Genomic DNA, 144,179 nt, shown 5'->3' on the forward strand with positions numbered 1-144,179 from the left:
ACGAGTCATGAGGGCTTCTCGTATAGTTGCCGTGCAATTATTTGCCGACACGGATGATTTCCGCGAATTTTTCAATAATTCTCGATGCTTTGTATTTGGCAAAAGAATTGGAGACTTTTGAATCTTCGTTATCTGTCTTCGTCATTCGTCTTCAGAATAAAATTCGTCTCCCGTGCGCAGCTATTGGCGCTGATGACATCGTGATGCCGTCGTCATCGTTGTCGTCATCGTTATCGTTGCCAGTGCCGACTCAGAGGCCAGCAATGCGGTTCTCCGGCAGTCGCTGCACCCCGGCGATCGAAATCGAAAGAAATATTCCCGCCGTTTCTTGGAGCTCCGGTCTTCGTACCTTATATACATGTGCACGTACGTGCATAAGCCGCGGCGCGGTGCGTCTATCCGCGCACGTATCGGCGGATAGGAGGATGCGGCGCGCTACGGGAGTCGTCGCCGGGTTTCGCCAAAGCAACGACAATGATCGCAACATGGAAGGCAACCGGTTGCACGCCGTAAAAAGTACGACGAGGGACGCGGAACACCGAAGAAGAGTTAGTTTAATGCGCGCCAGAAAACCGACGCGACGCAACGCGGCGCATCTTCTTTCGGCGTCGGGTAGGACCGGTCGTATCCTCGTCTGGCGTCGCGACAACCTCACCTCGCGCACGGGGGGTAAATCCCGAACGCCGACGAGGAGGGGTTGCTACAGGTTCCGCCATTCCTGCTATTCCCGTAGATTCTCCTCTCTTGAGTCTTGTAGCTTTTATATACAGTTCTACAAATTCTTATTCAAATTTGACAATATTTTCAAATTTCTTCTTATCGCGGGTATGAGAAAAATGGAAACTTTCCGAGATAATTATTCTAGAAATTGAATCGACTGCAGCCTCGATCACCTCCCCCCCGACTTAATCGACGCGGCGATTAGCAATCGAGCGTGACGTGGTCATGAGAATAATCCGTGGCTGCCGGTTTCGATCGCGTTTCGCGGCGAGGACGAAGGAATACGTAGAGGCCGGTGGTTTGTAAAACCATACGTATACGATAACACCGAGGTATTTACGAGCGAGCCGAGAGCACGAGCAGTCGGCAGGTGCTCTCGTGGCAAAAGGTGGTTGGTGTCTCGAGACAGCCTTGAAGGGAGAGAGAAGGCGGGAGCGAGAGGGGAGAGTGCATGGGTCGTTGCTTTCGGCATGCGATGAGAAACAAAATTAGTCGCACCTTCGAGCGAATTCATCGTCCGGTAGACCTCGGCCGATACACAACGGCGCGGGCGCCGAGGCCTCGTCTCGCTCCAGAGGAGAGGTGGAGAGGAGCTTCTCTCTCTTCTTATCGGATTACGCGATCGCGTCGAAACAACAAAACGTTCACCGCGCACGGTGCGCTTTAACGAGTCGTCGGTTCGATACGTGGAAAACAATGATTCGCGCGAGTATTCGTGGATCGCTCGCGGGCGTCCGCCGTCTCCCGTCTGTCCTCGAGAATGGAGGACACGGGCCGATCGGTGTGGGGCCCCCCGACTAAAAATCGAGCAATCGAGCCGGGAGAGGCTCGGTCGGAGAGAGGACGAAGGGTCGTCGGCAGAGAACAATGGATCACGTTTGCGCGTCGGTTCAAGGTCCGCGCGAACGCGCGCTCGTGTCCACGTCCATGTTCACGTTCACGTCTAGATCGGTTTAGAGAGACGAAATCCTCTTTTCACTCTTACTTAACGAAACAGCTAGTCGGGCAGGTGGCCGGTCCGGCCGGCCCGCTCGTGATTCGCGAATTAAGAGGGGCCACCAGGTACATCGAACTGGCCGAACGTTCGCTCGACCTTGTCCACGCTGGCAGGAATTAGGAAATCGTTGAGCCGCGTGTTGTGGCGAGCTCATTATCCGATAAATAATTATCGATTACCCTGGATAATAGAAATTAAATAATTCAATTCTCGTGTAGCGATCGTTGTTCGTCAACTGCAGTAAACAAGATAATATAATTACGACATACGGGAAAGATGGAATTTTATAATCTATCAGATGTAATACCAAAAAAAGTTTCCCAGAAATTCTGCCTTCTTATTCCTAAACAGAATTGTAAAGTTAATCGCGAAGAGTCCAACAGCTACTCTCGCACGTAGGTAGGTAACGCTGTAGTCATCCGCCATCGAGGTTCAAGGACGACGAAGGATCGAGAAAACTCCAAGCGCGACAGATCGTAAGATTCTCGTCCCTCGGCGAAAAACTCAATTAGATAAGTCGCGGGAGGGACGGACGTGCGCGGATTCCCTTCATTGAGTACTCTCGCGGGATATGATGCGATATCTAATTTATACAGCGGGATGAACCGCCGCGGTGATTCGAGCGTGCGATTTGCGAATACGTAAAAAAAAGGCATTACGCTGTAAACGTCTTTTCGCTTACGTTTATCTCGCCGCTAAAACGGAGAGATAATCGCGCGGGAAGGTGTTGGCGTTGTTGCTCGTGCGCGGAGCCTGTGACGACCACGGGAGAGGAGAAGAGAGCGTTATACGATCCACCTTTAGGTCGGTGCACTTTGACCCGTTCGACAGCCGCGAGGAAAATCGTACATCGCGCTGCGGACGACATTTATTTCGCCGCGGGGAGGGCTTACGCTCTAATTCTGTACGTTAGAAAGCAGCGGTCGATTAATATCCCATTTAGCGATCCGCGACAAATCTGCAGAATCGACTGGAAAATGGGACGGGGAAATCGATTCGCGATCCCTCTCGCTCGTGCATGCACGTATGAATAGTTGACAGCCCGACGTAACGACAGGGACCCGCCTAATATCACATCGAGCCCTGCTGGGAGTTTACACCCTCGTCAGCATTGCGGCAGATCGAAGGGAGGCGAGGACGGCCTCGCAGTCCCTGGTCGGCGGGGTTCGTCCCTCTGGAAAATCGCTGAAGAAAAGCGCGCGCGTCCCCGGACCGACGGCGTTTCCATAGGGAAACTTCGCGAAGGCTCGACGTGGACGAGCGCGGACACACGGACGGAGGGGGTTGCGTGGAGCACAATCGGGGACGGGAGAGTGCACGCATCCGTAGCACCGAAGGAACCGAGGAACGACGACGGCGTTCGCGCGCGCTCGTCGTTCGCTCACTCGCTCGCTCCAGCTCGCTTACATTACGTTGCGCTGCGGTGCTGCTCTGTCGCGCCGGTAGGTGCGCTAGCGCCGATGCGCCGCACGCGATGGTGGGGAGGGGTGGCGTGCCCACGTGACGCGGCCGGCCAATCGGGCGCGCGCATAGCCGGCGTCCGGCACATGGCGCCGGCTTCGACACCCGCAGTCGCAGTTCGTCGCAGTCAGTCGCAGTGGTAACTCGAGCGAGAGGGTAGTTGCGCCTGCCTTCGTAAGGAAAGATCGCGGTTGAAGAGAGGCGAGCGAGAGAGCGAGGGACGGACGGAGAGAGTGAGGCGAGGTCGAGAGAGAGAGAGAGAAAGATAGAGGCCCGCGAGCGAGAAAAGGGAAAAGAAGGGAGTGGAAAGAGGAGAGAGAGAGAGAGAGAGAGAGAAAGAGAGAGAGAGGAAGAGCGAGCGCGCGCCCCTTGCCTCCGCTTTACAGTGTTTCAGTCCGCGCGCGCGACGATCCGGCTCTCGGACGCTTCGAGTCAGTCGGCCGGTGACGAGTCAGTCGAACAACGCGATACACGAACCGTAATACAGTCCGGTCGGTAATCGGAGGTAGACCGAGAGAACGAAGAGGAAGACGAAGAGGAGAAGAAGAATAAGGAACGAACGAACGAAAAGAAAGCATCGGTCGAATATACGCAACCGAATATACGAGTAACGAGAGAGAAAGAGAGAGAGACGAGCGAGAGACTGTGCGAGCACGCTCCTGACACACGAACCGCACGTTCTGCACGCGGCCGACAGCGGAGCACTGGGTAGCAGTGGGGAGACGAGGCAGATATCGAGAAGGCCATTTTCGTTTGCCGGTGTTTGCGCCAACGACAAACGGCGGCCGGTGTGGCACACGGCTACTACCGCTTCGCGATCGAGAGTCCGCCGTGAGAGGGGACCGGCGTGTTACACCCTGGCGGAAGAGCGGAAGAGGTAACGTCATCGTCATCGTCGAAATCGTGCCGACGGCGTCACATCCGCGCGGTGCATCGGCTTGTCTGCACGAACTTCCGTTTTTTACCTACGTACGTCGTAGTCGCCGTCGCAGCGTCGCGACGTATTCACGTTCGTCGTACCGGCGCGAGTTACCTCGATCTCAGGATCGCAGTGTTTTCGTCGTTATCGTCGTCGTCGTCGTCGTCAACGAGGAGGCGGACCGTCGATTCGTTCCGCGAGACATTCCGCTCGTTTGTTCGATAAAGGAGAGACGACGCGCACAGGAGCGGGAGAGGTCGACGACAGCGTAGTTACACGTTGCGAGCCTCCCCAGCATCGCGAACTCCGGTGCAACATCTCCGTCGAGCGCCATCGCTGTCACCGTCGTCGTCGCCGTCGCCGTCGTCGCCGTCGTTGTTTAACCTCCTGACCGGTGTCGCACCGGTGTCGCACGAGATTTCTACGAGAACCAAGCGGGATGCCGACGAGTTTGTTCAGCGAAATGGACCGCGTCGCGAACGGCGTTGCCGCCGGTACCTCCCTCGAGGATCAGCGCGCTCTTCAGCTCGCGTTCGAGCTGTCGATGCTCGGCCTGTCGGAGGGCTCGTCTGGATGTCCGGGCTCCGGTACCGGAAACGGCTCCACCAACGACCCCGATCCCCTGCAGAACACGCCGGCCGTCTTCGAGGAAGCGCGCTCTAAGAAGAGCCAGAACATGACTGAGTGCGTGCCGGTACCCAGCAGCGAACACGTGGCAGAAATCGTCGGCCGACAGGGTAAGTGCTGTTTTCGAGCTCCGCTCAGATTTCATCCTTTTCTCTCATATAATATCCTCTACCTTATCGCGCGTCTCGCTCCGCGCGGAGTAATCTTCTTGTAATCGCGCGCGCGGCTTTATTTATTAGCGACAAACTCGGCAAATTCGGCACTGCCGAACGATCGATTGTCGCGGAGCGACGCGTGCGACGAGAATCGAAACGCGGACGACAACGAAACGAGCGAGCGAGCGTTTGATGCGCGGGTGCGTATATAAAACGTCGGCTTTATCGCTCTCGCGATCGACATTCGCCGGATAAACGGCACCGGCAGCGAGGCAGGGAGCGAGGGTGTGAGGGGGGAGGGAAGGGGGAGGCGCGCCTCCGTCCCGTGTGTGCTCCGGGAGGCGACTCCGGGAGTCTGCGTCATTTTTCCGAAAGCGCGACTCGATGCCAAGTGGCGTCGTTTTCTCGTTTCCTTTTTACTCCTCTTTCTCTTTTTTTCTTTCTCTCTCGCACGCGCGCTCTTTTCTCTGTCTCCCTCGTTTACGCATTTACACGTCCCGGTTGGCGGAGTCGCGCGCGCGCCGGTATAGCGCCACTGACAGTTCATTGGCACGGCTGTAAACGCGAACGCACGCCGCGGGAAACTTGATACCGGGCGCGATGGAGCAATTAAAACAATTTACGTTCGAATTCTGCTTCGCGCGCGCGTGCGCGCGCGTACGTACGTATGTACGATGATGATCGGAGTGGGAGAGAGAGATAGAGAGAGCGAGAGCGAGAAGAGCCGGTCCCACCAAAACCTGTCGTAGGTCGCGGTCGTTTTACGGTTCCCTGCGTCTTTTTTCCTCTCGTGTCTCTCCTATCGGCGACGACGTGTCTCATCTTGGAAAAGTGTTTACGATATTATCGCGCGATACGACGCGATGCGATATATCGCGCTCGCGCGCGCTAGCGAGCGAGCGGGCGACTCATAAATAAAGACGCGTTATGTTCTGCATTGCATGACCGAGACCGATGACTCCGTCGGTCTCAACCTTGAAGACCGGTCACCGTTCTGAGAAACGGCTAATTCGCCTCGCCGCTTCTTTTATCCGTGCCGACGATAGTCCTCTCCGCTTTTTTGTTCCGCCACGTTGCTCCCCGAGAAAAATGCCCGAAATAGTTGCACTTTGTAGCGCCGGATGCGCATAATGACGTTATTAATCCTCGAATAGATGCGACTTGGGATAAACATGCGATCGTTTGTACGAGACATAGCCTTCGACGACTTAAACATCATCGTTCTCTCCGCTTGCGATTCCGCATGTGACTGCTGAATTTGTTAATAAAGCTTCTTCAAAACTTGGACGGGCTTATCGACGAGCCGTTCGTTGGAAACGTCATCTTAGCATCGCAACGTTTATCACACGTTGCTGCCTCATCGTATTTACACAATATAGTACACAATATAGTCGAGGTCAGAAGGTGTCGCGAGCCATTTACCGCGAAGTAGACGCAGCATTTCGCTAATGGGAACGTATATCCCCGCGTACGCTATCTCCAATTGCGAACGATAACAATCTCTCCCTCGCTCATTACGCCGATCGCGTTTTCAGCCGCGATCGGATTCATTGCCGAACGATCGCGATCGCGTCTCTTATGCCCAGTTCCATCAACGTTGTTTAATTTTTAACCGTAGTTTAAACTCTTTGTCTCTTTCTAAGGCAGGTAGTTAGAAAGAGACAAAGAGTGAGTTAAACTACGGTTAAAGTTAAGCAACGTTGGCGGAACCAGGCCTTAGAGGTGCTTAAAGATGCTCGTAGACAACGACGCACGTAGCCTTGCCATTTAAATCGTCGCGTCTGTCCTCAACCGATCGCCGCTGATGAATGATCACCGATATCGCGTAAGGGACGCGATTGATTCGCATGAAATCGAGGACGACCCGGCAAAGATCGTAGAATTTGCGCAATCAGTAATCGGATACGCGTTTCCTCTGAGCGGAATAAAAGCCAGGCAGGAAGCCGTACGGGTTCGTGGTCGTCGCGATGACCGCAGTCGCTAATGTTGATCGCGCGATATACAGCATTAGGCTGTCCCCGACACTCGGAACTTAAATGTCGAGCTCGCGGCTACTCGCGTTTGAAATTCCACACGACTCGCCCGGAGTCGCGCGCGTACGTGTCTCCGCTTCTGCCTTCCGCTCGGCGCAAGCGCGTGCTCCTCGATCGCTCGACAAATGTCAGGCCATCATGCGAGTAGACGCTTTCGTGGTTGTTCACCGCAACGTTCGGCCAGGTCCCTTCGCCCTTCGTCCTTTAATTCAACTCGCCCAAACTGCACTCTCGTCGCTTTTTGCGAACGCGACTTGCGAGCCGCGCTCCGCGCGGAAATGAAATGTCGCGCGCCTCTACGCGCGTCCGGTACTCGCCGATACTCATTGATCGGCCTCCGTGAATGAAACGGTGCCACCAAAGGCGTCGGCTTGAATCTCTGTTGGTTTTCGTGTTCCTTTTTTCTCGGCAGAGAGGAATCTGTGAAAATTGTAGAATTCGATCACTTGAGTGGCGCGGCCGCGATCCCGGAACGACCGGGATTGTTGTACGGGGGAGATTCGTGCGTGTCCGGGGCCCAGTTTCTCTATTACGTCGCGCATTGTGTCACGTAGATAGAGCTGAGATTTTTCGACCAGCCGCCGCCACCGCCCGCCTCGAAACCAGTTTGACATACCTGGCATGAATCATTAGCGTCGTAACGCCAGAGTTCTCTATCGTTGCTCACGTGGCCGAGTGGCCCCCGCCGATTCACTTTGTTCGTTCGTTAGTTTATTCGTTCGTTTATTCGCTCGTGCGTGCGTTTGTCCGCGGTCGTTGCGGGAGATCGCGATTTTCTGCGTAATCGTGTCGATTCAATGATGACGTCTAATGAGTTTGATACGCCGTTCCATCATGAGGATGTGGCTATTTGTTGAGCATTTTCGCTCGTCGTGCCTCTCTTGGTCTCTCTTCCCGTTCCTCCCCTCCCCCGCCACCTTCGCCCGCCCGTCTCTTTCTCCTCACTCGTGGCATTATCTCTCTTTTTCTCGCTGCCTCTCTTTCTCCTTTTCTCTCTCTCTCTCTCTCCCTCGCAATTCGCCGTTGTTGTCGGTCCTCTTTCCCTCTCGCGCTCCCCTCCCCGCCCGCGCCGCCCGTCTATTATATACGCCTCTCTTTCCCGCTCGCGTGGCTCTCCTGGACCGGAAGTTGTAATGAGCGCCTCTGTCGCCAGACCCGTCGCATCGTGGCCAACGATGACGTTACTTTGGAAATATCACGGCCGGTTATCCAGGTCGTTAGCTTGTGCACCGCGTGACTTCGAGAGGGAACTCGACTCACGAGCGGAATAAAAATAAGAAAAAAGGAAGAAAAATATGTAATTGCAGCTTCCAAGAATTGTGAGAGCGCAAGTAGTGACCGTGCGCTATCCCGCCGTGGAACATTGTGCATGATTAAAAAATTCATCTTTTTTTTAAATTTTTTTTCGGACGCTACTTGTCTAGTTTTTCCAGAGTTGCAGTTTTTCGTTCAAGAGGAATTTGTAAATTTTCAGGATCTGTGCAGATTGTGCATTTAAAAGAGCTTCTGCAATTGTACTTTGTGCTTTTTCTCCCTTTTTTTTAGAAAATCAACGTTAAAGCACTAAGAGATTTAACGATGTTGAGACTTTTAAGTTTTTTTTTATTTGATTCGTTTGCTCGTCTATCTGATTGCATTTTCCTACTTCTCATGCTGATGCGATCTTGAGCTCACTTCAGTCGTTCTTTCGAGTTGTGTTCAAGAGACCATTTGAGAATCGTAAAACTGAGCGATAAAGATGTCGAAAAATGTGCGTGCGCGCGATATGCGGCGTGTACATAACGTTCCTTTCTCAAAGTCGTAGAAATCTCAGAGCTGTAGAAATTCAAACACCAGACGATGAAGAAAGATAGAGAAAGAGAGGGCAAGAAAGAGAGAGATATGATACCACGCGGTATTGTCCACGAGCGTGTGTGCCACGTGTCGTCTCGCGATCCTGTACCACGGTGGTCAAGATTTTTTCCAGAAACATGAGATTTGTGTCACCGATGAAATCGTGTTAATGGCACCTGCGTTGTCGTTAACGCATCCACGTGAAAAGCGGTGGAAGAATGAAACGATGATGTAGTGAGAAAGAGAGAAAGAAAAAAAAATAATCCTTCGTTTTTACGACTCCGGAAAGGCAAGGCAGCCTGTGTGACTCTATCTCTCTTGCGCTCGTACGATTTAAAATGCTGACGCGTGTCGATTACAATTCGTCGTAAAATATCTCATTGATAAATAAGATGCAAAAGCGTACGAGAGAAACACCGAGGATTTTTATATTGTTTTAGTTGCGCTGGTCACTCGAATTTTTCCACGTTACGTGATAACACTTTCGACCGAAGCAACGCTTCGATAAGATTTAATAATAATATTGAATACAAAAGCATTAGCTCTTTATTTCTCGGATCACCTGGCATTTGGTTAGCAAATGCTCGCCTATTTTTCTCTCTCTTTCTCTCTTTTCTTTCTTCATTTTCTGCCTTGTTTCTCAGTCTCTAGATATGGACGCTGACATAATGGTAGATCGCTAAGAGAAAAGAGTACTTTGTTATATTTTCCAGATAATCGCGCGACTAACGATCGCGAACGCAGCAGGGTTCGTTTGCTCTAATTGACGACGAGAGTCGGTGTACATGTGTCCGCGCGCGTGCTCGATTTCTTCAATAATTTATTTTTACACGATAGAAGCATTACATGAATGTACGAAGACTCGCGTTAATCGGAATTAACGCTTATGGTCTCTCGACACGGGACTTTTCGCAAGCCGCAAGACTGCGGATCGTCCGTGCACACGCGCGGAGAAACGCCATCCCGTGTATAACCCATAGATTGCCGAGGGCCATTTTCGAGTGACTTTTCGACCGCCGGCCGCAGAAACGATCGCAAAATGAAGCGCTTCCGGCCGCGAAAGCAGAAACCGTGTACGCGGGAGAAAGAGCCAAGTTTCGCACTGATACTTTGTTGCGCGATCCGATTGTCCGAAACCTGTCTCTCTTTCCTTCTTACTCTCTCTTGTACCTTTCCTTACGAGAACACGGCCATCCATCCGCCCGATGGTCCGTCCGTCCATCCGTCTGTCCGTCCATCCATTCTCTCGTCGCTTCTTTCCAGTTCAATTTGCGGGCGAAGATGTCGAAACTTCCCGCGCTTTCTCCGGCGAACCTTACGCTCGCACGCCGACCTGCTTCTCTTCTCATCGAGGATGATCTAAGAAGTCCTCGTTTGTGCAAGAATTCGCCCGGGTATCTCCACGATAGATTGTTTTTATTTCCACGAAGAAATCGGTGGTTGTGCCCGTTCCGAAAACGGAATCGAAAAGTAATTCCTTCTCACATGGGAACAGGACGAGATGGTACCGTGCTAGAAACGAAACTAGAATTTAGTTACACACCGCTTGGCCGCTTAATCGCGTTATTACAGTCGGATCTGCGGCGTGACAGAAAATCGCGTCGGGTTTTTCGAGAGCGGTTTTCGGGATGTGCATGCGCGGCCGATTTCGTGGCGTGGCGGCCTGAAATTCTTTTTTTCACCGTGGGCCCCGGCTCTTCTCCTCGTCTCGCACAAAAAGATCCGGCCGAACGCGCAGCGCCGCAGCGCGCATTTCGAGAATGGAAGTCCCTCGGAAGAAAAAACGAGAAATTGCTCGACGGAGCGATGGCCAGGCCAGGGTGGTGGTGTGTAGTGGTGATGGTGGTGCCGGTGCTGTCGGTGCCGGTGCTGATGGTGGTGGTGGTGGTGGTGGTGGTGGTGGTTGTTGATGCCTTTGTTGGTCTCCGAAGCAGCTGCCGACCCACACCGGGCCTTTCCGTTCTCATGCTCGAAACTCGATCGACACTCGACCCGCGGGAACAAGCGAGAAAGAGAGAGAGAGAGAGAGCGAGAGATTGAGAGACAGAAAGGAATACGACAGAGCGAAGAGGAAACGCCGGTCGCACGCGGTGATGAGAGAGATCGGGATTAAGATCGAGAGAGTAGACTGTAGTAATATATAATATGTAATATGTAATAAAAGAGAGAAGAATTCTCTCTCAAAAAAATGAAGAGAGAGGAAACCACCGGCTGCTGACGCAAATTGTTTGAGAGCCGCTGCGAGTCTCGTCGTTGGCCCCGTCTAGCAGATGTTTATGGCGCGTTGCCTGAAATGAACGGTTTTTCTCGTTTTCTATTTATTTTGTCTGCCATGTGCGCACGGACTACCCTCCGGATCCGCCGAGAGGAGGTCCTCTCCTCTGTCTGCCGAACTTCCCTCTGGGATCCTCGATAAGTTTTCTCCTCGTTAGCTGGCCGCGTGCGTGGAAACGTCCGGAAGTGTTCCTCGGGTGGCTTTGCTGACTTTTGTAAAGTGACTCGGAGTTCCTTCCCATGTATGATGGACAATGTCCATTGATCGTGGTGACCGGTACCACGCCGTATCTCGTACACCGTGTGTCGATAACAGCTATACAGTTGACGCGTCGCAACAAATTAACAAGAGCGGTTGCAGCGGATTCAGGAATCGCGATAAAAGAATTTTATTTATATTACGTTAATTATGCGCTGCCGTTGCGGATTTTTATTCGATTATGGTGCATCACCAGGCGCCGAATGTTACCATCGATAGGCTACGCGTGGCGGGCTATGAAATATATGTACGTTTGCCGGCATTCGTGTGCTCCTCGTGCATCTGCTTGAAAGTGAGTGCGCGGCGACCTTGAATTAAATTATGCTGCACGCGACTTTTATTACATTCCCATTCAAATGACATCCGCTAATACGGGCGTTAAACCGCGCCATAGGTCAGGTGGCCGCACGTGCATTAATCATGTCTAGCAGTTTGAAACGACAAAACCGGGGAGCGAGGAGTGGGAGGAGGTAGATTCCGATTTTTAATAACCGTGAATCTTCACGAGCGATTCGTTCTCAAGACGTTTCCGAAAATTTTCCAGTTTCTGATATTGCAGAGAGAGAGAGAGAAAAAGAGAGATTCACGCCTCCGACAAACGAGATGATGATGAAAAACGTACGCGGTTCCACTTGTCAGATAAGCGGCTGCAGCAACGGCTGATTAACGCTGATTAATGATCGACCAGTTTGCCAATCGCACACGTCGCGGTGTAATAACGTTCGCTCCGGCAATTTTCTTTCGTCGGCACCGATAATACATCCGGCGAAGAGACGGCCGAGGTAAGATAGAATTTCGGTCCGTACGCGCGAGATGCGCGAGTGGCTCGCAAACGGCTCGCAAACCTTCGTCGGAAATGGAAGGCGACGTCTTTGTTTGTTGCACGCTTGCAGGCAGTGCGGGACAGCAGTATTCGAGGATACACGAGGGATATCGAATATCCGAGAGCGACGAACACACGACCAGCCGGCCGGCTGGCCGCTCGCGTCGAGAGACTTCGCTTAAGAACCTTCCTCGCTTTTCTGCTCGCTGCCGCCTCGTCCTGCCTCCTTCTAGGACCTCCGCCGGTCTCCACTCCTTTGTCAGACCCCGATCCCGTCTGCGTTTCCTTTTCCTCTCTTTATCACACGGGACGTATAGTCTGCATCCAGGCGGCTGCTGCTGTTGTTTCATCTGCAAAGTCGCGCATTGGCTCCGCCGGAGATCTCTCGATCTCAGACGCTGCAAACGCGATTCTATGATTCCACGCAACAAAGTATTGTAATTCTGAACTATAAGAGCGCGGGAGGAGTGTCGCAAATCGCGGAGACTACGCATGACTCGAGCGTTCAAACGTCGATACATACTGAAAAAGCGTAGTTTTTACTCTCACGTGGCGCTTGATATTTTTAACGTAGGCGGCATTTGCATACAGATTTACTCGAGGCGGAAGTGCCAAGCGGCTATCCCGCAGTCATCGGCGAGTGACCGCCGATCGCGAATGCGGAATCGAGCCCGACGACTCCCTACGACCCGTCGAGATTTATGATTAGCGTAAAATCGAATAACTCGGCAGCGCGAGGCCTGCACCAAAGTTCACGGACTGCTCCTCCTTCCGCCGCGCCGTGCACCGCGGGAACGAGTTTCGATACAGTTCGTGTGTAAAAAAAATGTCATTCGAGCGTTAAGGAAGCTCTTTTCTTTTTCACAACGGTGCACATCCTCTCTGCGGCACGCACGAGTATCCGATTATTCCGAAGACCGCGCGTACCAAGAGGAAGTGGTTCGCACAACCCACCCACCTACACTCCCCCACTTCTCTCTGTCTCTCTCTCGTTCTCTCTTTCTCTTCTTTGTCACTCTCCTTCTCGTACGTGACACACACACGAGTTTACGATGAAGGCGTGAGTGTATTATGCACGGACGCGCGGGCGGTCGGTCGAGTCTCGCTCGCTCCATTTGGCCGATCCGCGTCCCGTGTACTCTACTCGCAACAATGCGCTCGACGTGGCACTTCCGTCCGAATGAGGAAAGCGTCGAGAGCCTCCGTGGAGCGCGCCTCGCTCTTCCGAGTCTCTGTTGAACGCTCAATAAGCTCGGATGAAATATCATCAGCTCTCCGCGGCGTTTTCCCTCACGTCGCGATTATCGTTCCACGGGATCGCGTTTCGCGGTTCTTCATTCAATCTTGGAGAGAAACGTACGATCGATCGTACAGTTTATCGACTCTGTCGTTATCTCCGGAGCTATTCTCGATCTTGAGCCCGCAAAACAGACATTGACGAGTGGCGAACGGGCGCGCGCGAAGACAGAGAGAGAAGGTCGCGGGACGCGCATTTTCGTGGCAAGCGGCGAATGGGATTTTTCCGAGGCTCAAGGAAGAACCTCGACCTCGTCGTCGCTCGATCTTTCTCCATCCCGGTGCGAGAATCGAGATCCGTGAATGTCGACCGAGCACGCTGTGCGAGAGCCTTCGTAGTACATCGAACTGTGACGTAGTCGCCGGTGCGTATCCTAGGTCAAGATTCAAGACTCTACTTTACTGCTGGCCGACCGCTTCTTTCTAGCCGTGGCTTGGCGGGCTTCATCCTTTCGCCGCTCGGCTCGGCTGTTTCCGCTCCGTGTATGCGTGCGCAGGCAACACGCGCGGCGTATCCGCTCGCGCGTCTGCGCCTGCAATGACGAGCGGGACTCTCGCGCGCGCACACGCTCTCATCGTCTCTCTTTCTCTCTCTCTCTTGTTCTCTCGTTCTCTCTGGGACAACATCTCTCTGTCTTCCTCGTCGTGGCTCGGGCGTCTTCCCACTCACAATCCAGTCGGTCCTTGTCGCACAGTCATCCGTTCACTCTCGATCTCAAGAGGAGGCCAATCGGCCTGGTCCCAAACTTCTTTTTTCGCTGACAAGCACGCGCGCTCGCCGTCCTAGTTTAATGAAATCGCGCGGCGACGTGAAATCGAATCCATCTTCGAAGGTCGGCGCGCTTTCGCGCGCCAAGTGCCACGCCGAAACTGACGTTTCGCGAGCCTATTCTCGTGACTCGTCAGTCGGGATTCACGGTTTTTCTTTAGCGTCAGCATTTTGTCGAACGTTGTATAAGCACGTGGCGGTTTACGAGACTCGAACGTGACGTGATTTCAATCAGTAAGAGCGACTAGGCGAAACAACGCATAGTACTGGACGCTTGGACGGGGTCAACCGGAAAAGGTCTTTTGTTCCCAAATAGCGCGAGAAAGCTGTCGTTGGCGCTCGCGTGTGTGGCACGTGCTGGCGAGGCGGTACGTGGCCACGTATACAGTTAGCCAGGCCTTTAAGGCTTTTGTCACCGTTACGCAATCGCAAAAGCCGCGGAAAGGGAAAGCGACGGCGGCCGGCGGCCGGCTCTAACGAGAGTCGCGCGGACCGATTTGAAAGAGAAAGAGAGAGAGAGAGAGAGAGAGAGAGAGAGAAACAGAAAGAGAGATGCGAGAGTGGCGTCGTGGAAGGTGACGAATCGCGGCACTGACCCACTTCCGCCCGGTTCGCGGCGACGTCTTCATTTTTTATCCGCTCCAAATAGGCAAGCCCTTTAATAGCGGCTTTGCACGAAGAAAAGCCGGACAGCGAGCTACTCTCTCGCGCGAGCAGGTACCGTTCGCGGCATGTGCGAGCGTTATGGTAACGTACAAATCGTGTTTGCACGGCGATTAATAAACGTTATCGTGAGCTTTGTCATTAATTTCCGCGCGTCCTCGATTGAAACCGTCCCGTGATGGAAACATCATCATACGCTGATGAGTTCGGTGATCGAAGAGAAAAAAAAGAAAAAAGAAAAAAAACGAAGAATGATGACGTCGCTCCGCTTTCATTGAATGGTCTTCCTCGCATTGTGTCGCGGCTTTTTTTTATCGTCACGTGGCCGAACAACGTGCGTCGTGTACTTCTTCATGCTACTAAACGATGCAGAAGCGCAACGATCGTATGATTCTTCCCCTGGCTTTTTTTCGCGTGCCCCGCCGACGACGACGACGCCGACGTCGACGTCGCACAACGTAACATACGCACATGCATACGTTACATGTGGGACGATAAACGCGAGTGTAAAGCCGAGCCTCGTGTTCCAATTATTCAGAGAGAAACTTTCGCTCTCGCGGTATATTATTGGGACATGTAACGCGATCGGTATTAAACCGCCTTTACGCACGACTTAACATTTTGTTCGCGGCGCCGATTCTTGAAAGATACGCTTCTTTCTTCGTACGCAGAAATCACTCTGGAGAAAAGAGAGAGGGACAGAGGATACACCGTAAATTCGAAAACGAGGTTCCGTTGATCGGATGTCGATCCTCGGACATGCGGACCTCGTTCGAAAATGCTAAACACTCCTAACAAACAACGCTCGCTTCGACGCTCGCCGGCGTCGTCGCTCATTAACGAGGCAGGGCACAGCGCGCGGGTCGGAAAAAAAGCGACCCCGATTCATCGCTAATTGTCAGCGAGGTGCTAACGATGTTAGAACGACACATCGCCCATTCACGGTTCCGCCATGTGCTCGTAACGCGCGTGTCGTTCTCGGCGAGTTTAGGTTCTCGCGCGTGTAGCTCGCGATAGGAGGAGAGGAGAGAGGAATTCAAATTTATTCAAATTCGCGGATTTTAATAGCTCGCTCGACGTCGCTCGACGGAACTGGAATGGATAACAGCGGGAATCGAGATTCGCGGAGTTGTTCGGTTCACGAACAGGTTGAACGACGTTACGTTCGAGATCGAACGTGGAAAAAGAAATTACATAAAAATCGCGCCGTAAAACCAAGTTGACGATCGCGTTGCGTAACGCGCGAAGCTATCGGCCACAATGCTGCACCGATTGGACTGAACTTTCCTCCCCGAAAAAGAACGCGATTATCGCAAACAACGGCGAGGCATTTCGCCTTTCCTCCTCTCGCTTCGGGCCAATTCTGAGATCGAATCAGCCGATGGAGAGATATTTACGTAAACGGTAATACCGCGGATCCTTGCGTTCTCCGTAATCTGAATGATATTTCAGCCGGGCGAGTCGATGAGCGTGCCAACCACCGGCGTCGGTGACCCCAAAAGCCCAATCGCTCCGAGGAATCGGGACGTGATATCGCGGTCGAAATTCACGATCTTTTTCGCGGGAACGAGGATCGATTCTCCCTCGTGAGGCGATTCACCGATAACACGGCCGATCGAAAGGCACGAGCGACGATCTTTGCGGGGGTGGAAATGATAACGGGGCGGCTTAATAGTTTGCGATTCTCCAGCGATTCTCGCGATGTACGAGCCTCGTAGACAACAAAGGAGAGCCCGGCCGTGTCGGAGGAGCGTCGTTCTCCGTGGGGGTTCTCAACCTCCTCGTCGCCGTGAGGAACGTGCGCGCGCGCGCGCGGTGATGCGGCGGATCGTGGTGAAACACGGCGGGTCCCGCCCGTGGACCCTCTCGCGCCTCTCTCATACCCGTTTCTCTTTGTCCGGCCTCTTTTGAAGAGCCGCCACGAAGGAGAGCAGCTCGCCTTGAGACAAAGCGCACGCACCTACCGACGCAGAAGCGCGTGTGTGCTGCTACCTTGCTACCCTGCTACCCTCTTCGTGCCCCGCCGTGCTGCCCCGTCTTGGGTGTCTTCTCTCCTCCGTTCCCTGCCCTTCGGTCACCTCTCCTCCCTCTCGTCTTTGCTTCGCTCTGTCGCCTCTCTCTTTCTCTCTCTTTCTTTCTCTCTATTATTATGCTTTTTATGATTTATTTGTGTCTGCATCGCGTCCGATTTTCGATTTTTTCTCTCTTTCCTCCCGCCTATCTTTCTTCTCCTTCTTTTACGACGGAGTCCCTCGGAGGAGTCGTCGGCCTCGCGCGCCGTGCCCTCCCGCACACACGAATCCGCAGGTGCACCGTGCCTCGTGCAAACTCCTCTTGTGGACGCGAGAGAGAAGAAAGAGGGACGAACGAACGAGCAAGCGAGAGGGATAACGCGCGGCGCGTTGCACCTGCACACGCGTGCCGATCTTTTGTCAACGTCATTCGCGGCCGAAAAGCGGCGCGCCACTTAATCGGCCGCGTTAAGAGACAAGGTGTTACGAACGCGCGTGCCGCCGCTTCCTTCTTTAGGACGATGGACGGGCAGACAGGTGCCCGATATAATTAAGCCGGACTACGCGTCCTGCGTTCCTCCACGGCGACATGCCTGAAACAATCTCATTCCGCCTCGACGCGTCCCGTGCCTCGCCGCATCTTCAGTGCCGGACAATCGCAACGAGACCGATGCAACTTGAACTTTTGTCGTCGACACGGAGATAACTATCCCGCCGGAGATATTTTACGTCTGTAACGCCGCACAGATTACACTCTCCCCCGAGATCCTATCTCGGTTCTAGGAACCGTTACGCGCAATCGTTTCCACGCTTCGAAAGAGAAAGCGATGAATAGAGCGGTTATATTCGTCCACCCCATCAGGTAGTTGGTCCGAGATGTGCGGGGTCCATCCCGGCATCTGGACCCGACGATTTTTGGTATTATTGCGCGGGACCGATCGCCCGTACATCCCGTCCGGTGTGTCCTTCCGGACCTGACCTCGTCTTCAGGGTCTGCCGGGACCCCGGCGTTATACCCGTCTTTCAGCGGGGTGCTAGAATATACCTGCGTTTCACGAGGCATCCCGCATACTCCTCGTGCGGAACACTTCACGTCGAACGAGATAATGGTCCGTGTCTAACAGCCGCGGCCGGCAAAAAGCACTTTGACGGAATTTTCTAGCCGATAGCGGCTCCCTTGCGTTCGCTTTGTTCGCTCTGTTGCGTCCGTAAAATTTTTCACGCGCTAACTTGATTCTTGTTGACAATCAGCTCCGACGTTTCCGTTGGGGTTGTATAATAAAATATATTGCATCGTTTTACTATTTTTTCTTTTGGCGAGAAATTGGAGCCCGGAGGGTGTAACCTTCGTTACGTAGTGAGGGGCACCGTATTTCTTCATGACACGCGGGCGGACGTGGGGTATCAGGGGGTGATAAAATCTCTCCGGTGGGTGAGGCGATGCGATACTCGGACTATGTTACTACCACTTCCTGCCGATGACTGCCGAGTAAGCTTAGAAAGTACGAGGGGGAGAGAAAAATTGGATGGCGTGTTTGCCATGACGGAGCCAATGCAGTATTGGCCATTAGGTGTGCTTAGAGACATAGAGTCCGGGCAGGACGAAGGAACGGAAGGTGCCCGAATCGTGCCTCGAATCCGAAAGTTCGCTGGGCTCGTGCCTCTTACCAGGTTGCTCCCCTGGTCGACTGACTGTTTCCGAGAAGCGTCGATTGATTTACAGGGAGCGCGTTTTGACTCGGGCCGCTCGGTCGCTTGACCCGCCACTTAATAACGTACAATCGGGGTCCAATCGGGGATCCTCGGGTCCTCGAAAATTAAGTTAAACATATAGATGCGAAAGGGAACCAGCGCTTTGCATCGGACAGCGACGCTTTAAACGAAAAGCGGTGTCTCTCGTGTGAAAAGACGGACTTCCCTGCGATAAACTCGGGAAGCATCTTTACATTGCGTAGCGCCATCCCTCTCGATCTTTGCATCTCCCGAACGAATCGCCAGGACCCAGAGAATCATCCGTGTTCTCATTTACTACTTCAACTGTCGTGGATGGCACGAAAAGGGCAGCATCGCGAGGCAAGGAAACAGGGACCAGACCTGACTCGAGCCGCGCGTCGTCTTATCTCACTCGAACAATCCTACTATCAGAAGTCTCCCGGTTCGCGTATCGCGTCCCGCGGTCAACACGCTTGATATCGCTCATCTCTTTCTCATGAGATCTCCCTACGATGCCGGTACTCTCGGCGCCGCGCTCGCCAGTTGAGCACCACTGGTGCGTCGAATCGTTGAACCACGGAGTGGTTCAGTGGCTCCAAGGCCGGCGGAAACCACGGGTGGGATGTGCGGGGCAGAACGGCCCTTCTTCGACTGGAATCGTTTCTCTCTCCCGTGCGGCGCGCGAGCGCTCCTTCCTGCGCGCCGACCTCTGCTTCTTCGTGTAGCCTTCGTGGTCTCGTGAAGGAGTTTGCAGCAGAAGAATAAGAAGACGAAGACGACGAACGGCGACGAAGATGAGGAGGCGCAGGGAGGACGAGGAGGAAGACGGAGAACACGGATTGGCTCTCGTGGGCGACAAAAATGCACCGCGCGCGCTGCGCTCCGTCGTCGCCTCGTCCCGACGCCCGGCGTCGATGCGTGTCTCGTTCTTTCGCGGATCTCCCGCGGCCACCCCCCTCCCGACGTCGCTCTCTCGCGCGATTCCGTCAGTTGAAAGTGCAACGCGCCCTCGCGCGAGTCTACGACCTTTTCACCTTGCGATCACACTCGCGTCGATAGCGGAAACCCGATAATCAGAAAGCACTGTTTAATTGATCATTTAATTGTCCGAATGGTATTTAACGATGAGAGCGTGATCACGGGAGAGATAATTGTTCAAACATTGCACACTGTAATCGAGCACATTTGATTAGCATTGAACGTCGCCCACGTACACCGCTGACATTTTGTTTTCAGTGTCAAAGGCGCATCTCGATTACCAACTGGAAACGCATTCATTACGGACGCGTAATGGACGCGGATGGAGTTGTCGGTGTAAGGAATCCTGTCGGAGCGATTACGCTCCGGCTAGACATAACGAGCCGAGCGTGATTTGCGCCTCGCGCTGCTGCGATATTGATGCGAGTCGCTCGAAAGTTGCATGCCGCGATCGTTACACTGTGCTCATTTGCACGCAGCCGCGTTCCTCGGTGCAACCGTACGAGAAACCGATACGAGCGAGCGAGCAAGCAAGCGCGCACACGTGATCGTGTCGGCCGGGTCCAGTCCGTTTAGCTCTCCCGCCAGCGTCTCCACCCCTCGGGCCGCTCCGGACCCATTTTAGGAATGAAATTTGCGAGATTACCGAGAGCCCACCTCGCCCCATGCGACTGCACCAGTTTCGACGAGCAGAAATTCACGGAATCCCGAAGACGACGCGCGGCACGGTACGCCGATCGTAACTTCTCGCAGGAATCCCGAGACTGATAAGGACATCGCCGGATCTCGTCTGTTCATCTCGATGTCTTTTGGACAGAACATCCGCGCGGAAACTTCGCCTTCGGAATATCTTCGCTGTGAAAGGAACGGTTTAACATTGTCCTCTCGGTCTCTTCGTAGAAGAGCAGCTGCAAAGCACGTTAGGATTTCATGTTTCGGTGCATATCGCTGATTAATTTTCAACTACGTTACATCTCTTGATATCAATCGTGCCGAGATGGTAGCGATCCGCGCGCGCATGTGCGGCGGTTGACGGGTCGAAAGCGGTTTGATTCGAGTTGAAAGCGATTGCGAACGTTAGGCATGCAATTAGAAATCGTTGCGTTGGCCAACGCGTCTTATTACTGAACACCTTCAACAACTCAAGTATTGCGCAACACCCGTGGCACGGCGACGAATGCGACACGTAGAGCTAACGCGTGTGTGCGTGGATGATCGGTGAAATCAAATCTGAATTTTTCGTCCTCCCGGTCTCCGCTACTCGATGATTCGCCGCGTAAAAGTTCTAATTAAATTAAAGGCCGAAAAGTTTTGTTGCAACTCCAACCGAGTCGCAGCATCCGAGAGATTTACGAGCGGATCGTGTCGTCCGTCATGACGAATTCTGCGGGAGGTAGTCGGTTATATTCTTTTTCGAGCGTTCTCTCTCTCCACTTGATCCATCGCTCGAGGCTCCAGGAGGCCGTCGCCCGCTTCGCCGGCGAGCGCGTTCTCGCTGGAGGTCGGCGCGGAAAATTCACGAGAACGCGTAGATCGTTGGCTGCAAGTGCTCGTCGGTTGATCGCTCGTTCGAACGATCGATCGGTCATATTTCATGCGCACCGCAGATCAATCCAGGCTCCGGATCCAACAGCGAGAGACTACGACGCAACCGTTACGTTTACGCTCGAACCGGCTCCGCGTTCCGCGTCGTGCGATTTCCTGTTTATCTCGCGATTGTGATACTCATGCGCGCGATGATCGCGAGATTACGTGGTCGTCGATAGCGTATCTCTCCCGGCGCGCGAAAGTCTCTGCTCGGTGCTGATCGCGCGTGCGAGCGGCGCGATTTCGCGACTTTGTCGCGCGCACGCCGGCGAGTCTCCTCCGCTCGTCTTCTCCCGCTGCGAATAAACTATCGATCAACGCGCCTCTGTGCGAATAGCCCGGCTTGCTCCGCTCGCTGACGTGTGGAGACAATCGATAGCCGCGATATAAATATCGAGGCAGTAGAGTCTACGTAGTAACAATTATTTTTGCGCCGTAAAAGATGCAGCTGTCTCGCAAGAGCGGTACTCGCGCGGAGCGACTGTCCGATCTTCTCTCTCTTCCTCTCTGTACCGAGAATATCGATTTGTCTGACGACGCATAAGCGTAAGTGTAAGCGTGAAGTACCACGCACTCGCGTAACGCGCGTTTACGCACGATTCGCACAGCCGAGACTGCCGCGATGGATCTCTCCGAGCAGTAAATCCAAGGATACGGCTCTTCAAGGTTCCGTCTGCGCGGCGGTGTCTGCCTTTCGCGATTTCAGCGTGGCGGCTGTCACGAGCGGGAGAAGCGGAGATGAGACCGTCTCAATAAGACGCGCTCGGTATGACATACTAATCGCATACACCACGCGTGATTAATCGAGTGCAAACGAATCGTCCGCAGAGGCTATCGCGGCCGGTATCGAATAAAGCAGTCGTGTCATGTTTACGCGCAATGCGCGAATCAATCGGCGAGAAGCGGCGAGAGGGAGGAGGGAAAGAGAAATTCATTTGTGTGTCGTGTGTGGTGCTCGATACCAGCGCGCTTCAAGTTTTACCTTAACGCCCCGCTACTGACGGCCGCGCGATATTTCGGCATTAAAATATCGACGAGAAATATTGCGCTCGTAAATATGCCGACCGCGTTATATATTATTTTCGTCGGCCGGTCATGGAACTTTGCAATGTGTATCGCGCGCGTGGCGCGTAGGATAAAGAAAACGTCGTCGTCGTCGTCGTCGTTGTCGTCGGGGGAACGAGACGTCATCGTCGAAGTATGCACTCGGATCACCTATAGTTTGCGCGAGCCGCAAACTCGGTTCGGCCGGAAAAATCGCGCGGCCCCGAGAAACCGCGCGTGTGAACGCACGTATGCACACACAACACACACATGTGTAAAGGCGTGATATAAGGAGCGGTTATCTCGGTGTCGAGAATCCGCAGATTTTCTCGCCGGAGAAAATAAAGGAACTGGTTATCGCGAGTCGAACGATTCTCGCGTATGCGTAACGCATCCGTTTCCTTAAATATCGCATTTATATTATATTTACGATCGGTGCGCGGCATAAACCACGATTATAAGGTACTCCGGAGTTGATAGAAAAACGGTCGTTACTGCCCACGGAATCGCTGCTACGGATTTCCCGTGGTTTTCTCAATCGCGCTTATGATCGGGGCCTGACACGGGAAGGGGGAGAAAAGTGATGAGGAAGAGGGACCACGTGGAACGGCGAAACGTCTCGTCGTCGATCATGTCGGGATACGCAGAGTGTGTATTGTGCCGCACACTGGCGGGAGAGATTCGGGGTGTCCGAACGATTTCCGTTCAGGTAGCATCGAAATTCGATTGTGTTTGCGGAGGTACCCGGGATATCCGGCTCATCCGCCGGACCCATCCGGCGGTCGTGTCTTCCTCTCGTGGACCGTTTATCCTCTTTTCCCGGAGAATCGGTACCGGCTTACCGGCAAAAAATTTGGGAAAATATTTGAGAACGCGTATTTCGGTGCTTGTCCCACGCTAAAGAGTTCCGGCCGTTGACGAGCGCTTTCTTTCGCTCGCCGGGCGGTAGTCGCCAAGGTTCCTTCTTGCCTGCGTGATTTTCTTTTTCGGAAACGTAAATGGCACTGATTGCTCCGGACCTAGGTCGCTCTCGATCCCAGAATAAGTTCCCATGGAAACCATCGTCGGCTGTAACTGGCTAATCTTTTCTTGAGCCATCAGCACACCACGAGAGCATGCACCGCACAAGCCATGTATATCGATCGTGCGTTCGGAGGGTGAGAAAGAGAGAGAGAGAGAGAGAGAGAACGAGCTTCCAAGAGAAATCCCACCCTCGTGCCAGAAAATATCAAGGTTGCTCACGGACACCTTCACGCGGGATTATCGAGGAAGACTCGCGCGACCTCGCAATCGCGAGCGATGCACTTGTGTCCTCCTCCTCCTCCTCTTCCCTCCTCTTCCCCGTTGATTCTCCTCTCGTTGACCTCCGGGTATCGGGGGCGGTGGCAGTCCTCGTAGCGGATAAACGTGCGCTTTAAAGACGCCGCGGCAAACGATGGTTTCTGCGGTGCCGCACAACGACCGCGACTGAATGGAGGAGGACGATGAAAACAGCGCTTGTGCGAACGCGTCATATTTGCAGCGCTTATCGCACGTACGAGATACGCCTCGCGTACATACGCACGCACGTACGTACGTACGCTGCGTCGTGGATAATCAATGAATTATTAACCGCGTGGCGACGGTGACCGCATCGATCTAATTGACCGTTTAATCATCGTGCTCGACGATGATGACGAGGAGACTCTCGCCGTTTCGGCGGAAAATCTCGCGCTCGCTCGCTCGCACGCTTTCAACCCGCGATATTCCACGTGGATATTATATTATATACTTATATATTACGTAATGATTCTGATGGTGTAGTCGCGGGTGATTCACTGTTAGGTCAATATCTCAAGCTGGAAACACCGGTCGGGCCTGTTATACGACGAGGGCTGTTTCTGCGAGTGATCGATAAGCCACGCGTGTCTCGTCGGGAGCGTGCTGTGTGTATGTGCGTGCATGTGTATTGTCGCAAGGGATCGTCGTGTCGGTTGGGGTGGACGACGACAACGAGCGGAGTCAGGCAACGTGGAATGATAACTCCGTTGCGTATACGCGAATAATTAATTCAATTCTCGACGGGCACTGCATCGCCGGGCGTTCAAGGCGAGGCGAGGTCGGCGAGATCCAAGAATGAGCGAAAGCACCAAGCGAAAGGAGCGAACGATACGAACGAAAGCTCCGAGAAATTTGGAATTTGATCAAATAATGCGGACGCATGTTATACGCATCGCTTTGCGTTCTCCAAACGACGTAAGTCGTGGAGCCTTTCCTCGCGTTATCGCGGTTGGGATTATCACATCTTCGTCCTTAATGATAAATAATTTGCGGCGAACGAAAGCAGAGAGTGGAAAAATAAGCGGACGCGCTCGCTCACGAACGACATCGCGTATTATCGCGCTGAATAAAATATTTTTCCGATACCCCGTTCCATTTTTTCTCGCCTTCTCTTTGTTCCCACTCTCGTTTCGCAACTTTTCACCGTGCCGTTTATTTCGGGAAAGTCCTAAGTTATTATAAATACATGTCTCACGGATGAATCAAATCGTTTGGCGGTTCTCGATGCTAGAGGCCAATATTCCAGTTTCGAGCCCTTAATAACTTCAACCTTACGTTTTACCTCCGACTCAACCGACACTTTTATACCGTAAATACAACATACGATTTTTCTCGCTGAAATTCTCTCGGCTCGATGATAAATCGCGTGACATGGAGAAAACACCTTTCTATTACTGTCGTTTCGAGTCGTGCCCTTCGACCCCAAAGCTGCCTCCCCGTTGCCGCTCCTTTCTCATGAGTCACAGTGATAACGCTCGGAAAAGGGGATGGAGTGCCACGAAACATTATATACGAGTACACACATATGTATGTATCCACGTATGTCGATGGCGAGTATTCTCGACATCCTCATGCACATCTTGCTCTGCAAGCTACTCTTCGTTCTACGAGCGTGCACTCGCTCGCACGAATCCCGGTGACGTAAAGCTCAACGAGTCGCTCGCGCATTATTAATATTTTGCCGGTCACGATGTGCCGCGATTCGTTATATAAAGCCGCCAATTAATGCAGTCCAGTCGTTGTCCGATATCGATCCGTCCCGTGGCAGGGAGGTCGAGAATGAAAAACGCCTCACGGACGAGTACACCGTGAGTGCCGACGGAGCAAAAATAAAAAAATAAAAAAAGAGAAAAAACATGCTCCGCGCGCGTACCTCGCGAATAAATAGAGACATTTGTTTAGATAACGATACCTCCTCTCATACTCGGTATCGACTGTCACAAGTATTGAGATATGTTGCTCTCGTCGTTGCTCGGCATTCAGCGAAGCTGCGGACCGATTAAAGTCACTCAAGATAATTAATAAGAAAAATGTGCTGCTCGCAGGACGACGGAACGCTATTTTATTGCAGGAAAGTCGTCGATATGTAGTTAGATATGGAGTTTGAGCGATTTTAGAAACGTGAAAACTTCTGAAGAGGAAGGCGTAGATCGAGATCGGTTGGCGGTCTTTGCCATTTGAAGCTTCCTCCGCGTCGTGCTTCGCTTCGATGCTCGATGAATGGACGTACTATTCGCTCGTAAGGCATCCGCGCAGCGTGCGTAACGCTCGTGCGAGCTGAAAGGAGCAGAGAAAGAGAGAGAGAGAGAGAGAGAGAGAGAGAGAGAGAGAGAGAGTGATACATGGCGAGACGGCGTAGGCCGCTCCATCGGCGTGCGTTTTGACATTAAATTGGTTCACCCACGCGTGACTTTCTAACGCAGCCGCGTTTCCCAATTTGCCATCTCTCGTTGGATTTGTGCGCGGATATGTTAGCTAAACTTTGGTTTTTCGGTCTCACTATCTAGTGTATCTTCTTTCGCGAAAACATTAATTGCAAAGGTAATAGGAATTTTATCGCACGCGCGCTTTGCAGTCATCTTAGATAATTTCCGAGTAAAGGTCATCTCTTCCACTGAGAGGGAAAGAGAGAGGAAAAATGGCACGTTTCACTGCAGTTTCTTTCTCTTTTTCTTTCTCTCGCTCTGTAAAGATGAATTTTTAAAACCCTAGTATTTTCCTCGTTTTGATCGACCGATGTATAAAAACCCGGACCTACTTTTTTTAAATATCGTCCGGATACCGCGCACGCGCGCGACTCTCTCGAAAGCCGAGTTTCCTCGCGCGTGTTCCTCGAGGCGCCGTTGTCTTCGTACCGATGTAAAAATGAATGAACGACGTGCATAACGCTTGCTGTTAACGCTCCGGCCGACGACGTGTCGGAGCACCGTGGTTGTGCCTTTACGGTTTACGATTGTAAATTCGCCCAGGGGCTCCTCTTTCTTTCCTCGCTTCGTTTCTTCCTCTCTCTCTCTTTTCTCTCGGCTTCCTCGTCTTTCAACGTCCGTGCTCTTTTCCCCGCCTCCGGCGGCTCGCGCGATAATCGCTATCGTGTCGCGTTGAACGACTTGTCGCGTTCGCATATACCGGGCGGCCGTTAAAATCACGCGCGAATTAATTAATTTATTTGCTAAATCCTTCTCCACCTCGCAGCGGCCTTGTCCGGCTACTTTGCGATATCGCAGTCCATCATCGATATTCTCTTTTTCTCTCTCTGTCTCTCGTTTTCTCTTTTACCTCCTCCTCGCTACCTCCTTCGAAGAAATCAATCGATCTCGCGCGTTGCATAATTTGCGTATCGTGACCCTGTTCCTTTAATAAGGCGTTGTTTCCTCGGCTTCGCGTGCCCGTTACGAAAAAAAGATAAATTTTGCATTCAGGATCGTGGCGCCAACATCCGTTATGGCGATCGATCGAGGGAGATGAAAGACATTTTATGCGTGGCCGCGTTATCTCCGGGCGTGGACCTGGAATATTTTTCAGGCTCGATCAGCCTCGCGTGCTGTGCTCTCCCCCCGATTTGTGTACCCACACCGGCATGAACGTAAAGTAGGCGAATCTACTTGACGGTCGCGCATAAGATCACTTCCCGGGTATCGTGATCGGTCCGCGCCGGTGCGCATTATTCACGGTTCGGGTCTCGCGCCTCGGCACGCGCCCGTGTAATCCTCTTGCCTCACGTTTTTTTTGTTATCGCCTGTCCAAAATGATGATCGTTCCTCGATACCGCGCGTGCCGCTCGAAATTTCGGAGAGAACCGACGGGGCAACCATGGGCAAGAGTCAATGCCCATACGCTTCGATTTGTGAAAACGACAGCGTAGAAACATAAATTAAATTCGCCGGTCTTGTCGGCGGGGGAAACACGAGTAATCGCGCCTCTGCTCGCCGGTCGAGACAGGAAGTGTTAGTCGCGCACTGGAAGCCGCGCGGCGGTCTCGCAGGCGCCCGTGGCGTTAAATTATTCTTTTAGGACGATTATTTATGGGCCTGGTGTAAACATCGTCGAATCTGCGCACGCGTGCGTTTTCCCATATCAGCTCGAAGGGGGGTCCTTTCTTCGGCGTGCTTTTTACGCTGCCGGGAGTTTCCGCTCGCGATGGAACCCCGCGTGTGCAGGAATGCACGGACGCACGTACGTACGTACATTCGTTCGTTCGGTTGATCGGTCGGTTTCCACTCGGACTTGCGAGTATAAATCCCGCGTACATCCCGCGCGTACACGGATATCGTGACGCGCGCGCGTTCGAGAGTCCAAGTCGAGAATGCGCGCGGCGACTCGCCGCCGGAGGCGGACTGTAATAATCTGACGGTGCGTTGGCAAACGCGCGGAGAGAGAAAGAGAAAAAGAGAAAGATAGAGATGGAAAGAAAGAACGAGGAGCAAGCGAAGCGCAGCAAGAAAAACGAGGGGGAGATATAGAGAAATATGGACGAGGAGCCGCAGAAAACGGAGGCTGCGTCGTGGATCCTGACGCGACGCGACTCGGACAAAGAGGCGTCCGCCGACGCGTTGGAGGAAAATACAAGAGGCGGAATCGATATTGGACGTTTCTTTTTTTTCGGGAAATTTACCTTCTCTCGCCGAGAGGCTCCATAGCCGAGAGATCAGGTGCGATAAATGTGGGCCACCTTATACATGCGATATATACGTGACTCTCTTACTCGTCGGGGAACGGTCGATTGGTCGCATCTGGCGCTAAACTGCGTGACCGATGAGACCCGGGGCTTTTTCCTCGACATTCACCAAGAGAAGCCTTTTTTCCCGGGCATTGTCTCCGTTCCCCCGAACGAAAGAGTTTGAGGTAGGTCGATCGACGAATGACTCACCCTTGGGACTGTCGATCGGGCGAGAGGGACTCTGGGCGGAGCGGCTTCCACGGTGGGCAGCGCGTCCCATTATATCCGCTGCGGCTCGTTAATATCGTGACATCCAATATCGCGTAATTATAACCGTACACCACCGGTCGCATAAGTCCCGGAACGACGAGCGGACTCTCGTAAACCGATAATGAATCATCGACGACGGTAAATCTGGGCCTGGCCTGGCTGTTGCGCCGTCGTCTTTTCCATGATGCTTGCGGAGTGTGTTCACACTCCCCCACGATATGAATTCCAGAGTGCCAAACGGAGCTGCTGAATCTCGCAGCGATAAAATGTGCTTTTATAGACGCATGGAGGGATGTAGGATCGTAAGGGATCGGATATTTCGTCGGTCAATTCCACGCGAGCATCGATCGATCGCGCGCGCCCGACGTCGCCGAAGGCTGGACGGTGCCCTTACTCTCTCTTCAAGGACCATCGTCCGGCTGTATTTCCATAGAAGATTAACGGCCTGACATAATCTACATTTTCCATCGTGAGATCTCGGCGAGAGCCCCTTTCGAGAAGCTTCGTTCGTACGAACGAACGTATTATATCGTGAGGACTGCCGCGCGCGCTCCATAGTCGCGGAGGGAAACAGTGTGGTAGTGTGGCGTGTGGTCAGGGGGGAAGCGAGAGAACAGAAGGAACGGGCGGGAAAGAGAAAGAGACAAGGGAAAGAGTAGGAGGAAAATGAACGCCGTTGGGCGGCAGTGTCAGTGGAGTTCAATCTTAATATAGTATGACCTCCACTGCGCCATTCGAGACAGTGTCGGACGCGACGGCGATTGCAAGTACGGACGAGCCGTCGAGAGAAAGGGAATCGGGGACCGAGCGAGGGAGCGAGGGTGATTAAAGAAGAAGAACGGAGAAGGACGCGAAAAGTAGCGGGGACGGGAGGAGTAGAGTGAAGAAGAGAGAGAGAGGGAGAGGAGAGGAGACGCGAAGAGAAAAGAGTCGCGGCATAGAGTGTGGTGAACGGGTGCGTACGTTGCACCTTATTCCCCAGTCCGATGAGTGAGCCTCGCCTCGGTTATTTCAGAGACATCGGCTTTGAGAGAGACAGAGAGAGAGAGAGAGAGAGAGAAAGAGTGCATGACGAGCGAGATGGTGCGTGCGTGCATGCATGCGCGCGTACGCTTAGTCGTCGAGAGTGTCATCGATCTATTTCGAGAGGAGGCTGGAATTTCTGGCTTTCGCGAGGGGTCAGTAGAAGAGAGACAGAGAGACAGATAGAGAAGGAGGGGGAGAGGAAATCTCTTGCGCAGAGAGAAAGAGAGAGAAAGAGGAGGAGAGAAGACAAGAGGAAGAGAAAGAGAGACAACGCAGACGATGGATGGACGGACGGGTCGTTACCACACCTGCGCACTCGCCGATCCGGACTGCCCGATGGTCAACGCACGAATGACCGCGTGCTCCTACGTTTTCCTCGATCGAGCTGCCGAGAGAAAGATAGAGAGAGAGGTAGCTGTCGCCGCCGTGCCGCTGTTGTGTCGAGATACTCTCGGATGATCGCGATGCTCCGTGATGCGGGCGCATAATTCCATTCACGCAGCATCTTCGATGGCCGTCTTTCTCTTTGTTAGACAGTTTTTTGGATAATGAAATTAGAGATATCGCTTTCTCTTTCTCTCTCTCTTTCCAGCAGAAAGATTTTGAATTGTGCGTACATTTAACTTTTCCGTTAATGAGGTTTCCACTTTTGCTATCGTCGGTCCTCGTGAAAGATGGTCGCGGTGGAGAGAATTCCCAGGTGCGTCGTGAAAAATGGGCTAAAACGAAAAGAGAGAGAGAGAGGGGAGGAATGATTAATCGTTTTCAGCGCGATAAGTCCACTTTGCGAGGGGAGTATTTGTACAGAGGTGGCGACGGCGGCGGCGGTGGCGGCGGGTTATCGGCGTTATTGGAGTTTTCTCGGTTGTATCGCGCGCGTGTCGAGTGGAGTTACGTTAGAAGGGAGCGACGTCGATGGAGGAAAGGGATAGAAGGCACGCGGGAGGAAGAGGCGGAGGATCTAACGATCTGGTGGGGAGAACGGTGGTGGTGCTCGGCCGTTGCATTGTGGGGGTGTTGGCCTTCAACTTGACGGTGCAGTTTCACTGACCTGCCTGAGAAACTCGTGATGCCAGCTCCATGCGCGGACCTATGGACGACGCGTCCACAACGCCAAAAGGGTACCGCTACTTGAGGGCCCAGCGGACCCTAAATAAACTTCTCTCGTCGTCGCTCGAACGAACCGACGTATTTCAGTCTCTAATTTTGTAACGTTCCGACAGTTTGTACATAAAAAAGCGAATGCTGGGCGTTCGTGATAAAATCGTTGACCAGTTTTCTCGGGAAATTTCGAGTAAATGGAAATGAAAAGATAGAAATAAATTTTTGACGAAACGTGGATATACATAAAATATACGATGGCTTTTGTATTGCGCGTATCTGATTTTATGTGCTATTTTGGAGTTGCAGCGTTTAATATTTCGGTGACCTGGTGTAGACCTTGTTCGTCTCTGTTCTAGTTTTTCGAGAATTTTTCGATGAGACCTTAAGTGGATCTCTGAGGAGAAGTGTCTCTTCATTCGGGTATTTGGTGGGTGTAATTAAAGCACAGATGAGCAGATGGCCCACGAGTGTCTTCTCTTTTAGCTGTTTTCTTCTTTGAAACATGTTACTTTGATTTTTCTGAGAAGTACAGTAACTATAAGAATGAAATTCTTCCGAAAATATTTTGCTCGAGAAACATCAGTTTTTGTAAATGCGCTAAATTGTCATAACTGACAATTCTTCGATGTATGGCTCTTAATTAAGCAATTTCAGACGATCGGAATAAACATTACTTGAAAAAAAACAATGTTGAGAGTTCAACAAGAACAAATTTAGAATCAACGACGTAGGCTATATTTGACGCCCTATGCACTCGAGTTACACGGAGCGTCTATAATGCAGCCATGGTCCGTGTGGAAGCCTGTAACTATTGATCCTGCGGCCTTTGGGGAGCCGCTGTTGCCGCTGCCGTTGCTGCTGCGGATTTTAGCAACGTCATTCGAGACCGTGACGTATCGTGGGAATGGAGAGACGCGACTATATCGAGAAGCCTTCGCTCTTCTTTGCACTCGCACTTGGCGACCGCATCACGTGCCCCGTGTGCACGACGAGTTATGAATGACGCGTCTTCGCCAGGTGGATGGAAAAGGGAATAAACGTAAAATTTACGAGCACTTTTAAGAGCCGGCAGATCTCTTGCAACGATCCAACGACCGAGTTCTCCTTCGATCTCTCGCGATCGCGGTCACGTCTGAGTGCATCGCCGTTTAATCGTCGTGCGTTGCGCGAGCTGCGCACTCGAGCTGATCCAAACTCGAATCCGGATTCGCCGGTCTACAAATCCGCGCGTTACGAACGGAACACACAGCGTGTCGGGCCGAGGCTCTCGTTCCTTTCGACCCTCTCCTTTCGTCCTCTCTCGTCCCTTAGACGAGGCGAACAAAGCAAAGGGTCCCCGGAGCAGCGTTCTCTCAGACATACGGGGCCTTCTTTCTTCCTTTCTCCTGTCTCTCTCTTTCTTTCTCTTTCTCTCTCTCTCTTCCTCGTCTTCTTTCTTCGCTTTTCTCTCTTTTTCCTATCTCTCCGTCTCTCCTCACCTTGGCCGCGGCCCTTCAACTGTCTACGACCCACGCCCCACCGCCTCCTCTTTCTCCGTTTATACCACCACCATCGCGGCCACCGTCGCCACCTTCCTCGAGGTTCTACGAGGTTCTCCGGCAAACTTCCTCTCCTCGGCGGGTCTTCGCTCTCCTGCCGTGCGCCGTATACCTGGATCTAACTCTGCTCTGGCGCGCGCGCGTGCGAGCGAGCGCCCGGTATGCTCCGATCCAAGTCTCGTCCACCTGCCTCTGATGCAGAGCTCCGCGCAGAGTTATTTAGCCGAACCGAAGCCGCTCCGGGTCGCCTTAGGCGAATTTCCGGAGTAAGGGGGAACCTTAGAGAAGCGGAAACTTGGGGGGCTGGCTGCGTGCGCGCGCGCGCGTTCCAAGTTTCACACAAGCGGAACCCCGTCGCCCTTATTTCTCTCCACGTAGGGACACGAAAATCTTATCCTCCCCAACGGAAGCTGCAATTTTATTACAGGTAACAGAGCGGAGTCTCGGATAATTGCCGTGATTTTATTTTCCCGGTACGACAAATCGCGTCAGTTTTATTTATTCTGTCGCGATCTCTCGTCGGGCAGAAATATTTGGCGTACGCGTCGTGACGATACTCGAGTGCCGCAGAGTCCTATGCGAAAACGCGCAGCGTCTCGCGTAATGCATGGCCAAAGGAAATTGTGGCCCTAATGGCGTTTACGCCCCCGAGACGACCTCTCGGCGTTCCCACACCCACCGGCGAGTCGGTTCCTTTCCGTCGTGTCACCGATCGTCTACTGCCGTGTACGAGGTTTCTTAACGTATTGATGTCGCGGTGTGTAACGCCGTCCCTGAAGAAGCGGAAACGACCGTGGCATTGGCACTCGCCTGTCGTTACGCAAAGGTCTCCTAGACGGAGAGCACCCTTCGTCTAGTCGTGGCGGGTTCCCAGGCCGCGCGCGGACAAAGCGATCTCGGAATTTATTCGCGGCCTTGCTCCCGTCCTCACGCTCCTTTCGCCCTGAATTCTGCCACGTCGTATATCGCTTTCTTATGCTGCGCGACGCGCGCCTTGGAAAACGCAAAATTTCGTTGCTTGCGGGAACGACAAGCGAGAAAGAGAAAGCGAGAGAGAGAGAGACAGGGATAGAGAGACGGTGAGATGTTGCAGCGCCGGTCGAGAGGGAGACGAAAAAGCTGCCTGGTATGCAATGCAACGCGCGTCGCGCCTTCTCTCCTTCCATCGCGACGAAGGAGAGAGTGAACTGAATGAAAGGGAGGTCCGGGGAGAGAGAGGAGTACACAAGAACAGGATAGCTAGAGAGAGAGAGAAGGAGGAAGGGAGGAAAGGAAGGGGACAGTTCTCAGGACGAAAAGGAGATGCGAGCGCGCGAGAAGGAAACGACGAAGAGAAGCCGGCAGCGAAAGAAGGAAGGAGAGAGGAGTGGTTCACCTGCATTGCTAGCATTGCGCTGGCTCAAGGCCAAAGAGTCTGCGAGACCGAGGACCAGACCGGGTCGGGACCTCCTTCCTTCCAGTTTCCTGCACCCTGCTCTCTCTCTACGTACTGCACGCCATTCTCTCGCCTCGCGTAGCATCCCATTCTCGTCTCTCTGTCTCTCTGCTCTTCTTCGTCGCGCTGCAGCTCTCTCTCTTTCTTTCTTTCTTTCTTTCTCTCTTTCTCGTTTCACGATACGCAAACAATTGCATCACGGACGCGCTGCTACTTTCCGAAGCTTATTACGTGTGGGCGGCTTCTCGTGCCGAGACGTAATATGAGAAACAAAGAGGCAACGTGTCCCTCAAGCATGGGACGTGCGCAGTAATAACCGAAATAACTTTTTCATACGCCGTCGTTTTATTGCACGTCATTTTACTACCCTGCGTCGACGGTCCGCGAGGTTCCTTTGAGCGCACCTTTTAAAGTTACAAAAAACGAAGGATAACTTTGACTTTTGAGTCGGACTTTTTATTTTCCTATATAAAATGGATCTTGTAAAACGAGTGTAACGAACGTTTCTGTTTTGATTTGATTGCAGGTTGCAAAATCAAGGCGCTGCGTGCAAAGACAAATACCTACATCAAGACCCCAGTGCGTGGTGAGGAGCCAGTATTCGTTGTGACAGGACGTAAAGAGGACGTAGGTCGTGCGAAACGAGAGATTCTCTCCGCGGCGGAGCACTTTTCGCAGATCCGCGCATCTCGAAAGAACTCGCTGGGCAACCTCCTCGGCGCGCCACCCGGGCCACCAGCCACCGCGCCCGGTCATGTAACGATTCAGGTACGAGTACCATACAGAGTCGTGGGCCTGGTCGTTGGGCCAAAGGGTGCGACCATCAAACGAATTCAGCATCAGACACATACCTACATCGTAACACCCAGCCGTGACAAGGAGCCGATCTTCGAGGTGACGGGCTTGCCAGAAAGCGTAGACGCGGCGAAACGCGAAATACAAGCTCATATCACTCTGCGAACCGGCACAGCGCCTGGTGTCGTTGATGAAGGTGATTTATTGGGTGCGCTGTGTCGCGGTGGGCTTGGTTCAATCCTGGGAATCTCGAATAGTATGGATCAACCGGGATCAAACAGTTCAAACGGTGGTTCCAACGGTGCATTTTCAAGCAGTGCCAGTTGCAGCAGTTCTTCTAGCACTTCCGGCGGCGCCGGATTGGGCGATATCGTGGCCATCTGGGGTCCCGGGATAGACAGGGATGAGGGTCTCGGCGAGTCGCCGTCGTTCGAATCGCAACCCACATCGGCGTCGATCTGGTCGTTCCCCAGCGTCCCGCTGCCCTCGAGACCGTCGCCACCGGCCACGGCGAGTCCAGCGTCACCCACAGATTCGCTTCTCGGTGGTGTACGGCGAGATTGCGTCGTATGCGGTGATAAGGAGGTCACCGCTGCACTTGTGCCCTGTGGACACAATCACTTCTGCATGGACTGCGGTAATCGAGTCTGCGAGAGCTCAGACCCGAGTTGTCCGATCTGTTCCAGACCTGTACTGCAGGTACTCCGCATTTTCACCTAAAGGGCCCACCACCGATCGTCTGTCTCCTGTGTAGCGGTACCCGGTGTCGTATGCAACCGCTACACCAGCAGTTTACCCTCTACCGCTCCTTGTGCACGGATGGCTAACTGATTCAGCGAGTAACGACGGCGACCAAGATGAAGAAACGTTTGGCGGCTGCAGTTATGACGACGCGATGCGACCCGCTGGGCGTTTCGCCCTCTATCCTGGAACTGGCCGGGATCCTCTTCGTGCTTGTGATGCGATCATCGTTATCGGCCATCATCGTCATCAACATCGTCGTTGTCGTCGTCATCGTTATCATCGTCTTTCCACGGTGCGACGTCATCAGGGGACCGAACGCGCACAATGTCTTAATTCCACGGCTGCCAATAATCTCTTTTAAAACGCGACGGGAATTCGCCTCGGCGAATCGACCCAGCAAGCGGGTCGAGCGTCGAGAGTCTGTTTGTTCCCGCTGACCGGATACAACGAAGCCAGCTTTTAAGTTCTACAAGATATATATTTAAAGAAAGAAATAGAGAGAATGAGAGAGAGAGAGAGAGAGAGAAAAAGAGTGACACACAGAGTCAGAGATGGAAACACACACCCACTGTCATCGTCATCGTTGCCCTCGCTCCCTTTATACTCCATACGTCTCCCCCGTCCTCTTCACCCCTTCCTGACGCTTACGTGTAGATTGAGCTCGCGGCTCGTCGAGTATATTCCGATAAGCTTCGAGGTACGAGAGAGACGGCACGAGACGGTACATCGGTACCATTCCGGGCCGACGAGCGAGACAGAGCCTCTCTATTGCCCGCAAAAGATCGACACTGTGATGTTCTACGACTGATATTGCTGTTAGTAGCGAGACTGATGATTACCGAGACGCTACTCCCTTTTTTTTCTCTCTCTCACGTAGCGATGGCCACGGTGATCCGCTGCTACATGCAACGATCGAGTCGCGGACCGACCGGCCTCGCCATACCGTTTGATTACGCTTTAATGCCGCCGGTGTTTCGCAGTTTTTTCAAAACTCTTTGCTCGTTCCTGAGATTTCCTTGGTCGAACGTTTGCTGGGAACAGAGGCAGGCTGCTTGTTTAGCATGCTGTACCTTACAGCTTTCTCGATTTCCTCTCTTTTTCTTTTTTATTTTTTTAACTAATTTTGATGACTGAGTAACGAATCACGTTCAAATCATGCCCAAAGACTATGACTCTCGACTTGTTGGTCGCTTTTAAGTTTCGCATATTTACATTACTTGCTTGCGGTCAAAGCATGCTTACTTTAACATCGTATCTTCCTCGATCCTGAATCCTTGCAATCGGCGATGACATGTATGTATGTAACTGAGGAAGATACGGGAAATAACGTTTTGTTTGTCTAATCCGCGATGTTTAATTTTGTGCCAAAAGGATTCAGACAAAAGATTATTATCCCGATGATTTTACCCCGATTGCGCACTGGGCAACCTCATGACTCTCGCACCTTGTTTCGCTTGTCCTCCAAAAAGAAGACGAAACGCGCAGTCTTGATCTCAGCGTTCGCACGCTACAAACGCGAACGCGCGTAGAAAGTGCTAAGTGTTCTCTGTATAATCGATCTGGGATGGGATTTTTGCGTTGCCGAGTGTACAATTACGAACTCGACGAACCTGCGAGCTGCTACGGTTGCGAGTGTGACAGTGAAGATTACCGACATTACGAGAATTACCAACACGTATTACACGAGACACTTATACACGCGTACACTGGGTGTAGAGACAGACACTGGATACACCGATAGATGATCTCGCATAGACATCCTACAGGTTGAAAAGAGAGGGAAAAGGAGTAGAGAGGGTCACGGGCCCCTCGATTCGCCACGAAATCACGTAGCGATATACAGCGAACGGCGCGTTCGTTCCACCCGGCTTCCCTCGCTACAACTAGAGTATTATACTTAAAATAATATCTTTATATAAGCGAAAAAAATAGCAATTGAGATAATGATAGATATATATATAATAATATATATATACATACATATATATATAATTATATACACATGTATGCATTCATATGGATGTACGTATACATGTATGTACATGCATATGTATACGTACATGTCGCGTCGGAAAGTCTGACAGAAGAGAATGCGAGAGCGAGAGAAAGTAGAATGAAAGAGAGAGAGCAAGAGACATGTAGATGGCGAATGATATTTTATCGACGAGATTTTAGATTTTGTATTTTTCGCGCGTTTCGTCGATGGGACGACGGGTGGTCTTGGGGCCGTAACCATATATACATATATATATATATATATACACATATACATATACATATACATATACATATATATGAGAGAGAGAGATACAGGGAGTTCTATCTAAGAATCTGTTACGGCGCGTGGAGAAAATGGAAAATGCAGATGAAAAAAAAGTGGAAATACACACATAGGTACACAAAAAGAAAAGACAAGGAAAAGACCAGAGCACAACGCGTAAGTCGAGGGGCCGCGCGTCCGCTCTCAGGCAGGAAGAACGAGCGCAAAAACGAGGTCGGTCGATGCGCCGGCGGCACTCGCGAGTGTATTTTTCGACTAGTAATAATGGAGCGGACCGCTTAGAAACTTGACGGAAACGATACTCGTCTCACGTAGAGATCGACGATGCGTACGTAGCGTCTCTCTTTTTTTTTTTCTATTCGTTGGAGAGGCGTAGCCGCGCATTATCGCTACTATATCAGCTCGCATTAATGTACATGTATGTATGTATACAGCGTGGATACATGTCGCGGATGTGCGTACCATCCGTCACATACATCCATTTTATTCGATACATATAGACGACGTCACTGTACCGCTTCCTCTCCGAGATCCGGACATAGAGAGGCATAGGGATCTTTTACGAAAAAATGGACAGAAAGTGCATCGACTAGTCTCTCTTGTCAGTTTTCGTGGACGAACATCGTGGATGTGCTCTCGCGCCCCATAGGACTCTACTAAGGCGCGAGAGTGCAAACGATATTCGTGGAGGAAGCCCGGTACGTGATCCGTTTCTGCATGCAAGCTCCTTTCGCAGAGAAAAGATACGAAAAAGGGCAAGAAGTTAATCAAACGGGGGCCTCCCACGACGAGGCCCTGACGCGCGCGACAGGATAGACGATGCTCCGAATTTTCTCTCGAACGGCGGCAAACGCGATATTTTAACCGTTAACACAGCGGGAGAGATAATATTTTTCTGCGTATTTCCGTTTTCCCTCGCTTCGATATCGAGTTTATTCCGTGTTCCATTTTCCTTTTCGCCCCGGCCTCCGTCATCCCCTCGATTTCTCCCCTTTCCTTCTGACCATCCTACTCGGGGCTCATCTGCCCACTCCTCCCTTCGTGGTTGTCCGCATTTCTATTTTTTTATCGTCGAAAGTTCTTGTCAATCGTTGCCATTTTTTAAACGAAGATATGCTCAAGTCGCAGCTCCGAATAAGTCGAGGTATATAATACACATATTACATATATTATATATATAAATATATATTATATATATATATATATATCTAAATCGCCCATCGTAGTGGGCGTTGAAAGAAGAGAGAGAATATTTTTTCGATCTTTCCGAACAAGAGACTTGATCCTTTTTTTGTTTATATTTTATTTACTTTTTAATTTTTGTCGCGCGAAGATGTCTCCGTTCGCCGTGTGCTTCGTTTCGTGTCTCTCCACACCAGTTCCTCCCATATTTCCCGTGTATACCGCGTATCTCCGTTCCGGGCTCTGCTTCTACACACACGCACGCGCGCGCGCGCACACACACACACACACACACACACACACACACACACAGAGAGAGAGAGAGAGATAAACACACTACACGAATAAAGACTCGCCACTCTCGCTCACGCACTCGCCGCACGATTAAACGCACGCTAAAAATACATTCGCGTACGCACGAGCTTCGGAGGGTGCGCGAAAGACATGCGCGAACGATATTTGTATATTATTTGTTACTTGTATAACGAAACGCCTCAACACGCAAGCAAACACCCGACGCGACACGGAGGGATATGCACACCCACACTTACACGTAAAACACACGGAAGACACGCGCGCACCAGTAACATGCGTAACACAAAAGTGTATATTTATATATTACAATGATCGACCTGAGAAAAAGAGAGAGAAAAGTGTTTATCGTATTTAAGTTCGAGGTATAAAGTAAATTCTATATTTTTTCTATGTTAAGTATAAAGGAAGAAAAAAAATGATGCAGAGATACGGTGATGTGACGTACACATACATATATTATATATTATATACATATATATATACATACAATATATAAAATATATATTTATAGGTATTCTTTCTCTCTTTAGCATCTACGTTCCGAAAGGCGTCGCCAAGCCGCCTCGTCGCGCGCGAGAAATGCTGGCGGCTCTGGCGTGCACGTGCAACGTAATATAATGTAGATCGTGTCAGGTAATCTCTCTCATTAACTTTGCTATGATAAGTCTGATAATCCGTTCCGGGTCGCGCGGGACTCGCCCGCGAGATTCGGGACCTGGTGAAAGGAAGAGAGGGCGATAAAAGGGGCAAAGAAGGGAGAGACGGATGGCGACGCTACGAAAAGAGAGAACCGAAAGAAAGCTCTGGAGAACGGGGAGGATATCTCGATTCCACACACACGTACACGCTACACACGCACACACATTATATATATAAACGTGCGTTTGTATATTTCGATCGGATTGCCGGGCCGAGAGAGAAAGATATTAACAATAATATATCTAAATTAATAATTATAGTAATATATGTAAATTAATGATCGACAGGGAGATTCGCGGATGTCACATCCGCGAGTACATATACACTGTTCCATGGCATGTATACTATCCATGGCGGAAGAGAAGAGAAAATCACACATGGATAGCAAGAAGCGTGAGAACTTTCGGAAACGGAAGAACGGAAGAAGCGTAGAGCCCAAAGGAAAACGCGAACTTGGAATCGTAGTAAATTAAGAAGAAAGAAAGAAAGAAAGAAGAGGAAGAGAGAGGGGTGTGTTGTAGGATGAAGGGTGGTTGTCAGGACTCGAAATAATCGCGACGCCAGACTCGAGCGGAAGAACGGCGCGGGTGCGGGCGAGGAAGCGAAAGAGGGGACACGGAAGACGAATCAAGTTTCGACGTTTTACTTTTTAGCTTTGGTTTTCCTCCTTTCCTTTCGCGATTGTTGGATGATGACCGAGAGCCGAGATATCGCGATATGAAGTGTCCGTAGACGTTTCGTCCGATTTTACCGGTGACGAGGTAAATGCGCGTACATCAGCCTCGCTCCACGATCATTCCTCCTTTATCAGTGGTGCTTTTAGAAACGAATTCGGAAGAAAATTGGACGGAGGGGTACGGTGGGACGCAGCTTTCTGACAACTCGCAATCGGCATCAAAGTTCTCGTATTTCCTCGTGAACGCGATCTTCATGATCGTCTCTCGATCTTCGTGATCGCGCGCCGGGACTTTGAGATTCGTCGAGGGACACGTCGTTATTCAGTCTTCCTTACGCGTTTCGCGTTTCGACCCTGTCGCGTACGAACCAGTGGTTTTTCTCGGCAATTCTCCAGTAGCGGCGAGAGGGAAGGTTCAGCTCGTAAATCGCGTTAGGCAAATCGCGCGAGCGAGGGATGACAGACATCTCTCACGGCAACAGAAATTCGTCGAGAACCTCCGCTAGACTTTGGGACAATCCTGCTAAAATTGATACGCGACCGAGAACACGTGCACACAGAAACACATTACATGCACACGAATACGACACACAGGCAGCCTTCACTTTGGCCGAGGTTCCGACATCGCGGGCTCGTCGGCGTCATCGTTTTCTCATCGATTCGTCATTTTCGTATCATCATCGTGTGTGTGTATATATATATATATACGCGTGCTCACAAATTTCGCGTGTCGACGCCAACTACACTAATGTCGTCGCGATCGAACGTTTTTCGAATCTTAATCGTCTCGGGAAGATCGCGCGTTCGCGATTCCGTTCTTTCGTTGCGGGGATCTTAATGGTAATCTCTCCACCACCGTTTGCCACCATTGACACCGCGCGAAACAGCGGACGTTCGCGTAATTTACAATTATATAGTGCCATACGCGTAAATCAAAAGTTGATCACTCGTGATAATAAACGGCGGTAGTTTAATGTCGTCGATGGTAACGGAGCGCGTCTCGGGGAAATTGCCGTGATTACGCGGCTATCAAACGTCGATAGCAAGAGGGGGTTCTTGGACGACACCGCTCGGATTCACCCTCGCTTCTTGGACGAGCGTCTCACCTTCTCTTCTAGCTTACATCTCGTCTACGCTCGTGTATTCGTTTTCGCGCGTCGCGGTACATTCGCGCGGATGGGGCTGTCGAAACACGCACTCGCGGACACAGTGGTATATAATAAATAAATAAATAATTAAATAAATAAATGGGACTTGGCGCGTCTAGTTTTTAGAGGCGTTCTATAACAAGTAACTTTAACTGATAAGGGGAGGAGGGTCGTCGTGACGTAAGGTTTAATAATTGTAAAATATTTAAAGCGTAAACTTTAATGATTATTGTATAGCCATTGGCTGTGACCGATAACTGCCATTTTCTTAATCGAGAAATAATAAAAAAAGAAGTAATAAACGCGCAAGCGATGATGTAGTAAGATGATACCTGCGTACATACGAGTACGCTGCAAGCATACACGATTACACGCAAACACGGTACGCAACGTGATGAGAGGCGACTAATGCACACCCACGACATACACACGATGCAACATACACACAAAACACACGACGAACATGTAAAAGACACATGTAAGAACGTCCTGGGATGCGTGTGATGAAACATCATCGCGCGATTCACGCGGGAGGAGAGACGCGGAAAACGTTTCGTGACATAAAAGTGGCGAGTACATACGAGCAGAACGATTTATTTACAAAATTGACAAGGGAAAATCGATGACACGCGAATCAATCGAGCAATGTTTGATAGTTGCAGCGAAACGACGGGAAAAATCGATTGATAACGAAGGAGAAAAGAATCCGCGATCGCGAATAACGAAATGAATCCGCGAATTGGGCGAACACCTCGCGGGAAATCGTCTGTCGACCCCTCTCAGCTTCGAGCCGCGAGCAGCAACCCCCTATTTACCCTCGCGACGTTGAAACTTGAATAATGGATAGTGCGAAGCATATTGTTAAGGATATAAAACAAGGGGGTAAAGAAAGAGAGATAGAGAGTGTGTGAGAGAAAAAGCACAGACATACACACACTTATACACGACGATACATATCGCAAACAATAATAACTAAACGTAAGAAAGATTATAGGATCTAGTAGATGTGGCAGAGTAATAAAGGAATTTTAAGAGAAAAAGAAAATAATAATTTAACTATAGGAATATATCGATGCGTGTGTGTATATATATAGAGATAGACAGAGAGAGAGAGAGAGAGAGAGTGAGAGAAAAAGAAAAAGAATAGATGATCGTTGTTGCTTGATTTATCTCTACTTACTATATGATTATATTTTATTGAATAAGTATATATCTGAGACGAGAGACAACATGAATATTATCATTATTAAGTCTTATTGCGTTAAACACATTTTATTGCATAAATGCTATTAATTATTGATACGATGAATTATATCATGATTATTATTGGTCGATACATATATAGTATATGTCTCTGATGTAGTTTTTGTTTTGTGCATAATGTGTCACGTAGCATATCGAATTTCTCTCGGCGGGATTTTTCGCAAAACGACCGCCGGTCTTTCAGCGAGATTGTGTTACTCGTTAATTTTCCTCGCTTTCTTCGCGCCCTCATCTCAGCCCGTTTCTCGCTCGAGCTTCCGCGCGCTTGGCGCGAAGAAAAGGGATTTAACGTTTCTCTCTCAACCTTGCGCCCGTTCTGTTCCACTTTCGATCGTTTCTCCCCCTCTCACCTTTCGTTTCATCATTTTCGTGGTTTGTGTGAGCTCTCGCCCGACGACGATGGATAGTGATTAGACATGAGTGAGAACATTGAGAGAATATCTAATATATTATGTCCATATATTATAAAATTATATAAACGCACATACACACACACACCACACACCACACACACACACACACACACAACACACATACACAGAGAGACATGACACGCAAAGTCATATGTGCACATCTTCGACACATACGCATCGCGACCATTGATTAAAAAAAGACCGCGCGCGTTCGAGACGAATGCAACATGGTTTGCACACATCAATCCTCCACAATCGCATTTTAATGATAAGTATTTTCTTGACATTACGAGCGAGTCACTCGCAGCGCGTGCTCCAAAGTGCGTACATAATAAATCGCAAAAGACTTGGAGGAGCAACGCTCGAACGCGCGTCTGACCGCGTACTTCTCTCTTCTTTTTTTAAATAATTACTTACGTATTCATTAAGTATTTACTTAATTACCATGAGGGACAAAGGAAGGTGGTAGTTGTCCATGGATTCGTATAGACGCGTCGGACGTAGCGCGTCTGTTGTTTCTCCTAGAAACATTATTAATTAATCGTGCATGTACGGAACGCGTGTGTTTCTCGGGCGATCACATGGCGAGTTGGTCACTTTCTGTTCTCGTCGGCGTCATCATCATCGCCTCAGCAATGATGATAGCAAAGATGAGTCGATCGAAAGCACGACGTCTCGCCGGCCACGTGTGTAACCCGCAGCCCATAGACTCGATCTCAGAGAAAGAAAGGGAATCGTTCCTTCAGTTTCTTCTTTTTTTCTCACCTTTCCCTTTCTCGGTTCGCCCGCGCTTGTTCGCGTGATTTCGCAACGCGTCGCACTAATCGGTGTTAAACGAATCCATAATTTTCTTGCTTTCCTTCGTCGCGTACGCCCGCGTGCGAACGTCGTCTCCTCATTCCTTTTCCCGCGTCTCGCTTCGTTCGTTTCGCGCCCTTTCGCGCCTTACTTTACGTCAGTCTTTCTACGTTTTTGTTGTTTTACGTCGATAATAAAGAAATATAATAATTTAATTGCCGCAACAGGAAATATATAATACCAGGTGCGGTCTAGCCTCTCGGGTCCCGTGGCCGTGTTGGAAAGTTGCAGTTGGAGATTCAGGGGAATCTGTGATGCACGGAAAATAAATAATAGGCTGTGTGACACGCGATCCGAGAGATACTACCTGGGACTAGAGAAATCAGTATTTCAGAAAGAAAAAATATATGAAAATGCATATATAACTATTATTATTATTAATATTATTAATATTATTATTATTATTATTGATATAACTCTTTTGCGTTGTGTAGGATTTGATATCAAATTGAATATCGAAGATGCATCTGTTCCTCCGAAAAACGAAAGTGAACGACAGGGAAAAAAGTTACGTTACACTGTATATTCGTGCGAAACAAATCAGATATATCTCGCTTCGTTCGTTTCAATTTGATTTTAGTGAGATTGTTTTTTTTAATTTTTAGTAATGTGATTGAGAAATGATTAATTAAGCAAGAGTTATAGTGGTTTTTGATGACTAAAACACTTAAAAGACAAGTAGAAAAGGAGAACGGGGAAAAAATTGGGGAAATTAATATTAGGGAAATATGATTTTAAAAATGACATTTTATAGAGGAAATTTTTATAGTATTCATTATATATCGTGCATGAGAAAAAAATATATAAACACATTATTATAGTTATTGCATTATTATGATTATAATTATTATATTATATTATATATCATATATATTGAATGTTGTGCTCACACACACTCAGTGTTTTTTTCATAGTCCCCGCAATGCGACAATGCGTGGGATTCTGCAAGAGGGAGAGAGAATGATGGTTTATATGAAAGAATCTAATATATGTAACGCAGATATTTTATGTTCGATGTTTTATTAATTACAATGTATTTATCATTTATATGTAACTATTATTGTAGTTGTAACTAGTATTGCTATTTCGTTTTCCATCTGTGCTTTTGTTGTTCCCTCTCTCTTTCTCCGTCTCCATCCGCTTACCCTGACAAATTAATTTTCTTGCTTCGGCTTTTTTTCCTTTCTTCCTTTCTCGAACTTCCCCATCGATCGATGGAAAGCGCCGCGACGTTGATCGACGGACAAGCGCCGATCGATCTGATTGCGGCCTGATATTCGCAAAAGGGAGAGAAATGCACTTTTGCAAATCGTTTGGGCATTAGTCGCAAATCGCGAAACTAAGAATCGCTTTTCCTTCCTTCGTTGGTGCGGTTGTTGAGAGAAAGATCAAAAGAAAGAGAGATAAAGAGAAAGAGAGAGAGAGAGAGAGATAGAGGAAGAACGAGCCTCGATGCACAGAAAGGACCGGATGTCATTGCACCGTCACAGTATCAAGCGACATCGCCACTCTTGCTCTAACGATAGCTATAAACAATCCTTGTAATAATATTAACTAAAGCCAGCAATAATTCATTGTGACGTCGCAATATTGTGGCGCCAAGGGCGATGCACCGGTTTCTCCTCGTGTATCACTTCCTCGATGTTTAACCCTTTCCCCCCGCAATCGCGTACAACGTACAAAAGGGTGGCGCTTTATATTTTTTGGCCGGTGTCCCTTCCTCCAGTGTTTCGAATGATTTGACTCGATTCACAGTTGTACATTGTACGCGAAGGATGATGATATTAATTAAATAATTAATTGTCGTATAAGCCTAGGACATTTTATCTCCCAATCTCGTTCCATCGCGAACGGAACGAGATATACACACAATCCGTACAATCGCAGCGGAAAATACACATACGATGGATATGTGTATAGTAATTATGAGTACGAGACTACTACTACTACTATTACTACTACTATTCCGGATAATTAGAACCCTTAGAAGCCACGAATGCGCGAGAGTTGAAGGCGCCAAAATATGCGAGAATTATTTTTTAGAGTACTCAAATTACAATACGAGAGAGAGAAAGCGAGACAGAATGAAAGCGATGTGAGAACGAGAGAAGAAAAAAAATAAGCGACAGAAATTATAGAACAACAACTAATTATTTTCTATATTTTTTTATATAATTTTGTGGACACGCGTTAATATATTATGACTATTAATATTATTATATTATTATTATGAATATTTTAATATATAATATGATTTTTATATAATGTGTACTTATGTTTTCTTTCCTGTGTTCTTGTCTGGTTGTTTGAAGCTTTGTGTTTGGTTAATCAGTTGTTGATTTCCGTACGACAGAAATACTGGATTCTCAAGAGGATCTGAATGAGCTTAGCGTAACACTGAAGCAATCAAACACGCCGCGCAACCGACTATCCTATATTACTCAATAATATATATTATATATATAAAAATATATATATAATATCAATATATATAATATATATTTCATTTTATTATTATTATATTATTATGTTTATTATCCTTTAATGATATATTATTCTTAATATTATCGCTACAAATAAATCCATTCTACAGATTGTCCCACGATTATCGTTGCTTCTCCTTGGAATCTGCTCAATTTGATGATGTGTTTCGCAACTTCTTGATTCCCGATTATGAGACAATCATTATACTTGTGTCGTAATATCTCGCAACTGACAGTAGCGTAGAGTAGTCGTAGGGCAGCCTGTACTGTGCATAACAATTATGCGATCATTGTCCACGAAAAGATACTTGTTTATAAATCGTACCATATCAAATTGTTTACAAAATCGTTTTATCTCCCAGCATATTTTTTCTCGAATTATGTTTTACGTCTTTCTTTATACATATATATGTGTATATACGAATTCGATGTTGTGCGACGTGAGCATCACTTTTCTATCTTCTTTTTTTTAACGATATTTGCGGTTTCGAGAGTCAGTGGTGTTTTACGCGAATCATCGACTACATCCATCGACTATTGCTCTGTCATCAAAACCTTTATTTTTGTACGATACAAAAATTACACGTTGTTCATTATAACGTCATATATAGACAAATAGACAAATAGACATTCTACTCCTTACGACATTCGAATGCGAACGATGATTCGCGACTATTCGAACGACGAGTAAAATGGAAAATATTGCCGTTTAATGTACGTTTAAGGATTCTTATACAAACCCGTACCAAAAATATTTTATTAAAAAAAGAAGTATATATATATACAAATATGTATATATACACGAGTCTCTATATAGGAACGACGCGTACACTTGCGTACTGCTGGAAACAAATTTAATAAAATGTTACGTGATTTTGATACATTAACACCTAAGTTCTCATTATTTTCTCTCGCGTTATCCAACACCTCTGTTTTCTTCGAGTTATCCATTTTTTTCTGCCTCCTACACTACGTCTGGCTCCATCCTCTCATCTTCACTTCACGCCTCAATCTTCGCTTCTTGTGCTCTCTCTCTTGTATCAAATTCTTCTTCTCTTTATTTATCTCACGCCATATCGTTACATTTAATCGAATGTGTCATCGCGGATGATTCCGAGGCGTTCCCTACCGCGTGATCGATTACTCGCGCGCGCGCGCGCGCGTGTAATTTTATCGGAGCGTCGCGAGTGCAGGGGTCTGAGAGAGGCAGACGGGGGTGTAGGAATAATACTCGTGGCACCCCATTTCGTGGTCCCGTTACTGACGGTCGCGTGTCGAACGGCAACCGGTCCGATAGTACGGTACGCAGGAGCGTGCCACGAAAATCTGTCTCGTCGATCCCTTGGGCGTCTCGGCCGCACCAAGGGCTGTTGCCCGTTGGGATGGCAACGTCGCATTGCAGCGTTGGGGTTGCGGTCGATGCCGTTCCGGTAATGGTAGCCGAGGTTACCGTTTCACGGCCCGACGTTCTCTCTCTTTGCGATTCTTTCCGAATGTATCGAGATTATCGCTCGAAGACCTTCGTCTTCGTTCTCCCCCTCGGAACCAGCCTGCTTTCGATCTCTCGTCCATGCAATTACGGAGGGGGTGGCCTTTCTATGTTTTCCCTCTTTGATTCCTTTGCCTAAGAGGATCGCCGAGAGTCCGCGCGACGACCGCGCGAGGCGGATACCACCGGGGTACCTCCCCCGAGGAATCGAAGAACTTTCGGGCGAACTCCCCCATTCCCGCCACGCCGACCGTTGGCGGCGGCTGGTGCGGCTTGCATGCATTTAAATTGTCATGAGTCATACTCCGCTGCATCAGCTCGCGCGATGATGGCAGCGCGGCAGCACTTTGTCCAATATATATATATTTATATATTATACATATGTGTGTGCGCGCGCGCGCGCGTGTGTGTGTGTGTGCGTGTGTGTGTATATATATACATATATATGTATATATACGGCGAGTAATCGCCGGCCGACGCGCGCTTCCTCTTTCTCCCTTTTGCCGTCCTACAACCCCCGCGACTTGGCGCGCGCTCTCTTTCCGTCAGCCTCTGTTGCTCCGCAGTAGATCGATAGCAGGAACGGTACTCGCCTCTCTCGCACGACTCGCGCTCTTGATATATGTATAGACCGGCATACATCGCCGTTGGAAAATCGCAGCGAACGTTCTGCCGCAAGGGGTTGAAAGAGAGCGCGCGAGAGGGTGAAGCGACCGAGAGGGTGAGACAGAGAAAGAGCGAGAGGGGAAGAGGGTGGTCGCCTCGAGGCCGATTTCAGGTCCGTAGCTCGTTCCAACTGCGCCACGTTTCTCCATCGTCGATCGCGATGACGAAGATCATGATCGTACAAAAAATTCTGATGTCGATCTTGATCTACGAATGTTTGTGGAATCTGGATGATAATTCTGGAGGAAATCTCGCTACTCGGTGGATCGGTTATTAGTTCGCATTTTGTTCGAGCCGACTCGAGATCCACCATTTGAATCGAAGGGGACCTCACCTAGATCGTGTCTCGCTGGATTTACCTTACCAGCTTCGAATCGAACTCCCTCCTTTCTGCGAAACGCTGCTCTCTCGCTTCGCTCGACATTTCCCTAATTACGACAGTTTCGTCCCCGAACAATTAGAGTCGCTGCCGAGGAGAAAGCTCGTGGTCCCGCGGAGACGGACGCCGTTATTCGAGAGCAGTTTCAAATATTCACTATTCCACCGCGGGGGATCTTCTGGTCGATCGATATGGTTTCCTCTCCGAAAAGTTTCTCGAGACGATACGAGCGCAACGTACGGGGCACTTTTCAAAGTAAATTTGCTTTTAATCACCGGGATTAAATTATACTGGTGTGTATCAGAGATGTCTCGGGTATCAACAAAAATCCCAGATATTCTCCAATCGTGTTTCTCACACGGCGAAATGAGCGATTTTCGTGAGATTTTCGCTTCCGTGTGCCATAGAATTTCCCAAGTGTTCCGCGAGCCTATCGAATTATACTTCTCTTTATTTCTAATGGTGTTTTCACACCATTCTTTTGCCTCCTCTCGTCCCTCCTCTCTCTCTCTCTCTGCATCCCCCGTCACTTCCACCCTCTTCGTCTGCATTGCGTCGTCTCCGACACTCTTTCTCTCTCCTCTCTCGGTCGATAGCTCGTAGGGGTCGCGGAGACGCGGCGACGCCCTGCCCGTCCATCCCCTTACGACTTGCCGCCAGGGGGTCTCAACCTTGATCAAAATATTTTGTGATCTCATTGCCAGACAGCCGTAACGGTCGCACGACGTTGCAGCTGGCTCGGCACACCGCCGCTGTTCGCTTATATTATTGATTATCCCGAGTCGGCTCGAACCGACTAATACGCGCGACGATATCTTTGCCGATCCCGACACTCTCGAAATCGCTCCAATATTTCGTCCGCATTTCATAAAGGCGGCTATTGTGCAACTTGAAAAATGTTTATCGCACTTCCGGTTACTTTAATTCTCCCGCTACAATTCAATTTCGCGTTCGCCGGTACGCTTTCAGCGGACTTGTTTCGAGCTGCGATATTACACGGACACGAATCGATGGCATATGAATATAAATGGCTAGGTGGTCTCTTTTGTTATATATTTTAGTTATCTTTTTTTATATTTATGGGAGATAAAGAATGCACAGGTAGACACGATTGGTCAGACAGGTCTCGAAAAGTTTTCAAGACGAGCTGTCAATACTCCTCTTATTTCACATTTACATGAATTTTTAAGTCGCCTTCCCCGCAACGAGGCTGCTAGATCGTGCACGCGGTTGGAGATACCAGATTGTATTTTAAATGCATTTTAAAAGTGAGGCGTGTCGCATGTGTATATGTTCGATAATAGATATCTGCTGCCAGTGATTCTCAATTGTTACGCACGACGAGCGGTAGCATACTCGCCGGCGTAATAATGACATAATAATGCGATTATTAAATAATGGTGTGCACAAATGTTATGTCATGCTCATTACACTTTGCGTTGTAATTCATGTGCGTTTTCGCTAATTCGTGTTATTGCGAAATGAAAAATGATAAAAGTATTCTATATTAAATAAGAGATCACTATATAAAATAAGCATGCTGTTGAATTAGTTGATTCGAAATTAGAGGGATAACACGAAAATATACCATTTTACTGATTTATTTTGCACGAAAGGAGGAGAGAAAAAACGACAAATTCGAAGGAACAGGCTCTTCTCGTTTAGTTGTAAGCGGCCGATATAATACATATTGTATTATTAGATAAAAAAATATCTTAGTTCCCAAACACACAATTCATTTGACTCGTAAAGCACTCGTAAAGTGTGTGGTTCGGAGCCAAAAGGAAACAAAATAAAAGATAAGACGAAAAGGAAAAATATGGCTATGCGGCCAGAAATATCTGAAAGGTGCGAGAAAAAATTAAATAAGATTAAGAATACATAAAAATATATAAATTATATATATATATATAATCTATAAATATACATATACGATATATGTAAATTCTAAGGCGCGTATTGCATAGATATTTATATATTATATATGATACATATTATATATATATATATATATAGCATAGAGCTATATGGACCTCTGGTAAAGAGAATGGGGGTTTTTTCTATTTTATTATGATAACGATCCTTAGGTGGTAGAGCATTTTATCTATACGAGACACGTTTTGACGAGAAGAGAAAAATGAAAACTATCCCTTATACCTATATGTATATTATTATTATATCTGTCGAGTATAAAAGTACACGCGTACATACATATATACATATTCGTACACACGCGTATATATAATACATATATATTATATATTCATAAATAGACGTTGAGAGAAAGAGATGTCACGTAAAATCTTAAAGGGTGCGATCGCGGTTTTGCAAATTGCTGTCGCATCATGATAACTCAAAATAATATATGGAAAAGTACAGGCGATGTTATTGAGAAAAATATTTAGTGAGAGAGAGAAAGCAAGAAAGTTAGAAAAATATAGAGTACGAAACAGCCATCACATGGCAATCACACGCGGAGGCACAAGGAAACTGGAAGACGCGATTATTAAACCAAAAATGAAGGGAAATTTGGAGAGAATGAGTGAGAATGAGTGAGAATGAACGAGAGAGAGAGAGAGAGAGAGAGAGAGAGAGAGAGAGGGAGAGAGAGAGAGAGAGAAACACGGAGAATAATGATAAAGAATAATTAATTTTGTACTTTTTCGTGCGCGTTGCGAAATGCTCAAACAAAGAGAAATCTTATCTAACGTAATTAATAAAACTGGCGCGCATATATGGCTGATATATATTTGGACGCACGATTCATGTTGGGGCTCAATAGACGAATGCGATACTCGGCGGTGAGCGTTGCGATGGGCGATAAATAAAGATGAGCCGTGAATGATAAAATTATGATTACGCGCTTCGATCAGCATTCAATCGCGACGAACGGTTTTCGGGCGGCGTGCCGCGAGAGATGCGGATTCGATACCTTCTGCGATCACGGAAGATGCCGATTCCGACGTCGGTCCACGAGATTCAAAGTGTCCGATACGTACAATTAATCGCGATAGGCTCGTGAGAGGCAGCTCAAAACGGAGAACAACGGCACAAACGATGAGAGGAACTCTCTTGTTTCACTCGGTGCTATTTATGCTACAGCGACGCAACAACGCACAAACTATTTACGTATTACAAGCAGGATGTTGGAAATCGTCTGAGAACTCATTTCCACGATAGAGTTTGTAGCACGCCGACCAGAGCGCAGCGAACAATTCGAATTCGAATGGTCGGGAGAACGAATATCGTCCCGCTCTCACGCCGAAAATCGAGAGAATACGAGAACGGTGATTGCTGAAGAGACGAGAAAAGATTCTATTGAAGGAGAGAAAAGAAAGGAGAAAAGAGGAAAGTGAGTAATATGAATTGTGCGACGAATGAGAGAAAAATGCGGAAGAGAGAAGCTGATGGGAAGGGAAAAAAATTTATTGATACAAAATATTAATACCTAAATGCCCGGTTTATTTTTATATTTATTTTTCGATCTATGAAACGTTATAAAAGTTTAAAATGATATTTAAATCTAAATATATATGACGATAAATACTATATACCTATGGCTCTGTGTATGAGATACATAAAAAAAAATATATATATATATTTATTGTAATAATGGATGATTATATATAATTATTGTCGACGAGAGAGAGAGAGATGGCGCATCGTATTCGCAGGTTGTACGATGCTATTACAGATTGATATTATATATCCAACGTAATGTCTCCGCGCCTCAGCCCCTCCTCATGCCTCCTATAAAGAAAATGAAGCGCTCCACAAGTCTACCGCAATTTAATTGCACTCTCCCGCCCTCTCCCCTTCCCTGATATTCTATACATGAACACCCACCATCCATTCACACATATACACATACTCATCCTTAAATCCTTAAAAGATCCTCAAAGACTCCAAGTACGAATTATACGAACATCGACTCGCTCGTGCAACATCCCCGAACGTATAATAAACTGTACTAGTTTAATAAATCTTAGTTTTGGCGTATAAAAATACAGATATCATAAACATATATATATATATACACATACATATATATATGTATATATATATATTTATATCAATGTAGTATGTTATAGTCTTTAACGACAACAAGTAAGACGGGACACCATAGATTTTTAATTAGCGTAACGACTATCGCGGGGCGTCTTCCGAGTTTGGTCGACTTGGCGGGGTATCGTAGCAATACAGGGAGGTGGAATAACACACACGGGACGGAATTGTGTGAGTCTCGCGCGGGGATGAAGCGGCGATCAGTTCGACGGAAATCCGACGAAGTCTGATCGATGCGATCGAACCGCTTTGGATCGATCAGCGAGAGCGTCTCTGATCGTATCAGCTGTCGCACAAAACCGGGAGTGATGTATTATTGGGAGAGATATATCCAAGTACAAAGAAATGCAAAATAAGAGATTCTCCCGTGCAATTTTCTTGTTGGAACCTCAATGATACGAGAGAGATAGAGAGAAATAAAGAGAGGGACAGAGAGAGCGAGAAAGAAAAAAGGGAATGCTACGACACCACGACGATCGATGGCGTCCTGCGAGCGCACCATTAAACGATAATTGAAGATATTATATATGACGAAAGGAGAGAAATCACATACTGCCCAATGCTGCTATAGCCTAGTTACTTAAGTATGACTGCACGTGTGAGAGAGAAGGAGAGATTTTGATCGGTGAGGATCGCAGAGAGAGAAAGAGAAAGAGAGCGAGGATCACACACAGGAAAGGAAAAGAGACCGTGCTTGTAAACTACAAATCTATGATATTTCATAGTCGATGTAGCCGCCGGATATTTCACTGTGTTGGCCGTGTTGTGTGTTACTGTCTATTATCGTAATGTCTGTATGTGTGCGTGCGTGCGTGCGTGATATGTGTGTGTAACACGGGCAAAGGGAAAGAGTGATGAGAAAACGAAGAGCATGGATATACGATGAGATGCGGCGAGAAGCAACAATCAGGATGCCTGTGCCGCGAGACACGATAATCGGCACACTCGATCATTCCGATTTTGTAGATCTCGATCATTTTCCGATCACTCGTTCGCTCATTCACTCATTTTGCATTTGACTACCTAAGAAAATAATGGCTAAACGCAATGGACTTGCAGATGCAAATAAGTGATATTTATTCATACACACATACATATATTATATATATAATATACATATTATATGCAGGGTATGCCAGATTTCTCGTATCTTCTTTCTTTTTCTGCGGATTATGTTCGCAGAGAGATCTAGAATATTTTGTTATTTCTCGCCGTAATGAATATTACTTTTCCATGAATTCTCATTTCCCTCTATTTATTCAGAACTGAATAATTTTGCTGAAGTCTGCTACAAGTTAAAATGATAATTAAAATTTCATAAGTTTTTGTATTTCTGAGAAAAACCTGATTTAAAAACTCCCAATTTTTTAATATGAAAATTTTTTTGATCCTCGATTTTTTCAGATGTGAATGTACTTATTTTATTGCTCAAAGAACGAATTTTATTGCTTCACAGATGAAAGGGCGCGCGTGACAACCAGGCTACCCTGCGTATACATATTTAATGTTATCCTGTATATATATTTATTTAAATATATATATAAATATATATATATAATAACATACTTTACGATACCGCATAACTTTCTGACTGATTATCCATAATGTGAGAAAGAGAGGAGAACCGCAGGAGAGAGATACATCACAGAAAGTAGGTACACTATCATTCCCCACACACTGCAACGCAACAAGCAACAACACTTCCGTGAATATCCGACGGTGGTTTTATCAACCCCCGTCGCGCCGCGCCGCGTTGTGTCGAACGAAATAACGTTGCGCGTATCCGGCCCCTTCATCTCGCGGTCGCCGGGATCCGCGAAACTCCGCAGAAAAATCCCAAGATCCTCCCAGGTTGCGCATAATTTCAACGTGTAACGTCGATCTGCAAAGACGCGCCATCGGCAGTGAGGATGCGCCTCTTATAAAGAAAAAAAAGGAAAGAAAAATAAGCAGAATTACCTAAGTGCAGTCTTGCGTGCCGTTAAGAAGAAGAAGGAAACGATGATGAAACTGAAGAAAAAAATAAAAAGAGAAATGGGAAGTTCTGTTCACACTAGCGGGACAATTCGTTGGCATTGTTCGAATCATTTGACGCGTCCGGACCAATGTCGAAGAAGTATTATTTAACGATAGGTTTCCAATAGCCAAAGTGCTGCAAATAATGATATATATATTTTTGTAAAGACACTATAGGATACAACGTCAGACGATATAAGGATAAATAATAATAATTCAGTGTTAACGGTGATTCGTTCAGCGATTTGTTGGAGAAACGAAACGTGGAAAGAAAAAAATGGGGCAGGAAAAGAGCAAGAAAGGATTGAGGGTTGAAAGGGGTTCAAGACAGATTCCCAGCGTGATCCTCGTGCGGCAGCGAGCTAGCAAACACGCGCGCGCGTGCGAGTAGAAAGACGGAAAATCGCCGGCACCGGAAATAGATGGAAGCCGGCGCGTGGATTCAAACGGATCCGATTAAAGTATCGACGTTTAACGAACGCCCGAGAGCTCCGTTACATCGATCGTGGACGTGTACGTGTACAAATAACGCGTACACGGATACATACACTAATACGTGGTCGGACCAGGCGTAGGAATTTTCGCGAGACGTCACGCGGCAAGAGAGAGCGTGGCTTCGCAAAAATTTCTGCGAGGTTTTTCGGAACCATAAAGACCGATCGATCGATCGGTCGATCGCGAAAGCGTTTCGCCCGTTGCTCGTCTCGTCATTACGGGGTTCCCGGGCGGGTCCGGACTCACGCCAGTGGACGTGGCTCGAGGATTTATCATGCGAACACCTCCACTTGCGTTTCCGCATACTGTGCACAATGAGTGATTAAGGCCTAAAAAGAACGAGAGAAAGAGAGAAATAGACACAATGCGTGCGTGCATAGCCACGCGTCACACACGCACATGCACACGCATACACGTACACAGAGCTACAGTCACACGTTTTTACTCTAGCGCATACAGAAACATAAGGATATATTATAGATAGAGCATACACGACAGAAAAAAAAATATATATATAGATATATACACAGATATATTAATAGTATTTAATACACACTAATAATTTATAATTTTTACGTATGTTATGTGATGTCATTGTCTACTAGTTATCTGATGAGACCTCCTCCGTGTGAATATCCCTCGACGACCCAGATGTCCGTATCTACTATCTACCCTCCCCGATTACCCCGATTACCCGTCCTAAGGAAAACCCCGTCGCGCATAATCTCTACTGTGTTTTCTCTCGGCTCCTAGATAAAGCCGGTTGCGTCTTCAATACGGAATTACAAAGCAATAAAGTAAATGAGACTATTTAAGAGGTACACAAGACGTGTGAATGGGAAGAACAAGAGGAGAAAACGACATTGATCCCTTTTATGAGAGTGAGTGATTCACGTGATCGTCGTGCGCTCGATCGATGGTGATCGACGGCGATTGCGCGCGGAATTTCTCGTATCTCTTCTTCTTTCTCGCTATCCCGATCTCCGCATCCTGCGCGAAGCACTCCCGCCGCAACTGAGAAATTTAATCTCCTCCATTGATCCTCCTATTTTCCGCATTCGCCGCTCCTCCCTTTCTGAACCCTTTGGAAGCAAGAGTGGTCAATGCGAGAAATGAAAAAATCATCTTTATAAATTTTTTTCATTCTCTTTCTTCGACTATCATTGAATACGCGCAACAACATCAATTTTTTAATCATCAGGTTTTTATTTCGAATCTCATCGATATTTTAATGTCACCAATTCACAGTTTTCAACAAAGAAGGCTCAATGGAGATCATAAATCAGACATTAAATCGCTCTTGCTGCAATTACGTAAACTCGGTTTTTCCCCGTCTTTCTTTTAAACATCTAAGTCTCCTTTCCGGATGTTTCCGGCGACAGAGAAGCTACCGCCAGGTGCGGTGCTCATGATACGAAAAAATCGTATATCTAAGATAGAGTGAGAGAGAGGGAGAGAGAGAAGTAGATTGCCCGTTGCTCGGCGAAACCCTCTTCTTACTTAACATCATTTCAAGCTTCCTCCTTTTTAATGCATGTATGATGCGATATATAGACTGGAACAGGATTATAATATATCGCCGCAATATTTTTATAATTTAAATCGGAAATTGTAAATTAGTATAAACGTATATATATTATATATGAGATATATATATACGACGTATAGGGCGAGCACGGCAACGGATATGTTGTAAAATTTCTTAGTGATCGAGAGATTCGCAAGAAATTTAAGAATGAGTCCTTAATAGGTACTTCATAAAAAAATTGCATAAAGTTGCATATCCTGCCTGTAATAACGTATATGTGTTATAATTTGAACGATTGTGTCATATATCGATAATATATTTATATATTGCTTTATCTATATGTAGGATATAATATATTGAAAGAAAATATATATATTATCTTCTACAATACAGTGTAAAGTTATTTTCTTTTTCTTTGATGCGATCAATTGGCGATTCTATTTCCCGGCGCAATCTATTTCTCTCAATCGATCACCATCAACTCACTCTTATTAGTTTCTTTCATGTTCGTGCATCACATTAATATCGAAATTAATATCGAGTAAATAATGTACTTAATTATTTTTTATTAGCATCTGTGTTAATCTTATTTCGCATTAATTTATCGATTTTCACGTTTCTCTATCATTATCATTATACGCAGAGCACTCAACATTTCTATTACTTATCGCAAGCTATCTCTCCTGTCGTTTCTCTTTTATTATTCACTCCCGGTCTTTCATCCCATTGGATCCTCGTGATTGAGCCGACGCTTTTAGCGCGAGAGATGGGAGATCGGGAAGAGAACGAGGAACTGCAACACGCCGAAAGAAGGATAGGAGAAAGAATATCGCGAAAATCACGACAAGACACATACCCACGACGGGGGGAGAATTATAGATATTATTATATATACATATATATATTTCTCTAAAAATTAATAGAACGTTAAACGCAAAAGACTATCTATCTACGTAATGCGAGAATGGACAAAAAGAGGAAGGGCAAGGATATAAAAGACACTTTAAAAAGTTATTAACGTTTAGAGCAAACGCGAGAGGGAGGAAGAAGCAAATTATATCTAGTTTTCGATGATATTTCGTAGGAAGCCCGCGAGGCGACGAGGGCGAGTTCTGCGCGCTATGAAGATATCCGGAGATGGAATATCGATGCGTCTACCGGAAATATGCAAAACGCGGCAGGTCGGTTTTGGCGTCGCGACGACGACGACGGAAATAACGGCGGGCCGCGACGCCCGAAACGACGAGAGGGCAGGAGAACGCGCGAAAATCAATGGGAGAGACGTACGAAAAAGAGCCATTCTCTCGCGAGAAAGGTCCCGCACTGATTCTCACCCCTCACCCTCTATTGCTCCCTCCCCTCTGTTCGTTTTAGCTCGTTAGATGTAAAACGCGACTAGACGCACATGCAACACAATCTATATATGCATATACATATACATATATATATTTTTTTGAATTGCCAGTTCCTGAATGGACCCCGAAGATCGAGATCTCCGCTGGTCCCCTCACTCCTATATCTTACTCGACGAATGTCCCTTTTAGTTCCTCCATCCTATTCACCTCCCACTCTTCACGTCCGCGTTGTTTCGCCCCGTATTTAATTCGTCGTTCATCGCCACTTTAATCGGGACACTAATCACTTAAGAGCATTAATATTAATCGAGCCCCTGGTATATCGATTGGGATGTACTCTCGGTATGCGCGCCGGAGATTCCGAGCGGAAACTCGTCCATTTCGATAAATTTCGAGTATTTACCCCATCGGAATATAGCGGAACGGACTCGCTGGGACACGCGTACGGATCGCCGTGATTTCCGGATCGTTCTGATGAGGAGGAATTCAATTGACGCAGATCGAATGAACTTTACATAATTCGACGGTACCATTGCTCAGCTCCTGCATCGACTGATTCGAGCTTGAGCACCGTCGAGCCACCTAAGCCACCCCTTAAGATCAGCCGAGGATGCTCAATCGCGAATTCTCGCTTCCTTTTACGTCTTTACACTTACTCCCTTCCGGTCTTTTCCGGTTTTACGAAGCAGAAACGACCGGAAGAACGAGGAATCGAAAGCAATGAGCGGAATACGCGCGCAATAAGAATCGGCGACGAAGCAATCAGTGCGGCATAAAGAAGGATAAGGGGAGAAATGTAAAGAGCCGCGAGAAAGAAGAGAAGAGAAGAAAAGAGAAGAAGGAAAGAACGTCGCAAGAACAAAATCGGTGCCAAACTCTTTTTAATATTGACGACTGATACAGGCAGCTGAAAAGTATGTCTTAAATCACGTGGCGCGCGATGATCTATCATGCTCAAAAAGGAAGAGAGAAAAAAAAAGAGAAAAGATGGAAGACGCACATGCTCAGAATGCTGATCGTATGTCTGAGAAAAATGGATTTACGGAGTAGACACGTATATATATTTGATGTAAGCGATAGCTATTTAGTATCCTAATAAGCGAACGTATTAATCTCCGCACGTAAAGGCACGTAAAAGTAAGGAGAACAATACGCGCGCGGCGGAAAAGCGTGGGAAGGAACGGAGGATACCGTTTTGCCGATAGATCCTTAAAATCTATAATAAGGAATAATAGAACTCCTTCGACTTTGCGCGCCAGATTACCGAGAGGAGTAGACTGATAATCATTTTTCTCACGAACTGAATCGACGTTATCGTCGATTATCGAATCGTCGTTAAGGGCAACGATATTAAATTAAATTAAAATTTTAAAAATGAGAAAAAAAAGAGGAAAATGTCGCCGACGACTGGATAAGTATTTTTATCGAATTTTGATATCGTAACATGAGACACGAGAGAGTGAGAGAAAGAGAGAGGAAGAGAGAGAGAGGAGGAGAGAGCTGAGCAGAGAGATGAGGACACTGTTCCTCCGATTCCACCTTCGCTCTCCCTTCTCCTCTCGTCCTTTGGACGATTGCATATAATCCACTCATACTCGAACGATTCTCTTTGAACCTCATTAACGCGAACGCGCTTGTCCTCTCTGACACGCGACGATGGGCGTCGCGACGATGCGTCGCCAGCTCAGCAAGGTGTATGCTCCCCATCTCTTCCCGGCCTTCCCTATATCTCATAGAACCCTCGATATATTCGTATTCACGTTTCGTATCATAGCACGCGAGTATTTTCGACGTGGTCGCTCGTATGTCTGGTGATGATCCGTTTCTCTCAGCCCTACGACCGACTGGCGTACTTCGGCGCGCGCGGCGAACAGAAGTGCGTACTTCCGGTACCGAACCAGTACCTGGACCTGGATCGGATTCTTACTCACCACAATCAGTGTCCGTGAGTGTCCGCCACCGCGGCGTCAAATCGTTGACTCGCCGGGGGAGGAGACGAGGCTGCACTCTTGGTACAAGGAAACACAAGTCCACTTACAGTATTATGAAAAAAGAAAAGATAGCTGAATCTTCCATACAATGTTGAGACTCATAAGATTAATAAATATATAGAAGATACCTATAAAGTCACTTTTATCAATGTTACGAGATACTCTGTAAAATTTATGAAAAGTCTAAAAAGTCTAAAGAAGCGTGAGCAAGGAGAGGGTTCCTTTTAATCTCGAGACTACCGCGCCTCGTTTCCTTCTCGTCGAGTCAACGGTTCGACGAGCAGAGGTCCAGGCAGAGATAGCGATTTGCGAGGCGTTTCGCTGCGAGAGATGAGCGATAAAAATACGTAAACCTCCCTCATCAAAAGGATCTCGAATGCAATCTCCCCTTTCCCACCCCCGTCGTACACGATACGCTCCGTTCTTCGTGAGTCGTCTCGAGCGCGTCCGAATCTGTCATGTTGATGTGCATCGGGCGCGTTGGCGATGTGACCGCGATCGGCGGCGATGATGAAGACGATGATGATGATGATGATGATGGTGAGCATCTGAGCGCCTCGGGGCTGGCGGCACGTGCCGTGACCTTTGAGTGCCCCCGCCGCCGACACGTGGCCGGTGGCTTGGCGCGGTCCAGCGTGACGCAGTTCTCGTTCAGGTGCGAAAGCACTTATCGTGGCCTCGATATACCTGCCCACCGAGTGCGAACGTACGTTGCGAGGGTCAGGACTACGGTGGTCGTCGTCCTCGTCGCCGACGTCATCGTCGCCACCGCGTTGTCACCGTTGTCATTATCATATCGGCGCCGGCGATGCACCACGCGCGTAACGAGCGTTCGCGGATCGTCGAACCGAGAGGAGAGAGATCGCCCGTGTCGAATGTACGATGCGCGACCAGACGTTCAACCTGGTCACTCCGCTCGCAATTATCCGTCTCGATAATTCAAATTCTTAATCAGAGCAAAAACGTATTGCTTTCCATCTCTCGCGAATTTTCCAAGACGTATTTGCGAGCAGTGCGAGTAATCGGTGAACGTCAGCGCGTACCAGTCTCCATAGTCGGGTCGAACGTCTCCGCTCGGTCCAGGTCGCATCCTCATATTCCTTCGGTGTTTTATATATCTGTCTGTTTGTTCGTCTGCCTGTCCGTCTGTCTGTCTGTCTGACTGTCTGTAAAAGTGTTAAAGACTATACCGCAAGTTTAGGTGGTTAAATGTGTTTTCTTAATAAGAGCTAAGAGTCTCGTCTTCGAACATGGGCGTGCGTCTCCGTATACACGAACGATACTCGCCGCTCGAGGATTAGGAAGAGGATGATTGGGAGGGTGAGAGTGGACACGGCGAACTGAACAAAATTTGAGGCCGGTTTTCATCGCGAGTTTATATTCACGAGAAATCTATTTTTGCAATACTATCACCATTGTACAAGGCATCTCGACTGGTGGGAGCAAACCGTCGTCCACTCGCGCGAGTGTAATGCGCTCCGCAGCGCCTACTTCTTCTTCCATCGCCAACCTCGAGCGGTCTAAAGCGTATGCAAGTGTTTGTGACAGGCCCAGATTAGCCTTTTTCGTCGAGTCGCGAGGTCGTCGGTGGAAGATTCGTCTCGATGAGATTCGGAGAGGATATCGAAATTAGAGTCTCGCGAGGGCGTTTTTAATAAGAGATACCAGGAATCTCGTCTCTCGTCGAGCGCATGAGAAAGCTTCGTGCCGATCATCGCGCGACGAGTACATGATGAAAGGGCCCTTCTCGCGAGAGTACACGAGAGAAAAGAGGAGACGGAGAGAGACATGACGATGCGATTGCGAGTCGCTGAAACGCGATAGGCAATCCGAGAGATCCGGCATCGCGCGGATTTTCTTAATCCGGGCCTGTCCGCAGAGAATATGTGCTGTGCGAATCGTGCGAGTGTAGAGGCAGGTCAGGACCGGTAAAGCAGCAGTTGCCCCTCTATCGATCACTTCCGCGGGAGGCTTCTTGTACTTGGTACTCGTTAGAGGCGGCCATCTCTCTTTCCCGTCAAAGGGCGCAATGGTCCCCTCGCGCCCCGCAGAAAAGGATGATCAAAGCCGGGATTATGCGCCGAGAAAAAGTACGCTTGAATTAATCTGAATAATTATCTCGCGTTAACGACGCGCCGCGTCGTCGGGCCCCGTCGAAGCCGATTTCAATGCTCGCCTTTCTTGACTCTCGATTCGCGCTGCCGCACCGCGAAGAAACCGCGTCATCGACTTGTACACGCGCTGTCGTTTACTTTTCTTTTCTTCTCTGTATACTCGATATTATTATGGTCTGCCTGCCTCGTGACTCGCGCGTATTCGCTATTGAACTTGCATCGGCATTGCATTCTCGAGAGACGATACGTCGAGACAAACGTGTTCCAGGAGACGGTTAGTCGTTCGACCGTGCCGTCGCTAAAAAAATTGTTACTTAAGCGAAACTACGAGTGCATGGATGTACGTTTGCGTGTGAGAAAGAAAGAGAGAGAAAGAGGAAAGGAGAGGAAGATATGTATATCATACCGAATGACAGTAGGGATGCGCGACGAGCTTAAATATAATACGTACGCGAAACACTCGATATGTGTATGTGTATCCTACGAACATCAGATACTCTATACTCTATTCATGTGCGAATGATTACGGAGAGAAAGGGAGAGAGAAAGGGAGAGAGAAAGGGAAATAACACGGTTAATCCCAATCTATCAGGGTTTCACGTATATAATTAATGATATGACAGAGGATAAAAATTAAATAAAAGTGGATAAATTATATATAGATATATAAATATATAAAATATATATATATAAATAAATATGAAAATATATAAATATATATATACATACATACACTTACACCTATATATGTATATATATTATGAAATACATTATATTAATAAATAATATCATATTTAACGTGTGTTTCATCATTGATCTATCACTGTTTTTCCTGAAACTTCCTTCAGTATCTATGCATCAAATACTCGTCAAGAACTTCATTAATTAACATTTATTTCATAGTGTTTCTTTTTCATTTCAGAAATCTTACACGCGTAAACGTAAAAATATTTGCCTGATTCAAAGTTTCTTTGACTACCATGTAAGAATATCGATTTAAAAAAAATTAATGCATTTCTGCGGAATATCATGAATATTGACAACACGAATCACGGTGTTTTGACGAGAATTTCATCCTCGAGCGGCTCGATGGAGAGTCACTGGCAGGGGTGCAACAAACTCAGCCGACAGGGGGTCGAAGTACTCGGTACGCCGGTTCGTCTCCCGGATGGGTTGAGAGCCGTGGGCGCAGCGTGCTCGGTGCAACAAACGACGGCCAGACGGCGGGGGTTGCGGAATGATTGGGGGAGGACGAGACGATTGGAGGAAACGCGCGCGCGGGGGTAGTTTTCGGAGGGAGACGGAGAGTTTCGCTCTTCTCTCGCCGCGCCGTCTCTCTCTCGGTCTGTATGTTCGTACCCGGGCTTTTTCCTTCCTTTCGCATCTTTCCGCTGTCCCTCTTCCTCCACCTCCCCCCTCTTCCCGTCGGGGGTGCGTTTGTGTATGCGTTACCGTCGGTGGTGGCGCGAATCTCTGTCTGGTCTGGCAGCGGAGGTTTCGTCGTCATGACGACGAACCCAGGAAACCCAGCCACTCTCTCACACCCCATTTGGCTCTCTCTCTCTCTCTCTCTCTCTCTCTCTCTCTCTCTCTCTCTCGCGGTTCTCTTTCCATCCTCTCTCCTCTCTTCGTCTGCCTTCGTCTCTCTTTCTCTTACATATTCCTATATAGATGTGTTTAACGCATCCTTGTCTGTTCGCCCATCGGCACTCGTTCTAGCCTGTTCGCAAAAATATTCTTCCTTGCTCTTCGTTTCTCTCTTCCACCCTCTCTCTCTCTCTCTCGCTCTCTCCCTTCGCTTTGCAACCAATTCCCGCCTGCGGCTTCTACGCGCGCTTTCGCGCGCGCGTTTCCTGCCCGGCTCCATACACCCACCACATGCACGCCGCGCACGTACGTATGTGTGCGTGACTCTGCAGACTGCCGCCCGGTTCATCCACCTCCTCGATTCTGTCCCTGGCTGCTGCACACCATCCCCGTCTGCGAGGGTGGAGGCCCCGACCCTTCGCTACGCGCGATCCGCTCGAGCCGGCCCGAATCCGAGGACCCCGGAAACGAGTAGGTGAACTGCGACGCTCTCGAGTACGAGGAAATTGGTGGCACCGCGCGGCGCCGGCGACACGCAGACCGTATCATCCCCTCTAGCGAGGTCTGCTCTTGTCGCTATACAGGCCCCCAATTAATTCTATGCTCACCCCTTGAAGATTCTACGTCCATCGATCGTGGGTTCTACGTGCGCCCATGCGAGCGATACGTGCCGAGCAAGATGGCCGCCAATGCCCCGCAAACTTTGGCGCGCGGTAGCGCGATCCCTTTCCCAGTCGGGAAGGTATGACCTACCCCCACGTATCACGGATTCAAATCGCGCCTCCATTATCATGAATGAGCATCGGGATTGTTTCGTTTGTTTACAGGATCCAAATTCGAGCGCATCGCGGTTACGCCGGTTGCAATTTCCGAGCAGCGGTTTCGGCAGCCTATTTACGCACGGTTCTCCTGATAACTGGCAGACACGTCAGTGCGTATTGTTCCCCGAGCCCGTCTTGCTGTTTGTCGCGAGGGACACTACCATTGTTCCCGCACGTAATTGTTTCGGGGTAACTTTACTTTTTTCGATCCTTCCTCAACTTCCGGCTGTTCCTCCCCGGCGATGGTTTGTTTGCCCGCTTCCTCCAGCATCCGTTTCAACCCTCTCTATTTTTCACGTCTCTCTTTTCCACTGACGCGGCACACGTTGAAAAGAGGGTGGTCGCTCCATTTTGCGGATCCGCACCGAAAACCGCAGTCGTTCCGGGGGGATGGAAACCGGCGAGCGAGGGGCCTCGCCCTCCACCACGGGCCCTGCGGGGCCGAAATTGCTCAGGTACAGAGTTGATTACGCGGGAGTGGCAATTTTGAGTCGTAAATGGGGAGGCCTTTTAGGGGATGCTTTCTGGAATAACGTGTTTCTCTCCGCTATCTGTAACATGAAAACTGGATTAGATAACGCTAATAATAATAATAATAATAGACGCGTTTATCTCTGAAACTAACACAAGATGAATCTAAATACGAGTAAACTGTAAAATATAAAATATAAAACATCAAATATATAATGATGTAAAAAATAGATAGGCTCAGAATAAAGCTTAATCTTTGATAATATTACCCATATTTATATCATCAAGTTCTCATCCCGTCATATTCTCTTTTTGTTTTTATTGAACGTGTCCAGTTATAGCTAAATGCAATAATAAATAGCGATTTGACCCTCTCACATTCATTTTTACATTCGTGGCGAAATTCTTTGAGACTTTCCTCCTTCTTTCGAGCTACTTGCGATATCGATTAGCGAATTACTGGTAATTTCTATGCGAACGGCTGGACGGTTTGCTCGTAAATATCACGGCCGTCCACCGAGAGGGAGTTCCGACGAGAGAGGTAGAGGGTGACGGCGGCAGGGGGTGGTAGTACAGGAGGAGGAAGAGGACGGTAGGAGAGAGAACGCGACGTCGCACCGAACCCTCTGTAGCGGGCCCTCGTGAATTATTTCGTTCCCCACCCTGTCGACGTTGGTAGTTCAGGTGTATTCGGGATTAATTAGCGTGTGCGTGCACGCACGCGTAGCTTGGGTTGATCGGCGGTCACTAAGGGGAACGCTAATTGCAGATACGACTTTTTTAACGTGCACTTCCGTTCGGGGCAATCGTCACTCTCCGCCTCGTTTTCATAATTAATTGTGTACACGTGAGAGTTCTCTCTTTTCTTCTCCCGTTTCTTCGTCAAGAGTTCACCTCGCTGGCTCCGAAGATTAATCAGTACCATCTTCCAAGAACGTAGGGAATATCGCTTCTCCTTCGTAGTACAAATATTAGTCATAAGATTTCAACTAGGAATTTCCATCTCGATTCTGAGAGTACAGCCACCGGTCGAGGCACCAACAATAGGTTCGCGTAATCTGATAATCGATACGCGTGGGACGCGACTTATTTCGATCTCCTGGAAAACGAAATTGTCAAGAATTTGCTGGTTATCCTGAAAAATTACACTGTTTTCGTAGCTTCAGGTCTTCGCGGTATTTCCACCGGCAAGATTATACGCCTCATTCGCTCGCTGCTTAAATTACATGTGTAATTTCCCCCTTTGAAAATCTACCCTGTTCGCGCAAATATCATGTAACACAACTCGCGTACGGCTACCCTGCATGAGACGGAAATTCGCGATGTAGCAATCGTCGATATTACGCGTCGGAGTGAGACGTACAGGAGAAACGTACTCGCGAGAGCAAAAGAGCGACGAGAGAAAAGAGAGAGAGAGAGAGAGAGAGAATGGAAGAGAGAATGGGAGGAAAGAGAAGAGACGGTGCTGGATAAAGCAGGATGCCGCCATGGGTCTCGGTATCAGCACCCAGGCATTTGCTAGCATCCCTTCTTCCAACCCCTGCATCCTGGGCACCGCCGCCCTTTCACGTAATATCGTCTATCGTCAACCAGCAATCTTTTTCTTCAAGCCGTTTTCAAGCCGAAATGAGCGTACGCTTTTGTATCGACTTTTGCCGGTGTTATCACATTTGGTACTTGGAACATTTAATTAAAAAACGATGTTATCGCGATGTAAATTAACATTTCGTAGTTTTTCGTACATTGCTCGCGCATACGGTTAGTTAATTAATAATGTAATGAACGTAATTTAACCGTAGTCACGTAAGCGAAGAAGGAATGGATGGGAGTGTACGAGAGAGAGAGAGAGAGAGAGAGAGAGAGAGAGAGAGAGAGAGAGAGAGACAGAGGCAAAACGAATATGCGCCGAGCCTCTCCTTCGAAACGCAGTCGTTCTTCCAAGGTCCCTCGTTCGTGGAACATGGATCGGCACTACCCCTATATATTTCTAACCCTCGACCGTCGCAACGCCCCTCTCGTTCTCGTCCAAGGCTAGACTGCTAAATATTTCAGGCAGCAATTTCGACTCACAGATACAAATGCGCCGGCCGACAAGGACAGCGAAATTAATAGGTGTCGCGCGTAATGCCACGCATTTAATACCCTCATTGCGACTGCGCGTCTTCGAGGTCCCTCGCACGCGTTTTAAATTCCAAGAATTTATCTTACGCCGCCGTGTCCCTCGCACGTACATGTATATTCTCGCGGTAATAAACTGCACCGGCGGTGGTGATTTCCTAATGCGCCCTACCACCGAGAGAAGGATAAGAAGTAAAGCCAGGCAGAATAAATAGTGGAAGAAGAAGAAAAGTTTCGACGCTCGCGAAATGACAGAACTATCATTTCAGCTCAATTTCGCCCCGTAAGTGTCGAGTTTGTACTCACCCCGCGCTCTCGGGGCGGCGTTCTCTTATAAATCATTCACGACAATTTTTCTTACTGTCCGAGATACATAAGCTCATAGAACGAGAAAATTCCGTGGAGGATTTTATTCGGTGCCTGCTTTATCCGGCAGCGACAGCAGGGGCGCCGAAGAAAATAACAGGTCGAGCGAGCTGGCGCACTAGCGAGGGTTGCAGGGCGCTCCTTGTGCAGCGTGGGGTAGGGATAATAAGGAGCAGGTGGTGGCGCGTGCTCGCGTTCATATAGTCGTGCCACGTGGAACCGCTGGTGGGGCTGAAAGAGACGATGCGTGTGTCGGTACGAAGGGAAAGACGGCCAAAGGAGGTGCCGTAAGAAACGACGCGCTGGTCCACGATCCGTGCCGCCGTATGATGAGCTTTTTTGCTGCGGTCCGACCGAAAATTGAGTCGTGTGTGTGCGTGGAGAGAACGTGGCGTCGAACTTTCACGGCGTTTCCGCTGCAATTGCTTCGCCAAGAGAGCAGTCTTTGCGAGTCCGTCGCGTTGCATCGTCCTCGCGATGCAACAATTGCGAAGCTATTATCGCATCTCGTACAACAGTCCCTTAAGGGATAAGCTTAATACCTTTGATATCCTTTTTCAGTAGCTTTTGAGAACCTATCTTGTTGGATATCTGAATGATTTCTCCAACAAGCGAGTTTGGATAAAATATCATGCATGGACAGCCGCGTACGTTCCTTTTCTTCCATGTACGTGTTCACGCTTATAATCGTTTGTACGCACGGTGAAGCTCTTGTACAAACAATAACAACAAGCAGGATATGCGTGGCCGAAACGGCCATCCTGCGGAAAGACCGGCAACCGCCACGTGTCGGCCGGCGTGTCCCGTGCTGGATGCACACGCATCGCGCCGGGCCAACATGCTAATTATAATAATGAGAGGTGGATGGTATAATACAGGAGAAACGCAGCACCTGCTCGTTGCGGCACCCGCATGTGCTGCGCTGCCGAGGAAGGCGATGACCATCGCAACAACGGCGTGACGCGCGTCTTCCATCTTCGGCGTAGCGCCCTTCCGGCGCGCGACGGAGGACGAAGAGGAGAGGAGGCCAGGCGGCTCCTCTTCGGCCGCTCTCGAAACGGGTCGACCGGACGAAGGATGAAGGAGGAAGGGCAGGACAGGTGTCTTGCCGTCTGGCAGCTGCCTCCCACCTGGGACAGGTCGGCCGGACGCGCGAGTGCTGTTGTTGCTGTTTCTCGCTCGCGCGTTGCTTCCACCACGTGCGTACCGTGCGAGAGAATGCAATTACGCTTGTCGATCGCACGGTGTCACGATGCATTTCGGCGGCAGGTATATGCATTTCGCGTTTCGCGAATCCGGTAATTCGGCCGCACCATCTGGTCGACGCGAGGCGCCGTTCCTCAAGAACCAACGACACGCAGAAGACACTTTTCGCATTCTTTCTGCAATCTATTGATCCAGCGTTAATGTGTTGTATTCTGTTAGTTGAAAAATAATGTTTTGTAGGAATTAATAAAGGTACTAAGAATCATTTCAAATTGTAGCGTCGTTTTTTCCTTGACCCTTTCCCTCACGCAGGAATTTTTAGAATTTTTACTGAGATCGTTCGCGAAGAAGCAGGTGGGCACGGATTGAGGAGAAAGAGGAGGATAAGGAGGTGGGAGAACTGGCTCATAAAGAAGGTCAAGTCCGGTCGAACGAAATAACGCTCGTGCGCTTACCGTCGCGGATGATGGTAATCGGAATTTCGTTGTCGAGGAGGCCTTGTAATAAAGTTACATGCAATTTATTGGATGTAGCGTGTCAGGAAAAAAGCGAGTAGCAGCGAAGGATTTCATTAGCCGCATATACGAAGTGGGCAAACCCCAGTCGCAGCAATTTACGACTCGCAGCTTTTTTTCGCGTAAGCCTGCTCAGATGCACGCGCGCGATCATGATCGACAGTGTGCAACGATAGTATACAAGAGAATAACGATTAGGATCATTAGAATTCGATTTGTGCCAACTGGCTGGTCTCATCGTCATCGATCGCTTAGCTTTAAACGCGCTTTGATTATCCTCCTGCTCCTTTCTTCTCTCGATTATGAGGGTTGACCACGTCGCGGGATTAATTTCGGTCGATATCACGCGACGCCGAGTTCATCAGGAACGCGATGAATTCGAGGTCATCATCAATTTAACAGGCACCGCGAGACGGCTCTTCCGGTTTACGGTATTCCTGCGGCAGTAGTGTTCGTCGATCGATTCCCTAAATTCTCCATTCCGTTGGACTTGCCGAATGCGCGAACACCGCAAAACCAATCGTTTCGAATCACCCCGCCGCCGACAAGTGTTCCCCCCCCCCCCGGATCTACCCTTAGCGATACGCTGTTCCGATTTCACGGATTTCGACTTTGTCCCGAAACCTACAGACTTTTTCATTTGCAGCTCGGTGGTAGTTTTACGGCAGCGCGTTTTGCGGACCGCAAGATTCGATGGAAACGCTACCGAGACACGTGCCGCGATCGCGGATTTCCATTTTGATCGTTTGATTCCTTTCGCGAAGTTTATTGATTTATACACGCATCGATACACGCGCGCGCGCGTGCGTACACATAATGGGGTGCACGTTAAATATGCGTATATACGCGTCGTCGGTACACCACCTCCGCTTTCACGGGGATGAAATCGATACGAATCCACACGCGCGTATTGGCGCGTATCGACGAGCGCCGCTGCAACGAGAACCATTCGATGCGTGACTTCTCTTCCAGCGCGTATTAACTCGTTTCTCCGACAAGACTGGGGATGTCGAACAATCGCATACGGTGGTCCCAAATTAATCCTCCTCGCGGAGAAGTCTCTCCGGGCGCGCGTTGCTTGCGCAGTTACCGGACAATTCAATAAATCACCACCTATCTTTTTTTTTAGAAAACACAATAGTTGCGTATATTATTATTGCGGTACGGTAGAGTGCACCTAGAGAGGCGGAGATCGCTATCTGTATCTGCGCCGTGAAACAAATCGAGTTCCCCGAGCGCTTTTCCGCTCGCGCTCCGTGTTTCAGCGTGTTGCTGTCCTGAACTCGCGGCACTCGCCGTACCGTATCCTTGTCGTCGTTTACGTTGCTGCACTTGCTGGTGCGTCGGCATCGGACGAGATGGGAGTCTGGCACTTTTGTTGTCCTTTTGCTGCGCGAATATGACGCGCGCTTCGCGCACTTAGGCGGATGGAGATTTTTGCGCGCGTCCGTGCTGCATTCCCTTCGTTCTTCCTTCGTACGTGCATCGTCCGAGCTCTCCCCGTTCTATAATTCCCGTCAGGGATGCGAGAGAGAGAGAGAGAGAGAGAGAGGGAGGGAAGGAGGGAGAGGGAGGGAAGGAGGGAGAGGGAGGGAGGCAGGGAGGCTCGCGCGAGCGTCCCTCTTTGATACACCTATATCGGATATATGTTCCTACGTACTCCCATCTAATCTAATGTACTCCCTCGGTAATACTCCCGGTAACACGCCGAAGAGGAAAGTATGCGGGAGCAAACGCTCTCGTTTACACGCTCCGCGAAGGAAGAGACGCGCCGAAGCGCTATGTTGCCCGCGCGTAACTTCTTCATACCGCAGGCAATGCCAGGGCCGTTCGCGCGAGCGTTTTCGCGATGTAATTAAATATTCATGACGCTCCCGAACGCACTCATCAGGGCCCAAAGAGAGAGACAGAGGGGTAAAGAGCAGTGTATAGGGATAATGATTCTCCATTATTCATTTCTGCATTAATTCTTCGATGAAAATTCGATTAGAGACATTCTGTCCCCTCGTAATTCTCCGTAATTCTTTACGTTAAACGTCTTTTTTATCAGCCAGGCATACGGCGCTCCAATTTCATTAAAGCGTGTCGTTCACCGTCTTGCATGACGAACGCGCGATTCCGTGTCGCCGTGTCTCTCGTCTTGCGGGCGTACGAAGAACGCCACGTGCGTCCGTGTGTGCGTCAAAATGTGCATCCCGGCAGAAAAGAGCAACGTGGGTTTATCCGCCCTGTCGGATTACGTTCCGCGAATCACGGCGCCGCGCTTCTCCCGGTTCCACCGAGAGCGGATGACGGACGGCTAATGATAATATAATAATTATTATCGCCCGTGTAGCCGCGCATACACGGTGAGCAAGAGAGGATCATCCTCGGTACCCAGAAAGTCACGCCGACCGGCCGGCGCGCTCGCGCGCGCTCGGGTGTGGCCGCAATAATCATTTCACTGCAAGCAAGCAAATCATAGTGCCCGCGCATCGGCTCCCTTGACGCGCCGAATGAAACGGATGACTTAAGTGGTACCCCGCCGGTGCTACTAATCACTCACGAGTCAATTAAAGTTAACGTTACAAAGTTCCCTTATTTGAGACGGAATTTTATGCGATTGAAATCAGGTTCGCGCTAATTGCCATCAACTGGCTGTGGCCGCTCGGTTCATCGTCCGGCTACCTGCGCGAGTATAAGTTTTAGACCTCGCATTTTTCGAGGTGGACCTCCGTTCTCACTTCAGGGAGAGGCGGCGAACAAAGGCCACGGACGAAAACGGTACCCGCTGCGAAATTGTGGGCTTCTTGTTGCTCGACGCCGCGATGCACGGACTCGCCGCCACGGGAATTCTGATCGGCCCCCCGGCTATGGGGTCCTGCGGGCAACGCCGGCTCGAGAATCACCCGAGATTGCTCGGTCCCGCCGATCTCGAAACTTCACTTTCGCGTGCATAATACCCCTCGTGCATAGATTATAGCGCGGCAATTTGAAGGAACTCTTGCGAAGAATAACAATAATTCTCCATGCGTGTTGTATACGAGGGGAAATAAAATTTCTTCTCGAAATGAGGAGAAAACGCGTTTTTCTATTATAATTTGGTAATGGTGTATCAGTAATATTTAATAAAAATGTTGTCCAAGACAGGAGCGCTCTTTCTTTTTCTAGAGCTGGATTGCATGGGTTGGTCCGAGAGCAAAGCTGATCGATGCCTCGAGCGCAAGGTACTCGCGAAAAAGTCAGGTGCCGCGAGTGCTCGTCCTTGAAAAGCAGGCGCGGGCACGCGGTTGCAAGGTGGGCAGAGAAGTCCTCCACCGGGTGACTGGCGCAGGTCGTCTTTCTTTTGGCGTGGCGATGCAGTCGCGCGAAATGAACGATACGCGTGCATGTGTCTGTGCGTGTGCACGTGAGCACACACAGGCGCGGACCTGCATTCGTGTGTGCCGGTCCGAGTGTGCGAGAAAAGCGCATACACACCCATACCGGCGTGCCCGATGACTTCACCTGCACCGAGTACGTACGCTAGTTGCGTATCGACGTTGATGCGTATGTAGATCGAGCGTGCAGGCAGAAACGCAGATCGAGCATGCGAGGGGGATGCGAGGAGAGAAAGAGAGGAGGAGAGAGGCGGAAAGGGAAGGAAAATGGTAGCGGGAGAGGGAGAGAGGAGTAGAGACAGGTAGACCTCGAATGAGGAAGGAAGAGAGACGGGGGAGGGAGAATGCCTGGAAGGTTGGATCGTTCGCTGCCGGTAGCAACGACCCTGGATGCATCGACTCCTGGGGTTGTTCGGTAGTAAGGGGTGGCGGGTAGACGGAGAGGATGAGATGACAAGGGACGAAGGGAGACAGGTATAATCGACGGGAGGGTGTGTTGAGAAGCAAGGCGCGAAAGAGGGAGAGAGAGAGAGAGAGAGAGAAAGAGAAAAAGAGAGAGTGAGAGGGTGAGGGGCGAAAGGGAGAAAACGGGAGAGTCACCCTTTGTCTCGCGTCTTTCTCGCACTCATCCCTTAACCACGCCGCAACTCAAGATCTCTCCTTCTCCATCACCCCTGTTTCTGTCCCCGCTCTCCTTTCTCTCTTTCTCCACCGTCGTCATCCTCCCCTGCACTTCCCTTTCAGCTAGCCTCCCCTCTGCCGCCACGATCTCTTGCCGTCTCGCTCACCCTGACGGCTCTTCGGCTCTTCACGCTATTGATCCCGCAGCATCCACCGCGAAATAACGACGCACGCCCCTGTTTCTCTTGTTTCTCCCCCTTTATTTCTCTCTCTTCCTTTTTGGATATCTTTCTCTCTCTCTTTCTCTCATTCGGTCTGTTTGTTTCCTTTTCTTTTTCTCGCTTCCTCTCTCGACATTTCCGTCTTCTTTTCCCACCGAACGTGCCGATATATCCCGTAGGGGTGGAGGAAAAGACGTGGCGGCATTGGATACCTGCAACTGGATCCCATCGCGATTCTCTTTTAAGAGGAGTTTGTCTGCGCACATATTTTCCTGCGTGGCGCTTGGAAAACATTTAAAACGCTCGAAGCCGTGCCGATTATCATTAGATTTATTGAATACAATATCTTGTTCATTTACGCGATTAAAGTGGCAATCGATCAAAAATTTCCTTAACTGATTGATTTTGTTAGCCTGATTAAATTGGTCTAATAAGAAACGACGCGTTTTCCATTCTCCGGAGGGAAATTGAAAAATTCATCTGTTTCACGGAAGTTGACATTTTCCACGAATGCCTCACGACATTACGAAATTGCATTCTATAATTCACGTGGGAATTCATAATGGGAGACTTCGCAGAAGTGAAATGTAAATCCAACATTTAAATTATGCTGAAAAACTCGACTTGTACAGACAGTCGATTTCCGACCAGCCCGATTATTAACATGAGCAATTATTGCAAAATCCCGTCCCGGAAATTACCAGCGAATTATGCAGACAAAATACGTCAAAATAAAAAAAGATTTTAGTTTTGAGCGATTTGTGAATATCGAAAATTTGCTAATACAACGGAGGTACGTGTTTGCGGAAAATATCCAATATACCGTAAAGATAAAATCACACAGTGACAAAATTCCAATACGTCTGATGCAAATGTCCGGCTGTTAATTGGTGGCCCAGAATCCGTAAATGCCGTCCCGGGTCCACGACCGACGACGACACCTTCCTCACGGAGCTTATTATCTTCTCGTTGGGGGCCGGCGTTAAGAAACTCGACGATATTTCTCACTGGTTTCTCTCTTTCTCTCTCCTTCTCGTGTTGGCGACGATAATCGGCGGTAATTTCTTTCCGGCGATGCCGCGTCTATTCCTTTCCCCTCCCGGCCTTTTACTTTCTGGTTCCAGCCGATGGTTCTCCACGGAGACGGATGGTGCAGCGTATTTCTCGAGCGAGCCGGTTCCCGCCGGAGGAAGACGAATGCGAGAGCCGACGTTTCGTTTTCCGACAGGCAAGACGCCATCCGAGAGGGAAAAAATTATTTTCCGGAACGAATGTTCGAACATAGGTTGCGCGCGCGAGAATTTTCGAGGACCAGATGGAGACAAGGAGCATCAAGCTGATCGTGCGAAATTATTTTTGTCGTGCGCGCGGCTACCCTGGTTGCGCCCGTTAACAAATTAGCATAACAGGGTATCGACTCGACCCAACTCGATTTACCGAGTCAACCCCGTCGAAAACCCCCCGCTACGGCCGTCTCGAGTGCCTGCGGAGACCAGACATCGATGGGAGCCGACGTTGAATGTCGCGTAGTCTGCGACAAGAACTCGATTCCATAGGATATTAGCTTAGGTCTTAAAGGGTGCATCAACCTGTCTCGAGAACGACTTGGTCAAGCGGTTAATTGACATCGAATGATCGACGATGATGGAATCGGTGTAAATCTCGTCTCAATTATTGCGCAAACGCTACGCTTTTCTATTTCTTCGAGGGAGAGAAAAAGAGAGAGAAAAAGATCTTGTGCAGAAAAGTGCTTTTTATTATTAAAGAAATTACTCTGACATCGTTGCTGTTTTTATATCACGTAGCTTTCGCAATTCTCTGTCTGACTTATTGCTTCCATTACTTCTCGCCGACCGTGTTTTGCGACAGGGTTTCTAGGGGACTCGTTTCTCCAATATAATAATTTAATTGCCTTAAGCGGCGCATTTAAGCTGTATTTTTTATTCAACGAACACGAATATGGCACCATTTATTCGACGGAGAACGCTCGCGGTGGTTCGCGACGTTCTTTATTCTTTTCTTTTCGTGCTCGTAAATACGTGCTGTTACAGGACCCGCTTCTTTCTAAATCGCAACACGACGTCACGCAGTTTTACTTTCGAGCGAGTTTTTTGGCCGACCGACAAAAACCAACCCCTCCTCAGGGTCGAGGCGGGATCTCTTTTGAACTAAGGGGTTGAACAACCCCGAGTCGCGGCGCGGCACGGCGCGGTAGCGCTCTGCACGCATCTCCGCGACGTCCATATTTAAAATTTCGCACTGATTCGCGAACAGCGATATTTCCTTTTTGCGTCTTCTTGTTCTCCGCAAAGACGAATGGATGAATAAAATTAGTACGACAGATTAGAAAGAAAAATCTAATGCGACTTGTATAACTAGATTTAACACAGTCTAGCACCGTAAAGAGTAGACTCTCACAAAAGCCTCTTCATTAGTAAGACTTGTAGCAGAGAGCGCAAACATATACGTATACCGGACATAAATATGCTTCTTGCATTCGGCGCAGGTGTTTGTAAACGCTCAATCTACCGCTCAATCCCGTCAACAGCAGCAAGCGGCAGAAATTCCGTTACCGGAATCCCGGTTGCTCGCACAAGACACTCCGCGATGCGTAAACGGTGGTCCAGGTGATTTGTGAGAGGTGGATAATGGGTATCCCGGGCCGTGGTGCTGCTGCTGCTGCTGCTGCACCCTCATCGGCAGTACCGGGGTGGTGGCGACGGCGGCACCGGCGGCGGCAGCAGAAAGACAGACAGAGAGAACTACGAAGCGGAGGGACGAGAACGATGCGGGAAAGGGCGGTGAACGCTCTGGTCGGCGGGGCAGGAGGACGTCGAGGGTGGATCGTCGCAGGGCTGGTTGCAGGGACCGGCGGCGGCGGGCTTCTACGGTATAACCAGGAGTGTACCCACCTTGGTGCACCGAGGGGTGGTTTCCTCTCGGCTCGCTCGGGTCAGTGCCCTCCCGTAACATTGAACCGCCCCGCGGTGCAGTCAGGGCCGAACGAAGGGCGCGTGCGCCGCCGAACAACCCCCTCTGACATCTCGACGACGCGCACCACGTCCCGGCCAGGCCACCAACCCTCCAACCCGTCCTCCGCGCCCACCCTCGTCGTGCCAGCGTGGCGTACGCCCCTGTCGGCGTCTCGATGCTTTAATTTTTTCCACCCCTCCCGTCGCCCGCCAAGCACTTTCGTCCCCTCTGTGAATCCTCGTCGCTGCCTGCCAAAACATTCAACACCCCCTTCTTTTATCTTCGATCAGTAAGCACGATTATCCCTAAAATTGAGTCGCGGGACGCCACCGCGCGCGGATTTCGAATCGCATTCAAATCAGCGAGTCGTGAGGGATGCTGTGCCCGGACGTTGCACCTTGCTCCGTGGAGGAGATGGTATCCCCGCCCGGCCGCACGGCATGTAAAGAGGGATGACTCTGCTTCTCTCTCTCTGATAGCCGCGAGGATAAATATAACATTTTTATTGACGTGTTGATTAATGCAGGTAATTATAAGCAAACATCAAACTGTTTACTTGATCAATATTATATGTTCTTTTATGGAATTTCAACGTCATTAATTTTGCCTGATAATGCGATCAAGCTGGCTCATACTCTTACTGGGTTACATGAGCTACAATAGCGCGATATATGTACGTATATACTAACTAATGTATCTGCGCGAATCTTCGTAATGCTTTTAAAAAGCTCCGTAGAAGATGGAGCTGAAACCAACCCCGGCTGAATGCAACTCACAGCTGCAGCGAACGGCCACGTCGGGTATTCTATTAATTAAATGAGAGTCTGAATTTTCTCAGGCGTATGCCGGGCGGCGAGTTTGAAACTTCGGTAAAAGCCTCGATCGACGTTCCTGCGGGAAATCCGTTCGCATCGTCGCCGGTCGGGTTCGAGGGACTTTCGTGTGGTGCAACGAACCCTGCCCGATCACTTCGGGCGCCGACGCGCGTATATCGCCAGGGCACAAAAAGAGATGGTCGATTTCGACGAACGCTATCGATGCCAAACTAAACTGTAGGTAGACACGCTAACGTTAGAACGCCCGTGAATCTCGAGCGCTCAGAGCGCGGTGTGATTTAGGCGAATTTGAATACGTAATGATACACGGTCTAATGGCTCGGATCGGAGAGCGTATCCCGCTTGTCACGAGAGGACACAAGCTCAGACCGAGGACGATTAGGACGAACCAGATTGTTCGTCTGTGCCTCGTTGCTTTTTTTTATTTCAAGAGAACGCCCGCCGTGAAGTCGAGCGACAAAAACGAGCGGCAAATTGCACTCTAATTGATTAATGCACTGCCGATGGTGGTGCGACGCGGGCCGCAAAAATGAAATGAGATTGTTGTCGCGGGGAAAGTTTAATTGGAAACTGTGCCATCCGCGCGCGAATCATTTTATTTCATGCGCGTGGCGCATTGAAATCATCTCGAATAAACAGAATGTTGGCCGCGGTACACTTGGGGCCGCGGTTTGGCTCGAAAAGTTTGAAACTTCATTAGAATCAAGTGTTGTTCTCATTGCTCATGAATTTACACCAGCGAGACAGTGAGAAAGATAGAAAGAAAAAGAGAGAGAAAGAGAGAGAGAGAGAGGAGGAAGAGAGACTCGTGCAACTCCCCGACGACGGTGCACTGAACTCTCCCTCGATTGTTCCGCAAAGCGTTGACGTATCTTGAAGTGGAAAAAGGGGACGCATCGTACGGGGAATGCACGAGGGGCGTGAAATGGCCTCATTCCGCAGCCGGAGCCGCCGATGTGGTATATCGCTTCTTGCTTGCGAATGTTAGATACGGATGTTATACCGAGCCGTATTTGCTGGCGGTAACTTTTGCCAGCTGTCGCGGCGTTCTCCAGCATCGAGAGAAGCCCCCGGTGTCTCGTGCCACAGTCAACGATCAATTAAGCATACCGAGAGGTTGCGCTGAGGCACCGCTGAGATACGGCTCGCAATATTTTCGCGGTTCTAATTTTGCGAGAGAAGGGAGACCGTTACGACACGTTTCACGACGGAGTAAAAGGAATTTAATCGGCTTGGAATAATTCCATTTGCTTCCTCTTGCTTTTATGAAGATTGATCTTATTGCAGGAGTTTATTAAAGCGCACCTCAAGGAATCTGTGTCTGAAATAAAATGTGAGATTCACCAGAAATTTGCAGTTTAGCGAGCTTTGGCAGAAGTTATCGGCCCGATCTCGAGATGAGATTTCGCCGAAACCGACGAGATTCGTATATTATCTATTTTTTGGTGGTTGCTCGCGAATCGATACGCAGAATGAGGTGAGTGTTTCAGAAAAATGAGTCGCGACGGATGCTCTAGAGGTGTGTATAGGGCACTGCTACGGGTAAAGCGAAGACTGGAATAGTACCACATAAAGCATTCATGCGCGTTCGAGTCCTGGAATAGATAGCGTGTCATCATCGAACATTTGAATTCTTCGTTCTAACGCGATTTATCGTGTACAGTATCGCAGCGTCGTTTGCATCGCTTCTTTCAGGTCACCGCGAATATACAATATGATATTATAATCTCGACGGGGAGTAGTCCCTTTTCGTCAACATGGGTGTATCTGGCCGTATCGTATTTCGCGGGGGATAGGGCAAATCTCCGACCGCGCGGGACGCAGGCGAAATCGCATTTTCTTCAATCTCGCCGATCCGGATATCCCCTAAACAAATCGGATTTTGGCTTTCGAGCTTTTCCGGTGATGGCCGCAGGTATGAATAGGAAGATGCGTTCGCTTCTTTCTGTCTCCGTCTTTCACTCTGGCTATCGGTAATATGCACCCTGCGCCGAGCATCGCCCTATGCAAAACCCTTCCGTTCGTCCGCAACTGTCCTATACATATGTTCGCGGTTTGCGAGAGCTACGCGGGAAAACAGCTTGACTTGTGGGTCGCTGTTTTTCCTCCTTTTCATTCCCACGTGTATTACGTATCTCGATGCAAATGTGAAATGCTACCTCGCACCTTCTCAATAAACACAGTTACATAACATAGATGTAAATGCCACATGTCACATAACTATTACGTCTATGTTATGTAATTGCTACATTTGCGTTACTGGGTTTTTTCTTTCCTTCTCCGGCATCATCCGTTTTCAATTCCGATTATCGAACTCTGCCCGATTGTGATTTTTTCCTAAGGTTACGTCGCCGATTTTGTGGAAAATCCGCGAGCGCAAGAGGGTAGCCGCTCTCACGTGCACGCGGGGGAGTGGCGGTGGCGGTGGCAGCGGGTGGCAGTGCGCGCGAACGGGGTGGACGGGACGACAGGGGGATCGCCAACACCGTGCAACGAATGGAGATCGATTCCGAGTCTGGGTCAGGCGAGGGCGTTCACCCCCCGGTGCAGCCCGGGAGACACGGAACCCAGGGTCGTAGCTAGGCTATCACAGCAGGCGGGGTACTGGCCGGGGGTTGGTTGGAGTGCGCGGGAGTGAGGTGAGGGCACCGGCTCGGGACACTCCCTTCTGTTGGGTGCAATGTACGCTCGCTCTCCTCCGTGTCCAAAATCCGGACTGCTGCAGCCTCCGCAGCCCTGCAACGGAACCGAACGAGGATGACGCCCCCGTCGCGACCCCCAGAAGTTGACTCTTCCGAGTGATTTAACGGGGGCTCCACCGCAAGAGGACTTCGAGCCCGATCGAGGCTTCCGCACTCGGACGATCATAGATCTTCCGTTTATCTGAGATTACCTTCCTCTGAAATCACCCCTTTTCCAGTCTCGAGCGGTTCCAACTTTGTTGGAATTTCAACTTCGTTTTTGATTCGATTTCGTCTCCCAACTTGGGGACGAATGACGATGTTGCAGCTGCGGGTGCAACGCTGAACCGATACGCTACGAGGCTTTACTGTTATTAATAGCAAACTGCTCGATAACGACGAATATAATTAGCGTGAAAAAGCGATGTCATCCAACTGTTTTACTGATCTGTAGCCCATTACTGTATTACGGACACGCTAATTCAATTTATGCGCGTTATCTAGCTATTCCGAGTGATGAGATTTTCCGATGTCGTTCAACTTGTATCACGTCCGACTCGATATTCCTGATTGACTCGTAATGCGGCAGCATTACGCGCGTAATCCGTTAAATTTGTTTATCCGCAGGATCCCACGAGTTGGAGGAGTGACGTGAGCGTGTCCTTTGTATCTTCCGCTTTAACCTGGCTACCAGGAGCGAGTCCCAGGACGAGGTGAACGATCGACAGGGTGGTGGTACGTGACCTTTTGCGCGAAGGATAACGGCGGAGACGGGTGGGGTGGTGGTGGTGGTTTGCACTACGGTAACACGGGGGTGAATGCACGTAACGTCCAGGGGGCTTATTCTGCAACTTTTCGACGCATGCGTTTCGTATTCCGGAAATCTTCACAACGCGCGACGTCATCGTTGTCGCGTTGCACTTGCGTACTCTCTCTCCCCCCTCTCCCTCTCTCTCTTTCCCTCTGTCTCTCTTTCTCCGATTGTCTTTGATATTAACGGAAATCGCGTATAATTGCGACGCGTACGTTAAAACATTCTTCGAGCCCGCCCACCATCATGACACGATTGTGAAGTTGTTTCCAGCTTGCAACCTGTTATTTTGTGATAGATCATAAACTGAAAATGTCGGAGCCCCATTGTGGTTTGACTGTAATGGGTTCTGTTACATTAATGATTGAATTACTCAAAAAGTGGATAGCACGAATCGTGGAAACGCATCGCATTCAGAGACGCATGAACGTACATATGCACGTTACGCGAAATATGTTACTGTTTGGGTCAGCCCGCCTTTTGTAATATTTTCCGCTAATTTTGCAACAATGTAATACGTGGATTTTGGAAAACGATTTTATAATTACATGTACACATCTAAAAATCATTAGTACTGGATACAAATCTTTATGGGATGCTGCTTTGCCACATTATTAAAATATCTGAGATGGTGGGGTAGTTATTAAAATATATCTACAGAGGTGAATTTAATAAAACTGATTCCAGACTCTTTCATGATAAGATATGGCTAAATTTATAATATTATAAGTCGAGTTAGAACATTTGATTACAACACGTACACAGTACATGTAATTCTCTCGATTTATGCTTGCTGAAACAGACTTACCAGAAATAATGAGATTATCCGGTAAGACAATCTGAACTCCACTCTCAGTTCGTTCACTCTCAGTTCGCTCACCTCGTTTACTTTGTCATTTTTAGCATTTAACATCCGATGAAATTTCCCAAAAAAGTCTTATCTATTTAGATATATCGTTAAACTGTACAATCTGAAAAATAAAGTATATTTTTGCGCCATGAAGCAATTATATCACAAATGCTCCATTTTATTTATTAAATAACTTATGCAGTATGAAAATAAAACGTGAATTTACCGTTTCTTATACACAAAAATAAAGATATATCGGACTTGCTTGGAATTATATATTATTACTTCATTTTACGGGTAAAAAGCAGTGGAGGCTCGTAGCGGATGTTTCTGGAATTAAATCTTTGCGGCGGGACCGTGACAAGAAAATGCGACGCCTGTAGCATCGCGACCCGCTAACAGGAAGGCGCCTGCAGCAGACTGGCAACCCGGCAAACGGGGTGGAGGTGCCTGTAGACTGGCAACCCGCCATTAGACTTTTAACGTCGGTTTAACATTCTGCAGGCGCACGATCGTTGGACGGGTTGCCTGGAGGCAGGCGCCACAATTTCTCGTCGCGAAACTGAATGTAGTTCCAGGAACGTCCGCTACGAGCCTCCACTGTCCTTGCTCGAGATCTGAGGAAGTAGTACGACTCGACGATGGGTCAGGCATACCTTTATTTTCGGTTAGAGCAATTTGAAGGAACGATAAAAAAAGTTGTTTCTCTGCCACATCACGTACTTAACGGCAGCTCGGACGAAGGTTCTGTTTTCGGGTATTGTATCAGGTAGAACATCGTTTATAATACTTAAATATTATATATATTCAAGATGACATTGTATTATTATAATTAGTTGCGAATACAGAGTCAAATAGGAAAACTACGAACTGTACGGGAGAGTACAGGAAATGCCACTAAATCGAACGGAATTCCCGAGTCCCTGAGAGTTCTTCTGCCAGCCAAGCCGTTACAGTACTCGCAAAAACAAGATTTGCTCGTCATCCATCAGCCGAGTGAATTGTTTAACGTTGAATCATGTCTGTCCTGCTTGGAGGAACGCTCGTCGCGTTTGTTTTACTGACCGTCCTCCTGATGATCAGACAATTCTTCTCGACCGGACGGCTGAAGAGCGTTAAGAACAGGCACATTGTGGTGAGTACGTACCTAACCTCGCAAACAGAGAGAAATTAAGTCAAATATTGGTTATTCCAACCTCTTGGCAAACTAACTAAAGCGGGTTCTACAATGAGAATTTAAGGTATAAAACTTAAGCTTTAAGCTTTAAACCACAAGAAATTGATCAATCACAGTCAATTTCTTTTTTCACATTCGATTGTGATTGGTCGATTTCTTACAGCTTAAAGCTTAAAGATTAAATTTTGTGCTTTAAACTCTCATTGTAGAACCTGCTTAACAGGTAAACATGTGTTTTGTCTTTGTTTCTTTTGAAGAAAAAAGAGAGACTGATATAGTAAGCTAACTGTTAGTTCCTTCATTCCTTCATTTATTTCTCATGTGCATAAAATTTTGTTTTAGGTAACCGGTGGCTCCAGCGGTATCGGCAAGTGCGTGGCGATCATTGCTGCTAGACATGGAGCGAACGTGACGATAATCGCCAGAGACGTTGACAAGTTGGAAGCCGCTAAGAACGAGATCCTGCACGCCTGCAAGAACAAGGATACGCAGAGAGTGGAGTACCTGTCCCTGGACGTCGGAGCGAGCTACGAGAATGTTGAGAAAGCGCTGGCTGATCTCGAGGGGACCATGGGCCCGGTATACATGCTGGTGAATTGCGCCGGTACCGCGATCTGTGGCAAGATAGAGGACACCACCATAGACAATCTGCATTATATGATGCGCATAAACTTCTATGGTACATATTACTGTATCAAAGCTGTGACGCAGAGGATGAAAGCTTCCAGGGAAGGAGTGATTGTACTTACGGCGTCTCAAGCTGGTTTACTAGGTGCTTGTTCAATCATTAATCTCTACCCATATTCGCTCATGTTAATGATGCGGTTCGCAAATGAATAAGGAAACGGTCTTCCGCGCAGGTGTCTTTGGTTATTCCGCCTACTCGAGCACAAAGTTCGCACTTCGCGGCTTGGCAGAGAGCGTAGCGATGGAGCTGCAGCCGTACAACATCTCGGTGACTCTGTGTCTGCCGCCGGACACGGACACGCCTGGTTTCGCTATAGAGGAGCAGTCGAAGCCACTGGAGACGAAGCTGATATCGCAGACGGCGGCGTTAGTCATGCCCGAGGAAGTCGCCGAACAGCTGTTTAAGGATGCGCTGGTGAGTGCACAGGAAATGACGCATTTGAATATCCGTTGTAATTAATTATTATGAATATATTATAACTAATTAATATGTTATTAATATGTTATAATTGCTATTAATAATTATTATAAATATTGAAACTGTTCTCTTGGTTCCCTTCCATGTTAAGTGATAATCTGTTGCAGACGGGTAAGTTCTTCTCCACTGTCGGTGTAGCGGGTTTCATTCAAAGTACGCTGTGCTCGGGAATGTCTCCCATCACGTCGTTCAGTGAGCTGGTCTTGCAAATGTTGCTGATGGGTCTGCTGCGACTGGTCAGCGCGTTCTATCTCATCTCCTTCCAGAGAATCGTCCTCAACTGCATGAAGATGCGTGATAAAAATAAGAAGTCTGAATGAATCCTCGTATCTTGTATGTGATTCCTGTGCAAGAACACATACATGCGCCGTCATTCCAAACCAAAGTTATTTAATGATACTTTTTTTGTAATATTGTTTGGGCACAATTTTTATTTCTAAGTTATCTACAAACTATGATTGGATCCTATCTAATTTACTATATATATATATATATATATATATATAGTAAATTAATATATATATATATATATATTATTATCAGAAAAGCAAACTACACAGGAATTCGCGTGACCTAAAAAAGTTGTCTGCTAACGTGAAAGTATAGTTTTCAAGATATTCTTATACATATTCTTACATATACAAATAGGATTTTAATATAAATTAACTATAATCTTAAAAAACAAAGTAATAAAGTATTGAGGGTAACGAGTCAGTCTTTCATATTATGATATAATACCTCTTCGGTGGCAACTCTAGTTTCACCCCGAACTACCACGCGGATCATACCCTGAATTATCAAAGGATGATAAAACTCTTGAGTCATGAAGGAGATTCTTCAAATGGTATTCGCCGAGCTGACACTTAGAAATCGGCACTGCCTGTTTACTGTTCGGGCCATAGTAATTCGAAATTCGAATTCGCGGCAATACGTGGCCGCGAAAACCTTCCTTCTGCATTATATCCGTTGGTCTGTTCTTTATAACTGCACTGCTGAACTGGTGCAATACGTTAAAGTGAGACAAGTGCAATAAGTTAGAGTGAGAAAAAATATACTTGTCTCACTTTAAACAGTGCAGCTATAAAGAACAGACCACTAACCGCCGTTCCCTCCTCGTCGCTGATATCCAATTGTTATACTGTATAATCGAATTTGCGAGGATGCCGCACTCCACGCGAGACCGGACGACGATTCGGAGCCGAAAATAAGTTCGTATCGATTTCTTTTATCGCGTGCGCATCCGGCCATCATTACAATAAACTCGGCATTAAAAGTCACGTGTTTCTCACATCCATCAGCAATCATCATCATTCAACGGATGTGAAGACTTCATAAAATAATCTTTTATCTGTTGTTCTCTTCTCCAACGATCCTCCGTTTGGCATACTAGTTTCCGGTATCGTTATCATCGTAACGTCTAGCTGGTCTGAAAATATCTAGAGTTCAGTCACCCGGTTTTTTTTTTAAAGCCTGTGATCTTTGAACCTTCTATCGTTTTAATATCGGAATTAATATTTGTATCTTGCTGCGGACGAGAAAGCACGAGAGTTTGATTGCATAAACGAGAGTTTATGCTTTTCATGGACTTTGTACTGTATTTGATAATACAGTACACCATGAAAGATTTGTTTTTGAGGAAAAATAACGTACGCACTTAACGGTTTGGCTTACTTTTATTAGGTATCCCGTAAGTTCATAGTATAATGTTTTTTTTTTCCTTTTATTAAGCTTTATGGTTCTTACACACATAGAGCGGGACCGTTCTTCGTCTCGCTTTACCACGATAATTAAAAACGGAAACGCTGAAACTCGTATGTAAAGATGCACTTCCGGGACGTGGACGCGGTTTGTTCGCGAACGTCGATCGCATTTACGCGCGTCGCTCTTGTAAAACATCGAGAGAGAAACGAGTAATAAATCTTTTTCCCATGTCTGTCTCTCTAAAATTCGAGAACGACATCGCACAGCTGCGACCGATCGCCGAGGGTGCGCGTCGCGTCCAGTTACCGAAAACTGAGACTGAACTTATGCGTAGAAACGGCGACTCAACGAAGATTTGTGTCTCGAAATTGCGAGTCCGGGTTTTTTTTAATGATGAGTATAACATTGATTTATTATCTCGCTTTCAATCGCTCGCTTTCTTCTTTCTCTCATGTTTCTTTCTCGTTCTCTCCCTTTTACTCATTCTCTCTCTCTCTCTCACTCACTCACTCACTCGTACACTGCATCTGAAACTTTCGCTCGGTTCGTCTCATTCGTTCTAGCATTCTTCGCTTTCCTCGGCATCATCTCGTAGATTCGAGTTAAAGTCCTTTCTTTTTTTAAACCCTAAAGCGCTTAAGGTGTACAGATGCGAATCCATGAGACGAGGCTCGCTTCGAGGAATATATCTTCAGAGTGTCTTGCTGTTTTTAATTTTTTTTTTCTTTAACTTACGCCTACTTTAAATCGATGTCCGCTTATCCGCGCGCTCGACAAATTCAGCCTCCCGCCTCTTGTCTCGATTTCTCAGTTTAATCTACCTTTCCGCGGACAGCCTCGTTAAAATTCACCTTCGTCGAACGTTCGAATCGGCAGACGTGTCGCGTTAACGATTAATTAGACCCCTTACTACAAAGTGTGATCTGTTGCGTGCCGTCAACGAAACGCCCGTTAACGTGGGACCTCTCTTCAACGTTAATAGGACGTTGTCGAACTGAATAGCTCGCACAATGGAATCGAAGCTCCTGATTTACGATGTTGATCTCACGCGTACGCCCGGCAATGTAACAGAAATAAATCTCGCGTGTAACTCTGCTATAAAAGATCGAACGTATAACGATCCGCTCTGTCAATAACGTAAGTCGTAATGCTCGTCGAGTCTCTCGAGTCGTACGTTCGGGAGCTTCAATGCTCGCGTGCAATAATCCGCAAATGGTTGCACCTTGCATTCATCGCGAATGTCATCGGTGACGCGTCAATGAAGTATCCGCCGTCCCGAAGGTGCCGATCGACGACAAATACCCTCTTCATTCGCTCATCCGATCCTCCACAACTCGGCCGAGGGTACCGAGGATGAAAAAACGACTGGATATTCGTTTTAGCAAATTCAAATTCAAAAATTCGCACGTCATCATGATCAGACTCGTTACATCATACTTGAAGACAAGTCGCTCGCGACGAAAGCGATGGAGGATCAGAGTCGCATCAACAATCACATACATCTTCCTTAGGACTATAGTACCATTTACAATCTTCAGTGCTCGTTTAAAAAGTTCGATAACATATCGTTCTCCACCGCTCGTTTCGAAATCGTTTTCCGGTGACCCACTTCTTGCTCTCTCGCGCTCTCGAGAACCGAGAACGTCATCGATTTCCGGCGAATTGTCACAAAGAGTCTTTGTTCAGTAGAATCACGCGGTAACACGGACTGTAATCGAAATCCTCGCAGCGGACCCTGATAGAGATCCATTTCCGTTATCAGCTTCTTCGTCTTCCTTCTTCATCAGTCGCGACACGAGAGACCACGGTCGTCGTGGTCGTCCGCACGCGACCTCTCGCATATAGCCTACTATCTGGAAGAAACATCTAACTTGTCTTATCTACGCGTAAGAGCACATCGACGTACTGTCAGGACGGTCACAAGCATCACCCCCGAAACAACTTCCACCCCGAAATTCGTACCGTGACTCTCGGGAATCGGCGCGCGCGCGCCTTTCGCGTCGGATTGGACTTGGGCTGACAAGCAAGTTGGGCTGGGATCAAAGCTGCCGCTTCGCGACTGTAATCGTTTCTAATCGCTGGTCCACGTGTCCGCGAACGTGGCACGCGAGAAATGATCTGTACGACGGATTACAGCGACGGCCCGGGAGTTTTTCTTTTTTTTTTCGACGCAGCGATCGAGGAGCTTGCAAGAGGATGGCCTCGACGTGAGCGGGTCTTCGTCGCCCGACTGCGCTCTTGCAAAGGGGTACAGGTAAAACGGAAATTGCGAAACGCAAGTAAACGTTAGTTGGTAAGCCCGCAACGTCGAACGCAAAGGAAGTGTACGGCGACACTTAAGAACTACAATAGAGATTTTTCGTACAAAAATTCACAATGCTGTTGTCTCTAAGACGTTAGAATTCGATTTTAAGACGATGTTTCTTGACTGCGGCTTCGCCGTTCCGTCTTAAGTATCTTCCTCCTTTGAGTTATCTCATCATTTTCCGCGGTGAAGCAAAAAGGCGACGGGGACGAGCGCGAAGAATTGCGTTCCTTCTTCCACCCCGCGAGGGGGAGGCCCTCGTAAAGGGGAGAGAGCGTGAAGAGAGGGGACGAGATGGTATTTAATCGCGGCAATGGTGGTGGAGGCGACGGCCTCACACGAGGGCTGTTTTTAGCCCTTTTCATCCGTATCATTGGCAGTAGGAGCGGCCTCGCGAGGCGCGGGAAGAAGAAACGACGGAAACGATATAAGAAGATACTACGTCCCCGATCGACCTTTTTTATCTTAAAATGTGTCATTCGACCAACGCCTTGATACACGTCAGTCCAACGAACTTCTTCCGGTGTACGTATGTGTGCGTGTGTATGAGTGCATGCCTGTCTGGCGTGTACGTATACGTATATATGTGTAGATGTGTGGGTGCTTATTTTGTCTCATTCTCTCTCCCTATCTCTCTTTCTTTCTCACTTGCTCGTTTTCCCTCTCTTTCTCTTTCTCTTTCTCTCTCTCTCTCTCTCTCTCTCTCTCTCACTCACGTCGTTTTCTTTCAGTCTTTTCGTCGCTCTCGCGCAAAACAGGACACACGAAACAGCTTAAGCTCCAAGCTCACGTACGTTCGCATTCGAGTCGCGCAGCACGCAGTCGTTCGCGCACATTCGACCCACCCGGCTATTACGTCCGACAATATATCTGCATTTTTATGTCCGTTACTTCTCTTACGCTAGGGCGTTAATTAGTTTACATCTAATCGCGTGTGGCCGGCCCGTGCTATCCACGAGCGCGCTCACGGCAAAGAAAAAAAAAACGCGCGCGCTCTGCTTCGTCCATACTCGAACGCACCGACGCGCCTTGGAAAAGCGTGCACATCGGTGCTCTGCGCTCTCTCTCTTTCTCTTTCTCCACATCTGATCGTTTCGCGAATTTCCCGATGAGCCCTCACGACGATCCGATCGCGTCAGGGATCACACCTTCCGCCGGATGTGTCCGGACGACGCACGAAAATCGCGCTTCCGCTTTCCGCACGTCAACCACCGGATGTCCGGGTGGCGAGTGCTCGTCGGGATGAGGACCTTGGGGCGAATTTCGTTCTTAAGAGAGTATCGTATACGTGTACGCGGCGTTTCCCGTCGGTGAGAGATCCTCCACTTCCGCCCCGTCTTCTGATACCGATTGCATGATTCCCGAGCCGGTTAGCACGGGCGGCCAGACCCATTCCAATGCGTGTTTTACGATCCGAAAAATTACACAGTAACGTTATTTAGTTTATTTTTTTCTTGTTTCTGTAGTGTAACACGTACGGCATATCGTTAATTAACGTTACGTTATTTATATGCTATATATTTACAATCACATGAATCGTAGATATTCTAACGAATCGTTCGTCTCCTGCCGCTGTCCTCGTGTCTCACGGTGTAACTCTTTCTCCTCTCTTTCCTTTCCTTTTCCTCTCTTTCTTCTGCATCAGCTCTTCGCATCATCCGTGTGCACGTCTCTCCCAGGACTTTTTCCCTAAAAATTTCTCAACGAAAGAACCGTACGCCCTATTCGCTTTATATGCGCCCCCCGTTCGTGCGAGCTGAAACTTGTTCAATATTCAACACCCATGTGCAACGTATTTGCGCGCGTACACATATACATATATATATATTTCTGTTCGTTTGTATATATATTTATATATATATTTATTTATATATTATAATATTATAAAAAACAGTGTATTTCTCTAGTACTTGCGAAGAAAGCAAATTCGCGGGGGCGCGCGAGCGCCCGCCGGAAAGCCGTACGCTCGTCCGCTAAATTATACAACCGATCATGCTCAGAGACGGCACGCCGCGGGCCAGAACATCTCGTGGGAATACGCGGTGTTATTATCGAAAAGGTATGCGTCGAAGATACTCGTCTATTGTCAGTCGTCCATAACGGTAAAACGTTCGACGGTTCGTGAAGAAGGAATCCCTTGAACCATTGAAGAAGAATCGAAATGGAATTTGCAGAATACGCGCATGAAGTTTCTGTGTCACGCTCTATACGTGCGCTTATAAATTTCATATAAAACAGATATCGCGAACGAACGTGAGGCGAGATGCAGTCGCTCCGTGTACATTTCGGAGAAGTTTCGAGGAACGAGCGTGGAAATTTACCGGTACATTCCTAAAGTAACTTCAAATTTTCTAGAAAAACGCGATACTCCCACGAGATCGCGAGACGACGAATGAGCATAAATCTGTGGATGATGTATCGATCCGCGCGGCCCACGTCGCGGTGAATCAGTCTATGCATGCACGGACGTATGATACATTTTGATCGGCGTGTGTATACTCAATGCGCTTTAAATACCAAAATTTTCCTCGCGGATCGTCTTGAGACGCTCGTCGCCTGCGTACGTGTATGTGTGTGAACGGTAGTTTAAATATTTATAGAGGCAGTGAGTATTTTCATCGCGATATCTTGTCCCGCTTTAGTCCCGATCGATTCACTTCGGACAGCAAACCGCCCGTTTTGAATTAATGGTACGTGGTTTGTCCCGATCATATTTATTCCGAGTCTGGCTGCTGACAGTACCAAAATATCGCGACTATGAATTTGATATGACAAAGAGGTGGCTTGATATGACTTATTTTCTCAAATATTACCGCACATGTTACCATCGCTGTATTATTAAGAGTATTATTAACAATAACGATAATTTTACTCTTCAATCGGATCGCTTTGGTCTTTTCTTCTCTCAGATTTCATCTTGAAGCAATCGCAGAACCAACCCGCCGATCGATAAACTAAATTTAAAAAGGATTCTAGATTCGCTTTGGCGCGTATCGACGAGTCGTCCAAGGGACGACGGTCGAGAGCCCTCGGTCTCAGGACGATCCCGGATCGGACACGGTAGACGTCGAGTATAGACACGCTTGTTATAATCAGTCGCTATCGAATATAATTAATCACATCGCATTCCGAAAATTCATCGAACAAGTTTCAATTCTGTTCGAGCGGCGCGGACGAAGTTTCTTTGCCCTTTTCTCATTGCCGTCGACGTCTTTTCCCTGCAACTTCCCTCCTCCATTTCTTCGCTCCCTTTTCTCGTCTACCTACATTTCTCGTCACGTTATCGCCTTCTTGTTCCTCTATCGGACGCTACGAAAGCACCCAACGCCCTCGCGACAAGATCTCGCGGTCGCGATCGCTTTCAGGGCGCTTCTCTTTTGAGATTTCGTAGATTTCTACCTCGCCGGGCTAACAGACGGGAAGTACGCGTACCTTCGGAGGACCACGCTCGAGCAAACGCGAAATTATTAATGTGCCGCGCCATTTAATTCGTCAATAGGAACGAGATTCTTTACGAGATTTCGTTTAGATAAAATTTCTAAGAAAATGTTAAATTCACACAATGGATAGTTTTACATGAAATTATTGATTTGCCTGACGTTTTTGCTTTCGTTGAGAGCTTTCACTTGTACACGCGTTCATCACGCGTACCACCCGCTGTTTCGAGCCCGGCCTAATTTATATTTTCGACAACGTCAAAAATTTCGTGGCTTGTCTAGCGCTCCAGGGTCTGCCGCAGCAATTTAACAAGAATTCATATAATTAACTAATTCCTAATTTCTAACGGCCGGATCACTGTCTGTCTCGATAGTCGAGATCAACCTCCAACTCTTACTTTGCGCGCGCACGGAGAAAAAACTACCTCCGGGATCATTATTCTCTTCTTCGATCTCTCTTCCTCTTTCTTTCCTTTTTTCTCGATCGTATTACCCTCTCTGTGTTCCTAATCCTTTCCACCCTCGTCCTTTTTGTCACTGATCTCTGGAAATCGGTCCGCAACGTCGAGGATCTCTTCTCTCGAGGTAGTCGGGGTCTCGTAGCAGGAGATAATCGATTATACGCGTATACCATCCTCCGGTCTTGCCTGATTATCGTTCTGTCGCAAAGTAAGATGGATTTTTCGAGTAGAGAACCATAAGGATCAGAAGAAGGAGGACGAACAGGCGGCTGCCGTGACTCGAGTACAGTGTCACTACGCCAGCCAACCACCATAGAGTGGGACAGCCGCCCGGCGCTGAACTGATGCCCCTCTGTATCGCGGCGGGATGTTCTCCTAGAAAATCGTTGGACATATTTGCATCTCTAGTGAAACGGAACAGTAAAGAGGAATAGTAGTCCGCGTACTATTTTAACATTTATGTGTGTAGTCCATCACATAACATGAACAAAACATATTTTCTGCAACAAGTTCCCTCGAGCATACGTTAAATTCAATTTAACAATTTTCCCGACAGTTATACAATTATGCATGTAAAAGTTCACACTTGGAAAGAGAAATAAAACGTAGAACCGGCTGTGTAATTTTACTCTCCGCAAACTCTTCTGTTTGCCAAACTGACAAACTGCTTCACTCACCGTTTAGCACATGCAGCTGCACGCTCGCGCTGTCCAGGTTGCTCGGGCTGCAAGTATAGTTACCCGAGTCCTCTCGTCTCGCATTGTGGATCACTAGGCTGCTCACCGTGTCTTGATCGATCCGCTTCGTCTGAATGTCGATCTTGGCCAGCTGGTAGTTCAGAACGCGATCGCCCTCGTGGTACCAGAAGACGTAGAACGGACCCTCGAGGGACTGCTTTATCACGCATCGTATCGCGACTGTGCTTCCGGTCTTCACGTACATGTCGCGGTCCCCCAAGATCTCGATCTTTGGCACTGCAACGCATGAAGAAGAGCATGAAGTTTGTTATTAGATGTTTTTCTGTCGGTATATTTCTTCTTCTTCATCCAAATGATCAGTCCTGATCACTGCCGCGACTCACCGACGATGTTGAGCTTGATGATGTGACTTTTCTTCGGATCGGTCGAGATTTGGCACTCGTACTCGCCTTCGTCGCGCGCTTGAACATATTTCACCTGAAGCGTCCACATGTCCGCCTCCCCGGAGATCGCTTGGAACCTTTCGTCCGGAATGAACATGGTTCTGTCCACCGAGAGGATATGCGAGTCCCTTCTTCTGATCCAGGCGACCTTTGCAAATAAACGTTTCCAAGAATTTCAAAGAAATGTAATTGGGATTCGTTTTTATTGTTGTAATCGTATCAGCCTGTTCATCGAACCATCACGAGCTGCAACTCGAGTAACCGAATGGACGTCATGAGTGGCGGAAAAAGTCTGTGGGAAGCGCGGAAAAAGCTCGCTGAGCATAAGGGCACGACAGCAGGATAAGAGAAGAAAAAATAAGAAGGGCTATATTCGGGTCGGTCCCGATTCCGGACGATCAATCTTCCGTTCTCGTCGCGTACTTAATTTATCGTTCATCGAACCGGACGGCCATCAAGTGCGGCAAGAGGGAGCACTAGCGTCGAGATCTAGATGGACGCGCGACAACGGATGGCGGTGCGCGCGTTGTCGAAAGAAGGCGAGGTGAATACATTTAATTCGCCAGCCGATAAGGATCGAGATAGTGGCCGCAGGCCCTTAAGGTACGCCCAGGATTATACGAGAGTCGCGTGTTACCGGATACTTAGTCGTCGAACGCGTGCCAGCAGGGCGACAGGCATACACCGTGTACACCGGGGGTACGAGCACGCCTGCGTACACGTCGGAGGAGTTTGTTAACGAGGGATACTCGGAGGGGTACTCGGGGGTGTCTGCGTGCCAACGGGAATTTTATTATGCGCCCGAGAGTGTCTCGCTTCGCGCAAAACCGCCCTCTTTTCCGGCGGTCTCCAGTTACCGATTTTACGACGACGCGTTACGGCAGCGGGCGCAGCAAGGCCGGATGAAATGCGGATCATTAGCAGATTGGCGTTTCATTAGCGTGGTAAATTGATCTGATGAAGGTAGCGATCGCGCGCGCAGGACGATTTAATAGCGACTAGACACGTGGGGTAGTTATCTCTCACGGATAGTTATCAGTCATGGGGGTAATGGGGTGAGTTTCTCGTGACAGCGGCTGAAACGTATTAATTATTAGACGTCGTCCACGGACTTGTAATACGCGTAGGTGTTTACCATTGGTAGGCAGAATAATCGATACCGAAAGCGACTAACAATGAAATAAATGAATCTGTGGAATAGCCAGGCACACATTTGCGTGTAAATAAATAGGAAATGCCTGTACGTGGGCGACGGAATGCTATCTAGGAGAAACGAGAACGAGGTTCTTTCCTTTGTGTAGTTCGTACGCGTCTTGATTATGATAATTTATCGTTGTTCTTACTGTCATCGTTATCATGCTTCGAACAGAATCCTATTGTCACAGCTGTCAAGCAAGTATTCGGCTGTTATGCGTCAGTACCTGACAAATAAGCTCGTTAATAAATCAAACTGTCAATACACGTAACGTAAGGCACGCTCCTATCAAAGATGCGGCGGCCGATATGACAAGGACAAATTAGGTCTCAATTCGAAGGCACGATGACGACTGATACGCGTGAAGTCACGTTACCTGCACGTAAGATTCCATGCTAATATAAAGCTAATATAAGGCTAATGCAAGATAAACATAACATAAAAATTGTTGCAAGCGCCAAGATGATATAATTGCGCTCATTCTGTATTCAGTATCATAGAAAAATCGTCGATTCTATATTCCAGTCTTTTCACTTTTCTATTTCTATTTTCTGAAGATTTTTGATTTTAGCGCTTGCAACTCTTTTTACGTCGAGCTCTCACTGACGTTATATCGATAACTTACTGATTTGTTACCAAGTTGCCGCACTTTGCACGGTAAGTAAGCGTGAGTGCCCAGCTGCGCCGTGATATTCGTCGGGGTGTTCGAGTCGAAGTAAGGCCCCGTGTAAATCCCGTCGAACCTCTTCACCAACGAATGAGATCTCGTACTCACCCCTGAAAGAAGATGCCGGAAGATCGTCTCGCGTGCATAACAACGACATCATTAACGTGCGAAACACATGGCAGAGCGAAACGCGGGGGGGAGGCAGGCGCAATGCGGAAGAGCGCCGGAGAATACTATATTCTTTTGCCGGGGGTGGTTTTCGCCAACGGTGCATCCTTAAAACATTCATGCACCTTTCTCGCATCGCGTCGGCACGTTATGCGGCAAATTAACATGGGGCCAGCGATGTCAGCGTCGCAATGGAATAATAAATAAAGCCGGACCGGAGCTGCGAAAGGAGGAACGATTCCGCATTCGTGCGTCGTCCCGACTGTCCGCCCGTGCTATTCAGAGTAAATCCTATCGCGGAGATCCCGCCAGGGCGCCGTGCCCGAGGGAAATGGATACTAATCCCGGGGATTCTGATCCGGGAAATCTAAAGGTGGATCAGTATTCGGCGCGAGAGAGAGAGAGAGAGAGAGAGAGAGAGAGAGAGAGAGAGAGAGAGAGAGAGAGAGAGAGAGATGGGCGTCGTTCCAACGACCTTGACGACGCCACATCCTGATCTGATGTTCGATCGGTACCGCGTGGAATCCCGCAGCCGCCGCGTCCGGATTTACGCGACCATTATGGTAACCATAATCGGAGTATCTGCCAGACCGAGGGTGAAGAACGATCCCCCGAGACCTGCAGGGAAGAGTATTTTAATTGTACGGCAATTAGGCTGCTCTTAAGACTCCAAATTAGCCGCATTAAACCACGTCTGCGGAAGCTTGAAACGGTTGGAATATCTTCCCGCTACGACTCGGCGAAACGGCATCCTCCAGCGGTGGAGCTGTTTTATTCTCACGGCTTGCTTTATTCTGTTGATTAAACGGGATCTGCCATCTGGCTAATTAGCGGAGCCCTGCTTGCGGACAACATTATTAATTTCTTGCGGCCGCTAGACTTGCACAAGACGCGGGAGCATGTGTCGTCGCACTATCGCGATTCACCGAAACTTTGACAAACAACAAAGCTGGGCGATAATTACACTTAATTAAGATCACCCGCGCGATAACCGCTACGTGATAAGGGGTAAATATGAAATCGCCTGTACGCGATGCAAGTCTCGCTCCGCGCGACCCGGCTTATCGCGCATCGATTGTTCTACTTATGCGCAAGAAAATCATAAACGCTGCAACGGCGCTAATTATTGTTTCCAGTCAAGCTAAATACGGAGCAGTGCATCATAAATTAATCTTGCCGGGCAATCACCGAGCCAAAGTAAACAACAAGAATTCCCCTCGATTTTTTTTCCACTTAACGTCGAGCAAACTTCCCTCTTACTCGCAAACGAAAAGTTCCAGGAGAAGAGACACAGAAGTTGCAAGATTGAAATCGAAAAAATTCAACGTCCCTCGAGTTTATTTTATCTCCAGAATCCTCTTTCGAGACGAGAAACCATTTTGCTGTCGTTGTTCGGATCTTTTTCTCTCACGATCCGTTCAATGCTCAAGAGCGATCGATGAGGGTGATTTCGGTCGTCACTCGCGATAGGTCGTTACGGAAACGCCTTCCTCTGTCCCGGGACGGCGGAAACACGTCTCCTGGAAACGCCGCGTCTGTATCCTCGTGATTTCGACGACGAATCCATCCGGGCGACACATTTTCGTGGGAATGGCGCGGGGATTGGCAATCAGCGCGCGACGACGAGTGTCGTATTGTCGAATATGTGCCGGAGATACGGGCCCGTGCCGAAACGGGGTGGTTGCTGCCGGTCCTTCACCTGCATCCAGTCGATTCTCCTAGCGCGATCTTGAGTGACGTAAAATCTGCGCGCACGCGTAGCCCCCAGCCGCCACGATTATGCCCTCACCCCCGCGAGTTGGGATCATTTGTTTACCGCGAAAGAGGGCACAAATAGCGCTCGCCAAACCATTGCCGTCCTATGTCGTCCAATGCTGTTCCAGAACGCATATATTTCTCATGTCGACGTGCAGCGAATCGAGATACGCAAAGGTCGCGATAGTTCTACAGGGGTGCGTAATAGTCACATTTATCTCGAGATTAAATCGAGCAAGGGAGACACTCGTAAGGGGAAAGGTAATGCCGTATTTTATTCACGGCGGGGCATTATCGACGTGAAATATGCGTGATCTCGTGACGTGGTAATTTGCAGCAAACTCGTTAGCGAGAAATCGAAAGGGTTATCGCCGAGGCGCTGGACGTAAATGCGATGACGACCAGGTCGACCAGACCAGCCAGGTACATTATTCATGTCGATGTTTTGTAAGTCGGATCGCGCCGCGCACCCCCGCGTCGTAATTCCCGGAGGGTGCGCGGAAATCACGTTCGTCCCGGAGATTCCGTTGAAAGCTGTAAAGCCGGACGGCGACACGATATCCTCTCCGGCCTGCATTATTTAAGCGTTGAAAAGAAATAGGTCGTATACCATTCAGAGAGCATAAAACGTTATTTCGATTGAGCGGGAAGGATGGAATAGGATCGGTTCGGTCTTCATTGTCCATCAAAACGCAATTTCGTCAAGCATCGCGGATGAAACGGAAATCCCGTGAGTAAGAACCGCGGGAGCAACATCCGCCCGAAGAATCTATCAAGGAATGAAAACTATCATGGTGGAATCCATGGAATTTACTTTGTAAATCTATTCCACTTCACGCAACAGTGGGTCGCGAAGGTGTCTCTCCTCGATGCGTCTCGCCGCCGTTCTAATCGAGCGTGATAGAACGTGATCGCAAGAGGCGAAGCGAATAGGAAGAAGTAAATTTTCCCAGAAACAGAAGGCGAGAGCCTAAAATCGTATATTTCCCGAGAGACGAAGTTGCTGTCCGACGTGCGGAAAGAAAGAAAGAAAGAAAGAAAGAGGAAGCGAGATAGTCGAGCTGCGCGTCCGAGGAGGGTTGCTGTTTCCTTTGCCACTTTATCAGAACGACGTGTACGCGTGCCCGTGCAGTTTTACGATGTTCTCGTACACTAAACTGCCGCGTAAATCCTCGTTTTCGGGCCTCTGAAAGATTACTTCCGACGCCGACGTGACGTGATTTTATAATAACCCTCATCCAGCGGCCCTATATTGAAATACTCTCATGACGTGCGGGATCGTTTTAATCTCCTTCCGTATGATATACCGGCAAGATTACAGGCACGAACGTTTATAGACACTTGCGATAATCTTTTCCCGTCCACGCTTAATCTATACTTTGAAATAAATATAAAACGCGCCGTGAATAAAGCAGCTGCCGGATAAACAAAGTTTCTCATCTTGTCAGATATCGTAATCCTTCAGCGAAGGATTGTGTCCAGCGACTTCCGTTATCAAAGTTGCGTCACAAGTTCATCTTACGCAACCAAAATTTCACGTAATATTCACCCCGAGTACGAGTATTCCGCTCATACACGGGGTGGCTTCTCGAGGCAGTAGTAGTAGTAGAAGCCAGAGTTACGGCAGTCGCCAGAGGCAGCGTCGAACTTCTCCATTTCCGGGGAACGAATGGAGCGGCCCACGGTTAATCACCGGTGAAGTATAATCGGCGGTCGTACAGAGCCGCATACATCTTGTAGGTGTCTGTATATGTGTGTACCGCGATGTATATACCTGTACAAGCGAGAATACTGCGGGTCGAAAGTGTATAATGCATCGGCCAGGCGATGCCGCAATAATCCCGCCATTAGCAGGCCTGCGAACTCCCCGTAGCAACTCCTCGTAGTCGAGAACAATTAGCGTACTTTCGATTGGCGTTCTGAGCTACGTGCCCTCGGAAAGCAGATCCTCTGGGTAAATTATTCAACTAACTGGCTGCGCGAACCGATTGCATCGTAGCGACCAGTCGATGGGTTTTCAACGCGGCTACGGACGCCAGCAAGCTCCACGGTGATAATCCGATTTTATCGGCGCTTCAGATTTTCCGCTCGCGCTCCGTTGCTCCCAGAATTGATCGCGCCTCGTTGGAGAGCCAGGCTTGCGAGCGAGGTCGTCCCTTAAGCGGCCTGTAGCGCGTCGGATATTTCTTCGCGAGTAATCACGCCGTGCTGTTAAACGCTTAACAGAGTAGCACGCTCGCGCGATCGCTCATTCGATCGAGATGGAAAAAATCGCTGACTTTCTGAAACTAATTCCATACACGGTTGGTTTCCTTCGTTCTCTCCATCGAGATAAAGCGCTCTGCTCAGTTCTGCTGCAAAAGGGAAGATTATTTTTCATGGTTGAGACTAAAGTGACTCTCCCGAAATCAGAAGCGAGCTGAATTCGATGAAGAAGAATCGGTTCGCGAGCTCGTCGCTCCGCGAGCGGTCTAAGAAAGCTTGCCCTTTCCGAAGAAAAACTCGATCGAGTTCACGTTGAAAGAAGAGGCGCAAATGTCGCCGACTTTCTTGTGCAACCTACTGTCTACCGGTAATAGCCAGGCTGTCCGTAAATAATACATACTGGCGACACACGACGCGTAAATCCTGAACGCATTCTCCGGAACGACGTCGTGATGCTCCCGTTTCACGAGCGGGCTTTAAAACACGACCGCATCGCGGTGATGCAGCCGCACGAGATGAAATCGATAGACACGTTCCTGAACGACGCCACGGCGGAGAAAAGGGGGTGACGCGGAGCCGTCGTTCCTCTCCTCCCTCGTCTTCGTCACCCCAATGACGGAATCATCGAGACGACACGCTGATCCCACAGCGACGGGCGTAAGAGAAGCGGACGAAAAGGGAAGCATGTCGAGAGAGCGAGGGAGAGACAGACAGAGAGAGAGAGAGAGAGAGAGAACGAAAGAAAGAAAGAGAGAGAGAGAACGAAAGAAAGAAAGAGAGAGAGAGAGAGGGTTGAGTGGAGGGAGACACAATGCTGCGGCGCGACAAACAAGGGTGGCGCTAGATACGGTCCTGGACCGGGACCGGAGGTTGTATGTCCCCTCCCCCCCCTCGGTCGTCTTCCATCCTTTTTCTGTTATCTGTTCTCGCGTCATCCTGTATCCCCAAGAACTCCTCGTCGGATCCACCGTGTTCGCACGAATTCAGCGGGAAGAACGCGCACGAATCAGCGCGTCCGCGGACGGATGCATGCTGACGCGCGAGAGGAGGGTGAGGAGGAGACGTATGCAACGTATTGCTACACCCCAAAATCTCATCGATCCATCCGCGGCACAAGTTTCACGGCGTCCCGCCTCCCCGCAATCCGTGCGACGGATCCATCGACGGCTCGATCACTTGAACCCTGCCTGCAGGTACAAACATGCGTGTCGAGCTTCCCCGAGCATCACTGAACAATGGAAAACCCACCCCCTCCCGACAGCGTCTTCCTCTTGCAGCCCCAATCTGCTGTGGCGCACCTGACCAACATTTCGACGCTGCCATCTGTTTCGCAAAGAATCACGATCGCGGTCACGCGAACGACGAGAATGTACGCTTCGGGGTAACTTTTGCATCGCCGTCGCCGCGCGACCCGGCGCGCGTATCAAGCTCTTACCAGTAATGCCTAGTAGGATCCAGCATACGAGGCACAGGACGTAGTAGTTGACGTAGGGGGACCTCCTCATGATGATCACGACGACAAGAACGACGACGACGACGACGACGTAACTGTCCCCGACAACAGGTCCACTGACATCTCATGGAACACCCTTGACGCACCTTCCCCGCGGCGTTCCCCCTTTTAATTATCCTCCGTCATCGTCCCGTTCATCATCCTCCAGCGGCCGCCGGTGCTACCAGGATTCACGCATACTCCCGCGTTTACTCGTCGTTGCAACCCTCTCGTTGCAACCTCCTCCTCGTTGCGTTCGCGTTGTGCACCCACCGATATCTATGTTCCTCGCTCTCTTTCTCTCTTCCTTTCTTTCCCTCCTTCTGACACTTATGGTATCACATTATCTCGTCGTTGGATACTCGCGCGGATACCTCACCGAACGGAAGCGGCGAACCGAGGGCCGAGTTATCAGCGTCCGGGTGGCCTCGCGCGCGGGATTCGCCGTACCCCGTGCACCCGACCCGGAAAGGGTGCCGATCTTTTTTATATCACGTTTATATCGCGAAATGTGTCACGCGCACACCAAGGTCATGAAGCGGATCCGCTACGTCTGCCTACGTCCGTCGATCGGCGCCCCCCCCTTTTTTTACCCCGCGGTTGTACCCCTCTGTTGTACGGAACACTCGGTACTGGTGCGGAACGGTCGGTAGCGCTGCGAAACGCGACCGGGTTTCCCGCACTCGGCTCGTCCGCGGTTCGTCGTCCCGGGCGAAGCTCTGAAACCGCCGGGCCTCCGGTGGCACTGCCCGCGCCCGCCCGGGGATTCCGCGCAGGCTCAGTGCTCTCTCTCCTCTACTCCGGTGGCGATCAGTCAGCCTCCTCCTTCCTCGAGGCCTTCTGCCTTTTCCGCCGCCACCGCCGCCGCCGCCGCCGCTACCGCCTTCCGTCCCCGCGCTTCGGCTTTGCGCGCTTCGCTCCGCGCTGTACCGCGTCGCACCGCTCCGCGCAGCTCCACCGCCGCTTTACACCCGCTCCGAATTTTTCTTCCTCGCTCCTCTCTTTGCTCGTTGCTCCCGTTCCTCGTGCGTCTCCATGCTGTCTTTCTCCCTCTTCCGTTCTTCCTCCCGACGTCCACCGTTCTTCCGCCGCCATCGCTCCGGCGTGTCGTATGCGACGAGGAGACCCGCGACCGCCACTCGCCTCCGCTAGCGTGGACAAATTTCACGCTTCTTACACGACGTCACCGTATCCCGTCCAACTCCTCCACCTCTTTCTCCTACTTCTCCTGGGGGTTGAATGGCGCGCGGCCACGGATCCGTGTTATGTCTCCTGCCGGCTGTCGAGAGAAACTTTAAACGTTACGTTTCACTCGTAAGCGCGTGTCAGGTCGCGCGCACCGGAGCGATTCCCAGCCCGCCGCGATAGTCCGCGTTTGTTAATGATCGTTAAGGAGCTCCAAAGCGCTTTAACGACGCCGTTACCTTTATCTCTATACCCTACGTTCATTTTCTCTTTCTTTTTCTTGCTGTCTCTCTTCCTGCATTTCTCGTATTCTGAGCAATTTCAAATATTGCAGTCTTCTTGCTCTCTCCCGTTCGCATCATAACGCGCAGATTTCAACCACGGCAGTCTCGTCTAAATGAATTCCCGGAGTCTCTTCCGAATCCTCGGGTTCCTTAATCTGTCGCGAGTATACATCTAATGTTTAACCCTTAAACGAGTTTCCTTCCCCAAGAATTATACGATCTAATAATTTCTCAATTTGGGGTTTCTCAATTCAAAAGTCAGGGTTTCTCAATTCTCCCCCAACGTGAGAGACGAGAGCCGAGAAAAAGAGATTTCTTATCGAGCGAGATATAAATGACATCCGCGTACATGCCGCCCTTCAGGAACGCGATTGCATTTTGTGGAAGATGAAATTTTTTGCAAAAACGATCCATAATAATTGGACGTGCTATGTTGAACTGTTACGCTGTTACGCTTCTCGACTATCGTGGCACCGGCGGTATCTATGCAGCATGCAACGTTGAAATTGAGGTAGACCGCCTGGAACGGAATGGCGGAAATGTATTTGGAGCCTCATATTGCCATGGTGCTTTCCTCCATCTTGCCTCGCCATGGACAAATGTTAAGCCGCTTATGGTATGAATCTTATCCCTGGAGACTGATGTGCAGTGAGCTCTGCTATTTAATGGCAGAAAAAAAAGATACCGACGTCTCCTTTGTTCGTGCTCTCCTCGAACACAACGGACCGTTCCGTATCAGTTTTCTCCCTCTTCGAGACGCTTAGACAATGTACATCGTGTCCTCGATCTTGTTCCCCTTTCATTTAATCAATAGCGGCTAATAATATTAAATTTCACCCGCTATTTCATTACGCACGTTGTTATTTGATTACTTAAATTCATATATTTCATTAGTCTCCCTTATAACGATAATTTATTATTTACGCGATATTTTATTGATGACTCGTATTACCATTACCGTGCTCGATACTGTTGAACCTATGTGTGCGTTGTTGTCAAAGGATCGCTCTCGCCGATAAATAAATAAATAAATGAATGATTAAGTGAATCACTGAATAAATATGAAATACTCGTCGGCTCTGCGAAACGGGCTTTGATTTGCGGCCATCATTTCACATAATTCACGACAGAAAGATTTCCTGCTGCGACGTTATCTAGACGAACATCGGCCCCAGCTTCCACGCCCGCTCGCCGAAATTAACCGCCGCCGCCGTCGTCGTCTTCGAAAGTAAGTTTTCGTATCACGCCAAGTTCACGAGACACCCACGGAATTTGCATGGACGACGGTATTTGGTAAATTACATAACTTTTCTCTCTGATGATGATCGACTGATCCCACCCGCGTCGTCCCTACCTCGTGTGTCTTATCTCCTCGGTACACTTCTTCCATCATTTGCGTCCTGTCTCTTCGAGCGTCTCCGAAAAGTAACGTTAACGTTACTTGCCTCTTTGATCGTTCTGCGAAAATCGTTCGGGGAAAATATCGTACGAAGTGTAATTTCAAAGAGAGTCGCGCGTCTGACCTGTCTCATCGACTTTGATTGTGCCAAAGTGCAATTTACAATTATGTGGACAACTGAACATGCAGCAACTTCATCGTCTATCGAATTTTAAAATCGGTTTGCGAGTTTGCCGGACAAACAAGAGCAATCCTTTTTCCTTCTTTTTTTGGTGAGGTCAAACACCGCTGTGGGATTACCGTCTCTTCTCGATCGACTTGCGTCGATCGGTCCGTCCATTTTCTTCCTCTCCCGGCTCTTCGCCTCACTTTCAGACAACCGAAGGGTCGTGTCATCGATGGAAGGTCCTACGCTTTTCACGGCGCATCGACCTGGGCTTGGACGACGTTAACCTTATCGTTGGCGGCTTGGGGGATTGCGCATCCCTCGTCGTGGATTAATGCCGATAACCCTCACTTGTCGGACGATAAACTGTCGGCATTCGGCAAAAAGCGCGGCAGCATTCGCGAATCGATTATTCATTTTTTATCGGTTTATTCGATCCTCGGCCCCTCTCTCACTCTCCATTCTGCTTCTTTCTCTCTCTCTCTTTTTCTCTCTTTCTGGCTCTCTGGCTCGCGTTTTATTGTCCCACTTTTGTCTCGCGTCGCGCTGAAACTTTCTAACGCGTCGCGCACTAAATTCGCTCTTTCTGTGAGAGAACATCGTGTGCGCGGAATTACGGGGCAACGTGGAGGCCCCCGAGAGGGCCATTACTAAAACGCCATTTACTCTTAAACGATATTCCGGCGCTACCGACCGTGGCCACGGTTACTTTACCGTCGCGTAAGGGTAGACCAGACGTCGCGCGATCCATGATACTCGAAAGATGGAGAGAGAAGAGGAAGGGTGATTGTCCTGCATCCGTTGAACAGGGGTGCGTCTACCTAACCGTCTCCCACTCGTCTGGACTGCGGGTAGTTTCGTTCGCACGCGATATATGGCACACGGAGCTCACGGACGATTCTTAAGCACGACGAGGGTGGTGCAGGCTTGGCGCAGGTACAAGTGGAGAAAAAAAGTTTTGTAAAATACGGGGGTAAGCGTCACACACAGCTGCAGGTGCATCGGACTTTGCATACCGTCTCGCAGAATATCTTCTCTTCTCTCCTCTCTTCTCTGCTCCGCTCCGGCAGTTCTCGCTTGTACGGCTCGACGGATCCCGCCGCGACGGAATTTCCGCGCCGATCTTGTGAAGCGTACTCGCGAGGGCGTGTGACTGATAATACTGTCGTCTCCGGAAAAGTGCCTCTCTGTCGAAGATATACGATGTTATTGACCGTCGCCGGAAATGGAGAAATTGTGAAATCGCGCAGTGAAATTTTTTCCTAATTTGCGGGAGCGATCGTAACGCGCGTTTCCAGCGAAAATCAACGGCGAACCATCGTTATGCATTTTAAAGATGAGGACGAGCCGGGGCGTTTCGTAAATGAAGTATTTTCGCGCGATCCTCGGGTTACACCGTCGTCTCGCGCCTGCAGAATTTTTCCGTCGCTTGGGGGTGTTTTATCAGGCGGCCACGGGGTTGGATAATTGAGGGCGTTACGAGGAGTACGTGATTCCGGGATAATTGGATAACGCGTGGCGGGACACGAAACTTTTGATGCACTTTGCGCGCATCTACCTCCGTTGCTCCGTACTACCGCCGCCTCCTTCTCACTCACCTCCTCCTTTGTCCTCCTTCGCCTATCCGTTTTCCGCGGAAAGTTAATTTGTAGAAAGCTCGTGAAACACGTAGAATAAATACATTCTTCCGCTTTAACGGCGCGGCGGCTCGTGCAAGCACGCCATATCGGTGTCGTTTGTCATGCACGAAGCACGAGCAACGACGTTATCGCGTTCGCGATTAATACCCCTGACAAATCGAGGTGCAAAAAGGAAAAGAAACGGCGGAAGCGCAGCGGGTTCACAGAGAAAGACAGGAGAGGGACAGCGAGAAAGAGAGAAAACAGTTGTACGAAGAGAGAGAGACAGGGGTGGAGGAGAGGGAGACTGTGTCCTGTCCCCATTTCGCGAGAAATTATCGACGCGCAACCCACCCTTGAAATTACGGCGCGTTTATAGGACGGCCGCACACTACGTGCTTCTTCCACAAATTTTGTCACCCTAAACCAACACCGTGCCCTGGCGCGGGCAAAATTGCACGTGCGGCAAACTGCGCGTAAAGTCGGGCAACCGCTCATTTTCCCGCGGGATGGCTAAACGAAGTCCGATAGAAACGCGGGTAAGACCGGATCACCGATGCTCGGATGAGTCTCAGAAGCGGGAAGACTTATACGCCGTTCTGCTCGTAACACACCATTCATTCGCCGGTAATTCATTGTCAGTAAGTGGCGCCTCCGAAGATGGGCGGGTACGCTTCATTTGACTCGTCTATTTCCGATTTTACCCTACTTTCCCCATTACCCCGCGAAACACGGCGGCGTCCTTTCTTCCGCAATTTTGCCGAAACGCCGTGTCTCTCGCGGTGCCGGGTAAATTGTGCCGTCGTGACGGTAACCGGGTCACTGTTACGCGGTCGTTTATTCACGGGGAAACAAGTAGCAGGAAGGGGTGAGAGAATGAGAAGAGTCCGCCGCGAGAACGCGATAAGACGTCCGACGGACCGGCGGGAAGCGAAACTCTGTGTGTGTGTGTGTGTGTGTGTGTATGTGTGTGCGCGCGCGCGTGTGCGTGTGTACGCATAAAGGTTCGAAGGGAAGAAAGTCAAAGCGCGAGCGGAGTCTTTTGGTAGTGCCATTCTAATTGGGGCGGGTGTTAATTAAAGCGCGCGCGCTTTCCCGCGAAGACGAAGTCAGTGACGACGACGACGACGTCGTCGTCGCGGCACAGCGTGGCAGACTCGACGGGACTTTGTTCGCGAAAATAATGATCTTTCCATTATCCGGCGCTGCGCTGTCCGTCCTTTCTCAACCATTGTCCTCCTCATCGTCCACGTTATCGTCTTTATTGTTCCGCTCGACGGCCAAGCTCCTTCCTTTTCTTCGGTTTTTTTCCTATCTCACCTCACCACCCCTCATCGCGGCCGCATTTGAGAATAAACGGTAAAGGCGCGCGATGAAAAATGCCCCGAAAATTACGAATAAAAGGGGCACTGGATTATTTTCGGCTGCACGCCGCGCCAGTTCCTCTGCATTAATATAATATCACCCGTTCGCTTCGCGTTCGTGACATACAAACGCGAGACTGATGTCGCGCTCGTGCGCTGTAATTGCCGTATGATTGGCATGACGTTTATGTCTATTTCCGGAACTAGCCGCGCGTGCTCGACATCGCCGATGACGAGATTGTCATCGAGCAAAAAATTAACTGGATAATCAACATGCTGCGTAAGGCAAGCGCGATAATATCGTGCCGTACATGATCCTCCGCAAGCGCTCGTGAAATAATCCGATTCCGAGATTCTTAAAATCGCACCGCTCGCTTGTTGTGCCATGTCATCGGCATGGCAACGTGACGGCAACTCCGACTTCATCAAAATGGCAACAATACTTCGAAAGCAACGCTATTGACAGTTCAGGATATTGAACCAGGATGTAATTTTCCTAATGAGCTCCGAAACAGTAGTTAAGCTTCACGTTATATGACGTACGGTACCGAGCGTCAGCTGTCTGGCTTAATTTTCATGGTTTACGGCTCCTTTATTGTCGTTTATCGTTGTGCGCTGCCACCGACGGCGGTTCAATATATTTTTCGAGCAAATAGCGAAAGACGAGCGCAGCTTAACCCCGCCGTGCACGCCACTTCACCCCCGAGAACGCAATGTGCAAACGCGCGCACGTGTTGTGCTCAAAATTAATCGCATGTTAAAATTTGCACTCCTGTTATCCATCAAGGTCGGCATGCTGCTCCTGAAAATGAACGGGGGCGTCGTAAAAAGCGTACGTGAAACGTGCATAAAGGAGCAATATTCGACAGAAGAAAGGCTGTAATTGCCGCTACCGGCTGTGTCTCGCGATTATGACGTGATGTCGTAATCACGTTACGTTAGGAAAGAAATGAAGGAGAGGGTTTCGTCTGCCATCATGGTCCCATCGCGTCCCATCCCGTCGTTAACGCCGATCCGTCATCGGATAATACGATTCGATTAGAAATATCGCTAATGAGGCTCAAGGCGCGTCCGAAAGATGATTAATGGAACTCGTCGCTCCCGATGGATGGAACTCCCCGATCTCGAGTGCCTTGCGGAAAGAGTTTCGTATCACAGTGGCGTGAAACGAGGTGAGACCTCGTGCTACGCAGGCCGCCACATCGTCACGGTCATTAAATGATTGGAAAGTAACGAGGCCGTTAATTAGAGAAATGTGCGTTTTCTCGAGCGGCGACGTGGAATAGGGTCGATAACGGAGAGGCAGCAACTCGCCTCTTGAAAATTATGCACGGAATTGAATTACACGCGAAGTTCGCAGAGGCTCGCTCGCTGGCCGGATAAGGGTTAAAAATGCCCCGGATCGACTTCCGGACTTTCCGGATTCGTTTGTTGTTCCGCCACCGCCGCCAGCCGGCACGCGGTGACTCGATGCGGAGCTTAATTATCGAGGCTCACGCGAACTTCTCATTATCGCGCTCGTGTTCTCGAGTGTGTCGACGTGGGTCGCGATTCGAAGACGGCGATACGGTACGAGTTACATCGAGACTCATTAGTCGAAGTAAGGCTCCGGGTGAGGTCTTACGGGAAATTAAGTGGACACACCGGGCACGGGATTAACGTTTGCCGGACTGGTCAAGCTATCGCGAACTAGGAATCGCTAATCGCCGCGAGATCCGGTAATGCCGTCGCGCGAGTCACACGGAAAACTCCGAACTTTACTCGAAAGTTGCGACAACGAGGGTTTTTTTTAATAAGCCGCAAGGCTTAAACATCGCCGCGCTATTTTTACGTAATTTGCATAGCGGCCTCGTGATAAAGGAGGTTTCAATGTCACCTACAACGTCACGCCCCCGTCCTTTCAACACGTGTACATGCAGACTGTGCACCCGGTTTTTAACCCGGATTGCACAAAGACCTGGCCGCATTTTTCTTTTGTAGCATAACCGACCGTATCGCAGGTCTGACCGCCATTCAACCTCTAGTACAGATAAGCCTCAGATCGATGCGGTCGTTAACGAGTATCAGTATCGACGACTATTGTCCGAGCCCATCGTTTAACGCATCGTTAGGACTAGGTTCACTCTTGTTATCCCATTTCCGCCATGATTAGCAACGCGATACTTCTCCAAGATCATGTTCCCAAGGGATATCCGGTCCGGGGAATCACTGCTCAATTGCTATTCCCGTAGCGAGAGATGTGCCGGTTAAACGCGCTGACGGATACGAAACGTGGAAGACCGCGTTGGAAATTGCGCGTTACCCTCGTGGAATATCGTTAGAACTCACATTGGAACTCGATGGACCGACTTTTATTCTTCTCCCGGCGAAATCAGAGAACACCACGAGGCACGGGGTGCTTCTTTTTTTCGAAATCTGCGACCTGAATCAGTGGAACGTTGTGGCGCACAGGATCGCATGGATCACTTTTAACGCGCGACGTAAAAAAGGCGTGAGTCCGAGGAATTGATTCCTATCTATCTCTCGTTAAGGATTATTGGAAATTGGAACGCTGATGAGTGTGAAGCGATAATATTGTACGATAGACTGAGAGTGGGAATCCGCTGACAAGGTTGCACGCTACGAACTGTCGATACGTCGCGCATCCGGGATAAGATTAGCGTGCTTCGTTGCTTCTGGACAACCGCGCCGGCCGTATATGGCACCATAAAGCCGGATGTATAATTGGCATGCAGCCCGCGGAATTCCGCATCGTTATGCCGTATTAATCCCATTGTGAACAATCCTTCGGCATTATCCTCTTCGCAGTAATCCGCGCGCAATTGTATTCCAAGTGTGCACGTCGGCGAGCGGCCGGACGAACCTATCGATTACGAGTCCGTTTTGGATCTGTACCACTTCTCGTCCGGCAATATGCACCTAATCAAGTGTTCGCTTGTGCCTCGCGCACACCGCGCGTTACCAAGCGCGAAACGAAACATTACGCGCTAGCAAACGCGCGCGTGCGGACGCTTCCCTCTCGGATGTCTCTCGGATTTTGCGGAAACTCCGTTGCAAAGAAAACTGCAGAGATCCGAAAGATTATAAATCGGTGGAGAAGGGAGAGGGGGATTTGCGGAGATTATGATAATAAATTCCATTTTGGTGGCGGCAGCCGATCTCGCGCGCGCCTTGTCCAGAGTATTACGGCGTAGGTTTGCGTAGGAAACGCGACCGCATCCCCAAAGTCATTTCATTCGCAACCGGTTTCCGCATCCGCACGCAGGCACACACGTCTGTTTATACGCAAGTGCAAACATCTGGATGCTCACACAACACGGTATGTACATAAGTTCTGTGCTGTTCTACGTGCGCACGATGCTTTATACGTGCCAGTGCAAATCAGGCCGCATTTAGGTAGGATCAAAATTACAGCGCCTCGAGGAGACGTCGTCGGTTATGCACCGATCGCGATTAGGATTAGCGGAGCTTTTGCGAGCATTTCGAAGGAATTTCCGCCGCGAGAGTCGTCCTCGCGGTTCGCGAGGCCGCCTTCCGCGAAGATGAAAGTCCGTACCGTCGCCATTCGCGGTCGCTGAGGAATTCAGTGGCCACTGGAATTTCTGTTAAATTTCCGGGCACTTGTTTTGGTGTTTTTAACGTGAGCGCGTTTTAATAAAACGGAGAGAACGACGGCCGCGCTTAGCGCTTTGCTGGATAAGATACACACAGGATTAGGTGATTTTCCACAGTAAGCCCGTCGTTCCGCAAAGCAGCTGTTCCGTTCACACGGCCGAATCATTAATCGGCCTCCCGCTAATAGCGGAAGGCACTTCAACCCCTACTTTCAACCCTTGGCCATTAAAATGAGTCGAAAAAGTATCCCTCGATCTACGGCAAGCTTCACCAAGTGCGAAATCGGACGAGCAGGAAGAACATTCTGCGGCTTATTCTTACGTAGCCGGTCGTGTTTGCTCAGTCAAAAGTGGTCTCCGTTTTCCCTCACAAGATAATTATACCATTTGCTCCAAAAATACAAACGATTCACCAACGTTATTTCTGAAAACAGTCTTCATTCCGGATGAAATAATAATTCCATTTTGCGATAAGAAGGGACGATATGGCGCTCGGTTATTAACTAATTACGGTATCGAAGATATTTCTCTTTATTTATGCACAAGACACATGTTTGTACACACGGCAGTAATGCAACAATATAATAGATGCACAAGACACACACCAGCCACGATTACGAGGATAATAATGCCGTGGAATATGAGTTATAAGTCCTAACACACAATGTTACGTACACGGAGGACTGTTTTAGTCGGATTATGTCACCTTATTGCAAAGTCTGCTTACACCAAATATGCATTAATAGGCGCTAACTAAAATAGCGGCAAGATAGGCTGCGGCATGCGGGAAGCACTTAAGGAGGAATAATTCAACCAGATGCACACCGCTTCTCGCATCTGTGTCTCGACGATGTAATACAGTTCCACTCATTTACATAGAGCTGTACGAGAACTGTTTCACATATCTTTAATTCTCTCTCTTTGTCTCTCTGTCTTCCTCCATGAAACAAAAAGACATTTTTAAACAATTCAATGTGTAAATTCGTGAAAAATATGAAAACGGTTTAGCGTGACGCTGCGAGACGTTGATGCAAACGTGTTGACGTTGACAGTAACGTGTCGCGAGTGCTCGATTCTACGGACCTTACATAGAATCATGGCGTGTCGCATCTACGAGACCGAATGGATTTCACGGCGATTTTTCCGTTTCCGCAGATTTTTTTATCGTACGAGCAACCGAGCGAGCGATCGGATTTACAAGGGTCCGATGTCGATCGTGCGGGATGTCCTAGCACTTCGATAAACCATTTTTCTTCGACGGTCGCTACCGAGGCGGAATAAAGTTACCGTGGATATATCCCGGCCGTATATACGTTTCCCCGCTGCGCGTCCCGCACTGACGGAAGTACTGATTTTATTCGACCGCTCTTAGCGTGCGAGTCGTCGTTGCAGAATAACACGCTTCTGTTTCCCGAGACTATCGGCCGCGGTTGAAATAAGAGAAAAAGAAAAACAAGAAGACGGAAAACGAAAGAGAACGATAAGCGACCGGCACCCCCGAGCGGGCAGACTACACACACGCTGAATCTTCCCTTATCGTTTCGCGAATGATCACGTGATCGAATTTAGCTGAGATTGGACCGGAACGGGACGGTCGTACCGGGACTTCCGGTAATCCACTTTCCCTTAAACCGCGGACCCCCCTTAAAGCAGGATAAATGGTTAGCACGGAGAAACCAGAAGCCGAAGTAAATTCTCGAGTGTGCGCCGCGGATTAACTTTCTACTAACTACTTGCATTACGGGGAAACAGCCCCGACGAAATTGGAATATATCCCGCTCCGTGACGCTCCTTGCTTGGCACGCACGGAACGTCATTGGGAAATTGATACTGAGCGGAACGGTCCGGTTCCACGAATAATGTATGCGCGACGTAACTTTGTCAAGCGACTGGGATGTAACGGATCGCAATTGTGTCTCGGGAGTAGATCCTGCTAATTAATTAAATCGTCTTACCTATTACGCCGGGCTCATTATTTTCAGGTATCGATTAGTCTCAAGTATCGAGAATGCAGAAATAGGTCGTATTTCGGTGACAATTAAATAGGACGAATTTCGATCTCCTCTAAATAGGGTTCGATCCCCGACGTTGGTCGCGCTATTCTTACATGTGTCACGTAAATCGAGTGGGCTCTGATGCAGTTAGATGAATAAATGGCCGACACGGTGAACCATCGGTTAAACCGTCGCTCGGAATCTTTCTCGAGTGTTAAGAGCACATGGCTGAGGTACCTATATGTTGCACGACGATCGATACGAATGGTGCCTTGACGAGAAATGAATCGTGACGGTGGTGTCTTGTATGCAAAATGCAACATGCGCGCGAATTTCGCCGACGCGACTTGTCGACTCCGATTTATCACGGAAATCATTCGACCGGAAGGAGAGTGAGAGAGAGAAGTGGAACGGATTTCCGCGTTCGTCTCGCGTGTACACGCGGATTATGCGCGCCCGCGCGCGAGCTTAAAGGCGCATCGGAAGAAGCGTTCCTGATTGCTGACGTTGCGGTTTCGAGGAGATCATTTTACGGCTGCGAAACAACCATTTTTACGGCGCTATTATTTGTTGCGAATGAGAATCAGAGAACATCGACGTGTCTTTGATTGGCAGATTGATAATGTTGTGGCAATAATCACGCTCGGGCACTTATCGTGAAGCTAACGCGCGCGCAATTACGCCGGCCGGTGATGAGATATTCGTTATTAATTAATTGACTCGTTTTTTAAGTAACTCTCGTCGAAACTTTCTCGAAGGATTAAACGTCTTAGAGAGCACGAAAGGAGATTATGGAGTACAATTTTTCCGCTGCTTGCGAGTTGTGGAGCCCGGGGATAAAAGGTAAATTTGATTTGTAATTTATTTACCGTTTCTGAATAAAGGATCAAAGTTGTTAAGGCAAGTTCTTAAGATAAATTATGACGTTCACTTTTTTCCCTTCTCTCCCTGTTGGAGGTAGTGCGCCCGGAAATCTATGATGATCCATTTGGTCATCGCTAATGTCTGATCTCGCGATGGTGTTTGCGCGTTAGCGAAGAGAGTATCCTGGAGCTCTAGGATGGGTAACGCCTTAAAGCAGCGCTTACTTAACCGCGTCGAGCTTTCATTAAGCAGCCTGCGACGAGCCCGAGGCAGGATTTCGACGAGGACCGACAAAGATCTCGGGATCTCGCTTCGCCAAGATACACAAAGTACGTAACGCACTTTCTGTGTAGGTATGCGGTTACGGTATGTCGTTCCCATGTTAACAATACGTACGGCCGGGAATTAGATCGCTCCACGGTTACACCGCATCCGCACCGCGAGCGTAACCGGGGATATTAAATCCGGGCTGAGGAGAGGTCGCGACACGGCGAGAGGATGATTAATACTAATCAATATAGCAACTACCCGTCGCAGCCAGTCGATTGTGGTTGCAGCGCGACATCCGGCAGCCGACATCCGTCAAAAACGAATTGATCCGCGAAGGGCGCAGCGACGCCGCGTGAAATCAGATTTGCGCGATCGCGGCAACTGTGGACTGTCAGTGTTCCCGATTTATTCACGCGAATGACGTATCGTGAATGATCTTTCTTCTTGCGCCATTTCTCAGCAAGTGATACCATCGCTTGTGTATGTGTGAGAGACACACCAGCGAGAATAAAAAATTACGTTTCGAGAATCTGTGATGCTCTTCGAGAAACGCTGATGAATCATGGATAAATCAATTTGATCGCGATCAAAGCGGCAGCTTCTGCTCGAGCTCGCAGTAAATGCCAGGCGCTAACGCGACTGCGGGAAACGTGCGATTCTCGGAGCGTTGAACCGAGCAAGTCTTGGGAACCGGCGGGGAAGAACGAAGATAAACCATCAGCGCCGGATACGTATCGGACCGGGTGCATCGCGGCGAGAAAGCGGGAGGAAAATAGAAACGCCGTTATCGCGGCACCTCCGAGCAGTGTTTTACCCGGCGATGTGTTCCAGCAGCGATTTCCACGGGTCGATAGAACCGGGCGCGCTTTATCGCGCGTTTGCCGCGTCGGCGACGGCGACGACGGCCGTGTTCCTAATGATATTCCTCTCTCTCGTTAAGGCTGTACGATGACACCTCCTTCGTTGGCGATGCAAATGCGCCGACGGACGTGTCAAACGCGCCGACTAAAGAGACAACTCCTTGCCGCTCCATTTTCAGCGCGGGGGGTAAGATTAGCCCAGCGTTGTCGAATCGATGCGAAGGGATGAGACTTTATTTGCGCGGCCGTGAAAAAGTTCTCTTTTCGTGGCGGGTGTCTTTTTATTTCGGAAGAGGTCTCGTTTCTTGGACTTGCCAATCTCATTACGAATTCTACGTGAGGTACGAAGAGGGATACGAAGGACGGTAGGATTCTCGCGTTGCAGCGCGAATCAGAGGACCGATGAAGCGATTGATCATCCAGGTTTCGAAGAGCTCCTCTTTCTCTTCCTCTTTCTCTCTCCTGCTTCCGAGATAAAATTGGGTAATGTAAAGAGACAGAGTTAATTCGTTCAAGTTTGAATTGCGAGAATATACTATTTGCTTAGCGCGCGCGCGATGCATGAAAAATGTATGGTGCACCAGAGCGCAGAGGTTTCCACGAAAATCCAGATAAATAAAACTTCGCCGAGTGTAAACTCGCAAAAGGTTGTAAGTTCCGCGCGTCCCGCGTTAACTTCGCGGCGCCGCACGGCGCGGGATACAAAAATTCAAGTTATGCAATATACTTGGGACGGGCGCAGCTTAAGGAACTTTTCGCTCCGAAGCTCCATACGGAAAGTCCACGTTTGATGAGTTACGGTCCATTTAGCAGAACTGTTTACGCTAACTTCTCCGCAACTAAGAACATAAGCGAAATTCAACGGGGCAAAAAGTTCTCTCGCCCTCTCTGTTCCTCCGGGTGGGTCGCTGCAATTTTTTTGCCCCGACTCAAGTATTCCGTAACGATCAGAAGTGAGACCACACGAAATTGGGCGAGCCAACAGCTTCGACCACCTATTTCCGATGGATAATTATGCGGCTACATGTGTACGCACGGTTTTACTGGAACTGAAGCAGGAATAAAGATGTGTCATTTCCGACCATCAAAGTTGCTCGAAATAAATGCTGCGGATATAGGGGATGCGAGAGGATCGTAAATTTCGCGAGTGTCGCGCACGGACTTGAGCTCTCTTCGAGGGTGAGGTGGCGCATGGGGGTGGCGTCGCAGTTGAGAACTTGAATCCATCGATCAGAGCCACTCTTCGCGGGGGTTACCTGGATCAAGGTGAAGCGTCTTCGAGACGGAAAAAGTGGTAGCCTCTTTCTTACAGGGAATTTTTCGATGGTGTGAAAAGTGGAATGTAAAACTACGTGGGGGCGCGGACGGAGACGGAACGATCATCGGCGACTCGGACGGAGTTGCGCGTATTGCTCCCCCGTTTTTCCACCCTCATAACGAAGAACGATTTCTTGTTTCCCACTTTGCAGAAACGGATTTCCCACTCCGCAGAAACGGATACCTCAGAGTGATATTAAAGAAGAGCGGAGATACATGCATGTATTCGCTCGTCGCGAGTAAAACGCAAAAGTGTTCTCCGCGTAACCGCGAATATGATATGTTACCGCAGTATGCGGGATACGTTATCCGGTTTAGTCACCCACTAGCGCTATCACCAGTCACGCGAACCATCCCCGTTGTTGAATATGTATAGGCAATATGTAAATATGTGACGCGGTGGGATCACTTCGCCGCTCGAGTGAGAAAGAGAGTGAGAGATGGAGAGAACCGAACGAGGGAGTCGACGGATTAAGTAAATATTCGCGGATATCGCGGGGGTGAAGTTCGTGGTAGAAGCATCGTCGGCAGACAGCCGAGCAACGGCCACGTATATACTTCGCGAAGTCTATAAACTCGGATAGAAACTGCCGAACGTATTCTCAGTGGCGCGCCAGTAAGCCAGTCCTCTCCATCTCCGCTAGTCTCTTTCTCTCTTAGCGACCTGCCGACTTTAATAAAAGACGAAACACTGCACGCGCGAGAAAAGTTCTAGGGGATCGTTAGCACGTACTACACGTGTACTACGCGCGACAGGAACCCCACGGAAACTCTCCCCGCGACATAATCCTCGCGCAACGCGGAGAAGGTTCTCCCTTTCCTCTGTGGAACTCATTATAATGTCAGATTTTTCACGAAGGGTCGGGACACCACCATCTCGAGCCGACCCGCTTGTCCAGTGGGGAATTACACCCTCGCGTTTTACAACTAATCTGCATTTTCATCGCGTTGCTCGCGATAATAAGCGGCGGCGACTCGCTGAAATTGCACGCGCGCGCACGAGAATGCGTGGAAACCTGAAGGATTAATTTTTTAACCAAGCGAGTCGCGGGGGTAGAATGGCGGTGCGATCCTCTTCCTGGAATAGCCCACGCTCGTAACTATTTGGATACTATTCCACGTGAAATATTTTGCGGATGAAGTACCGCGGAGTACCACGAAACTTCTTTATGATCTCGATGTGGTCCTTTAAATTCAGCCACCGGGCGGGAAAACGATGAGAGAGCTACGAGGAGAGGTCGAGAAGCTTTCTCACAATTGGCGGCCGAGCCACTGGTGCTGGCGGTCTCTCCCTTGCCGTGTTCTCTGGCCTGGATGCCGTTTATATCGTCGGATCAATGGGATCGAAATAAGATGGATACAGAGCCGGAGACTCGGGCGCTCTTCCGCCATCCTCCTTCACCTCCCTCAGGCGAGTGGAGTGAGGGAGGAGGGTGAGTGAGCTCTCTTAGCTTTCTCTACTTACGAGAACAGATGTAGGGCAGGCGGTCAGCCAACCGGAGTCCTCATCGAATACATAAAACATACAGCGGAACGCCGGAGAGTACGTGGCGTGAACGTGCACGCGTCCGCTTCGTTACATATGAATGTACTTAAGTAAATGCAGCTCGCGTGTGAACGAACGTGCACGTGTGCGTGTACACGCGTACACTGTGGTTAATGCCTTGAATAACGCGAGCGAAAATAAACACGAAAGTCCGGCGTGCAAAAATTCGGAAAGTGTCTGCAATTGGGTAGAAACAACTTGTGCAGGAATTATATTTCCTTTTCTGTTAAATCAGCATTTTGTTTCGACGATATATAATATTATCAGAATTAAATAAAATTGTTTCTCCTTGAATTGCACACTAATTACAAACCATGGCGGTTCATCGATTAACATTCACAACAATAAACTGGAGCACGCGCTGGACTATTGCAAATTAACGTCGGTCCGGCCGTGGAAATTCGGGGAGTGATTTTGCCTCATGAATTTCAATGCGCGGCCAGGGCAGCAATGGTAGATTAAGATCGGCCGAAATCGGCAGTTGGGATCGACCAAATTGCTCGACTTCCAACAATTTGCTTATTTATATAGCTCGATTGAATTGCGATGTAATGATATCTGCAATGCGTTGGTATCCGCCGCATGCGATTTGTTTCTCCGTGCGACGTGTTTATTGAACTCGCATAAGAGAGAGTTAATTAACATACCGAATTAACTGCCGCATTATCGTTAATGAAACCGTTAATCAACCGAAAAGAATCTCTCTGATCAGATACAACGATCGAATAGAATTAAATGTTTCAAAGAGAGTTTTTTGAATGCACTTCGATGTTCGAATTCGCTACGAAATCGTCGAAACAACGACAGTGCCATCCAATCTGGCAATTTTTCCGCGGAGGCATGTTGCAGACATTAATTACGAAATATTCCCCGGGAAAATCGGAGGCGCCTGCCTCGGATGCTGTACAAGCAACGACGCGGGCGCGCTCGGCGCACTTGGCTACATCCCCGAGAGAACTTTCCGCGCGTCGCGCCGTAATAGCTCTATTTATTGCAGTAATAACTGCTACCACCTAGGTACGGAGTACCTTCTTGCTAACGTGCAGATACGTATATAACGGGGGAGGGTAAAAGGTAGAGCGGAGGGTACCGGGGACAAGCCTCTTATCTGCACAAACGCGCTCGAAGGTGTTCGGCCCTGGGTTAATGCACCGTCGAAATACGAGAAAGGTCGCACGATCCCGCGCTTGCACTCCGTAATTACATGGCCGATCGATCGGTCGCAAATCCTTATAAGACGCGGTGGTGCACATGAGGTCCCGTCCATGTGTATCGTATCAACGGTACGTGTCCAAGTAAGCAATCAGGGATCACGGCTGATCGACGTGCCGGTCACCGGGATATCCGACCCGAGCGGAAGGTAACTCGAGCAATCCGAGGACGATTTGATTGATGGACGGCGTGCAGGGATCGACAACGCGAGGACGCGTGAGGAACACGACGTGCAAGAGCGGCGAAAGCCCTCAATTGTGGCACAATGTCGCACGATTCACTCCCCGTAAAGCTAAGCAGCGGGTTTTGCCCTGCGTTACGCGGAAACTCGTCAGTTTCATTTTTCCGACTCAGACGCTTAGCTGACGAGCCGCGGGATGAGTGTGCTCGAGTAATTGAATGCGCGTTGATTGATGGCTATTTTAAACAAGAGCAAAACGTTACAGTTATCGTATTGCGGGAGGGCAGACAGGCGAAAAAAAAGAATAAAGAGAGGCGAAAAAAAGAAGAAAAAGAGGTTTGTTATACACGAGCGCACGATCGACTCTGCTCCGGATTGAATGAAAGTGGGACCATTCGGCCTGGGAAAAAGCTTGTACATTCACGTACACGCGAAAATGTTTTCTTGTGCTGCGATATACTTTCGAATTAATAGGATGCTGCAGTGCTGAACTTTGACGCGCAAGCGCCATCATTTAGATGGAGCTAAAAGATATCGTGATCGACATTACTGCCAAGATTGACATTAGCAATGTCAGACAGACGTGATAAATTAATGAAATGTAGTATGCATCTGAATTATATGATTCTGATATTATTTCTAATTTATATGCATTGAAGATGCGTTGAAGCAACAAACGGATACAACAAATTAGAGTGCATATACGATCATGTAAATTAAATAATTAAATATGATTTATCTTGACAGATCAAAAATCAAAAAGATTTGTCGACTTACCTTCCGCTCGATCCTGCCTCGCCTGATGCCCATTCTGAGCCTCCTCCTCCTCTTCCTTTCAGTGGTCTTTTAGAGCACTCGTTAGAAAATGACACTTTTGATACGATAACTTTCGCGCGATTACGGCAATTATTCGCAAAACTTTGGTGGGTCAATATTTAGCGTGATTGCTCCGCGAACTTAAAGTCTTGTTCTTAACCATCTTAACCGTACATGACAAAAAGAAAGGATTAAATTATTGTGAAAAGAGATATAAATTAATAATAAATATTAATAGTCGTCGGAATTTGTTCTATTGATTAATATATAAACTATATAAATTATACAAATATATATATATATATATATATAATTTTAAAAAATCAAAGTTCTCAATTAATTGAAATAAAAATATTTTGGATTTGAGAACAGATACATTAAACTTGTACATTAAAATTTAAAGATGCTATATTCTCGTAAACTTCGCGTTACGAGACATCGCGAAAAATCATGTGATTCCACTAGCACGACCATGAATTACCCTCGCCCGCCGCTATTTCGTTCTTGCCTCTTGTATCGACACGACTCTCGACGCCAGAACTCGTAGAATTCTCTCTTTCCGGGAAACTGCCGATTCTTATCCGGACGCAGGGGTGGATTATTGCTACCATTCTGTCGTGTACGGGTCATAAGGCAGGCGAGCTATCACGTGACATTTATTAAAGCGTTATGACACGCTTTATTGCACCGCCGCGATCATCTCTGATTCTTATTGTCGCAATCTTTGCCATCCACCGTATGGAAATGATTGCGAGGTCGGCCCGCTGTCGTTTAACTTGTCAAAAAATTCTCGAACTGTGATTGTGGTAAGGACAAGGATCGACAGGGTGCCATCGCAAAATCTCCCTCCGCTCCCTTCGACATCAGAAACTAACTGTGCCGATTAACGACGAATTCTCATTATTTCATCGGCCGAATGCCGGCCGATGAAAAACTTACGACGGAAAAGTATCGTTAAAGGCAAAGTATGGTGCCGTTATCTACAAATTACTGGGTACCGTACGCGCTGCACGCTTCACGGGACTACTACCAAAGTGGTATTAAAACTTTTTTATTTATGGATTTTCAGCAAATACTCCCTGTAGCCTATCCGCGTATTTAAATTAACATTCTGCAGCTTCGGGAAGCAGCGAGGAGGTCTGGTCCCGATCTCGAAACTTGAAAAACGTGAGCGGAAATAAAAAAGAGCACATCGAAATTGTCCCACGTCCACGCCCCGCGAATCTATGAGGTTTGACGAGATTCGAGATAGCGGAGTCGCGGAGAAACTTCTTCAGCCGCAATTGCGTGAACCTGGTCGCTCGGCATTGCCACCCCTTCATCGATCTCTTCGGCGGAAATTGGGCTAACCGGCCAACGGTGACGTAATCCGGCAACCTTGATTTCCTCCATTCTCGAGGCAATTATTCGGGGCGACGATTCCTCGTCATCCCCCATCCGATTCATTCGCTCTTCATCGTCTTATTATATGCGTACCTCGCACTTCGTAAGCCAACGTAACGACCACGTGCCGCGTGCTCATTATTTCCTGCCACAATGACGCGTGCGTGAATCGTTACCGAATGGGGCCTGTGGACTGTCCGCGTCTCTTATTTGTCGCCGCCGCCGCCATAAAAACGAGCCACGTGATACTTTTTGTGAAGTAGGACTCGTGTTACGGAAATCTACACGACAATTCCAGACACGAAAGCGAGGGATAACGACGCCTCCACGTTCAATCATTCCCCGCGACGCCGCGCGTAATCCGGAGTGATTGCGCGCAATCAGCCCTTATGTTCTCTCCCATGTCTACCTTCAATTTTTGATGTCAAACGCGTTCGTTTTGCGCGACTCGCGACATCGAAGTCCGAATCATCCTCCTTAATTCGATCTCTGATATCTGTAATTGAACGGGCATTCACCTGCACAGTTGTACACCAAGCGGGAACAGTATTTTTAGGTAAAACAAACCTCTAGTCCCCTGCGATGCCGTTATCTCACGCGCCATCTCCGACATGGCGCACATGGAAATTTTTTTCTAAATCGCCACGGCAATTACGTCGTTAGGGCCGTACAGTTCAATTAAGCCTAACTTCTAACGATGAGATGGCCAATTAGGCGCTCAAGGATTTAATTGCGTCGGCGCATACCGCCCGAGTGAGACATCAGCAACAGCAGCAGCTACAAGGTATTTTGCAGATATATGCATGGCTCTCAGCTTCGTCCCTTTCCCTACGAGATAGGACGCAAATATCTGATGATCATCATCGTGCGTGCGAAAGCATTCTACATCATAAAACCGTCATGCGATCCCATGTAGTGTCGTTCCCTTATCATGCGTGTTCATCACGTGGAAAACATGTCACGAGGAGCTTTATAGTTCCTGCTAATTAGTACAAGAAAGAATTTAGATTAGCCCGAATTATTTTGCGGGGATCCGAAACGAGCATTTCCGTGTATACCGTGAGTACCAGTGATACCAGTGAGCGCGTCGTCGTTCATCCCCCATCGGCTTCTCTGTTCGTGGTCCATGCAACCACCGGCGCTTCTATTCTCAACGGCGCCCCAGGTCGTAATTAGTTTGTGGTTTCACCCGGGCCCGTCGTCCTCCTGTATTCGTCCAGCGAAAAGGGATGATGCTGGGCTAGCTCACGTTGGCTGACTAGCTGGCTTGCTGCCTGGTTGGTTGCCTGGCGGCAGCGAAGAGCGGTTTAGCACGTAGGGAAGATTGTGAACGAGCTTGGGGATGAGCGGAGTGACGTAAGTTTGACGTCGTTCCGCTTAAACTTTACGTCCGCGGGAATCGCCTTCAGGAATTAATAAGTGGGTCGCCGGTGATGCCGAGGCGGATTAATCCTATAAATATTGACGAGGCAAATTTCTCGCGGAATGCCGGATACCGCGCGCGCGATTCCGACGATTGCGTTACCGAAACTCCGACGAGGACGAGCTCATAAAAGATACGATCGTTTTCGTCAAGACAACGCGATTTCATATGTCGATACAGGAGACGAAACTCGCTCCTCGCACGAGTTCAAGAGCGTGGAGATATTCAGCGCGCGCTCCGCGCTGAACGTGAAAGATTAAAAACGACGGGCGGCCGCGTTGGAAAGAGGCAAAGTTCCGGCGAGTAAAAGAACGCTGACAAGACGAATGGCCCGTTCCGCGGAGCGGGACGTGACGTTTAGAGGCTGCTTTTCGGCATTTTACGCGAATATAAACTTACAACGGATGATAATTTTCCCGGGGAGGATAAATCTTACCTGGGTATAAAATTACCTTCCCACGCGAGAGATAAGTGCTATCCGTAACGCCCCATTCAGCTGCGAAAAAAGATAAATGATGCGAGATGATATATTGGAAGGATATTTGAGCGCGATTCCGCCTTTGAACGGGAACATCTCTCTACATCGGCCTTGGATACAGTTATCTTGAAATTTTCCGAATTCACCCCGTGGTTGCTCGGGCCACCCCGGGTACTCCCGGAATCCTAATATCACGGTAGCGACCGCGTCGCGACTCGCGCGAAAACGCGATCACGGAGAACCGAACAAAAGTATCTCCGCTTACCAGTGATTTTCTGTCTCTCCCGAGGGATCGCGGGTAAATTGATTCCGAAATGCAACCCGCTCTGTTATCCCTGTGCACTTTGCTCTCTTCGTCTCCTGTCCTGATCCCGATCGCGTTCCGTCCGACTCGCTCCTCCTGTCTCCACCGATCCCTACGTACACGGACGCGCGGGGACGAAAAAGACCCCCGGAACTTGGAAGATTCTCGCGGGGAAATTCCGCGCGCCAGATCTAATGATTACCTCCTCCTGCACTACCTATCTCTACCCATCTCTACCTATTTCCACACACGGAGACGGTTCGCGCGGTCGGAATACAGCGACCTATGCGACACACCATCTCCGCCAGCGATCTTCTCTCTCTTTCCCCTTTCCCTGCAAAACAGGATGAAACTTTCCGGTCCTGGGGACGAGAGCGGAGTGGAGAATAGGGCGGATGGAATATAGAGGGAGAAAGAGAGAGAGAGAGAGAGAGAGAGAGAGAGAGAGAGAGAGAAGTTGAAGGTGTAGCGGGTAAAGGGTAAAGGGAAACAGCGGCGATGGAGTTTGGCAACGAGTGAGGAAGAGAGAGCGAGATACGGGGGTGGAGTCGGCTCCACGGGGTTATATTCATGGCGACAGCGCCAGATGTGCAGTAACGGGGCGCTTGGACGTTGAACGTCTCGCTCTCTGCTTCCAGAGAACGATATTTATCGTACCCTCGGACACGTTACTCGTACTCGCTCCGGTTATATAGCTACGAGGTACCTGCGAGCACGTACACGCTCATCCTCCGTGCAGCGCAATCCCGTAGCTACCCCTCCGCCTCTCATGCGAGGAGCGCACTCAGAGAGGGTGACTCTTGCGAAATTTTCCTACAGTGATTACTCGCGCTAATTTTCTCCGAGCCAAACGGTATCGGGGAGGATCGCTCTCACTGTACCTCTCAACGGCCACGCGTACCTTCTTTGCTACGATGACGCTATTGCGGCGGGAGCTCCGGTCCTCTCCAGCAAATGGACGCTATTGTTCCCGGTATTATCGTTGCCGGAGAGATCTTTTTAGAGAGACACGGGCGAGAGAGGCGGTGCCCGGCTCGCGGTTTCGAGGATCTCCCGAGCAGAATAAGGCACTAAACCCACCCGCGAAAAGGATGAAGCAAGTCGTCGAAATAGTCACGGTTCAAAAACGGTTTTCTACAAAGAGAGAAAAAGGGAGACCTCGCGCTGCGATTGTATGCGGTTTCGAGTTCAGCAGCGCACCCCGCTTTTTCCGCCGAGGATTGTTTCGAGGCAGAACGCGAGGGAGCTTACAAGCCCCAGAAACCGGGGTGATTCTCCGCGACACGTGTTGGTCTGTGTCTGATTCGGTTTAAAGGGATAAAAATATTTAGCCTGAATTTAGACGCGCACACGACGCGTACATAATGCACACGTGGCGATGACGACGAACGTGCAAACGTGATCTTATGAGGGAGGATCTATCACGTGACATCGAAATAGCCGTGAAAGAATAATCGGTAGAACACGTACGTTGTTCCCGGGCGGCCGGAGCCCAGTAAAACGCGAATTTCGCATTTCCTCGGGGGATGTTCAAGAGCGCATGTATTGAGGCGCATTATTGAATATGCGTCCCGGCTCATGTAGGTCAATTTGTTATGCACGTCGAGAAATTATCTCAAATAAATTAACGGTACCTATTTACTGCATCGGCGCCAACGTAATGACACGAAATGAAATGGCTATTACGGATAAGTATTGACACACAATTGAGCGACCAATTTACCGTATTATTATACGAGGATCTTTAACAAAGAGCAGCACTGATACGCAATTTGCTCGTTGGCGCGGTTGAACGGAGATAACGGCATCGAAAACACGTATGTTTCAGACGATAATAATTGCACATAAATTTCCCGTCGACCATATAATGACGGACATCCCTTACACATTCCCTTGAGATGCACTGCGTGCACCCGCGAAGACGCGAGCGAATGATCGATGACGCAAGCGGAAATCACGCGCGTGCGATTACCCGCATTTGTTCGCGGCCAACTGAAAATTTCCGAGTGCCTACCGAGCAGATTCGCGCTGTGCGGGATCTAATATTAAATTTCCCCCGGAATTAGCTCGGGGAGACGATAATCCTTTCCTACCCCCGTCCGGGAAGACTCTCGACGTTAACCCCCGGCATTCGCGGAGCAGTGCTAATGGCAGTAATCGTCCTGAATAGCGCGACGACGACGTGGATATTATATTGATATCGATATCGATTCGTCGATACGGGAACCTGTTCGGCGAGCGGCGATTATGCAAGCGTTCATTCCGTTTGGACAACCCCTTCGTGCATGCTCGAAACAATTTGCATTGGGGAAAATCGCGGAACGACTCATCAGCATGCAGCATCCGCCACCTTGAGCTGGGCGAACTAATTAAAGGGATGCTCGGCGAAACGCTGCGAGTATCTTGCTGGTTTACCTTCTTTTTTTTCTATGGAATTAATACAGAAATATTCTTTGTTGAACAACATATCGTTGATAAGATATTTGCGTCGGTTTTTTTATTAATTTTATTCTTCGTCCAATGACCTAGAATCAGCGCACATGCGTTCGCCAGTTGGCGTGTCGGCAGATATGCGAGTCGCGTGCAGTTGTGCGCGTAACGCCGCAATCGGTGCCGATCCACACGAATGCAGTTTGCGCTACGGATGAGATTATTATTAAATTGAATTCCACAGTCGTTTGCTCGCAACGCGCTCCGCCGTTCTCGCGGTGGAGGAATACGAAAGCGTGCGCGCCGTGCAACATCTACGCGCACACACGTACCATACGTAGGGGTTGCGGGAGTGGCTCGCAGGTACACGGAGAGAACGAGGAGGAAGTTTGCTTCCAGGGACCGCATCCGACTCGTTGGTGCCGTTGGTTGCCCCGCAGTTGCGCGACGCACCGTTCTCCCCCGTACACGTTAGGAAAACGCAGCGGCGAGCTTGCAATGGTCGGAGTTATATCGGATTTCCATCCCCCGCACCCCCAGGGGCGAAGTTCGCTTCGATGCTCGCGTCGTAAACAAGCCGGACAGACCACACGAACACACATCGAGCGAGAGGCACCTGCGGGGTTCGGAGAAACCGGAAGGAAACCGTACGGGGGTGCGTGGACGAGACGATGAGCGGGCGGAGCTCGGTTTCGTTGGTTTTCCTTTTCCCGAATTCTCTCGCTTTTTCCTCGCCGCCTTCTTGCGCCCCTTCCGTGCAACAGCGATCTTGATTGCACCCCCGCGCGCGGTCACGCTGGTTATTGGGTAATTTTCGTGGTGCGAGAAATTTTCCGCGAATTCCACCACCTGGCCATTTCGCGCGCGACCGTCCCGCAGAGTCCGCGAAAGTTGCGAGACGACCGTGAAAAAGAAATTAAAAAAGAAAAATGTTATCGTCAATTTTTAGTATCGCGCATTTAGCCGCGCAGTGTCAGTTGATGATGATTGCACCCGTGCTCGCTGCGATGCACGATGTAATTTCCATTAATGCTCGCTCAGACGTGATGTTCGAGTCAAAGAGTCGTCGTGCCTTTATTAATTACACGATCGGGGCCAATATACTCCGCAGCTTCGATACTGCATCGATACTCGTTTAAAAAATGCATCGAGTTACTCTATTTCCCACTTTGTTGACGGTCCGGCTTATCATTCGATCAGTCGACAGCGATGATGCGTTTTTGCAGACGGGCGCATCTATATACAAGGTGGCTATGTAAAGTGGAACAACGGAAAATATTGCAGGACACGATCCGGTTGCGATGAGAGCAAAATTATTGTTGGACGGGCGTAACGGGCACCAGGAGAGAAAAGAGAGAGAGAGAGAGAGAGAAAGAGAGAGAGAGAGAGAGAGAGAGAGAGTGTGTGTGTGTAAGAGAGAGAGGGGGCAGGAAGAGATCGCTACTGGTGTGCGGTCAACAATCATTATTTAATTTGTTCTACCGTATCGGAGACGGGAGTATTAATTAACATTATTTATGACATTAATTCCGTGTCGGGATATCGTTTCCGCGAGATATTCGCTGTAACGTTATCATTACGTCGCGAGACCGGGGCTGTGTTTTTGTTAACGCAATAGAAACTGCACGAGCGGAGAAAGAGAGAGACAAGGGGAAAGGAATCTCTCGGACTCCCTCTAATGGTCGACGAGACGTCGCCCTTCGCCACGAGATTCGGATTCTCGCTTTGAAATGTTGCGCGTTATTTCGTCGTCGCCGGCAGAGAATTTCCGCCCGACAGAGAGAAGGGAGTTGTTTTCGCGTGGTGCACGTCATTCACCACGTTTGTTATTTAATAACGCGTTTGTTCCCGTTTGGCCGAGCCCTCGTCGAATGACCGAGCACAATGGCAGCATGGACGTTTTTAAGAGCGACGGGGGAGTTCGGCGCACCCACCCACACCCTCTGTTTCTCTCGCTCTCCCGCCTCTTGTATGACGTGTCCAGCAAAGTTTTAATAATTTCCCGCATACGCCACTCACGTTACAGCGGAGTACGCGGCCAGGTTTCTCTCTTCGTCCGGTGTGGTTTCCTCTTTTCCCTGTTTCCTCCTTTTTCCTTTTTTTTCAAGCACAACTTCATATGCGTGCGTACGCATGCACCATAAGATAACGTGTTTTGCTTACGATCTCTCCATGTCAGCTCGCTAGATTTCACTCGCTAGATTTCACGTTTTACTCGGGAAAAAGAAAAATCTTATGGATCGCGCACCACGTTCGACAACGAGTAATCTTTCCTCGTGCAAATAAAGTTTGATAAAAATGGAGACTTGGTTCGTACACACGCTTATTCCTCCTTGCTCCAAATGAATGAATTGAGATGCGTGCAACACGCGCATCTGCATCTTTGAAAAATTTACTCGATTGTGAAGTACCACGTTTGTGCGCGGGCCCGCGTCAACTTGGATCGAGATTACATTTTTCGTGAGCGTCGTGACGAGAATGCTCACCGGTCCGGGAACGTCTTACTATATCACAGCTCGCAGTCTTCGATCCGCGAGGAAGTTTTAACGAGAATGGCGGTATATTTTCCAAAGTGCCGGCCGTAAACCGGAGAAGCGCCGGTAGCCAGGTGGGAGAAATTGCAGTACTAGCAATTTGCGAATATTATGCGAGCTGGGGACCCTTCCCAAGGCGACGTTTGGCAGGACGGCCGAGAGGCTGGTGGAGAACGTTCTCTTTCGAATTACCGTCGTCGACGATATCCGCCCTACGACGAAATTGCATTATCAGACGAATCTATCGCGATCCGGAAGGGACATTGCAATGCGCAGTCCGTACGTATGCGCATGTATATGTATATCGCATACATATTGACGATATTATATATATAACTATCCATGATAGAAGTAGGAATGTTTCTCGAAGGAGGTGAACACGGTCGCACTTGCAGACTCCATAAAGTGACAGTAGGCTGCTTGAAAAATAGATAGAGATTCTTGGCAGCCGAAGCTGGGCCTCCTCATCGCGACAAGGCGATTCTCTTCGAAGGGAATCAATTATACTGTGAAATGATCACGAGCGCGAATTTGAAGAGGAGTGTAAAGTGTGCAGCACACGTTTTCCAGAAAATGTCACACCTGAACGTCGCGGCGGGGTAAAGGGCGACGTGACAGAGGTGAATCACGTCTGATCGAAATGGTATTACCTGCGGTAGCTGGTGTATGTGGATGCACCGGCATCTGTGTATGTGTGTGTACGTAGGCGTCTTGTCTTCGACAGCTGTCAAGGCGAAAGCCGACTACAGAATGGAATTGACTTTAGTTGGCGAGAACTCTTTCACAGGGAAAATTCTTAAGCTCGACATTAAGCGCGACGACCTCGTTCCGACGACGCGGCGCGGACCGCTACTATTAAGGGAGCAACTCGTTGTCGCACGAAACTTACGCAATTTTCGAAAAAGGGAAAACATGTTCCTTAGTTTCGGCGATACTCGGCTGCTTAACGAGCCGGGTGTAACGGCTTGTGCAACTTGCAAATTACGCTCGTCGCGTTTCCGCAGTTATCCGCGCGCGTATCAATCAAAACGCGCGCTCATATCAAGTGCTGCTTACGAAAGATCGTTTCCGTTTTAGCGAGAAGCGGAAATATGTCTTGCTATTTTGCTCTGCGTTTATTTCGTTATGCATCTTTCTCTAAGGCCTAGTCAGTTAATTTGTTTGTATCATGCCTAAAAGACTGCGTTTAACTTTTTGCGTTTTGATTTTAATGACTGGTAATTATTATGTTACTCCGATTGTCTATCTATGTAGTCAAGATCTGAATAATAATAAGAGCTTATTTCAAAATTCTCTCTTGTTCTCTTCTCTATCCTATCCTGCACGTCGTTCCATTATACTGATTACACCGTAGTAAATATAATATTGTTTTCTATAACTGTTCCATGTAATACGCTCTATGTAACGCTCAAAATTGCATTCCGAGAGATATTTGCATGCACGAGCTGCTGACTCTTCTTCAAGCGGAATGATAAATGTCCGCGCGGGAGAAGGCTTCTTAACGGTCGTTAAGCGTCTTTAACGATGCCGATATGTTAAAATAATTTGGAAGCCATGAGGAGTACGAGGACCACTCCGGCCGTCCAGGGGACGAATTTATTTAGCGACGTTTGTCAGCGTGCTCGATCGATCCTAGCTTAAGGTAAAGCCTTACCGTGCGCGCGGAGGAGAGCACCACGTTCGCGCTCGCTCGTCCAGATTTATGGTGTTATCGAGCAGAGGTTTCACGGATTTCGAACTCTTCCGAGGCGTCGGACCAGGGTGTGTGGCGGTGGTAGTCTCGGGCAAGACCCTGATTCTTTTTACACCCCACTTTACTGTGACAGCGCCCGCTCGAATTCGACACCGATTTCCCCATGGGAGCCGAAACGAATCGAGCGCCTGAATCCGCACGTCTCTCCCTCTTCCCTTGAGATTCTCTCGAAACAAACCGGGATTAAGAGAAGTTTCGTGGTCTCGCGAAGAACCCTTCAACTCTTATCTGCCATATCTTCTTCCACGACTTCATTTCGATCCGACAGATTCCAACGAACTTTCCACTTTAAAGCAAGAGTGCAATTCATTTTACATTTCTCCTGTTTTGTCATATGACCTGGACTCTTATTCTATTGTAATTTCAGTTTTATCATTGCAATCGGATTTTAAATGCCGGCGCCAAATGTGTTTTATTGTAGTTCGGAGTAACTCACTTTCTTCTTATTTTTTATGGATGTAGTGTTCGAGTAATGCAATAGTGTCTGCCTCGCGCGGATCGCGAGACGACTATTCTCGAAAAAAAATGATGGGTATGTTACGAGTATGTTACAAAATTTATGAAATTTTATTTTCAGTCGTTTTGCGATATCGATTTTATGCACATGTGTCATGTATGTAGCTGCTAGATTGAATTAGGTATCACTGCAGAACAGATAGGATTTGTCTCGCTGTGAAAAAAGTGTGCATACATGCAAGCGTAGTTAAAATCGTCCGCGAAAATGTTTTTCATCATATGTTCAATCTAGACGCGAATGCCCTAATTGTATTTATTACGGAAAATAGACAAACACGTTACATTGAATATATATAGATACTCTGCATACCATAAAAAATTGATTCACCAGTGAAGCGTTCGGACGTTCACCTACACATTCAGATATGGCACAACTTTTATTCCCTTCCGCCCCCGTCCTGACGTAGGAAAGACCCGTATGTAGACGTAAAGCGAGAGAGAGAGATCGATCCCGCTCGAGACCTAAACTTTCATCCTACTTTTCGGTTTATTTCTCGAAATCCATCGTAACTTGACGCAAAACGGAGCGCTGCCACGAGCGTCGGAGGCAATGTCGCCTGTGCTCGTCGAGAGGAGGAAAGGAAATAAATAATCGGATCTCTCCTCCCTTTGACACGAGACCGACATTCGATAATCGGATATTGCGGTTGAGCGAGGGAGTGCGAAAAATCGGGTCGATTGCCCGATCTTCCCCGTGTCCAGGATACGGCAAGAGCGGGAAGAAGAGAGATAGCAAAAGGACAGAAGTCGAAATTAAGCAAAGGCCTAAGGCTCGCGCTAAGGCTTGTCCTGTAATTAATTCGTCGACGCGGTGGCACACGGTCGCGCAACCCCACGAGCAGGGACCTCCCCGTGTGTTCTTCCACCCTCTCGCGCCTCTCTCGAACCACTCATTCTGTCTCACCGCCCTCCTGCCTCACCTCGGCACAGACCCGGGGCTCTATTCCTCACGGACCATCGGCGAAGTTCGTTCGTCGAGTTTAACCAGAGCTCGGCGCTATCGACCTGACGAGCAACCTCGGCGTCTGCGTCGACGTCTGCGTCGCGCAGACGCCCCGCCGGTACGGGCCGGGTTCACCAATCGATTTCAGATTTTCCAGCATAACGAGGCCGACTGCTGCCCAAAAATTCCGCCGCATGCACATACAGGGGCGCCGATCCTTCCTTAATCCGGGGGCGGTCCCCTCGCGCCCCTTGCTCGCCACGGTCCAGCGTCTCCTCTCACGCGGTCCACGAAAGAACGTGCGATCTATTGACAGATGCTGCAGATCGAAAGGGAAGCTCGATTTATCCGTTATTTTGTTTTGCGAAGATTTTTGCATTGCTGATTGCACGCGAGCTTTAGCGTCGACATTTATATGCTGCGCTTATTCTGATCTTTAATCTGTCGTAGAGATCGATAACATTTAAGCCGACAGATTTTAATACGGTTCCGTTGAAATCTCTTGGCACATAGCATCACGTGCATCTAGCATTTTTTTTCATTTAGATATCTTGATGAGTAATTACCGTTGTAATAGAATCGAAAAAAAGTCACGGTTTCTCCCAAATTAGCGCCGTGACATTCTTTCGGAAATCAGAACGTTCAATCGCTCCCTTTTTCCCTCTCGCTCGCGCTTTCCCTTTAGAATGGACCTCATATGACGGTAACTATTTGATTGCTACCAACGAGATAGCTAAGCTTTGATCAATTTTTAACAAGTTTGCCTTGAAACCGGCCGGTCAAAAGTTCCCATCTATGCCGAGGGTCATTCGCCTCTGGTTTCCATACTATTCCCTCTGTCATACTTTATTACGCGCTGTCTCAATATAACTGTAAATTTGCGAATGAAAATTTTCCAGAAATACCACGGGCGAGATATATCAAAAGATCGCATACGTACGTACGCACGTAATCGCATGCAGCCTGAATAACTATTATACATTCGCCGAGGAGTCTTTGATGCCTCCTGCATTTACTCGGGCTGCTTTGTTTCGCCGTGTATTCCGGAATACAGCAGAAATGGCCCGATTATGACCAGACGTGCCTCGCATACGATCCCGCATCCTCTAACACCCGAAATGATCGCTGTATCTTCTTTCGGCGTTCTATCAGCCGAACGTGCCCCACGCAACGGGATAAAATGCCACGCTGGATAATGTTTCGCTGAATAATCGTGGAGATTCGTCGACCTAATTGGAACCTGGTGGAGAACGATACCGAGGGCAGCGGAACCACAATTGGTGGTTCGATCCGCGGCATCATCGTCGAACGTATGTAAATTCTCGCGGAACGAAATCGCGTCGAAATCATCGTCCGATAAGCGGATGCGCGGGTAACGAATTCATGATTGCGCCTCGTAAATACGGAAAATTCGTTCTGCTTATTTTCCCCGGGCGAACATCAGACGTGGAAGTTCCGGTTGCGATCAATCAGAGAATACCGGGCTCTTCCGTTCTATATTCGAGATTCTGCAAGCGTAATGAAGTCGACCGAAGCTTCCCTTGAGCATGCCGCTTTCTCCCTTTTCCCCTCTTCTGCCTCCCTGTCTTTCCCGTCCTTTTATTATCATTCTCCCGCGGAGGAGCTCGTTCTTACGCAAATATAGCTGCACTAAGATTATTATTAGCAAAATCTTATAGCTTCCATTATTCAGGAGGCACCTGGGCGTAGCCGTTCTCGTCGCCGCGCGTACGGAGGACGCCGAGAGTCCTAATTTCCCAAATCAACCGTTAATTTTTATTGACTCCCCCTTCCCGAGGGCGCCGTACTCTAAAGAATCCAGCGAGGTCTCCTCTGTGATCCTGAGGAGGAAGAAAATTCAATTCGATTCGATTAGCGGAAGCGGGGAGAACAATCGCGACCGTGCCGCGAATTCTCAAGCGATCGGATGCTGCTCCTGATAATCGTCGTTCTCGAACGAGATTTCTCAGTTCTTCTTTCTCTCTGCCACTAGATACCAAGAGGTACTTTCTTTCCGAGTAATAATACTCAATATAAGTCACGCGAGTAATGATCAGCAGTAATTTACGTAACAAGCGACGTCCACCAGTCCTGCAGATGTAGATTATCAAAGCGCCGGTAGTGAAAGCATCGCGCCGGAGACTGTCGATATTTCCAATATCGCGTTCACGATATCGGTCCAACTGTATTTACACGGCACGATTTTGCAAGGCGTAAATTCGCTGTGGGATCTGCTCTTGACGCGACGCGTCACGCACCCCCGGAGCTAATCGACGGAGGGTTGAACGGCTTGTTTGGCAAATTGGGTTAAATCTAAATCTTGGTCCGTTCGATGGGTCTCGCGCCCTCGCTCTCCCTTCGAGCCATCTCTCCCATCGATTGTTCCTTGCGTATTCTCCGCGCGTCGAAAAAGGATATTCCGTGGCATTTCATGGAAGGAGGGTAGATGGGGAGCAGAAGACAGTGAAGCAAAGTAACGCGCGGCTAATCGTCCGGCGGTCGGGCAGCTGTTTAAATCTTGGTCGGAGAAAAAGCGGATGTACCAATGGCCGGCGGAGAACCGAAAATCTCTCGCTCGTGCCAATAAAAAGGGATCAGCCTGACTGTGGGACTGTGGGGCAGAAGTCGGCCGGGAAAGGGTCCGTAAAAGGGCGAGAAGCGGGTGCGGCGCACGTACGGACCGGAGGAAGAAGTGGCGCGGACCATTTTTCGAGAGGATTTACCGCCGACCGATTGTGTCTGTGTGCGTCCGTGAATTCGAACAGCTAAATCACCGGAATTTCATTTCTGTCCGCCGGCCGAGGAACATTACCGTTCGTTCTGTCGTCGTTGCGAGGGATTTTGCTTCTCCGGACCGGCGGCCCCGTCCGCCGACAGAATTTCTTCTATTCCCTGGCCGCAGACCCTCTTCAGGAATCCAGAGCAGACGGCGTCCTTAATTGGCCGGGTAGAGTCGTTGGTATAGATAGAGACGATGCCGAGGCAAGAGGGGAAGGGACGGTTTCAGGGCTTATTAGTTAATTCGGTCGATACTCGAGTGGTCTTAGCGTTTCAATTTCATCATCATAATAAGATGGACGGTCCAATTTCGCCGGTAAACAGAGCCGTGCCAATTTGCGCGAATGAAAAGTAAACGCAGGGCTTCGACGATTGTTTCGCGAATGCGATTAACTCAACGAGTGGGGCACACGGGAGATCTTTCCGCGCGCGGGTGGAATCTTCCGGTGAATGGTCGTTTCGGCTGAAAATTGCCGATTACACGACTCACCGATTTCGATAGGCACGCAGGTGGTATCTAATTAGGCAACGAGTATCATCGGGAACTATCACAGCGGGTAATCTATCCGCGCTAATTCACAATCGCTATTTGATGGAAATCCAAATTAGATTATATGATATGCGTTATATGGCTTAATAGCGGGCTCGATAATAACGAGTTCGGCACGTACTGAATGCCCAGCGTTCTCTCGCGAGTTATGAATGCTTTGATTCAAGCGACGTATCGCATTCGATACTAAATATTGGCGTTATAATGAGTAATGAGCGTGACGGGGAATGAATCATGTCGCGGAAATGAATTATACCGCGGGTTCGCCCGAACGATCGGTTTATATCCATACGTGGATTGGTGTGGACAAAGGAGAGAGAAAGAGAGTGAGTATGGTGTGTGTGTGTGTGTGTGAGAGAGAGAGACTCTTTAGAGATATAAGGTAGATACTTGTTATTTTCGCTATCAGGTATGCTGTACATAATATTTCATTTGTCTTACAAATATTATATAAAATTACAGTCGATCACGAAGTATTCTTGCTCGCCGTCACTCCTACGCCGATCATACACATTCGCGCACATCGACGCATCGAATACACACAAATCGGGGCCACACACATACTCGCACTCGCACATGCAACAAACATACACGAGTAAAATGTTTTGTAGGACAGACTCGCGGAGAGTAAATCGGTAGACTTTCGAGCTCCGGAAAAAGAAGCGCGCGCTTCTGGCGCGCCAAAAACGGCGCGTGACTCGGCCTCGCGATTTTCTTTCATCTCCGTCTGGAGTTTTCATCTGCGGACGCCCGGCTTCCACGCTCGTCGAATCGAAGACGATCGATAACGTCTTCGAAGGTGGAAAGCCTCACGGGATCGATCGTCTGTCCGCGCGCGAAAAGGAAGCGATGAGGTACAGACAGCTCGACCTCCTCTTCGGCCTCCTTTCTATCCTTTTCTTCTTTTGTTTTCTCTCTTTGCCCTAATAATCGATTATAAAGCTTCTCGTCGCGAAACGGTCGGTTCAACGATCCCCGTCGGCCGTGTGCAAAACGCGGTCGGACCCTCATCTTCGGCGTGTCCAAGCCAAACGCTCCGATCCGTCGCCGCGCGTTTTTCTAGCGCGAAGCTGAAGGAAGGAAAGCGCACAGAGACGACGTCCTTTGTTCCTCGAGGAAATTATTATTCACGCGGAGAACGAATCCCTCGTACGAATCACCGATTCGATCGATCCGACTGATCCTGAGATATTAATTTCCGAGTGATTACGTGCGATCGCGCGGACGCGTGACTCGACATCGACGTGGTCGCGCCGATGTCTCTCGGGATGTGAAAGAAGAGGTAAGTGTTACGCTTCGTAAATCGTCTCTATCGTCTCCGGCGGGGTTCTCGTCGACGCAACCCTCTGTCCGGCTCGCGCCACGATCCATTTCACGGTATCTCGCCTACGGTGATTCTCGGTTATTAGGGTGCAAACGCGCGGTCGAGCATGGAAAAAAAAGAGAAAAGTTCGAGCGAAACAGGGAAGAGGGAAGAGAGTTTTGGGGCTCGCGGGAGTCGCGAGGCCACGTTCGACGGGGTAAGCGGGGTGCTCGATTGACTTGACTCCACTACCGATAGACCGCTGAAACGTTGATCGATCCCTTTATCGCGCGTGTTATCTCCCGATTCTCGAATCGTCAACGCGTCGCGACCGCTAAAAGAGGATGACGAGGGTGAAAAACGGGGTGAAAATCGTGAAGAGGTATACGAGAGAGAAAGAGAGAGAAAATGGAAGGAGAGAGAAGAAATTGTCCGAGTGACACATCGAGGAGGTGCATTCCGCTCTAACTCGCACGCTCGCTCTCTCTCTCTCTCTCTCTCGCTTTCTTCGCGGCTTTTTATGATCGTTTCTTACCCTTTTTTTTCTTTTTTTATACATGTATCTCTTCGAAATTGTTCCACCACCGCGTGAAAGTCTATAATCTCCATCGCGCGCGTTGAAATCGCGTCATTTCTCGATCGAGCGTGCTATCGTGCGAGAAACGATGCCGACGTCTATTGATCATGCTCTGCAAATACGCACTACACGCACTGTACACACACACATACACGCACGCATATGTGACATATATATCGCACGCTTACATACGCACACACACACACACACACACACATCTTTGTATATATATTTATATATTTTCTTTATATGCATTATTCATCACGATACATTACATATATATATATATATATATATCCCTCTTTCTCTTTCATGCAACACACTCGTTCGAAGAAAAATAAATGGTATGTATACAGATTATTCCGAGAGGAGTACATAGATTTCATTTTGCAAGCGAGTCACATACGACGTTTCCTTAGCGGAAATTAAAGTCCGAGGTTTGATCGCGCCGAGCCATCCAGCGCTGAAAATTGATAAATGATAAGCGCATAACGATACTCGATGTAATTTTCGCTAAGGAAGACTCGTCCGAGATTAGAGTACTGCTGCTAGTACACACGCATCTATGGGCACACGCTTTTGCTACACATAAATATATTTATACATATAACGAGCAGGATGTCCAGGTTTCTGTTATCTTGCCGCCTACGTCTGTCTTTTCGGTCACTGAAAAAAACGATACTGGACTGGAGCAATACGGTGTGACCCGCGCGTTTATCATTACTCCCCAAATTTCTTTAACGCTGCACGCATCATACACCTTGAAAATGGTAAGACGCAAACTCTCGAAGAGCCACCCGGACAGAATACATTATTTCAACGTGAAAACGATTGACATCCACACAGTGTGTGGATTCAGCCTGTACCTTCACAATTCAGCTCTACTATGCAAATTAATTAAAAACATTTCAAGTCTTAGCAAAGTGAATCTCGCAAGCGCAAAATATACACGAGTGTATGTATATCTATATATATATTTATATTTTTTTTACTTTCCTTTTACATATATAAAATATTCTATGTAACGATATCGATGATCCGAGGGATTGGCAGACGTGTCCTATTCACTGTCGCCCTTAGATTTACGCCAAGATAGAAACGGGAAGAGCATTAATATCGCGATAACTCACCGAGAAGTGTACCATCAACCCTCTCCGGTTGCCTCTCTCGTCCCTCTCCTGAGTTTGATTCTGTCTTTTCCCTAGAGACCTGCGTCGATCCCGGGGGAACCGGCTCTCATCCCGAGACAAGTGCATCATACACTTACTGACGGTTACAAGGGCGAGATCTCGAGCACGAGAAACATCCTTCATTGGCGACGGTGTCTCAGGGGTGAAAGAAGAATCGGCGCGGTTCCCTCCCCCGTGGGGTGGAAATCGGACACGAGACACACACGCACCGCAGCCACACACGCCTACAACACACTCGTGTTGTCGAGCAGCGAGCGTATATTTCTTTTGTTTATTTTTTACCTACATTTGTAATAAGCGTATTTCGAAAAATTCGGCCGAGTGTAACACAACGCACCGATCTCGCTCGGTTTTCCCCACATTCACGATTCCTCGGGACACGCGCTCGCTGCCACAGAAATTCCCCCGAAGGGAATCGACGCAGGTCGATCGTACCTCGTGCAAGAAGCGTACCCTTCGCCGCAAGATTGAGAAAAAGAGGTACTCACGGCGAACTTGAGCGCGGAATCTAGAAGAGAGAGGGGATAAGCGTTGCGGAGAGAAAGGAGAGCGAGAATCTCATTATCACCGTCGTCGTCGTCGTTGTTGCAGCAGCTGTAGGATACGGAATTGCGACTTTCTCACCGCGGAACGATATTGTCATGTGTGTATATGTGTGTGTGAGAATTGTTAGATATCACGGGATATCGTGCGTACCCTCTCGCACACGTTGACCGGAGCACCCCCGTGCATCGCGAGAATCTCGAACCCCCGGACATGGGACTCTCGTGGGGTGGAGCGTTTGCGTTGTAGGGCGCGCGGGGCCCTGATTATCTCTAATTAGACATTATTTTTAATTAGGCTGTGGAAACCTCTGTCCGCGGAGAGCGGCGCGGATTATTATTACAGATCTCTATTACTACAATTAACAGATCTCGTTACTGTTTTACGCCCGGCCGTCTGAGATTCTCGTTCTGCGAATAAGAGATGTGCGCCGAGCAAGTCGATCAGCGTCGCTGGATCCGTGCTGAAGCGTCTTATTCCGCAAGTAGAGAAGCGTATGCGTTTGCGCAAGTGACGATTACTTTTACATGTACAATAATAATAATTAGCTTCTTTTCTTACATTTTTTCCTTTGTTCTCGTTTGTGCGACTAATCCAGTTCTTCCTCTCCACGCTGAGGTGTGCGACTCGTCGCTTTAACGGGTACTATTATAATCGTGCTGCGCCTTCTCCTTTTCACTCTCACTCTCACTCTCATTCTCTCTCTCTCTCGCCCTCAATAAAACTCTCGAAGAATATAGATTACTCGTTTATTATCCACGACAGAGACGAGAAATCAAATCAACAATCCGATATATCTCAAGGCGTCGTAACAACGGACTAGGCAGAAACAGAGCGAAATCAGTAATCGGGCTAATCGCGCGTGCCAAAGGGGAGAAAAACACTCATCGGAACAACAAACAGCATTAAAAGACTCGCGTTCGCATAAAAGATTCTCCTAACTTACCGCATGTCGGACGAAATCGGCACGTTAACACTCGCGATTACAGCATAATATGTATAATATATAATATGTATATATAATATGTATATACGAAAACGGAGAGGACCACACACTCGTAACTTCCACTCTCGATATGGACATAACAAAAATATATTCTCTAGTATATGAAATTTCTCCCGCGTTAAAATCGTTCCGCTTCGCACAAGAAGTCGAAGTAGCGTAGTTGTGCACCGCGAGCACAATGTCATGGATTCAGATGAGAAAGGTAACGTCACACTTACATATAACACTACTGCTTGTCTCCCTTTCTTCTGGCTTTTTTATCTTTTCTTTTTTCCCTCCCTCCTGCCATTCCGCGAAGACGATTTTATATCTAACGACTCGCACCTTAACTACTCCCACGTAAAGCTTACCGCTCTTAAAAAGGCAATTTAAAGTCGTCTTGTATCACCCCCCCGAGACCTTCTAAAACCGATCGAAGATCGAGATTTAACACGACGATAATCACTCGGACACTCATCATCATTATCATCATCGATCCAAAGTCTATCGCTCCTTAAAACGAATGTAAAGGCAGAGATGGATTTCAGCGAGAGTCGCGGAAAGAAAAACTCTGGAAGAACGAACAATGCAACAGTTTCTCTCTTATTTTCGTTTTTCTCTCCCTCCTTTCTCTCAATTATTCGACTTAATCCTAAAAGTTATCCGGATAAAAGTCGCGCGTGGTCTAGAGTACTCGGTGATGGGACTCAATCGAACGGAAAAGAAAGTTTTTGCTCCCGCCATCGATTGCCGATCGGCGAAACTTAAAAACGTACCTATCGATCTACTCGAGAGAGAGGACGGAAATATGAATTCCATTCTGCGAAAGTAATACGCGCGCGCGCTCGAAGGCAATTAAAAATACAAAACGCGTCGGTATTAAAACACGAATAATGCACGCGACATAAAAGATATCGGATTGACATAAAGAATGAAAAAAAATAATAACTGCGCGCAAGTCTTTGGTGATTGGACGCGAGCGAATGCACGATGTATGCGATTCAGCAACATGATTACATCGGAAATAATGAATAAAAAAAAGAAAAAAATATCTATATGTAGGTCATATCGCGCACGTGATACATCCTCGTTGTGTTCGCCGTTAACGCGAAAGTATATATATTCGTTATTCGTATTCGTTATTCATATTTGCTTTCCAAGTGGAACCGGGAAAGGAAATAAAACGAAGATCTCGATTCATTGACCAATTCTGTCCGCGATCATCATCGAGCGTAACGATTAATTCGCAGGGGAATTCAATTAAGTTCGCGGTACGTGTGTGGGGACCTGATCTGATTATCCTTATTGGATAGAGGAGACTTCTATTACGCGAGATCGCAATCTCTCTCATCTCTTTCCTTCCGCGTTGTCGATTTTTCGCCGATTGTCAGGCTATCACGAAGTGGCATTATACGGATTCGCGCGAGCGAACGAACGAAAGAACGAACGAAAACGGCAGTGAAGAAGCAAAGCGATAAAAAAAGAAAAACAAAAACCGGAATCGACCAAAATCTAAGGTGATACCGGAAAAGAATACGATTAAAACGCAGTTTAAAAAAAAGAGGAAAAAGAAAAAGAAAGAAATGCAGTAAATCCCGAGTGAAGGAATTTCATTAGTCTCGCGCGCAAACTTGTTTTTATATACATAAGTACTTGTATATAATGTGGATGTGTGTATATATATATATGTATATACACTTGTACGCACATGCTTAGGAGCTTCTCTCTCCGTATAATGCGTCCGAGCACAGAAAAAATGCGTTAAGTAAAAATCCGATTCCGAGAAATAAAACCGACGGAGAATCGATATCAAAGTGTGTCACGATCCCTACGAACGAATATCGACAGTAGAAATATAATCTTGTTTAAACGTCTCTCGTAAATTTAACAATATTAACAGATTATTACGAAATCGTTATATTGCATAATATGTACATTTTGGTTTCCTCTTTCTCTCGCGGCCGTCCCTCGAATTCCTGCGCGTAAACCTAACGCTTTAAATCGACTCTACCGCTGCCGCACAGCACATCATATAACAAAATACAGTAAAAACACCTCGCAGGAATCCAAGGCGGTCGAACGTCGATTTTCTACTCGAACGTAGACAAGTAGATCCTTTGGGAAGAAGATGGTTCCGAAGTGGCAGATCTACTAACGCTAAGCGAATAGTTCTAAAGGAATAGAGCGCATCTACACACACAACACGTTAGAAAGATTCTTCGTAAAAAAAAGAAAAAAAAATGAAGCGTTTACCGAGAATCGCAACAATAAATTACATTTTCACGAACGTAAATTTGTAAAACGAGTAATTCGATACGACTCCCTTATCATTTCGACAAGTGGGAAATTTCTTAAAATATATATATACATATATATATATTTTAAGAAATATATATATATCGTAAGAACGGTACGCTCTGTTTTTCTTAAAATACTTTCTAGTTTTGTGTTTTCATCTCTTACATTTAAAACGTGTAAAGCGGCGCGCCGAGTGACATCTCTCTTTAGGTTCTATATATATATGTATATATATATATATAGATGAACAAAACGTTGCGCCTAAAATACTTTGACAGTCTTCAAAAAGAGGAATGCATTGCGGAATAAAATCACCTGGCGAAATTAAAAGATTTATGCAGTTTTCTTTTTCTTTTCCCTATCGTACACTGTATACGAAGTAGTTTTTAGACGTCTCTACTGGCTTCGATGAGAGAATGAAATTACAGTCGCTCAGTCGCACAGTTAAAGTTCGTTTTATGGAGTCAACAAATTACGACAGCTATCTATAATTGCGTTTACCAGCGAGTCTCAATACACTAACGGTTCGCTAATGGAATCAACGATCGCAGTCGTTCATTCCCTCGCCCTGACGCGACACCATCCGCCAGATTACCGGCACCGTTTCGAACGAACGCTAACGTTATTCACGGCTGATGTTCATACCATTACCATGTCGTCGTCCATATTGATAATCGTCGGAAACGAATTGTCGGCCGAACTTTGCCTTTGGACGGGCTTCTTCCTTACGAGTCCGTCTGTGATAAAAGTGAAAAGTCTTGTATCTAGACAGCTACCTATACATCTAAACCTATCTTTCGCGCTTTATCTGCGACGTAATTATTCTTTTATCTATTCGTTTAATAATAAGAAATTTCTTCTAAAATTAATTCTTTTCCCTTTAAATTCCCTTAAAAGTAAAACAATAAAACAATCGAAACATAGCTTTATTGGCGATATCGTTGAACCAGTCGCTTAATCTTTATCCGCCGATCATTATGTTGAATCGGTGGAAAGTACTTACCTGCGGAAGGCGGAAGAAGATCGTCGAGAGATCCATCGTCCAATTCCGTGGCCGATAGGAGGAGATCATCGTCCGAGGACGCTCTTGTTAGACTGGGCAGAGTAGATGTGAGGAGTGCCTTCTCCTTCTGGATCTCTTGTATGTGATCAACGAGCAGCGCTTCTTCCTCGTCTCCTCGATCTCTGTCGCGATCGATCGCGCCTGCACGACCCGCGGCACTTGACGCTGCCGCGCTCAGCTCCTCCGGACTGAAGATCTTGGACGATCGCAGGCTGGAGAGTCGATGCGTCGCCGTATGACAAGCGGACTCGAGGGTATTTATATCCGCGAGCGTCGCCCTGACCACCCTCAACTTCTCCTGCACGATTGTCTCGACGCAACGCGTCTGCCTGCCCACGTCTTGAAGGGAGTCCTGCGCGGGTAGTGTCCGGTTCGTCCTGAGGATGCATGGCGCGAACACGATGGCCAAAGCCGACGGTGACATTCGATTGTCCTCCTCGTGTCGCGCCACTCGCGCCAGGTGGACGATCAAGCGCTCCATCAGGTCGTAGTTGGGTTTCGGCAACTTTTTCAGTATGGCGAAGAGCGTGCTGATTCGGTCGTGCGGATCCGTCAGGTTTGCCGCGTGCAAGAAATCGTCGTAGTACTCGTACGTCAACAGCGGCTCCGGCATGTCCCTGAAGAAGCTCTTCAACACCGATGACAGAACGTGCACTTGATAGTTTTCAAAGTCCACCTTCCCCAGATCGCCCTCGTCCATTTTCATCTTCAGTTCCTTCACCTTCGAGCTGACGCCGCTCTTTCTGTATATACCCTCGGTGTAGAGACCGTGCATCTCGATAGTCGTGATTAGTCGATCCACCACAAGCGGTACCTTGCCGTCGCCGCAATCCAGTTTGTACAGCGGCACGCCAAACACTTTGCGCGGGTTCGTCTCGGATAAAGAACCATCCTTGCCGCACTCCGCTGCTGCCTTCGTGTAGCACTTTTTGTGACACGTCAATTTGCAATCTGATAAAAGAATAAATTTATTATATAATAAATAAATAATAATTATTAGAATAAATAAATCGATTTCAATTGTTAGTAAGAGCGAGGAAAAGAACGAAGATATTATAATTGTTCAATGGAATTACTTACTTTGACAAACGAGTCCTCGCTCAATCGGCCACATGAAGAAAGACGTGCAGACTTCACACAACATGGGTATGTTGATGATAGTTAATTGGAATATATGATTGCCGTGCCGTATGGGCTCCTCCTGCTTCCGCTTCTTCTCCTTCTTGCGCTTGCTCTTGCTCTGCTTCTCGGGCGCTTCCGTCTTTACGATCGTCATGAATTCATTCATAAAGCCCCTGAACGCATTCACGCCCATCGTCACGGGAAAGTCTTCCCGCGTGTTCTCCTGCTTGCAGACGGTTTCCATAACGTGGAGGAAGTTGGCGATCAGATCGGTGTACTTGATGTTGCCCTCCACGCCCTGCTGTATGGCGACGCTGTACGTGATCACCAGGTCATCCTTAAACTTTCTGAGTGCCTGTTTGAACACGCGATCCACCTCGCTCTGCTTCCGTCCCTCCTCCTGACCCTCCATTATGTAGATCTTCTTGGTGATGAAATCTTGCATCAGCGCCAATTCCTTCGCGTCGGATATGATCTTGTCCGTGCTGTCGGAGAAGGCCGAGGTACCGGTCAAACTGAACTTGGACGCGACCGTCTGCTTC

At 48.6% G+C, this 144,179-nt stretch overlaps 4 protein-coding genes and 1 long non-coding RNA gene across 10 annotated transcripts in view; 2 read left to right on the plus strand and 3 right to left on the minus strand.

Moving 5' to 3' along the window:
* Positions 1–3,264: 3,264 nt before the first annotated feature.
* Positions 3,265–59,723, plus strand: LOC105274484 (RNA-binding protein MEX3B). Its single transcript, XM_011330654.3, has 2 exons — positions 3,265–4,834; positions 34,040–59,723. The coding sequence occupies exons 1-2, from the start codon at positions 4,537–4,539 to the stop codon at positions 35,026–35,028; spliced, it is 1,287 nt and encodes a 428-aa protein (XP_011328956.1). The 5' UTR covers positions 3,265–4,536; the 3' UTR covers positions 35,029–59,723.
* A 5,153-nt stretch (positions 59,724–64,876) lies between these two features.
* On the minus strand, positions 64,877–82,168 carry LOC105274482. 2 transcript variants are annotated; one of them, XR_893085.3, is made up of 3 exons: positions 82,131–82,168; positions 81,863–82,025; positions 64,877–65,427 (listed from the first exon to the last, which is right to left on the minus strand). It is a non-coding gene; the product is annotated as an uncharacterized LOC105274482 (long non-coding RNA). The 2 variants fall into 2 exon arrangements; XR_002192967.2 differs by lacking the exon at positions 64,877–65,427 and having other exon boundaries at positions 81,708–82,025.
* A 361-nt stretch (positions 82,169–82,529) lies between these two features.
* Positions 82,530–84,957, plus strand: LOC105274481 (3-ketodihydrosphingosine reductase). 4 transcript variants are annotated; one of them, XM_011330652.3, is made up of 5 exons: positions 82,530–82,673; positions 82,741–83,039; positions 83,424–83,853; positions 83,942–84,183; positions 84,354–84,566. In XM_011330652.3, the coding sequence occupies exons 2-5, from the start codon at positions 82,923–82,925 to the stop codon at positions 84,564–84,566; spliced, it is 1,002 nt and encodes a 333-aa protein (XP_011328954.1). In that variant the 5' UTR covers positions 82,530–82,673; positions 82,741–82,922. The 4 variants fall into 4 exon arrangements, with proteins under 4 accessions (XP_011328954.1, XP_011328955.1, XP_011328953.1 ...); XM_011330653.3 differs by having other exon boundaries at positions 82,532–82,661; XM_011330651.3 differs by having other exon boundaries at positions 82,540–82,673; positions 82,753–83,039.
* Positions 84,958–85,900: 943 nt separating this feature from the next.
* LOC105274480 (zwei Ig domain protein zig-8) lies at positions 85,901–101,523 on the minus strand. The gene is made up of 5 exons (XM_011330650.3): positions 100,717–101,523; positions 95,112–95,263; positions 93,232–93,439; positions 92,828–93,124; positions 85,901–92,525 (listed from the first exon to the last, which is right to left on the minus strand). Exons 1-5 carry the CDS (start codon positions 100,784–100,786, stop codon positions 92,341–92,343), a joined length of 912 nt encoding a protein of 303 aa, XP_011328952.1. The 5' UTR covers positions 100,787–101,523; the 3' UTR covers positions 85,901–92,340.
* Positions 101,524–134,925: 33,402 nt separating this feature from the next.
* Positions 134,926–144,179, minus strand: part of LOC105274479 (unconventional myosin-IXb) — a 19,964-nt gene continuing 10,710 nt past the window's right edge. For both annotated transcript variants that reach the window (XM_026973541.1, XM_026973540.1), the window contains 3 exons: positions 143,596–144,179; positions 142,456–143,466; positions 134,926–142,189 (listed from right to left, as the gene is read on the minus strand). The exon at positions 143,596–144,179 is cut by the window's right edge and continues 1,647 nt beyond it. In XM_026973541.1, the coding sequence (XP_026829342.1) occupies positions 142,092–142,189; positions 142,456–143,466; positions 143,596–144,179 (1,693 nt within the window). In that variant the 3' untranslated portion in view covers positions 134,926–142,091. The remainder of the gene's footprint in view (positions 142,190–142,455; positions 143,467–143,595) is intronic.

The sequence above is a fragment of the Ooceraea biroi genome, chromosome 11, assembly GCF_003672135.1.
Source record: "Ooceraea biroi isolate clonal line C1 chromosome 11, Obir_v5.4, whole genome shotgun sequence".
Lineage (NCBI taxonomy): Eukaryota > Metazoa > Arthropoda > Insecta > Hymenoptera > Formicidae > Ooceraea > Ooceraea biroi.

Bases quoted from the DNA above. Each gene is read 5' to 3' on its own strand.
- LOC105274484 (XM_011330654.3), top strand. From the start codon at position 4,537: ATGCCGACGAGTTTGTTCAGCGAAATGGACCGCGTCGCGAACGGCGTT. The intron at 4,835-34,039 runs GTAAGTGCTGTT...ATTTGATTGCAG, and splicing joins AGAAATCGTCGGCCGACAGG to GTTGCAAAATCAAGGCGCTG.
- LOC105274481 (XM_011330652.3), top strand. From the start codon at position 82,923: ATGTCTGTCCTGCTTGGAGGAACGCTCGTCGCGTTTGTTTTACTGACC. The intron at 83,040-83,423 runs GTGAGTACGTAC...ATTTTGTTTTAG, and splicing joins TTAAGAACAGGCACATTGTG to GTAACCGGTGGCTCCAGCGG. The intron at 83,854-83,941 runs GTGCTTGTTCAA...TCTTCCGCGCAG, and splicing joins GTCTCAAGCTGGTTTACTAG to GTGTCTTTGGTTATTCCGCC.
- LOC105274480 (XM_011330650.3), bottom strand. From the start codon at position 100,786: ATGAGGAGGTCCCCCTACGTCAACTACTACGTCCTGTGCCTCGTATGC. The intron at 95,264-100,716 runs GTAAGAGCTTGA...ATCTTCTTTCAG, and splicing joins GATCCTACTAGGCATTACTG to GGGTGAGTACGAGATCTCAT. The intron at 93,440-95,111 runs GTAAGTTATCGA...TTATTTGCAAAG, and splicing joins GGCAACTTGGTAACAAATCA to GTCGCCTGGATCAGAAGAAG.